General features: G+C 40.1%; 1 protein-coding gene across 1 annotated transcript; it reads right to left on the bottom strand.

The window, feature by feature from the left end:
• Positions 1–51023: 51023 nt before the first annotated feature.
• Positions 51024–123231, bottom strand: Dpit47 (DNA polymerase interacting tpr containing protein of 47kD). Its single transcript, XM_067158768.2, has 8 exons — positions 122723–123231; positions 116826–116943; positions 115343–115514; positions 102574–102766; positions 84919–85033; positions 75245–75407; positions 62715–62879; positions 51024–51217 (listed from the first exon to the last, which is right to left on the bottom strand). The coding sequence occupies exons 1-8, from the start codon at positions 122885–122887 to the stop codon at positions 51136–51138; spliced, it is 1173 nt and encodes a 390-aa protein (XP_067014869.2). The 5' UTR covers positions 122888–123231; the 3' UTR covers positions 51024–51135.
• Positions 123232–144179: the final 20948 nt, after the last annotated feature.

Genomic DNA, 144179 nt, shown 5'->3' with positions numbered 1-144179 from the left:
TGCTGCCAGCACGCATGCACAGTGGAGACATTCCTGCCAAGTTGGTCTGCAATAACGCGGAAGAAAAATCCACCTTCACGTAGCTCTATTATACGGCCTCGCTGTCGTCGTCGTAAAAGCATTCTTTACCCACTCCAATCTCACAGGTAACTAACACTCTCGCACAGTAGAGCCCGTATTTAAAGCAAACTTGATGTGCAAAGTCACTGGGCCGCTACTAGCGCCACGCTAATGCGATTTGCGGGAAATTTTAATCAACGTCATCTTTCAGATGTATAAACACGGCTACCAATGTTCGTTAATCTCTTCTTGGTGTTTGGATACTTTTTTCCGCCAGTGTATATATCTATAATTTGAACGTGTAACACAACATTGTGAGAAAATCGCAATACTAAAGGCTTACTTACGTAAAACAGTCAAAAGTTGTCTCCGCCCGATAGAGGCTAACCGTAGCCACATTCCTTACTGTTTTAAGATTCAGAGGATGATGATTCATAGGCAGTGATGTAGTTGGAACAAAATATTTACAGGAACTCATCTTATTATTTCAGCAATTTCCAAATGGACTCGTATTCGGTGTCAAAATCAGCGGCCTCATGTTTCCGACAAGTTGTTTCATCAGCTGAACGTTTCCCCTTTCGTAGCCATGACTTGACATATGGTTGTCGATTAAATATATGCACAGGAGCTCCAACGCTGCTTATGAAAATAAGTCCGCTTGATCTTGCAACCAGCAGCCTATTTCTCTTTTCGGCGTGGATCTCATTGTACACCCATGACGTTTCAGCGCTATATATAGATTATAAGATATTCTTACTGAATGTAAAAATGTTACGTCATTCTAAAGCGGCAAAATATTTTCCGGAACGGAGTTCCGGCCCGTTCCGGTCCAACTAAACCACTGTTCATAGGTACATTTCAGATTTACTGTCTACTGGCCAGCTTGCCAACATAATTCGTTGTGAAAATTCAATAAATTGCCAAGGTTCAAAAATTTCATATGCATAGTCACAACGAAAGTATAAGTTTAAAGGCACATAAATGGTCTTCTGGAGTTCGGTATATTTTTAATTACTTTTCTCACGCTTCCTGTACCATCAGCTATTGCTGCGATAGGCCACTAGTGTAGCGTATTTCTAATCACTAGATTACCGGGCGAGTTGGCCGTGCGCGTAGAGGCGCGGCTGTGAGCTTGCATCCGGGAGATAGTAGGTAGGCCGCTTCCTTCCAACTCCTAGGCCTTTCCTATCCCATCGTCGCCATAAGACCTATCTGTGTCGGCGCGATGTAAAGCCCCTAGCAAAAAAAAAAAAAAAGTCACTAGATTGCGTGCCACAAGCCTGGATTCAACTCCAAACCTCTCCGCCGTGTGTATATTGAGTGAGGGCATATGACGCTGTTGAAGGTGGTTCGGACGTCGGATGGGGACAGCCTTGAGCAGACACCAGGTTTCCAGCTCTCCCTTCATTTCATCTCATTAACTCGTCTGATGAGGTTCATCTCACTTCACTCCCGACTCCTCAGAAAAGAGACAAGGGTTGATCATACAGTGTAATGAAAAAATGATAATCTGCAGCCTGTTTCCATTCATTCGACAGAGTCAGGAATTGAATGAGTGAAGCCCCAACTAGCGGCGAAGATAGGAATTTTGACGGCTGCCGAAGTCTGTCGCACTCCTCTGGGGCAATGATTAATGACTGTCAGATGAAATGATATTGGAGAGTGTTGCTGGAATGAAATGTGACAGGGAAAACTGGACTACCTGGAGAAAAACCTGTCCTGCCTCTGCTTTGTCCAGCACAAATCTCACATGGAGTGACCGGGATTTGAACCACGGAACCCAGCAGTGAGAGGCTGGCACACAAGGTTGCTCAGTAACCATGGTCGGTACGATGCTGCCACTCTGGTATTTATCGGTTCTAGTACCATTACTTGAATACTGTTTTCCCATGTAAATATTAGTCGAAAGGGTACTAGAGGTGGTGGTGGTATACATTTCCTGACCACCAGACTGCGTGCCAAAAGCCTGGGTTCAATTCTAAACCTCTGCGTGGCGGCCATGTGGAGTGAGGACATATGACGTTCATGGTGATTCGTCGTTCGGATGGGGATGTTAAGAGCTGAAGCAAATTGTGGTTTCATTTCATTATCCATTTACCCTCCAGGGTTGGTTTTTCCCAGGAGTGAGCCAGAGATCCCATCTCTACTGCCTCAAGGGCAGTGTCCTGGAGCGTGAGACATTTGGTTGGGGATACAACTTGGAAGGAGGACCTGTATAGCCTCACATGTTATGCTGAACAGGGGCCTTGTGGGAAGGGGGGGGGGGATTGGAAGGACCAGACAAGGTAGAGGGAAGGAAGCAGCCGTGGCCTTAAGTTAGATACCATCCCGGCATTTGCCTGGAGGAGAAGTGGGAAACCACCACTTTGAGGATGGCTGAGGTGGGAATCGAACCACCTCTACTCAGTTGACCTTCCGAGACTCAGTGGACCCCGTTCCAGTCCTTAACCCATATATGCCCGCAACTTTTGTTTTTGAATGAAGTGTTCATTTTCACATTTGTTGCTTCTTTTAGTGATATTAGGTTAATGGCAACACTGATTTTTTGTTTCTATTAGCGTTACTGTCTGATTGGCCATGGGTGGAAAACGACCCTGTGGGCATATAAACTACCTTTTCCTAAATTGTTGTAATTACATATCTTACAGTTATTTACTAATACAGACAACCATTACTGTGTGAAATGTTATTGTTTTGTTTATTACAATTATACACAGATAATTATGAGTTCAAGTACAATGGTGAATTACAACACATTCACAAAAATATTGCAGCACTAGAATGTTACAAGCACTGTGTGCATCTTACACTGAAGTCTCAGTCTTCATGAAAAGCTATGCATGAAACTTTAAGAAACATTTATCATGCAACGCGACATTGCATCTCTTGCATGCTTTCGTTGTTTTACTTTTGCATGAAACACATCTTTTACGTTTCTGACCCACAGTAATCATATGACCATCACTTTTGCGTGTGATTTCTGGGACATTCTTTATGACATTCCTTGATCGGGGAGATGGGCCGAGTTGTGTTCGCGCAACTCCGTATTTCAGAAGAAGCGTTTCAGCTAGTTCCCTACGAAATGATAGAAGATCATTGGTTCTTCCAAGGGAATGAGCTAGAAGGTAGGCATTGTTCACATAAACATCTAGCACCATTTCTTTCCCCTAATTCCAACCCGGTACACAACAACATTGCTATCCATTTGATCCACTCCGCGCATATAACCATTGTACTGATGAAAACTGAATGTCTGAGGAATGGCAATTCCTTTCTTCTGTGCTGAAGAGTACCTTTGCGTGGGTCGAATGGGATGAACTCCGTACTCACTTGACAGGAGCGTAACAACGTTGTTATCATGCCACCTAATTGCACTGATACCGTGTATCTTGTTTATCATTGTGTCAAATGCTCCTCTAGGCTCCTTGCCCATAACATCAATTCCCTTTAGTGGACATTGTCCCGTACGATCCTTTCTAACAGTTCCTGTTGCCTTTACACCTTTTGTCTGAAGCAATAAACTTCATCAGCGGGAGGTTTATAGCCACATCAGTAGTTGAAACCTCCTGTTTGGAAGATAACCTTTCAAGCTCTTCTAAAATCCGAGTACCGAGTCTGTAATAGATTCCCGTGGTAATTCCCTCTCCCCAAATATAAAAACGTTGCAATAATAACGGAAAGAAACTAAGCTATATCTTATCATTGAGCAATAATGCAATTATGATCATATTTGATGAAATGCATGAAAGGTTCCTTATATGCCCACAGGGTCGAAAACGACCCATATCAAATATCTCGTTTTATTATATGACCATATAGAAAAATTAAAAAACTTGTGACATGTAGTCGTAAACTATATTCTTTACTCTAAGTAACAGCACAAGAACCAAGTTAAAATAATAAACAGCAAAATTGTCAACTTGCATTTTCTGCCGCACTGCATCAATACTGTGCTGAAGGATGTAACACAGCAATCTGTTTGCAGTTACAAGGCAAACAATACAGCTTCAAATCAACAATCACACATTCACAATAATAGCCAACATGCTGACAAATACATAATCATGATTTTAAGTCGAAAACGAATCCATGGGAATAAATGATGGCAAATGACTATTGTGGGTCGTTTTCGACCCTGTGGGCATATATGGGTTAAACAACTCTTCAAATTTCGTGACAGAGCTGGGAATCAAACCTGGGGGTGGCAGCTAATCACACTAATCACTATACCACAGAGGTGGACAAGATGTGGTTGCTACTGCAAAATTCATTTTTAAACTTTTATGGTAGGTTGTATGTGTTAGCTACAGAACGAGCTCGAGCTGCAGATGGGAGACTTTGAGAGAGGGCGTTCCATAACATGTGAGAAGTAATTGGGGATGGAAAGTTTCCCACAAAAAACACATACGCGCTACGAGGTACACACTTTCCTGGCATATCCCACGTCCAGTAGTTGTTACCATGTTGTGGTACCAGCATGGATTCTGCATTCTAATACAAGAGCGCTCAAAATATCCAGCACGCCACCTCGCTGATTGTGGGACATGTTCGAACACTCCTGGCGATGCACGTGTTCAGGGTCGTAACGAATGGGAAACGGGTCCCCCCTCAAATAAAATGTAAAACACAGGAATAATTAATATAAATTTAATTACAGCAGGTGCAATATATTGTCAAATTATATAAACAAATGGATTATTCACTACTGTAAGAATATTAAAATATAATTTTAATATGTTTTTAATATGTTTTTAACTAAATAGTTCACCTGTAAAGTGATGTGTATTGATTGGGTGGACCACAACCTAACATTGTTTCTTAGTTTTAACTGTATCAATACAGTTCTACATGATGAAGTTTGTAAATTGTACCGAAAAATATACAAACAAAATTAATTCAAAAACTGTTCAAATAAAGCTTGAAAAATATCAAACAGCACAACTCATAACCTCCACGCAAAGAGAGCTCTTTCAAAACTGAACTGAGTGTTACTTCATATTGGCATTATACACTGTTGTTGAATAAATGTGTAGTAATAATTAATGTTCCGCAAATTATGTGTGTAATACAATCTCGGGTACTTTACACATCAAGAAAGTATCATTTTCTAACTAAAATACGATATTTTGGTATCAGTTTTCATTGCTGTAATTGAGAAGCTTGTTTCCAACATTATTGTTGTTGTGTCGTCTTCATGTAATAAGCAGTTAACTTATTCAGATTTTGATGTTGGTTTGGACCAGAAAGTTCTGCATCTCACTGAAATTAATAGTGCAAAATTTAATTTTGTTCCAATTCATACTATATCCATATAATCGATTGTTCCAAAGAATACTATATCCAGTTTTTGACAAAAAGTACTTTATTCCATTTGAATTCATAATGTTGACATGGGTTTTATATCAGGAAGTACTATATCAGCTCTTCATCAGTATTAACTTTGCAAGTATTTTTAATAAATACACAGTTGTACAGGATCAGACAGAGCTCTGGTTGAGGGAAAATATAGACCCTATACATTCATTTGGCAGCACTGTAAATACTATTTTCCTTCACTTGTTTTGTTCATTGTTGTCAGTAATAGTGCAGTTGCAGCATTGTCAGTGGTTCTCCTTTATGAGCATACTTTCAGTAAAGTGCAGGAAGATTGAACTAGCAGCTCAGCAGATTACTAAACCAAATGAAGAAATAGGAGAAAAATAAAGAGGAGGATCTAGGCTGAGCCAGACCGAAATTGAAAGAAAAAGGAGGATTGTAGAAAATATAAAACCGTTTAAACGTAAAGAGAAACATTATGGTAGAAACAATGCTCCTAGAAGGTTCTATTTACCTTCCTACCTATGCATTAAAAAATGTGCGAACTTTACGAAGAAAAATATAATGACAGTGATTGTAAATATGCTATGTACTGGCACGTCTTTACTCATCGGTTCAATCTAGAATTTGGATCTAAAAAGACTGATATTTGTTGTGAATGTGTAAGGTAAAAAACTGAAAGAAGACTAGCAAATAGTCAGGAGGAGAAAAGAGAATAGATTGTGAAATATTTAGTTCACAAAAGAAGGAGTAGCGTTTTCTTTAAACAGCTGAACCTTGTACTCGACTTAATGCAAAACTAACCACTTCCTAAAACTGAAATTGGGGAAGCTTACTATTCTCGTCAAATGTGGTTTTACACGTTTGTTGTTGTGATACGTGATGTGAATGGAGTACTGAATAAGGAAAATGCCCATTTCTACCACTGGTTGGAGTCAGAATATGGGTGAGGATCAAATGAGATTATTTCTTGCGTGTGACATTTCCTCAGTCGTGTGTTGGTAGAACATTTCGAAGCACCTGTTAACAAAACTGTGAGTTCCATGTGCATATTTTGTGACAATCGCACTGGACAGAACAAGAACTATGCAATGTTGTTTATGTTCATTAAATTCTGTGTAAAAGCTGGTATAGACTTGAAGTGGATATTTCCCTTGAGAGGACACTCGTAGTTGCCAGTTGGCAGAGCCTTCGTCTTAGCAGAAAGACAACTGAGGAAGAAAAACCAAGTACTTCACCCGAAAGAGTACACTTCATGGACAAAGAGAAGTGATTCTGCAAATATGGAAGGAGTCTTCAAAACCTTTCCTGAAGAATTACAAGGGTATTAGTATTTCTCCTGCCAAAGTAATCAGTTTCAATCATGAAAATGCAATTTCATTACTTTTCAACAGTTCTATGCAGATGGCACAGGACTCCAGCACAGCATTCTAAAAACTAAATACAGGAGTGTTAAGAACATTGTTCTACCTCTGAGGCAAGTAAAGAAAAGGAACCATATGTCTGACGCAAAGATTACCGATGTTAAAAATCCTTTAGGAAAAATGGGCATTAATTGGCAGGTGGATGTGCTAGAGGTGAAGGAGGGACTAAAAGGAGAACACTGACTATGTTGACGAAGATCCCTTCTAAATGTCTGTTGCTCTTTTTTAATTGCCATTTATAAACTGATAAACTTATTGAACAGATATGGTGACATACTATGTACATGTGATAATGAAGATGATGTTCGGATGAAAATACCTGGGACACCCAATCTACTTTGTTAACTATTCGGAATAAATTCCTTTCAATTTATGCCGAAAAGTACTTCATCCATTATAAACATCAAACTGTACTAAATCCATCTGAAGCAGTATTTAATCAGCTAATAGCGTATTTTGTATACGATATACATTAAAGTGAAATTCACCTCCATGAACTTTAAATCGTTACCTACATGGATAAAATGTCACCAAAAATTTATGATGATATTATTGATTATACAGAGATTTTTCTTAATACTGAAAAATCTTCCAGAGTGGAAACAAGCTTCTCAATTATTTTTATATAATTTGGTGCAGCTTTTTTTTTTTTTTTTTTTGTGAGGAACATGTCGCGGTGTTGCGAGAGACGCCTGTTTTTACCTGTGCTGTGTTACACTCAAACTGCTGCTAGATGCAACCAAATGGCAATTCCTCTACGTACAAATTGTAAAAACAAATTATTTAGACTGATTCTATAAAACCGCCCAGTTCATTTCTGTGAAGTGACATTAGGCTAGATATATATTCATTTTATTATTTTTGTGAGGTGTGTGCGGGCCCGCCTGCATGGCAAGCCCTGCACGTGTTCGATGACGACCTTGTTCCACAACCGGACATTTTAAAGTAAAATTTGTTCGCCCTTTAGTGTTCTATCACCTCCCCTTGGTCCTGAAGCAGATCCTGTGCCATGACATTTGTCCTATTAAAAAAAAAAAAAAAAAAGCGTATTGACCGGTACCAGAATCACCTTCATGTGGCTTCCCACCCACGGGGACATTGAGGTCAAGAAACTGACTGATCAGGCTGCAAAAGAAGGGCTACGGGAGGAGGGGCGGCTACCGATGTACCGTGGTTGTACACCTCTCTGGAGACGGGACAGGGCTGGACCTCACGGCTGGCCCCAACTCTTGGCGTCCTGAGAATGGTTTTCCATTCTCCTGCACTAAGGCGAATGCCGAGACAGTTCCTAGTCCAACCCCCTCACCTTCTGCGTGCATCTCCTTCACCGTAACAAATCTCCCAGCCTGAGAGATGGCGTCACCATTTAAGCGGCCCACCTCCCCCTTCAGGGGAGGAATGAAAACATTTTAGTAGAAGGGAAACTCCTATGAATCTACTCGCTAGGAAGAGTTGCATTGAACCACTTTGGCGTCCTGGAAATCTAGAGTCCTATTATATGTGGCGGTTCGCCTTCCGGTCTTCACGGAGAGAGGTCGTACTTTTGTGCAGGCTAAGGGCAGATAGTTGGAAAATCCATGCTTTGCTAATTTCACTGCGGTGATCTCTCCAGTCTTAGATGGAACCTCAGCCTGCAGAAGACACTCAAACTCAAGCTAATGACTACAATACTGCTGATCTTGGCATTTCTTTCTCTGTGAGAGTGGATTAATCTTCCAAATTTTCTGTCACTCAGGGAACTTATAATCCTTTCTGATGAGTTCATGTCCACTTCAGGTTTTAAAATAATTTACATACAATTTTCCCTTCATTTTCAAAATCAATTCTTTGTATACTGTTTATTTTCATTTTAATTTTTTTTGTTAAGAAAGGATGGTTGCTAAGTTGTATTTCCTCTTAGAACAACAACTACCACAATTTATAGAACAGAACATTTTGCAAATGGATTATTTTTCCTGGTGGCAAAATCATAAGAAATACAAAATACATACTGCTGAGTTCTTGCTTCCTTCTGCCAAGACCACATTCTACATTGGAAGGATCGCATATTTTTGGGAAACGATTTAAGATGTCCTTTGGTAAACTGTTCCATTCTTTTTCCTTCCTTCCTACAAATGAGTATTTCCCTAAGTCATTGTGCTGTTGGCTTAATGTTATTTTAAACTCAGGATCAAACCTACCCCCTTCACTCTTCCCTGCCGGACTGAGTGGCTCAGACGGTTCTGACCCCAACGTGGCAGGTTCGACGCTGGCTCAGTCCGGTGCTCAAATACATCAGCCTCATGTCAGTAGATTTATTGGCACGTAAAAGAACTCCTGCTGGACAAAATCCTGGCACCCCTGCGTCTTCGAAGACCGTAAAAGTAGTTAGTGAGACGTAAAGCAAATAACATTATTATTATTATTATTATTATTATTATTATTATTATTATTATTATTATTATTATTATTAATCTCTTTCCAATATCCTTCCAAGCCCCTTTTCCTGTATATGCCAGGTACATGCTCCCCAACCTTGCTTTCAACTTCTATCTGCTAAACTTTCCTACCCGACTTTCCTTAGCATAATATTTTTTTTTCTAGTTGCTTTACGTCGCACCGATACAGATAGGTCTTATGGCAACGATATGGGTTTATTGGTTGTATTTGAATTAGAGGTACTAGCAGCGGGGGGAAGGGAGGGGGGTATATTAGGTGTAGGGGAGGCGGGAACGCTAACTGATGTGAGGTTGAAGATTTTTAAGAATATGTTGGTGAGGGGAGTTGATTCTCGTAATAAAATAAGGATCTGTTCATACAAGGGGCTTTTTTTTATCAATAGTGTCATTTAGGTTCTTATCTTTATTAAAATGTTGATCGAGGAAAATAAATAAGTTTTCATATTCTGTCATGAGTTTACTTTTATCGACTCTTTTTAGGATATGGAGGTCTTGTTCTATTGTGGTGAATTTATGCCCTGTGTCCCTCATGTGGTTGGCCATTGCGGAGAATTTGTTGTGTCTTTGGGCATTGTAATGCTCGGCGTATCTGGTGGAGAAGCTGCGGCCAGTTTGGCCAACATAAGAAAAATTACATGTAGAGCATTTCAATCTGTATATTCCTGATCCAGAGTAACTATTGTCTGTAATGTTAATAGAGTTGTGATTAAAGAATAAATTATGATTAGTGTTCAGGGAAGGCGAAACATGTACCACTATTAGTTAACAAATTTATGTAAATCATCCAAGACTAGATTTTGTATTGATTAGGTGGTCTAATAAATAACTTACTGTTTAAAACGCAAGCAATAATCATTGGTACTTCAAAAAACTTACACGTCTTAAAACAATATGAAATTCCTCCTGTATCACTAAACAATACCATTATTCCATTTTGTGAAACAGTTATGAATCTTGGTGTGGCTATAAGCGAAACACTGAACTGGTCGCAACATGTGATGAAAGTGTGCCAAAAGGTATATCAAAGCCTGCATCCTCTGAAGCGGTTTAAAAATATATTTCCTCGGTCCTTGAAAATAAAGCTCATTCAATCACTCTTGTTTCCAATTCTCGAATACTGTGATACAGTTTTTATTGATATCAATAACGAGCAAAGCATGAGACTGCAATGTGCCCAAAATGCATGCATCAGGTATGCATTCGACATACAACCATACGCCCATGTATCCCCATTCTATACACAATTATCTTGATTACGACTGAATGACGGACGTAGACTCCATGCAACTACTTTGGTGTATCAAGTGCTTTCTGAAAACACTCCTCCTTACCTATCCACCAGATTTCGCTACCTTAGTTCCCTACACCTGTTCAATACCCGGTCAGGTTGTACGCTAGAAATGCCTGTGCATCGAACCGCAACCTACAACAGATCGTTCACGATCACCGCCACGAGCTGGTGGAATGAACTCCCCAATGACATCAGGGAAGCTAAATCTAAGACAAAATTTAAAATCCTTTGCCAGCGTCATCTTTTAATCACTTCCAGTCTTTCTTGAGTGTGAATGGGATGCATGAATGAGAGTGAATATGGTTGTTTATTGCAATGTGTTCCTGTATATAATTTAGTTATACTTTACTCACCTTAGTTTAGTTAGTGATACTTTAGTTGCTTTAGTTATACTTTAGGTTGTAAAGATTTCATATGTTTAAATTTTATGTAAAATATACATTGTATATACATGAAGTGGTTAAGTGTAAGAAAGGGCCTGGAGCCCTAACTTCGCCACAATAAAGACGCTTTAATAATAATAATAATAATTATTATTTCAATCAAATATCATCAATACGGACCAAAAATGATATTTATTACATGGAAGGTACTAGTTTCGGCACTTATATATAACGTGCCGTCATTAGTCAAAGAGTCAAATCAGGCAAACACAAACAATCTTAAAACAATTTCAATTATTTTAATCCCACTTCAATACAGATCATGATGAAATTTCTAAATATCAAGGTTTCTTCAGTCACAGGAAAGGATTGATGTTGCATGATTATGGTCCAGTTGTCAGGATACCTAAATTTCCTGTCAGGAAAAACTGTACTGCAACAACTATGGATGGGACTTGAACCAAGGACGGTCAACTGAAGGTGTGCGCCTGGATCAACGATTCATCAATTACAATAAAGTGTGTTGTGGTGAACAGGGGGGGAAGCAAGCAACCAAACTGGGTCTGTTTCAATGATTAAGGACGTTATTCCTAATCTTCTGAGTAGGAAGTTGAATGGTCTTTGTTTGTTAAACAATATCCTGCCATGAAACCTATGTTCTAATAAAAGGATATGTGAATAATGATGTACGTGGGGTATTTCCTGCACTCTATTTTGGTAACTGACATTCAGAGTTGACTTTTTGTGGAGTGGACTAGAGCAATGATATGTTAAGTGGGGATGTTGGTTCTTTTTCGTAAATGTTTTCTAAATTTAATTCAAGATACAATTGTATTCAGTAATTTAGTAGGATCAAACCTTGGCATGATATCACAGCCTCATTTAAATAATTTCAGTAGGAACTAAGATAGGATCAGTCCGGCCCTGCGGTGTAGGGTGCAATGCGTCCACCTGTCACTCGACGGCCCTGGGTTCGAATCCCGGCCGGGTCAGGGTTTTTAATTGTAAATGATTAATGTCCCTGGCCTGGGGACTGGGTGTTTGTGTCGTCCTTAAAGTTCCTTTCCTCACATTCAATACTCTACACTTCCGCAATTACAATTACACACAGGTTCCTCACATATCGTGCAAGTAGTGGCAAAAGATTTACAGAGATCGAAGCAATGGGATGATGACGCCTTGCTTCCAGTCATTGGGTATTACATTCTCTTTCCAGATTCTATTTAGTACCCTGTACATCCACTGTTGTCCTACCTCTCCTAGTGCTTTGATCATCTCAACACTTAATTCATCTGATCCAGTTGATGTGCTGTTTTTCAGCTTAGATATTGCTGTCTCTACTTTCAACCAAGTCAGACTAGTGGTATTTGTGCTGCCAAAATCATAAGGTTCGTCGTGTAATGGAGTGACATTCCCATAACAGTTCAGCAAAGTTTCTAAGTGCCTTTGGAACTCCTGTAATATTTTGGTCTTATCCCTTGTCACCTCACCATGAGGAAGTTCTATAAATTGGATAGATTCATTTTGAGTTCTTCTATTCTTAACAGTACTGTATAACAGTTTTTTATTTCCATCCTGCATTATTTTGGTAGCGAGATCTTCCTTGCATTTCTGCTTTTCAGCTGCAACCAACTGCTTGACCTGTAATTTTTTCTCTCTGTAAAGTGACAGCTTCTCCTCTATTTCATGTTGATCTCCCCACGTTCTTGCTTGATATAAGGATCTTGCATGGTTTCTGTCATTGATAGCCTTTTTAATATCATCATTCCACCAGGCAGTTTCTTTAGGTTTTCTTATTTGACTCTGTTGTCCACATACTTTTTCTGCTGTACAAGAGTATCCCATTCTTCATCTACCAATTTCAGTTCTCTCGGCAACAACCTGCGGACACCTTCCCTGAATTCTTCCATTACACTTGGCTCGGTTAGTCGCCAAGTTTTTATTTCTGGGATTATTTTGTTACAGACTTTGGGAGGTCTATTCTCTGCAATAACTGCAACCAACAGTCTATGGTCTCCACCAAGGTCTTCACTTGGAATGACCTTAACCATCATTGACATTTTTCTATACATTTTGATCTATCAGAATATAATCTATTACTGTACCTATTTTATCCCAGCTATATCTTGTGATTTTATAGGAGTCTCTTTTCTTGAACCAAGTGTTACTCACTATCAGGTTGTTTCTCATGCATAGATCTAGCATCAATGTATGTGAATTAAATACTGTAATATTTTAAACAATGTTTCAATGGCTCCCTGAGTGTGGAGTAATTTGCTCAGTTTTCAGCACCTGTACCAATTGTTGTTGCTGAGTTTTGTACTTAACGGCTTTTTATGCACAAATTTTACTCCCTTTCCCATTAATAATTTCCTGAGTAAGCAGAATTTTAGTTAGATGTGTGATTGGTCTTCAATCTGGCATTGTGATTTATAGTAAATGGTTTTAACCTGGAAGAGGTTGGGATGTGCCAGGCACATCATATATCCTTGACAACTTTACATTTATTAATTCAAATATTAAGTGCCCTAGTGCTTAAAAAATTACTATCACATTATATCTTATTTAGAACAATGGAACTGGCAAGAAGAGATTTTCCAAAGAAGCAATGGAGTCTGATGTGAATGATGCTTTCACCAATAACCCATCTATTAGAAGTTCTCCACTCATACATGGTGTTGGAAAATTTGCAATAGTCTGTTATGTTAGAAAGTGCAAAGTTCATAATTTTGCTACCTTTGAATATATGATCCAAAACTGATATACATGAAGTGTTTTCTTTAGAAGTTATTTAGCAGTATCTGTGAAGCGTCACTCTAGACTCACTGTCATAGGGATTCGAAAATTGGCTTATGAATATGCAAAACAGAACAACAAACATTCTTATGCCACGCACAGATTTAGCAACACTGCCTCATAAACTCTATTTGAATTCACCTGCGAAATGATCTGACTGGCTGGTGAGAAAATGACAATAGCGTGAGATATCGAATTAGTGTTTTTCAAATTATTTGTCAGATTGAACAACTCTTGGTTCATGTTGTTTCTGACCACCCTGTTGCTAGGACATGTTACCAGATCAGTCTTTCTTGTTCCAGGATACTCTATTGTATGCACATACAAGAATGAAAGCATCACGTGCCACTTCATCAACGCCTGCTGTGCAGACCGAGTTGACTGCTGTCTCAAGTGAGTCTTGTACAACTGTAAGGCTGCATTGCAATATTCACAGCTAATGACATTGATTATTAATAAAAATATTGAATATACAAATTCTTTACTTGGTAGGAATATGAATTCTTCTCTCTCGAGAGTTTCCCAGCCGAAATCTCGTAACTCTTCTTGAGTGTAAGTGATCTCTGTCAAAGGGTAGATAAAAGCCCACCTATTCAATACCATTAACTTAATATAGTGTCCTATATAACTGGTACTAGTGTCAATCCTACATACATTGGGTCTGTGCCAAGTTCACACAATTTACAAGGAACATAGGGACATTCACTTCAAACCAAATTAAACAATACATCACTACATCTGATGAAAAGGAACACTTATTCAAGTTGTGAATCTCCCCTTCAAGCTACATATAAACCATTACTCGTGTTACTATTCAAAGCAAAGCCAAGCAAAGCAAAGCAAAGCAAAGCAAAGCAAAGCAAAGCAAAGCAAAGCAAAGTTATCTCCGTACAGGCCATGAAGGCCCTGGGAGTGGTGGAAGGTAAAGGCTTCCACTATTCGTAACCTCGGCACTTGATAGGGTAGGGTAGTTCGCTCTACGCCCGGCCGCCTTTGCCCCCAGGAATTAACCTGGTACTCATTTTTGGTGTAGGCTGAATGAACCTCAGGGCCATATGCATCTCCGGAAGTGGAAATCTCATTTCTTAAATTTTATGACTTCCTGATGGGGAACTATTAAATTGAAATAATAAATAAGGTAGTTCGACCTATTCAATACAAATAAATACGAAATGTAGAGTTACATTCCTATTTAATTATAAGCGGAAGCGGTACCGGTTTTGACCCCAATCTGGGTAATCATCAGCCGAATAAAACGCAAAAAACAATGCATAGATAAGAAAGAAATTAAAGATCAAGTCCATATAAAAACAGTTGAATAGGCAATATAAAATAACGGGGATAGGCACTGTAAAATTCAGAAGAAGTAGAAGGTAAGTCACTTAAAAGAAGCAAGGTGCAATGTTTTGAACAGCAGCATAGCACACGCAAAGTTCGGGATTGTCTCATAATGTTTATCAGAAGCGGAGAACAGTTAAATGAGCCAGCTTGCATACACTATCAGGCGCGAGGTCACAATACAATCCAACAACTATGAAGATCCAGAATCGTGCAGAAGCCGAAGACGAGTAGCTCAACTGAAGTAAATTGCCAGTTCTCGAAGATCAGCGCGACATATTCAACGTCAAGCAATGTGCTTTCAAAGGCTGACAGAACTTGATGAATAGCTTAACAATTCAGTATTTACTTCGGTCGCGAAAATGTACATATATATACACATATAATTCAATATAATTGAAATATATAACTAGGATCTTTAAATTCCTGAAGGGGATTCGAACCCACGTCCTTCCGGGTGAACCGAGTACGCCTTTACCGCCTTGGTCAGGCAGCCCCTTGTTACTATTCAACACAACATCATTTATAAATCAAATGGGTCAACCATACAGATAATGAATACCAACTCCATGATCGACTCAAGAACACTTGGTTACAGTTCAACACCAACCACAAGAGTTTTAATGTGCCATTTTAGTTTCAATTTTAAATGTGTAGTCCGACTTCATCAATGTTTTAGACTTAGACTTTAAATTAAGGCATACCAAATTGTATGTAAACATATGTTTCCAATTAGATCATGGTTGAAGATGACCCAATGTATGTAGGGTCAAAACTAGTACCAATTATATTAAGCTAATTGTACTGAAAAGGTGGACCTTCCTCTACCCTTTGATAGTGATCACTTGTCAATACAGACCATAATGAAATTAATAACTTATGTGTAAGAGATGTTCACGCGCATGCTTTAAAACATTTCTCTTGCAATGCGTGACACTCAAAGGAAACACATTGTCGTGGAGAGTACATTATTTGGATCATCTTTATTTTCATTAAGAAACTGCTAATATTAAAATAGGAAAAAATACCAGTTTAGGAATTCTCCAAAAACAAACTAAATATTTGCCATTAAATAAAAATTGTAGTTGTTATTATTTTGAATTATGCTCACTGTTGCTTTTGTTTATTTTTATTTAAAAATTCCCTGGCATTTTTCTGTAAAATTATAACTACTTAACTGCAGAAAAGAACGCAGTTTATGCTACAAGCACAGCCTGTATACAGTAATGGAAGAGCTGCTAGCCTTGAAGTGGCTTATGTCTCTTCAATTGGAGAATCGTGCCCTTTGTTCAGCTTTCAAAACTAATACACTGGGAACCCATATCATGTAGCATTTTATTTTCTGAGACTCCTCTGAAATATTACCAGGTCCATGACTTCCTCTTGATAGCCCTAACTGTGCGCTGAAAGTATTAAGAACAGAAGGGCACAAATCTGAAGGTTCACGCTGAAATTACCTGCCTCATCCCACTTGCACGTATGTCCATGCTACTCGCTGTTGATAAGACTAGACTGCCTTCCTGTGACATCACAGCATGCCATCAGAGGATGATCCCTCTGGAGGGTTGTACCAAAATCCTATAATCAATTTTCTCTCTCTCTCTCCCCACCACCTTTTCTCTTAATTATCCTAAGCCATACTAGTTCATCAAAAGACGATTCCACTAGTTGTACCTGTTTCGATAGTGCTTCCTTTAAAAACATAGGTATTCCACCTGGACGATGACCTTAATGTACTCTCCTCTGTTTGGTTATAACCCGGTATCTCTGATTCACAACCTACTGGAAGCCATGTTTCTATCATTCCCATAATCTCATTTTCAGACATTAATTCCCTCACCTCATCATTTCCCAGCTTATTCAACACACCCGCTATATTTATGTAGCCTACATTCCACACTAGTTATTTATTTGTCAGAATATCTGCAATACTCACAGCTCTACTACGAGTGACTCATGATTTCTCTAGCTAACTATGTCGTTGCCTGTATCCCTCTCTTTACTTGAACTCCTCATCCCCTTTCTATATCAAACATCTTTCAAATTTAATGATGCCTTGCATTTGTGTCCTTATTTCCCTCCTGTACTCTCATCCATTCGGGAAAAGGATGTCAAATAAACTGTATCACTATTGGCCTAGCCGAGGCTATTGATAGAGTAGATCATGGGAGATTACTGACAAAAATTAGGGCTATTGGATTAGACAAAAGAGTGATTGAATGGGAGGGTAAATTTCTAGAAAACAGAACTCAGAGAATTAGAGTAGGTGAAGTATTATCTGACCCTGTAATGATTAAGAGGGGGGTCCCACAGGGCAGTATTATTGGACCTTCATGTTTTCTTATACATAAAATTATATGACTAAAGAACTGCAATCACAGATAAGGCTATTTGCGGATGATGTGAGCGACTGCATGGGGACCTAGACAATGTTGAGAGATGGACAGCAGACGATGGGATGAAAAGTCAGGTTGTAAATTTCAGCAAGAAGAAAAGTTCTCACAGTTTTAATGACTGTGTTGATGGGGGTGATAGTACCTCACTGTAAGTACCTAGGAATGATCTTCATTGGGGTAATCATATTAACAAGCTTGTTACGAAAAGTTATAGATCTCTTTGCATGGTTGTGAGAGTATTGAGGAGTTGTAAATGAGGGGGCATGTAAGTCTCTGGTAAGACCGCAGTTAGAGTATTGCTTCAGTGTATGGGACCCTCACCAGGACTACTTAGTACGAAAACAGAAAAAGATCCAAAGGAAAGCAGCACAATTTGTTCTTGGTGATTTCAGACAAAGGAGTAGTATTACAAAACTGTTTCAAACTTTGGGCTGGGGAGACTTGGGAGTAAGGAAACGAGGTGCTGGACTAAGTGGTATGTTTTGAACTGTCAATGGAGAGATGGCATGGAATGAGCTTGAGTGGTGCTTTTAAAAGTAGGAATAATATGAACATTAAGTTGGAATTCAAGAGGACAAATTGGGGTAAAAATTCATTTATAAGATGAGACTTAAGGCATTGAAATAATTTATGAAGGCGAATGTTTGATACATTTCTAAGTTCATTGAAGACTTTTAAGAAAAAGATAGGAAAACAACTGATAGGGAATCTGCCAGCTGGGCAGCAGCACTAATGATTGATTGATGATTGATTCATAAATGTGGAAATGAGCAGGAGAACGCCAAAACATAAAAATGTAGACTTGAGAGATGGACGGCCTACAGTGTCTGTAATACTTAACAAAAAAACAACATAATACTGACTGTCGTGCTCTCTCTCTGTCACTAATCTCTGCTAGAAGGAATTAACTCAACAGCTACTTTTATTTAATAAACTACTTTACTGGAGTTCATCAAGAATCTTTATTGCAACCTAACTTGGTTTCTCTTGTTCCAGTCACTGGGGGATATTTTTGATAATCATCGCAACCCTCATCACAGGCGCGATCCTTATAGCGCTCGTGTGTTGGATACGACATCGATGCTCGAGACCACGCCAACGACCGGTGAGGCGATTCACTCCGATCGTACACACGAAAGAATGCCCTAGTCGTCGCAAGGGCACCCATCAACCGTGTACCTGTCCGCCGATCCCATCGTCCATGGTGGCCTGGACCGACGGTGGAGGGATCAATACCACGTCGTTCCTCACGCTGCAAGGAATCAACCCACAACACCCGGTCTAGAAGCAATGTTTGTTTTACACTGGACATACCAATAAAATATTATCTGAAAACAGTTTTGTTTTTGTTATGTGGAAAAGGGAAGGTGATTTTAGCTTGTAAATTCTATGAAAGGTCAGGAAGCTACAGTACGAGCGACTGGGTGATGCTAGTCTGTGACTGCTTCCTATACAGCAGTAACTGACCGGTTTAGTGCATTTCATGTTTTCTGAATTAAGTGCTGAACACCATATTTTTGTATGCTGAAGTTTTTAAAATTCAATTCACACAGGAATTTTGAAGATTTGTGAGGCTAAATTGTGGAGAGCAAACCAAAATATCAGTGGCAGTTTTTGGGCTTCAAAAGAGATGGGGCACAATGTTTTAAGTCTTTTAGCAAAATAGCAAGTTACTTAACTGTGAGTTAGTTAACTGACATGTTTGTTTGGAGTTCCTATCTATTTCTTCCTTAAACACCTGACTTATAGAAAGTTTGGTTTGTGGTGGAACTTTGCAAATAATTTAGAGTCTAATTTGTAAATATCTCGCCTGATTCATTTCATTTACTATAACTGACAAATCACACACAAATTTTATTCTTCGAACCGAGTCGCACATGCGGATTTGGCCCTATTTTAAGGCGGATGCTCTTCTTGATGCCGAATATATGTGGAGGGATGCAATCACTGGGGGAATCATACAGTAGACCATGCTAAAAAATGTTATTTTTAAAAATAAATCTCAGACGAAATATAAATATAGATACAAAGTTTTTGTAAAAATTCCTCGTAGTTTTAGAGATATTCACATTTTAGTGACAGCTTGCACATTGCGATGGGTGTGGCTGTGTAGCATGAATGAAAATATACAGCAGCAGATGGTTGTGTGGTTTCTATATTCATCAATTTCTAATAACACTGGCTGCATGGGTGCCAGTGCCGTGGTTCAGCGAGTTCTATCTGCGCTTCTGTTTCCACTCCTTGGCAATAGTTTGTTTTGAAACTTTCCAGGTGTTTCTATTATGCTGTGTTGTGAACTGTCATCATAATGCCTATGAAATGGAATGTAGCAAGACGGAAAAAGAGGAAATTTGCTGGAAATCCCTTTTCCAACCAAGAGAGAGGTGATATTGGCGATCTTATTGTTGAGGTAACGAGTACGCCTAGTGCATCAGCGAGGAAAGTCGTGCTAGAGGTTCGGTCCCCTTTTGTCCCAACGTGTGGCTATCGACGATCTGAATCAGAGGGGAAGGTTAGTACTTCGGAGCAACAACATCCTATTGCCAAACTTATAACGGACACACAAAACCTGTTTTTCAAGGATTTTAGCAAAATAGAATTACTGGTAAGATGTCTATAAAATGGAGAAAACAAAATGCAAATGAGTCATTCAACAGTCAAGTGCGGTCACGCAGTGCAGCGGCCAGTTTTAATGATGGAGCTAGCAGTAATCTACAAGTACTGAAGGCATTGCAAGTCAAAGTTGGAAAGTATATTGTGGAAGCTTTGAGCAAGTTCAACCAACGAAGGGGAGATTCAAATGAAAATAAAAAAAGTCAGAAACTCAACTCTGGAGGCTATAAGGTCTAGGCAAAGACTCAGACTGGAAGAAAAATCCAAGAACATCCAGACAGAGGGTATAACATATGCTAGTAGAGTCTTCTAAGGTGTACTGTGGGTCGAACTGTCTGTTACAACTTCACATGCGTTTTTCTAAAAACTTACTTTTTAAAACAAGAAACATAATGTCACAAGAACCATTTGGTTGATATAAATGAAACTTTGCACAGTAGTTCAAATATTAATTATATAGGGGAATATTATTATTACTGGATGTTGGATGAAAACCAGTGTGGTTTCAGACCACAGAGAGGCTGTCAGAATCAGATTTTCAGTATGCGTCAGGTAAATGAAAAATGTTACGAGAGGAATAGATAGTTGTGTTTATGTTTCGTAGACCTAGAGGAAGCATAAATGACAGAATACCAAGAGAAAAGATGTTCGCCATACTGGGGGACTATAGAATTAAGGGTAAATTATTAAAATCAATCAAAGGCATTTATGTTGACAATTGGGCTGCAGTGAGAATTGATGGTAGAATGAGTTCTTGGTTTAGGGGTCTTACAGGAGATAGAAAAGGCTGTAATCCTTCACCTTTGCTGTTCATAGTTTACATGGATCATCTGCTGAAAGGTATAAAGTGGCAGGGAGGGATTCAGTTAAGTGGAAATGTAGCAAGCAGTCTGGCCTATGCTGATGACTTGGTCTTAATGGCAGATTGTGCCGAAAGCCTGCAGTCTAATATCTTGGAACTTGAAAATAGGTGCAATGAGTATGGTATGAAAATTAGACTTTTGAAGGGTAAACTGATGTCAGTAGGTAAGAAATTTAATGGAACTGAATGTCAGATTGGTGGTACAAAGCTGGAACAGGTAGATAATTTTAAGTATTTAGGTTGTGTATAAGTGAGATTGAATCAAGGTGTAGTAAAGCTAATGCAGTGAGCTCGCAGTTGCGATCAACAGTATTCTGTAAGAAGGAAGTCAGCTCCCAGACGAAACTATCTTTACATCGGTCTGTTTTCAGACCAACTTTCCTTTACAGGAGCGAAAGCTGGGTGGACTCAGAATATCTTATTTTAAGTTAGACGTAACATACATGAAAGTAGTGAGAATGAGGAGATAAAGGCTAATTTAGGAATGAACTTGATGGATGAAGCTGTACACATAAACCGGCTTCGGTGGTGGGGTCATGTGAGGCGAATGGAGGAGGATAGGTTACCTAGCAGAATAATGGACTCTGTTATGGAGGGTAAGAGGAGTAGAGGGAGACCAAGAAAATGATGGTTAGACTCGGTTTCTAATGATTTAAAGATAAGAGGTATAGAACTAAATGAGGCCACAGCACTAGTTGCAAATAGAGGATTGCGGCGATGTTTAGTAAATTCAGAGGCTTGCAGACTGAACGCTGAAAGGCACAACGGTCTATGATGATAATGTATGTATGTTATTATTATTATCATTGTATAGCATTTATAAGCATGATGCGTAAAATTATACAATGAACACATAAGTTAAAATAGAGATATAATAGGGAACATGCATGATCCGGGGTTTTAATTAAAAATATGCTAATCTGATTCAAAATTTCATGCAGAATTCAAAAATGTGATCAGAATGTACAAACAATAACTCCAAACATGATAAAAATCTACGAAAATGTCACGTCACGCAAGTACGCGATCTCATTGGTCTGACGTCATCGTACAGGTTGACTGAATTAGCAGACGAAATAGCACACAGTGTGCTGTGAGAAGCAGGATACACTTCGCGTATTGCTACTTTACGTTAGTGTCTGGTATGGTTAAATTCGAGGTCTATACATTGGATAATAATCTGAGTGGTATATTTTAGACTTAAAATGAATCCTGCGCAGAGAGTGAGGCAGGAAACTTATAAATGGTGTAGAGTTCCGATGTGCAATAGCACATCGCATACCATACCAAACAAATTGTTTATAAACGTTCCAAAGACGCTAAAACTAGGGAGAATGGATTTTGGCGAGCCGGAGAAATGCTGGTGATATATCGGAAAAGTCTACAGTTTATTTTTTTGAAGATTTTTTTTTGCTAGGGGCTTTACGTCGCACCGACACAGATAGGTCTTATGGCGACGATGGGATAGGAAGGGCCTAGGAGTTGAAAGGAAGCGGCCGTGGCCTTAATTAAGGTACAGCCCCAGCATTTGCCTGGTGTTAAAATGGGAAACCACGGAAAACCATCTTCAGGGCTGCCGATAGTGGGATTCGAACCTACTATCTCCAGGATGCAAGCTCACAGTCGCTTTTGAAGATTTTAATGTAAGATTAATTTGTTTGAATTTTCAAATCACTTTTCCATGTCAGCTGTTCTAGTGGTAAAACTTTAAATTTTAATGTATGATGCTTTATTTAAATGCTTCAATTACATCTTGGAATATGAAAGTAATAAACAGTGCATTAAATAATGCTGATTATTAAAGTATTCTCCAAACCTAACCTATGTTTTGGGTGATACATGTCTAGATAATAAATCAAAGGGGTTATGAACCATTTTGACAGCTCTAATTCTACCAATATATCTTGGCATGGGACAGTTATGTATGTCTTTATTGAAGAGCTTAATTGGTAAAGAAATTTAGGCTATATCTAAATACTCTATAATGTAACAAAGAATAGGCGTGTGCATCATGAAAGGAAACAACGTGAATTTAACAAATGTATAACTCTACACAAAACCAATGCTTGTCTGTTACGGTCTTATAAGTTAACAATGCTCAATTATAATAATTATCATAATATTAATGAAATAAATAACATAATTGCACACAGGTGAAAATAGTGATATAGGTGTTTAAAATATCCAACTTAGCCTAAGTTTTAGGTTATACAAGCCAAGTCAATAAACCGAAGGGTAAAAATACCACGCGAGTTGGCCGTGCGGTTAGGAGCGCGCAGCTGTGAGCTCGCATCCGGGAGATAGTGGGTTTTGAACCCCACTGCCGGCAGCCCTGAAGATGGTTTTCCGTGGTTTCCCATTTTCACACCAGGCAAATGCTGAGGCTGTACCTAAGGCCACGGCCGCTTTGTTCCCATTCCTAGGTCTTTCCAGTCCCATCGTCGCCATAAGACCTATATGTGACGGTGTGACGTAAAGCAAAAAAAAAAAAAAAAGTCACGGCACCCAAAGACATTCCTGTATTGAGCGAGTAAAATGTCACCAGGACACTTTTCTTTCCTGATATGCTCAGCTTGTTAAAAGCCAAATGTAATTAATCTTATTGGCTTCACGCCCCGCTAACTACTTCTACGATTTTCGGAGACGCCGATGTGCAGGAATTTAGTCCTGCAGGAGTTCTTTTACGTGCCAGTAAATCTACCGACACGAGGCTGACGTATTTGAGCACCTTCAACTACCACCGGACTGAACCAGGATCGAACCTGCCAAGTTGGGGTCAGAAGGCCAGCACCTCAACAGTCTGAACCACTCAGCCCGACTTGTGAAAACTAGATGAAGTCATATTTATCTTTATCATGTTTAACTTTTTCCCTCCACAAAGATATTTAATTCTCTTTCATGGGCACCGGAAGTGGGTAGGCCAGTTGTCCCAACCATAAATATATATTTTTTGGGGAATTATAGATTATAGTACTATGATCTTTCTTTCCTTCTTTCTTTCTTTCTTTCTTTCTTTCTTAATCAGTTTATCCTTCAGGGTTGGTTTTCTCTCGGACTCAGCGAGGGATTTCACCTCTACCACTTCAAGGGCAGTGTCCTGGAACGTGAGACTTTGAGTATGGTGATGAAACTGGTGAGGAGGGCCATTACCTCGCCCAGGCGGCCTCACCTGTTATGCTCAACGGGGGCCATTTGGAGGATGGGAGGAGCGGACGGGATAGACAAGGAAGAGGGAAGGAAACGGCCGTGGCCTTAGGTGCCTGGAGGAGAAGTAGGAAAATACGAAAAACCACTTCGAGGATGGCTGAGGTGGGATTCGAAACCCTTCTACTCAGTTGACCTCCCGAGGCTGAGTAGACCCCGTTCCAGCCCTCGTACTATTTGTTTTCAACTTTCATGGCAGAGCTGGGAATCGAAACCGGGCCTCCGGGAGTGGCACACATTAACCACTACACCACAGGAGCGGACTAGTACTATAATGCTACCCATACGTTTATGTTATTGCTGAAATCCGATTTCTTACTTTACTAATGCTGAAAGCCCGAAAATGTAATGTTATTCTTTAATAGGGGAATCAGTCTAGAAGGAAATGTTGAAAGTGATGTGATATCTATCCAGGTTCGTTGTTATCCTAATACTATGGGTTACAGTACAATGCACGTATATAAAAGACGCCACTTACAAACTTGCTTGTTATCCGCGAATTTCTGCGGCCGCAAAAGTCACATTTTTCAAGAATGATGACATCTACACATGCCGGGTGTGGGTAATTTGTGCGCCTGCTGCCTTCCTTGGATGTGGTAGCCGTTTCTCAGGCTCCCTCTCCGGAATCGAACCCTGATTCCCCGTTACCCGTTACAACCGTGGTAGGCGCAGAACCTACCATCGACAGTTGATAAGGCAGACATTTGAAAGATCGTCGCCGGCACGAGGACCGTGCGATCAGCCCAAAGTTATTCAGAGTCACCAAGGCAAACGGACCGGACGAGCCGACCGATTGATTTTGATCTAATAAAAGCGTCTGACTGTGCTGTTTTGAACCTTTCTTCTGTCATTTCGAAGTTATCGGCTTTTAGCAACGGCTGATGCACAACGGCTGGTAGAGCTCCATGCGGTACTGGATCGTGACGTCACAGCGCGCCGCTTACGTCAGAGGCCGTTTCACTCGCCTTGCGGAAAGGCACTATTAAATATTTTTTTAATGGTAGAAAACAAGGCAACATACCACAATGTAATACGTTTACGTACTATTTCATTGGTGTACTTTTCAAAAAAAATATTTTTGAAAATTATGCATGTTCCCAATTAAACTAGAATGTCCAGCTTCGACAACCAGTCCACTGTACTCGGTGTCAATTCATGCAGAACCCGTAAACCGTCCTTAAATGCTGATAGTGGACAGCTCTCAACAACATAAAGCAATGCCTGCTTCTCAGCACCACACTCACATGCAGTATTTTCACAATATCCCCACTTTTTCATCATATATCGGCACCTGCCGTGGCCTGTTCTGAAACAGTTGAATTTTGACCACTCATGTCGAGGAAGATCGAAATCTGACACTTTCTTCATTGGGTCTTTAATGAGAAAGGTGTTGGTGGGTGGACATTGTTCCCATCGTTGTCTCCATTCAGCTGTTATGCTGAATTTTTTATGTCATGGTTCATGGTTCTGATCCGTATTGAATTGTAATTGCAATATAATTATTAAATTAATGTAGTAATGGTCCACCTTTCAATATTTACTTTAATATGCAATATTCTAAATTACATTAATTAGGCACCAGTTTCGAAGGTAGCAGGTAGGGACCCTTTTATGGAGGCAATCCTACCCAAGGAGTGGCGCCCCTGCCTATGTGAGTCCCAGAGCACACTGACCCGGTGTGTAATATCTGGTAAGGGTCCCAGCTCATGGTTACGAGTGAAGACCTCAACGACTTTTACAGCGGAGAAGGTGGACTTTGGTACGGTGGAGATGGCGTAAGAGGCAGCCCTGTATGCCTTGTAGGTTGAGGTGACTGGACACCAAAGGCTAAGGGAGAAAACCCTGAAAGAATATCTCCGTCTGTGTTAGGCTCAGCAGGTCAACAGAGGGATTACTGAAGAAGTTGCTTTCAAGAATAATATGAGCCTCGGATGAAGGATTCACGACGACGACATCAGTTTGGTGCGAATGACGGTTTACAGCCCGATGTTACACCAGCTACCCACACCAAATGTAGACAAAGTATCAGAGTGGGAACATTAAATATCCTGACATTGACAAACAAAACTGAAGAGCTGGTCGACCTCATGGAAAGGAGGAAACTTCTGATCATGGGCCTGAGTGAAACAAAGTGGAAGAAAACTGGGAAAATGAATATCAGATTGGACTATAGTCTCTACTGGTCTGGAAATGAAGTAGAGTCTAAGAATGGAGTAGGATTTTTAATACATAAAGACAGAGATGCTTGTAGTGAAGTTGAGTTTGTTAGTGAAAGGATAATTAAGTTATCTGTGAACTTAGGAGGGTAAAAGTACAATGTGATCTTTTTGCTCAAAAGAGGAAAAGGCCAACTTCCTTAATAACTTGGAAGAACACACTGAGTATGACAATCTAATTGTAACGGGTGATTTTAATTCACAAGCTGGCTCACAATGAACAGGATATGAATCTGTACTGGGCCCTCAAGGAATGGGAAACAGAAATGAAGAGGGAGAATATATGCTAGATCTATGCATGAGAAACAACCTGATAAAATCACAAGATATAGCTGGGATGATAAAATAGGTACAGTAATAGATTATATTCTAATAGAACAAAATGTATAGAAAAATGTCAATGATGTTAAGGTCATTCCAAGTGAAGACCTTGGTGGAGACCATAGACTGTTGGTTGCAGTTATTGCAGAGAAAAGACCTCCCAAAGTCTGTAACAAAATAATCCCAGAAATAAAAACTTGGCGACTAACCAAGCCAAGTGTAATGGAAGAATTCTGGGAAGGTGTCCGCAGGTTGTTGCCGAGAGAAGAACTGCAATTGGTAGATGAAGAATGGGATACTCTAAAGAAGGTTGTGGTTTGTACAGCAGAAAAAGTATGTGGACGACAGAGTCAAATAAGAAAACCTAAAGAAACTGCCTCGTGGAATGATGATATTAAAACGGCTGTTAATGACAGAAACCATGCAAGATCCTTGTATCAAGCAAGAACACGGGGAGATCAACAAGAAATAGAGGAGAAGCTGTCACTTTACAGAAAGAAAAAATTACAGGTCAAACAGTTGGTTGCAGCTGAAAAGCAGAAATGCAAGGAAGATCTGGCTACCAAAATAATGCAGGATGGAAATAAAAAACTGTTATACAGTACTGTTAAGAAGAGAAGAACTCAAAATGAATCTATCCAATTTATAGAACTTCCTCATGGTGAGGTGACTAGGGATAAGACCAAAACATTACAGGAGTTCCAAAGGCACTTAGAAACTTTGCTGAACTGTTATGGGAATGTCACTCCATTACACGACGAACCTTGTGATTTTGGCAGCACAAATACCACTAGTCTGACTTGGTTGAAAGTAGAGACAGCAATATCTAAGCTGAAAAACAGCACATCAACTGGATCAGATGAATTAAGTGTTGAGATGATCAAAGCACTAGGAGAGGTAGGACAACAGTGGATGTACAGGGTACTAAATAGAATCTGGAAAGAGAATGTAATACCCAATGACTGGAAGCAAGGAGTTGTCATCCCATTGTTGAAAAAAGGTGATAGAAAGAAATGTACAAACTACAGAGGTCATGCTGTCACATGGCCTCAAAATCTACAAATCCATCCTTGAGAGCAGGATGTTGAACCTACACTTGAGGAGGAACAACATGGATTTAGACGTCATAGATCAACTATACACCTCATTTTTGCCACCAGAATGCTCTATAAAAGTATTGGGAGAAAGGTAAAACACTTATAACTGTTTTTCTTGACATCGAGAAAGCATATATGACTATGTACCTCGCAGACATACCTGGGAATGTTTGAGACGTAAGAAAGTGCCCGATGACATCATAGCACGAGTACAACGATTATATGATGAAACCAAGTGTTGTGTCCAGGTCCAGGATGGAAGGTCAGGTTGGTCTGAAATGAAGAGTGGAGTCCAGCAAGGCAGTTGTCTTTCACCACTTCTCTTCATAATCATAATGGATGAAGTTTTAAAAGCGGTTAAGAGAAAGGATCCAACAACTAATGCCCTGGTTTTTGCTGATGATGTAATGGTATGGGGTGAGACAGAAGCGAAAATACAAACTAGACTAGATCTCTGGCATGAAGCTTTTACAACCTTAGGTCTCAAAATCAGCAAAACGAAGACAGTTGGCCTGGTGGTGAGTAGAAACTCTCCAACTGTTCATCTAAGAATTGGAGATGAGGAAATGGATATTGTAGACAACTTCCAGTATTTAGGTAGTGTTCTGTCATCAGACAATACCATACATCAAGAGATTAGTGACAGAATACAGAAAGCTTCCAAATTCTATCACGCTGTATGTCAAATACTTTGGGATGAAACATTTCCATTAGTTTCCAAGATCAGCTTGTACAAAATATATCTAGTACCTATACTGACGTATGGCCTGGAAGCAGCAACACTTACTGGACCAACAGTCGTCTTCAGGCAACAGAAATGAAGTTCCTCCGTTCTTGCCTACAAAAATCAAAAATGGATAAAATAAGGAATGTTCATATCCGACAACAGCTTGGATTGGAAAGGAGCTTGCTGGAGACTCTAGAAGTGAAGAGATTGCAATGGTATGGTCACATGAAAAGAATGAACCCTCACAGGATTCCTTGAACATACTTTGACCAGAATGTTCCTGGGAAGAGACCAAGAGGAAGACCTCGTGATGTCTGGAAAAAACAGATAATGAAGGACCTTGAAATTAGAGATGTGAACTGATGTCGCATATGTGAGCAGCATCTGTGGATGGATAGAACAAACTGGAGGCAGCTCGTACACAGCCGCACCCGGCTTGCTGGAGCGAAGAAATGATGATGAGGGACTAATTTTGGCTGGGGCTGGCTATCTTCAGCCTTACTGTAAAACATCTAATAACTAAACAAATGTACATGCACACAAATGACATAAAACAAATATATATACAAATTGACATTAAAAACTGGGTTGAAATTATGAGTAAATTTGAAAATAACTAGGTTCTGACATCTTGAATATGCTCATCATCGAGACTCTTTCATGTATTAATATACAGAGAACTGTTAGTTCTAATACTGGTAAATGTTGATCGTGTAGTTCATGACCAAATCTATTTGAGTGGTGTTAGTCATATGCAAGTCATTGGGCATTGCTGTAAATTACCACCAGCTGATGGAGAACTGTTAGATGTTGTTTCATCATCAATCAAAGTAATAAAATGAGATGCTCTTGTGGTGCTTGTTAAATCATGCTGAAATGTTGCTGGACATTGTGGTTAAAACAGATACATTGTGTCTGGTATAAAAGTTGCAATTCATTGCAGTGCCCATGAAGTTAACCTGAATAAATTAGATAAAATTAAATTAATGTAGTCAGATGGCAGAGGTTACCTCTCAGTACAGCTTGAGGTGTGTGGCCTATTGTTGTGTGCTTCATACCCACGACCCTCTGAACCGAAGGGCTCAACGCTAACTATTCAGCCAAGTTGGACAGAAATCACATGGAATATTCACAAAAATACTTTCTAACATGCATCAAATGCAACATGCACCGTAACCGCACATTAGAATAAATGGTAACCTTGTGTTTATTTCTTGGTTATCCTTTGTGTTTGTTTCAGCGTGGCCAACATAATTGCATGGAAAATCAACAATCATGAAACAATCATCTGCTAAATTCCTTTATCATAAACGAAAAGTAATTTTCTCTGCCACTAGAAGAAGCCGAAATAGCCACTAACTTCCTACATGTACATTTTTTAATTAGTCTTGCTAAACACATCTCAAAGCCTCCGTGGCTCAGGTGGCAGCGCACCGGCCTCTCACCACTGGGTTCCGTGCTTCAAATCCTAGTCACTCCATGTGAGATTTGTGCTGGACAAAGTGGAGGCGGGACAGGTTTTTCTCCGGGTACTCCAGTTTTCCCTGTCATCTTTCATTCCAGCAACACACTCCAGTATCATTTCATTTCATCTGTCACTCATTAATCATTGCCCCAGAAGAGTGCGACAGGCTTCGGCAGCCGGCACAATTCCAATCCTCGCCTCTAGATGGGGGCTTCATTCATTCCGTTCCTGACCCGGTCAGATGACTGGAAACAGTTTGTGGATTTTCAAACACATCTCAAATCCACTAGATTCAGTGGAAAAATTGCGACACTGGCAACACTGGTGAAAGTTAATAGGCACAAACATTTCTCTTTTTGGTTTATAGTCTTCCTCATATTATTTGTGTTTCTAGTTTTGTACAATTTCTCTCACAAGAAAGCTTTTCTTCATTGAACAAAGGAGACAAACTTTCTATCAGCAAGACTGTTCTAAAGAAGTTAACAAAACTGATCTTGACACCATCTAGTGGAGTGTGTTGAAGATTTGTAATACAGCACCGAAGTGTCCTGTCTCACAATCTTTGTGATGTCAGTTAGTGGATTTCATTGTAACCCCCTTTCCTCCTCAAGCAGCTGGTGCTGGCGTATGAGAGGGGAAGTCCACAACAAGTATGTGACCCTTGCTACGTTTCCAACTTTCTTGCAATACAAGATAAAAGAGCGTATGTCACAAAAGCTATCAAAAAGCACCTTTTAAAGAAAAATAACATCATAAATACATGTTATTTTTGATGCTTTACGAACGGTAGGGCACCTGACCATGCAGGGTAGACCAGCGCCTGCAGAATATCATCACATGCTGTAACAATTCTCTACACACTTACTGTAATTGATTCTTTGTTCACCAAAGTTGACAAGTTTTCTACGACCGTATGGGAATGGTGTTCTCAATTACCGGCAACCCTTGTATGTCTCTCAGAGTCTAAGGACCATATCAGTGGCGAACCGTGAGAAGTTTCTTTTTTCTATGAAATAATAATAATAATATGCTAATAGTTTAACATCGAAGGTTTTCAGCAACGGAAGAATAGAAAAGGGCTAGGAATGGGGACGAAAGAAGGAAGCGGCCGTGGCCTTACTCGTTGGCATATACAGGCAGCTTTGAGCCGTGCGATTGTTTGCAGGACGTAACATAGCTTTCAGACGTCCACTGAGAGATGGGACAACTCCACCGTGGATCGAGTACTTGTAATATTATATACTGTTGGAAAGGGGAAAGACTTGCTCTTTCTCGCAGTGGTCGCTCCCCTTTGTGTCTGTCCCCGTCCGAGGTGAGCAGGCAAGTGGCATGGCGCGTAGGAAGCTAGCGGTGATATATCGGATATTCTGTACACAAGTGAGTCAGAAACTTCAGACTTTGAAGGATTTATTTTATTTATTTCGTATGGCGTATAGAGGGTACACTTAAAACTATATACACTTAAAGTAGACAGAACCACAATTGGACAAAGGATCAGTGGATGGTAATATAACTTAAAATTTAACGTCCAGAGAATTTAGCCAATTCACTGCCTCTTCACTTGCTGCATGAAGTTCGTGGTATCCTCCCTGGAAGCTCCGAAGTGGGCACATCATCACAACATGGTAGACTGTCTGAGCCACGTCACCGCAGTTGCAATGAGGACTGCAAATTTTCCCCACTTGTGGAGCCCGAAGTTGCATCTTCCAAGACCGGTCCGCACTCTGTTCAATGAAGCCCAGATTCTTCTTGGCAAGTTGAACCCAGCAAGTTTTTCCACAAGGGTCAGATATCAACCCTAGCTGGTCAGAGGTTGAAGCAGCCCACTCTTTCCTCTGGGCATTATTCATGTTGTACTGTGATTCAACCAGCCTCTTTCTAGTGAGAGTTGCAGTCCTGTTGAATTGGCAAGAGTGTATTTGCAGTGGTGTGGATTTGAGTGTGCCAGACACTGTCCTCATGGTATCATTCAGCTGGACATCAACTTTTCCAGTGTGTGCGCTGGTAATCCATACAGGGGAGCAATATTCTGCAAATGGGTATACTAGGGCAAGAGCTGTTGTTCGGAGGACATTAACATTTGCTCCCCAACAAGTGCCACTGAGTTTGTGAGGGATGTTGTTACGTGTTTTAACCTGTCAAAGAGCGATCCAGCACAATACCCAAGTATTTTGGATGAGCACAGTATTTTCGCTGTTGGCCTCTGAATTGAACTTGTGGAATGTAATGGGCTCTCCTGTTGTCTAGATGAAAGGTACTAATCTCTGTTTTGTTTACGTTGGGTTTCAATTGCCAGGTGTTGAGCGTCTATCCATTTTTAGGAGATCTTGTGTGAGAATGGCTTCAGCGGTCACAAAGTCTGTGGACTGTGTTGTTAGGGCTATGTCATCAGCATACATAAACTTTCAGCACGCAGTAGATGGATGATCTGTCGTGCAGAGATTGAAGAGAAGTGGAGCAAGTGTCAGTGGTGATAGTAACAGTCGCAGATCCGAGCAAAGTGACAGCGAATCAGAAAATTCTGATAGTTTTGTCTCGAATGTGTAAGTGCCAGGTGCTAGAAACGGTAAAGAGATGAAAAACAAAAACTACTGAAATGTCAAAATATCCAAATATAAGATTTATGATTTTTTAAATTTCAAAATTAAACTTTGCAAGTTGCTGTGGCTCAGTCCAATAACAGACCATTTATATCGGTATTATAAATTTACTCATTCGGGACAAATATTTCAGGTTCCCTATGGGAATCAACATCTATATCGTCTAGAAGAGTGTGACAGTCTTTGACAGCCAGTACAATTCCTATAATCCCTGCTAAATGGGGGCTTCATTCATTCCATTGCCGACTTGGTCGAATGACCGGAACCAGGCTGCGGATTTTCAATTTTCCAAATTTAAGTCTGCATAAGAATACTGTAATAACTAACAAATTAAAGTTCTCATGAACTGATTTACGTAAATTAAACGCTAATCGTGGGCATGCGAAGGGCGAGAAAATAAATACGCCAATGGTTTAATTAAGGTATAGCTTTTTGCCGGGTGTGAAAATGAGAAACAATGGAAACAATCTTCAGGGCTGCCAAGGGCGGGATTCGAACCCACCCTCTCCAAAATGCAAGCTCACAGCTACGCGACTCTAAGGTATCGCCAACTTGCTCAGTAATAATAATAATGTCTCCATGTGATAGTCCTATATTATTTCTGACCAGAATTCTTTGAACCTATTTATAAAAAAGGGGATAGGCAAAGCATACATTCTGAAAGGACTTGAATAAATTGACATATTGGTAATAAAGGAGAATGTCTGGCAGAAAGCCTGGCCCCCATTTATTATTTCAGTGTTAATTAGAAGCATTTTAGATTCAGAGTCATGGCCAATGAGCACAAGTAAGACAATTCTCACATGTAGTTAGCAAGTAAAGCCTGGAGTATTACTGTAGCATACTGAATAATGGTTAAATTAAAACATACATACCAGGCGAGCTGGGTCGCGTAACTGTTTTTTCCATGGTTTCCCATTTTCACACCAGGCTGCACCTTAATTAAGGTCACGAACACTACCTTTCTAATTCTAGCCCTTCCCTTCCTTACATCGCCAAAAACTTTAGATGTGTTAGTGCGAGGTTAAACCACAGGCAAAAATAAAACAGACAGACAAATGTGACGATAGGACACACTCGAAATACGTTGGGTTCGTCTTCCAAACGGAGTCTTTTTATCTGCGAGACTCTGCAATGCGGGAGGCAGGAGGGCCTGGAAAGCGGCCTTGGTTTCCGAGTTATTTTAATAACAGCAGCTAGTCACAACCTTTCTCCCAGTTACGAAAGAACACAGTTTCTTGTATTCTCACCCACAAAGTAACCTACAGTAACAGCAATTTGTACCGTACACCCCCAATATTTAACGCAAGAACGTCCGCAGAATACCGTATCCAAAATAGCAATAACCTGATCATTTCCCATTATACAATGCCTAGTAAAAGGAACTCAGCAGCATTAGTTACCTGTATTTCGGGTCTAATATGCAAGGCAAAAATTATTTTTCTTTTTCCTGACCAAAAGAGTGGGGGAGGGTTTTATATCCGATGTGAGTAAACAGGGTATATGTAGTCTTTTGACTCTTGCTGTTTGTTGGCGGTTTTCTTCAAAATGGTGGACTAATGACCTTAAGGGTGAACGGTCGAGGGCTGGTGGTCAAAATCAGTGTTGCACATCCTCTTGCTAGGCTTGATCACGTCCATATACAGATTTATCTGACCTTGAATACAGCGGTTGGGCGCAGTTTACTCAGAATAAAACACATGGTTGGGAATGCGTTTGTTAATTATAGTGGAACCTCGATTATCCGCTCCCGGAAACTACAACCCTGTGACAATAAAGTTCGGTAAATGAAGTCAGAATGGTCGATCCGGCTGTTAAAACAACAGATGCTGCACCTTACATACATAAAGCCAAGCTTAAAACAGCTGAGTGCACTAGAGTAAATGCAGGCAGGAGGAGAAAGGATATGTCAACAGACTTTCGTACGTAAACTTTGATGAAATTACCATTTGCATGTCACCAAAGCTTGTTTATCACCGATTGACGGAGTCCCTGCTTACGTCTGTATGATTGCCCCACACTGGTCAAGACTACAAGAAATTTATGAATTCGACAAATTTTGAAGTTAAATATTTAATGTAGGACAAAATTCATAACCTACAATCAACAGTGCACATCAGTTTTGAGAGTGTGTTAAGATTCCAATTCCATACAGTATAACACACCAGTAGTAATAAAATGTTTGAATGTGTATACAACGAATAATTTGAAAACATTAAGCAATTCAACAGATTGTAAATGTATTAACATTGCATTTTAAATATCAGAATAAGGTTTTAAAGGTTGAAACTTAATTATTATTTTCAATAAGACGACGTAATATACAAATGTTTTAATATTTAAGAGGTTTTTTCAAAGCTTATTATGCATAAGTTTGTCAATGGCAAACCATAAGTGTAAGTTCTAAAACAATGTTATCATTTAACCTTGTTGGAACATTTATAGCTGAAGATGTTCAAAATATGAACGAAACATGTCCTATGTTTTAATATTTAAGCAATAAAATAAGGATGAGATCCTAATTAATTTATAATTGCTTGTAATGTATTGAATAGGTGGATACAAATGTTTTTATGCTTCTTTTTTAATAGACTTTCAATACAGAAAAATGAGGGTAGTCTCTTGCAAAGCATGGATTCTCTCATTGGAAAAAGTTCAGAGCCGAAAAGTCATGCATCAAAACGATGCTCATCACCTCTTTCAATAGTCAAGGCATTATCCACAAGGAATTCTTAGCTGAGGGAAGGACGTTGAATGCTGCACGGTACACTGAAGTTTTGACCCGTTTCATGAAACATGTACGCAGGGTATGACCCCAGTATGCACAACGAAGTTCATAGTTTTTTATCCATGACAATGCTCGCCCACACACAGCCAATATCGTCAAACAGTTCATGGCAAAAAAGGGGGGTTGCAACTTGAACATCCCCCATACTCGCCAGATCTCAATCCTCCAGACTTCTTCCTATTCCCACGACTCAAACTCGCTTTGAAAGGAAAGAGATTTGACAATATTCCTGATATTCAATGAAAAGTGACGAGGCTTTTGAACACCATCCCAAAGGAAGCCTTCTTGCAAAGTTTCCAGGACATGTATCACTGATCTCAGCAGTGCATAGTTATAGGAGGGGACTATTTCGAAGGAGAATAAGGTCACTGTCGTGCACTGTTCGTCTATGTTGATACTACAGGACTATTCACCGAACTTTATTGTCACAGGTTGTATGTTTTCCCAGATTATTTGTTCAAATTACATGGTCCCGCGAGCATTCTAATTAAATCACGTTGTAAAAATCCCACATTATCCGTTCCTTGAAGAAATGATTTCCTGCATCAACTATCCAAAAATTTCAGTCCCATCAACGCTAAATCCTCAATCAAGAGTTTTTCAATAAACTGTATCTCACACGAGGATGTCTACTGCAAACTTATTAGTATGGATGTTGGCGTTAATGCCCCATCATTGTGATAATTAGAGCAAGTACTGTACTGGAAAAGTGGTGAACTTAGCATCACATTCAGGTGGTATTGTTTAGAGAATCCTTGGAAATCATAAAGCAAGAGAGTAGCCACAACAATTGGAAGGAGACAGAGCACATTTCGACAGCTCTGCTTGAAGAAAGAATGAGTTTCGTAAAATGTTTGCACTTTAAAATGTCCACATTATGTCCAGGGTTAGATGTTTATATTCTTACTTTCTTCGATTGTATCGCCGAACAGGTTTTCGGCACTACCCTCAAGGTACTGTATAGTCACTGGGCTTTCAGACAGGAATCGAAACTGCTCCTCCTTAACACAAATCTAGCATTTTAATATTATCATATACAATTATGTTATCAAGACCAGAACAATAGATGCTGCACCTTGTACATACATAAAGCCACGGGAGGTCTTGGGATTGCCTATTCGTTTTGGTCCTGGGAATTTTACGTTTTTGTGCTAAAATGTCATAAAAACTGCAGTCATTTTATTTGCGCGTATGACAATTAAAATGTTTATATATTTTCCCACTCGTGCTGACTTGTGCAGCGAGCGTGCTTTCCAGCTGAGCTCAAGGTCACAAATAACCGTAATTTCTGAAGTTTTCATGATATTCTTCTCTTTCCAATTTGATTGTTATTAGTGACAGGCAGAATTGAATATAATGCATTTGAGAAATTTTGAGAATTGATACTTACATTCCAAACCAGATTCTCGAGTTTAACATAACCTTTAAAAGTCGATCTAGGCCTAATTTACACGGTACAAGATTTTCAGTAACTGACTACGAACATTATATTGGTGACCAAATTACCATGGAAGATTAAGAAAAGAAGGGATTTCGCTATCATGTTGGGCGTTTTCATATCTAATGTGCTTTATTTTATTAGATTAAAGAATTAAGAACTACTTGTGGTCGATTATTGTTTGACTTGCTGTTACCGGTATGTATTCGATTTTTCTCAACAGTTTGTCTGATGAAGTTGCTGAACTGAAGGAAGTTTTCATGGGAAACTGACAAATTTTTCCCGGTAAAAGTGAATATAAAGTATCCATAATTTTAACTCTTGTAGCGGTAATTAATGCTTAAAGCTGGTCCCGCGGTTTAACTTGCCTGCCTTCCGCCCGGAGGGCCCAGGTTCGATTCCAGGCCAGGTCAGACATTTTTACCTGGATATAAGGGTCCATTCAGCCTACATGATTACCTTTAATTGAGGAGCTATCTAATGGCGAAATGGTGACCCCAGTCTAGAGAGCCAGGAATACCTGACCACCCGTGTTATACGTTTCTGTTTGTGGTCCCTTCAAAAACGGAGAATCGAGGTCCCACTGTACATGGATTAGGTGGTCTATACTTGGTACTGGATTTTATAATCCTGGCTTCTATGTTCAAGATCTGTGCTTCTTCAAGGATACTAACATCTATGTGCCATGCTCCTCTTCCCGTACTTGACCGTACTGTTTTCTTGGTCGAACTCTGTAAACACGGAGGAACCTTGGTGAACTGTTTCTTCAGCTGCCAACACAATACTGAGTACCCACTTCCAACAAATAAATATCACAAGGTTTGTATTACGTTCATTAATAAATGACAAGTGGACGATGTTTATGACTCTGGTAGGTCAGCAGACTGTTCGCTGCTTCAAATAACATTCATTTTTATGTGTTACTACAACACAACCCAATCCTCTTATATCTTTCAGAGCAAGACATGAACAACAAAACAACAACAACATGGATGATTGCATCGTGATGAATCAAAATCATTTATAACTCAATCGATAATTTAAAATAAGTAAATTCACCATAGTATGAAATAAAATATTGTACACAACAGTGATATGTTCACGTTGCTCGTTTCCGCAAACATTTCCCTCGTAACGTAAAAGATCACTTTCCGTGGCAGCTGCGTGAACAACTAATTCCAGGTTGCCTGTAATTAGTCTAATTTTCAGATCCGTAGAGTGTTTGTCCAACACCTGTCCCGTTTCTCTACGGGGTCGGCTATGAGGCGAGATGAACATGTCGTGGACCAGATGCCCTTCCTGACCTCAACTTCATCAGAGCAGTTAATGAGATGAAATGAATGATGTGATATATGATAGTAGGGTGCCAGCACGTAGCCTGTTCCTGTCGAATAGCACCAAGGGGTCTGCTCACCATCAACAGCGTGATGTGCCCTTACTGCACTCTGGAGAGGCTTGGAGTTTAATCCAGGCTTTACCAATTGTATACCACCACCTCCCCTACCCTACCGGCCAACATTCTGATGGTGACTTGAACCGGCTGACGTCGGTGTCAGACCATTTAGAGTTCAATGCGTCAACGAACATGGCCACCAGGTGCGCTTCAGATCTGTAGAGTAAGGTGGTAATTAAAAGGATATTTGTTGCAACATACGTGTCGCACGTGTCATATTCTCTGGATTTTATCCTGGCAAAACATGTACTAATGTGGTTAATCCTGTATTAGACTTCCAAATCAACATCGGGGGGGTGCCGCCAAAGTTTACATATTGGAGGCTTACTGATTTTTCTTCTTACCTTTGCCTGGAGTTGTTGGTGAAGGATCAGAGTCTTACAGGTGCTACATTCAAGACCAATCTTTCTACATGCAGTGGCAAAATCATTTTAGTCGCTTTTGTGGCACAGAAGTTTGATGACAACTGTTAAGTAGTTTTAATTGAAAAATGTCAGGTTGTTGGTCAGCAAAGCTGCAGCCTATTGGGTCATGCAGCATTGTTCATATGGAGTGAGGACATGTGACACTGCTGACGGTGTGCTACGTGCTGGCACCGGATTTCACCCTCTCCTCTTCTCGTAATCATTGTTTCACACCCGGATGTGCATTAAACAGAAAGACCTGCACCAAGGGAGCTGAACACACTGCAGTCCAACTAAAGATGAGGAACAAGTCTGCCTTCCTGCGGCAAGGTTTACAGATGGGATAATTGAATACAAAATAATCACTTATTTAATTATTATTTAATTTAATTTGATTATTCAATTTTTCCTCTTCAATTATTTTTTTGGTTGTTTGATTATATTTTTCATTTGGCATTCCATTCAAATGACTGGAGCAACTGAATAGTGAATACTTTCAAAATAACTGAATGTAAACTAAATGTGACGTCGTCATCAATGTGTGGGTAGGACGAATGGTCTCCACACATATGAATGAGTCACGCTACTACTAAAACGGGAACAACTTGCTCTCTCGTTTCCTAAGCCCAGACACAAATTCATCCATGATTTTGTACTTCTCTGTTTAGCGGAGAAATTTACAGACAGTATATCCTTTTTATCATTTTGATTTGATTTGTTTATTTGTCATCAACGGAGTCATTAATTCTCCAATACACATAATAAATACAAATAACAACAATACTACTATTAATAATCTAACACAGCAGTATACAATATATACATATTTACAAAACACACAAGGAAAAGAACATAAAAACAGAAAAGTACATGTACTAAATGCCACGAGATGCCACAAATTCTCTGTCTATGTGGTGTCCATAAGATGTCTACAAATTTCACAACTGATGATTGGAATACATCCACTACCCCACTAATTTCATTTAGGGATTTTAGGGTCTGCATAAAGCAAGAGTTTCTGTGTATTTCAGGGGCAAGTGAAAGTGACAGCCTGTCTGGTGTTACAAGTAGGAACTGGAGTAAATCAGGACAATCTAGTAAATTACCAATACATCTGTTCAGTCTCATCTTCACAACTACAGTGGAACCACAATTCTCCGTTTTTGTAGGGACCACGAAAAAGAAAAAAAAAATATACGTGGGAAAAAGAAAAATACGGCAATGAATAAAAATTGTCAACAATGTGGTCGAACATCACAGAAATGAAATATGTATAATTAATTTAAAATATAATCTTACAAACACTCCTAAAGCAAACCAACCTACAGCCCCAATGGGGCTTTGCCTATCTAGCGATCACTGCTCGGCATGAAGGCCTGCAGATTACGGGGTGGCGCAGGCTCAGCGTAACGAACCCTCTCGGCTGTTATTCCTGGCGATCTAGACTGGGGTCGCCATTTCACAATTAGATAGCTTCTCAAAGGTAATCACGTAGGCTGAGAGGACCTGGAACCAGCCCTCATATCTGGGTAAAAATGCCTGACCTGACCAGGAATCGAACCCGGGTCCTCCGGACGAGAAGCAGGCAATTCAGACCGCGAGACGGGCTTCAAACATACGTACTGTACGAGGCCATCAAGACATACGTACGGATCACTCTCCTACTTTTCAAGCGGCAGGGAGTAAGTACTACACACACATTAGTTCTCATTTCTCTTCTTTCTCCTTTTTTTACGATACCAGCATTCAACTTTTACTTCAACAACAATAACAGCGACAAACAAAGCAGATGTTATAAAACAACGAAGGATGTTCCCCCAACTCCTCAGCTAATCATTTTAACTGCAAATTGTTGTAACATCAACACTTTATAATTTTGATACATGTTTTTATCCTTCATCACCAATTCAACTAGGAATATTTGAACATTTTTAACATATGTTTTTATATCCACAGTAACAAATAAGAACCTCACAGTTTTCCTCAACTTCAGATTCTATATGTTATCTTAAAGCACTGTACAACATTATACAAACACACTGTAGTTATCTGTGACCTGAATCCTAGGACGTTCTTTAAATTTTAATGTGTGTTTATGTCATATAACTAGGGTTGCCATACGTCCTGGAAAACCGGGATTGTTCCGAATTAGAGTGGTATAAATAATGTCCCGTCTGGCTGACTAAAAGTCCTGGAGTTTTAAAAAGTAATCCCTTTACTCCTAAGGGTAATACAATTTAAACGCCTGCCCAATCTCTTAAAACTTCGAGTAAACTGAATGGTCGAGACTCAAGAAGTATCCCTATCTTATCCATGAAGTAGTCAAAGTAAACTATCTAATTATCACTTCTTTCTACATACTTCCGGTGTTACAGATTGTTTTGAATTAGAATACTGGAAAGAATCTTGTTCTATTCTATGTTCGAAGAAGAAGAATCTGTAGGAATCTATTAAAGTCAGTGTGATATTCTGACTGAGTGAATATTTAACATTTTTAAGCATGGCATTGAAACGGAAAACAAAATTTAAAGATGAATACATCAAAGATTTTCCTTCAATAAAATGAGGTAGAAGTGAATATGAGGCAGAATGTAAACATGGAAGTAAGTTTCTTTTATTTTTCATATAAGAAACAGAACAAATGATTGGTGAAAGAATTTTGTTTATGGTTTACTGTTTACCTGAAGTCAGACTTGGTAATTAAAAAAAAAAAAAATCTTTACAGTTGCTATTTTTCAATTGCACATGGGGGGGGAAGTGACATCAAACATCATATAGGTACAGTGAAGCACAGGAATTCCGTAAGTTCTGCGCCCTCCAGTAAGCAACTGACGAAAGTAGCTGCTGCAGAAGTAACATTTGCTTTTCATTCAGTACGGCACCATCACACACGTGTACGAGCAGCTTATTCATTCCCAACTATGTTCAACAATTGCAAAAACATTTTCCAGTGGAAAGAAAAACCTGAAGCAATAGTAAATAATGTAATTTCGCCTCTAATACAAGCGGAAGTGAAAGAAAATATTTCCAAGAGTGATTTTGTTAGCATTAGTACAGATGCTAGCAACCATAAGCATCATAAGATTTTTCCTGTAATTGTGCAATATTTTGACAAAGAGGAAGGTATTAGATCTTGTTGAGTGTAGAATTAAAATTCTGACACAATTTCTGAATTAATTCATAATGTTATTGGACACAATAACATCAGTGAGAAAAGAACACAAATTTTGGGCAACTCCGAGGTTAATCCAGGCCGTAAATCAGAATAAAGTCCCTACTTTGTTTAAATCACAGCACGCATGCACTCCAATTGCCACGCCTAACGCTGGGCCCACCCAATCCAATTCGAGTAACGCCTCTCTAGCAACAACACAGACGCACAAATTGAAACTCACTCCCCCTTCCCCTCTATGCTCCACCCCTCCGTTACAGCATCAATACTTCACTAGGAGTAGTAAGGTTAGTCGTTCAGACGCAACCAGAACGGGCGATTCCAGCTAACATCGACAAGATAAGTAAGTTGGTCCACTTTTATGTGGCAAACACTTTCACTTTACAATTATGATTATATTGGGCTCTACATTTACATTCTAAATTCATCTTTTCTCTTATTCAGTTACAGACATCTCATAATTCCTCTCAAGGTTGAACAATGCACCAATGGGAATATTCAAAAAAATTTATCAGATGAGCACCAATGAACAATACCAACAACATGTTTCCAACGTACATGCTTTAACCTATTAAACATTACCGTCCAACCATGCTTCTTTCTAAAGGAATATTCAAATCCAACAGGATCGACTTTAACCACGGTTCCAGTTTTGCAACAATATACTTATGGTAATAACCATAACTATGTAAATATGTAATAAGCATAAGACCATTGCATTTAGTATTTGATATTAATTTAAGTTTAGTATTAACTTCCAATGTTAATAGATTTAAGACTTGACCATAAGATTAATATTATGCCTGTTGCTCACGGTAAAATTTTCTGTCAAATTTATTGTACAATAATTTAATTTTATAAAATTTCTGTTGCTCACGGTCAAATTCAAGTTTTATAAAACATTTCATTAAACTTTTCATAAAATAGGACATGTTCTATTCCGTAAAATTAATTTTACGAAACGAACCAATCAGCGAAGCTAACATCGCGATGATGTTGGCGTTACGTCGTCAGAAGATTGTGAAGCTCGATTGTAAACAAACACTTCTTTCTAAAATGGCAGGATCCGGGTGGACTAAGGAAGCTGTTAGTGTTTTACTGACGAATACCGGAAATATCCTTGTTTGTACGAAGTTAAAACGCCACTTTACCACAACAGAAATGCCAGAAGAGAGGCAGAAAACACAATCGCCGAATCCCTATATGAATGCTGGTCTTCTAACCTCAAGTGATTTTCGACCAAGGGCAGCAATCCTCTACCTTCTTCTCTTCTTCTGATCCAATCCCGAGTCTAGCATTTCTTGGCATTTCTTTTCTTCCTTTTTAGCACTGTACAACATATAAGTGCAGCTAAAGCAGCAAGTTTTGCTTTGTTTGTTGGAGACATACTCTCAAACACACTGTAAGTTGAACAGCTGATTCTTGGTTTAAAAGTTTATCGATAGATGGCAGCACATACAAATCTTAGTTCAGAAGCAAGTTCATAGATGGCCATCCTAGTGCTTCGACGGATTTAAAAAAATAATTCTACCATGAGCAACACAACTTGTTTTTACCAAAATTTTATGAAATTAATTGTACAACAAATTTTACGAAACATTTTACCGTGAGCAATAGGCATTAGGCTGAAGATGCCCCAAACTAGGGAGAAACATGTCCCTAACTAGTGTTTATATTTCATGTAGAATTTAATCACTACAAAATATTGTATTGAATAGGTGGACACAGTAATTTTATTCAAGAAAGAATTTTACTTATTGTATCTTCAATGCGAGATTTGTGCTAAGAAGAAACAGTTTCGATTCATGCCTGAAAGCCCAGTAACTGTACAGTGCCCTGAGGGAAGTGCCGAAAACCTGTTCGGCGATGCAATCGAAAAAAAGTAAAAACATAAACATCTAACCCCGAACATAATGTAGACGTTTTACAAGCACAAACATTTGACGAAACTCGTACCGTCTTCAAGTAGAGCTGTCTCCTTCAAGTTGTTGTGGCCATTCTCTGCTTTGTGATTTCCGAGAATTCTCCAAACAATATCACCTGAATGCGCTGCTAAGGTGGTCCTTATGCAAGTTCACCGCCGATAGCTTTCTCCCGTATAGTACTTGCACTAATTATCACAATGACAGGATGTTAATGTCAAGATTCACAAGTATGCTACAGCTCTCCTTTTGTGAGGTACAGCTCCTTGAAAAACGCTTGATCGAGGATTTAGCATCGATGGGACTGAAATTTCTGGAAGGTTCATCCGGGAAATAGTTTCGTCGAGGAATGGGTAATGCGGAATTTTTACAAGGTGATTTAATCAGGATGCTCGCGAGACCACGTAATTTAAATGATTAATCCAGTACAACACAGTTTCCGGGAATGGATAATTGAGGTTCCACTGTAATTGTTTTGATGAGACTTGAGCCATCCGGACTGTGAGTGCATTGCAGCTGGTTGAATGAAGTAGCCTCAGCTAAACAAACCGCTGCGCTTGCAATGATTTGCTGCTATTGCCTCATGTAATCATTTTTATTCAAACCAATTTTTACCAACAAGCGTCCCTGTGTAACAGAGCTCTCAAAAGTGCAGTATGCAAATCGTACTGATACAGAGGAAGTCCGCCATAGCGAGAATTCCATCGTGATGACAGGTCTTTTTTTTTTTTGTCTCTTGAAAATTCCTATATTAATCTGTGCAATATCCTTTGGTTACGAGAACCTTTCCACTGATCCATACGTTTTTATGACTGATTTAGCGGGCATAATTTTTTCCTTTCTCGACATTATCCTACACACCTGCAATTATAGTGAATGCGCTCATCCGTATCTTTTTCTCGCTACGTGCAGCAGTGAGCTCTACCGTCGATATTCAAAGGCGCTGCAGAAGTTGAGCAGTGATGGCCGTCGACTGGTGTAAACAAACCTTCAAGTTCAAAACAAAGCATTTTTTCATAATAAATGTGTTAATAATGTGGCAGAAAGCAGCTGTTAACTCATCAGAAATAAAGACCGACGTAAACGATCGCTTCATTTGAACACTATTATAAGGTACTGAAATTGTAGCCTAATGTAGCCTAATACTTCTCAAGATATGGCATGGTGCATCACTGATTTCAGTCGTCATCCCAAAGGTTGGTTGGATCCTCAACAGCTCCACCATTAATTGTCACAGATAGGCTTGGCATCACTGGAGAGGCGAACTAGGGAAATGAGGAGCGAGGTAGTTTCCCGTTGCTTTCCTCTATTACATATCAGTCTGCCAAGCCCACTGAAATGCATACACCAACCGACCCAATGAGCAACATTTTCCACACCATTCATAGCAGGGACTGGCTGCATAAAGAATGGCATTACTAGCATCACTCATACCTCAGTCACTTTCATTTTGTCAAAGCCAAAGTTAAGACTGAGACAGGTCAATGAAAATAACAAAACTGTTCTAGCCCATACTCGGAGATATAGTGCACTTCGCCAGCAAAGGCTGGTTACTTCATATAATCTCACGTCTGGTTACTTTTCAGAACAACTATTGCAAACTAAATGTATGGTGAAAAGGTTATCATTACTCCAATGGGGCTTGAAATATGTAAGGTTAAGTGATGATGTTTGAGTACGAAAACTGGGAGGATTGCCACAGAAGACTCGCGAGTGATGCTACAGTATCACAATTTTTAAAAAAATATCAAGTGGAAGATGACAACCTCCGTGATTCAGACAGCAGTGCGTCGGCCTCCCACCGCTGGATACCGTGGTTCAAATCCCAGTCACTCCATGTGAGATTTGTGCTGGACAAAGCGGAGGCGGGACAGGTTTTCCTCCGGGTACTCCGGTTTTCTCTGTCATCTTTCATTCCAGCAACACTCTCCTTTCTCATTTCATAACATCTATCAGTCATTAATAAAATCACCTTGGGAGTGGCGACCCCATCATACTAATAGCCTATGTATGGTTCATTCATTACATCCCTGACCCGGTCAAAGACTGGAAAACAGGTTGTAGGTTTTCATTTTTCATTTTCATGAAGTGGAACAGGAGTATTCTCGTAGTACGGGAAAATTAACTAACGAGTAAGCCGCAGTATGGAAATCATTAGTGAAAATATCAAGTTTTGAACAAACTGACTGCAGTTTCATTCTGATTTTAATGTGTAATTTTTAAATTTTTTTTTAATAACCACAGTATGGTATTGCGAGTGGATGTCAAGATGTCAGAATAGATAATAAGTGATTTTTTTCTGTTCATGAAAATCAATTTTTATTTTCCAAAACTTAGTATTTTTTTCATATCACTAATGTCCAAGACATATTTATTTATGAAATACTCGTTTTACTGTGCAACTGTGAGATATTTTTCATTTAAGTGTGTGTTCAATTGTTTGTGAGGTGATATTTTTGTATTTTGGTTGCAAAATCACAGAAAATGTTTCGACCTTCTTTGACTAAACACATGCAGGTAGACAGACCGAGTGCAAGACGGTCGATTAATTTACAACAAAACTGTCATGAGAAAAACAAACTCAAATACGGCCAAGAGAAAACTATTAGGAACAAATAAGTGTAGATCAAGTCACATCAAGAAAGATGGGAAAAGCACGATGACAGGTCACTGCAGGAAGAAGAGATGACAACTCGGTTGTTCTCAGACTCGGCTTTGTCAGGAGGACGGGCTCCATCACACGTTTAGGGGACATCTTGATAGATGTGGGATAAGTGTAGGATAAGAAGAAAGATAGATGAACATGGGAAACGGCAAGAGACAAGAAGGTACGTTGTAAATGTCTAGCAAAAAATACACTTGTTATACTTAACGTATTTACTCGCCTAAAACACCCCCACCCTTAATTTTTTACTATTTCAATATTATTATTATTATTATTATTGTAGATGGCAAAAAATCAGAATGGTTTAGAACAGACAGAGGAGTACTTTCACTACTGCTTTTTAATATAGTGATATAGTGATGACATGAGGAAAGTTTGCCAAGGGTCAACAGCAAATGATATGAAAGTCATAGCGTACGCAGGTGATGTGACGATACGGGAAGAAAATGAACAAACACTGCAAGAACAATTAAATACCTGGCAGAGTGCAATTGAAGAAGTACGCATGGAAATAAGTTTAATGGAAATCAGTACAGAAAACAGAAAAGTGAAGATGTTAGGTGTAATGGAAAAGTACAGTCGAAACTGGTTAAGACATCCCTCTCTAGCGCATTTCCCTGGTTATTACGCCATTATTCGGAAGTCCCAGGATGTGTCCTATTAAATACATGTTAAAGAAACCTGGATAGCACATTTATGCCACTCTTTAGTAAGTTCGTAACTCTCACCATAAGCAATTTAAATTATCGTGCCCGGCTACGTTGTGCACACGACAGGCCTGGGTAAAGATTGCCGGCCGCGGAGTGCAGTTGTGTGTCGGCCTACAGTTGCAGGGGCGTCACTCCCTAGCCGTTTTATTCTCTTGGCATCTGACGTGTCGGTACCGTGAGGCTTCTTTCAGACAGCGTGGGTTCGACCCGCTTAAGCACTTAGCCGCCGGTCCGTCTAGGCCTAAACTAAGAATGCATTGTTCAAATAGAATCTTTCAGATGATGCGGAGGCAGAGAGTAACAGCGTGCGCGGGCAGTCCGTGGTGAGTCGTGGTCCCACGCCCACAGTTACTTGTTACTGGATAAGTTTTTATGCATGTCGTCATACACAGTGGATCGACCGTGGTCGTGACATCAGAACAGAACCCGATAATGTACCTATAAGAAAGTAGAAATGGATTTAGACGATAAACAAAAGTAGGCCCACTCTCATCCATTTGACAGCGTCGTCATCATCATCATCATCATCATCATCATCATCATCATCATCATCATCATCATCATCATCATCATCAATGTCCCACTTCAGTCGCCCGGGTGTGGTTACCCATTTGACATATGGTATTTATTTCTCATTTGGAATTTAAAAGTTATTTGTGTGTTTTTACTTTTCCAGTGTGATGTACAGCGCTTGTTATGGAACCCAAAATAGACATTGAGAACTTAATAACTTTAATGTAGGTAATACCAGTGGTCTTGTGTTTGGGAAAGTGTGATATAATTTTGACCTGTTATTGAGAGAGTATCTTCAAAATTGTACCCATCTTCTTCTCTAACAAAATGTGAAGAACACAGCATGCGTGAACTATTTTTGCATTTTCTTAAGTAAACGAAGACTATGATGGTCCATACTTATTACCACCTGAAAAGAGTGTTGAAAATGATCCGTTAGAAAGTGCGGGGAGTTTAGCACCACTCGACCCCTTGTGTATGTAAGAGTCAGCGGAAGTGGGCGTGTTTTACTCCCGCGCTCTCTGAAAGAGGCCCGAGTGACTTATGTACGTAAATTCGGCCTACTGTATAGCGGTTTGCAGAACATCAAGTTATGGAGAAGAAGAAAGCTAGACAGTTTACAGATAATGTTTATTGAGAAAGTGGATGCCAAACCACACATAAACGCGTGCAAATCGTCCAGATGTTGGACGTTCCCGTGACAACTTTAAAACATAATTGTAAGCGACTTGTATAGTTCGCATTTCTAAGAACGTTTTTCCTTAAAGTTTTACTGTGTTGGTATTCTTAAAATGTATCATTTCTTTATTTATTTCATTAATTATAATTGTAAACACTTGTTTCCCTGTTTTCATCGTAATTATTTTTACATTCAAACCTAACCTTAAATTTAACAGCGAAATTTTCACTTTTTTAGCATGTTCCCTCTTTATGACGTTCTTTTTTTTTTTCGGTCCCCACAAAAACATCCTAACCAGTTTTGGCTGTAAATGCTTTTAAATATCTAGGAAGTAAGCTAACTGAACAAGGAGCATCAAGGAAGAAATTTCGGAGACGATAGGAAATTGCTGAAAATTTTATTATTGTGTATCACACGTAATTAAAAATTGGAAATTACCTGCAAAGCAAAGATCATGATATATAAATCATATTATTTGCCAATACTGACCAATGGATGTGAATGTTGAACTTGGATAAAAAAATTCTGAGTAGATTAAAAGTGACAGAGATGTGCTTTCTGCGTGCGATCTTGGGTAAAATGAGGAGGAACAAGATAAGAAATGAAACAATATGAAACACGCTACAGATCAACACCCTAAAAGAAACTATGAAGAGAAGTAGGCTGAAATGGTTTGGCCACATCAAAAGAATGGGACAAGAAAGATTACCAAGAAGAGCTCTGGAATGGAGCTTGAGGGATCAGGTGGAGGAAGATGTAAATCAGAGAGGACTAGAATGGGAGACAGTGATGAACGATAGACTGTGGGGAAAAAAGAGAAGATTGGAAGAGGCTTTGTAAACGACTCGCATAGCAGAAACGTATCAGGAGGAAGAAGAAGACTTTTTTTTTTAAAAATCACAAAAATATTTCAAGTGACCAGGCAGGAAGTGTAACATTTCATTTAATGGTAAAACCCACGCTTCTGCAACAACTACTCCCTCCCCCTACCCTACGTTTCTCAGGCCCTTCCAGCTTCCGAGCTCCTGCGCGGCAGTGTTTAATGTGTAATTAGGAAGCATCCAGTACACAAGCAAGAGAACATCCTTCAAGTTGGATGCGTTAGAAATCGCTGCAGAAAGTGAGGCGAGAGCTGCAAGTCATAAATACGAAGTTCGTTACTGATGTAACCAGAGACACAAATTGTTGAGACAAAAACCCATCTAATTTCTTCTGCGATGTGAAAAATGGGTAAATAAGAAAACGTGGACGTGAAAGTTCTGCGGTGGGTTACAGAATGCCGTAAATCACAAAATGATGCAGTTTAATCTGTGTGAAGATGCAGGGAAAGACTTTAAAGCAAGTAGAGGTTGCTCCGAATGCTTTATGTGCAGTAATGGACTAAGTTTGCAAAGAATGACATTTCTGTGCAGCTGTGGTTATGCAGGAGTGGGCTGACAGGAAAGTGTCCCTAAATAAAGTACAGATTTAAATAACCATTTACCGGGCGAGTTGGCCGTGCGTGTAGAGGCGCGCGGCTGTGAGCTTGCATCCGGGAGATAGTAGGTTCGAATCCCACTATCGGCAGCCCTGAAGATGGTTTTCCGTGGTTTCTCATTTTCACACCAGGCAAATGCTGGGGCTGTACCTTAATTAAGGCCACGGCCGCTTCCTTCCAACTCCTAGGCCTTTCCTATCCCATCGTCGCCATAAGACCTATCTATGTCGGTGCGACGTAAAGCCCCTGGCAAAAAAAAAAAATAACCATTTTGTGTGCTGATTTAAAGAGGTTAGATGTTCCCTTTCTAATTTTAAACCATGCCAATCTATCCTATACTGAGTAAAATTTCACCTATTACACCCTCCCCTATGTATTTTTTAAGATGAAAATTAGGAAAAAAAGGGAAAGGGTGTTAAAGGCGAGTCCATAATACGGTATATTTACCCACTGGAATACTTTTTTCCTTTTGTGTGTGAGAAGAATTGACAAGGAGAGGCCAGACCCTGCATCCAACTGATTGCAACAAGCTTCAATGTACCTGTTGGGAGGACGCTCAACAGAAACTCCTGTATAAGTGTTTAGGTCAATACACTTTTCTTTTTGAAATGTCATGATGCAGGCTCCACTTCGGACTAAGTGGAGGTGATGGAACACTAAAAGGCAAACAAAGATTACTTAAACATGTCAGATCAGTACACTTTATTTTTTTACCTGAAATTAATACAGTTACTGCTGGATCTCTCTCTCTCTCTACATATATATTAATTTGAGGTACAAAATAAACTTCATTGCAGTTTGCCTAATATTTTGATTCACATTTTTATCTTCCATTCCCTCAAATAACAATTAATTTTGTACAAAAAAATATAGGTACGAGACTCGAACTAACGTCGTCGAGGTTCGTAGCCCACCACTCTGCTTGGCTGTGTTTTAAATCTCCAAGTATATATGCGTCGCATTGGAACAGGGATTCATTAACTTTTCGGACATTATTAGGTTCTGGCCCTGACACATTTAAGTAAAATGTGTTCGTCTTTTAGTGTTCTATCACCTACACTTAGTCCGAAGCGGAGCCTGCGTCATGATATTTGACCTCATTTTTCCCAAAAGGAAAGCGTATTGAACTAAATCCTAAGATACGCGTTACTCCTCCCACAGGTACATTGAAGCTCGTTGAAACTGTTGACGCAGGGTCTGGCCTCTCCTTGTAAGACTGATGAGGGGAGAGTCTTCGTCTCCTCTCCTCAAACTGACTTGTTATTGTGCTTTTTTTCTATACGCATTCCTTTCTATATTCCTATCTTTCTATGCATGACTCGATTAATAACAAAATTTAACAATACTTTATAAATGGAGAACACTCTTCAGGACTCGAGGAAGCGTCGTTCGATCTCGCTGTCGGCAACAAGGACGATGAACGCAGGCGTGCCTCCAAAGACAGTGTACCTGGAAACATATCGCAAGAAACTCATGAGCAGATTTTTGGGTTCATCATTCGTTGCAACAGGTAAAGACGCATAAATACAGTAATATGACTTAAGAGGATGGGATAGAATAGAGCTAGGAGCGTGAGGAAGCTAAGGTACAGTAATGTAATGATTAGGATGAGGGTCCCCACATGGCAGTGTTACGAGTACAGAACTGGAATCACCGATGAGGCTATTTGTGGACAGTGTTATACTGTATAGCGTAGTAAATAAGTAAATGAATTGCGAGTGACTATAAAAAGACTCTGGCAATGTTGTGAGATGGAGAGCACACAAACAGGATGCAAAGTCAGACTGTAAATTTCACCAGGAGGAAACTATGTGATAGTAACTCAACCCAGCTCGTGGCCATGTTCGTCTGACACCGCGGTTAGCCGCTTTGTTGGTCGGCGGGGTAGAGAAGGTGATGGTATACAATTTCTTACAAGTTGCTTCACGTCGCACCGACAAGATAGGTCTCGTGGCGACAATGAGACAGGAAAGTGTTAGGAGTGGGAAGGAAGTGGCCATGGCCTTAATTAAGTTACAGCCCCAGCATTTGCCTGGTGTGAAAATGGGAAAGCACGGGCAGGTTCGAATCCACTATCTCTGGAATGCATATAATTTTTAATCACTAGATTGCATCCCAAAGGCCTGGATTAAATTCCAAACCTCTCCGCAGTGCTGATATGAAGTGAGGCATACGACGCTGTTGATGGTGATTCGTCAGTCTGACGTTGGTGCTACTCAACAGGAGTAGGCTATGAGCCAACACCACATTTCACCCTCTCCCTTCCTACTAACATATATCACGTCATTCATTTTATCTCATTAACGTCAGGAAAGGCATCCGGTCATAAAAACCCACCACGACAGATCCATCTCTCCTCATAACTGACCGCGTAGAGGAGGGCCTCTCAGGGTGCATGCACCGTGCACGGTGCAAAAGACGACTTTGCTTGGGTGACCAGAGTGCAGACCCCACTTCTCGATTTGGATGAATACCGCTGTCTCTCATTTCCCCGCGCCTGTCTCGCTCGCTCCCCCTGCCTCCCTCTTCCTCACTTGCTCCGTAGCGCTCCATATCCGAGCTGAGTTGAGCCGAGCTTAGCCGAGTAGCCCAGAGACGAAGCGTTGGTTCGAGCTGAGGCGAGCGGGACCGACGCACTGTGCACAGGAACTCTGCACCGCTGTTTGTGCGCGTGCGATTTTGGGCGTTTGAGAGGCCCTGCCATAGAGAAACGGGGACAAGAGTTGGACAAACACACAATGGTGTACAGGGGTATTTAATACCCAACCTACAGGGCCTTCATGAAAAAGGAACAGGTTAAATAACTGGCCCAAACACAAAATGAATGGAGGCGAACTGCGCTCCAAGATATTGAAAACTTAGAAACCTACGGGGCTCTAGGCCGATTAAACAGGGGCTATTCCCAAACTACTGAGGTGAATCGTATAGAAATTAGTTTAACTCCTTACAGAAGAAAAAGTTACAAACCGTAGTCACCTCAATCCAAGATGAACGGGAGCTCGAGAGGGTAATTCACTCTCTATCACCGATTTACAGTTAAAGAGTTTATGAAGTTTTTACATTAGCCGAAAGATGATTTACATTTTAGAAAAGTTGGTTACATAGTTAATGATTCAGACTTTTCCCTCGGATTAAACTGCGGAGGTAGCAAGAAAGAATAAAGTTATGTGGCCATTAGCTTGTAGATGTTCTAGCTGCCGATGAAAGAGGCCGCCCGCCTTCTGCTTAACACAAATACACTCAGAAAGATGATGATCAACTAGCCAAGAAACGTGAAAAGCCGCAGTTTATAAACCCTCAGGGAAGATTCGAGATCATTCAAGATTAATCAGGACACACCCTCTTAATTTTACTCGTTAAATTCAAAAGTAATGCTCAAAATCGAACAAGAAGCCTGTGATAGGTAGAAAATTAATTACAGAAATTAGGGATTGGCTAGATTAAAAACTGGAAGAAAGAAAAAGGAAATATTGCCAACCCAAAAATAAATGAACATCAATCAGTTACAAAAACCTAGAAATACAAAACTTCTTTAAATTATAAGTTCTTTCACTTTGCACCAGTTTTTGGTAGTGTCATCTGTGGGAAAATGTCCAAATGGCAAACAAAACTAGGAGAAATTCAGTCAGTTTACGAAACTTCACAATAACAAAATTACTCAATCGAAACAGACTTTCAACCTATTAGGTTGTGTTACGTACAATTAGTACGTGTTGAAGAGATTTTAAGTACAGAACAAAAATGGCCAACCAGACACCAGTGGGATCCGAACCCACAACCTCCCGATTTCGCGTACTGTTGTGTATTCCTTGTGCGCGGGTTGGTAACGGAATTCATTTACTTCATTGCTACGAGTGACGTCATATACCATTGTGTCTCACCCAATCGAAATGCTGGAACATAGTTAGGCGATGGACTATGGCACGTGATAAATTGTATTAGGTTATACTGGGGGACGGCGGGTGGGTTCTTAACTGTCGCAGTGAACATATCTCTCCTCCACAAGGTATTACACTTAAGATTTCCAACATATTACATCCGTATCATGCTATAAAAGTAATGTAACCCTTACTGAATTTCTACCAATACACCTATGTACAGCTGACCTGGACAAACTATGAAGTAGTTCTCTTATTATGTTATGATTGTGATATTGTGAGAAATTCAGTCATTTAGTGTAGGTTCAGTAAACAGATTTAGTGACTGTGATATTAGTTATACACTGCCTGACAAAAAAAGTTATCTCACTAAGTATACAAAAAGAGTATTTCATTACCCCACCTATTTATTTATTTATTTATATTTCTTGATACTTGCTTGAAGGAATCGTAGTTCAATCCATTGATTGGTCGGCTTGGTATGCATTCGCCTCGGAATGCTCTAGCTCTTTGCTATTCAGTTGCCGAATACTGCGCTTCAACTTGGCTGAACAGTGCTCATACTGCGAAGATTGATGCTCAACTAAATCAAGCAATGCACATTATAACTGGTTGTACTCGCTCCACAAACGTGGCCTGGCTGCCTACACTCAGTAATATTCCACCGCCTTGCTTAAAAAGGTCTGAAGCTCTTCTAAAACTGTGGAAGAAGACCAGCCAGGACTCCAACCTCCCTGTTCACCAGGATATTACTCAACCTGCCCCTCCACGACTTAAGTCTAGATCTCCACCCTGGCGCACTGCACTTACACTGGAAGAATCTGGGTTCTCCATCACGAACGCCTGGTTACACCAATGGCAGCAGTCTTCTGTCCCCAATCAACATCTTGTGACTTTAACTCATGTTCAACCTCCCGGATTCCATCTACCCAGACGTCAATGGAGGACTCTAAACAGGATAAGAGTCAATCAAGGAAGATGCGGCTATACTCTTTATAAATGGGGCTGGCAGAAGTCTTCTGGGTGTGATTGTGGAGCTACCTCACACACCATCCACCACGTAATTGCCGAGTGTCCACAGAGAGCATTTCAAGGTCCTTTGGAGGACATACACAACGCAACTGAGGAGGCCTTAAAATGGATGAATGGACTTGATTTGGAACTATAGGCTTCTGCTTGTATATATTGTATACTTATTTATATAACCTATCTGTGCACATCATACGATAAATAAATAAACCCCACCTATTCAATACAATTAATATTTTGTATACTTAGTGATATGGATGTTTTCAATATGGAACAAAAATGAGAGTAATGGTTTGTAAAAACAAGTTAAGCACCCAGAACAAGTGCTTGAAAGGGAATGAACTACATATGCTGAAAGACTACGTGCCTTTGTTGAACTGATTACAATATGGAATGAAAGAGATAAGGCCGTTGGCAGTTACAGGTGGAATGTTGGCGCCAGGTGAGTAGGGTGTGGCCCCCCTCCCCCGGCCGCAATGCTGCCCTTATGGGGTTCAAAATGGTATCAAAGAGCCTTCGGATCCTCTCCTGAGGCAAGTTCATCCACAGTTGTTGCAGCTGTCCCTGCAGACCCCACAGTCCCCTTCCAATGTCATTCCACATGTGTTCAATGCTGGCCACGGGAGGACCTCAGCACGCTCAGGCAGTCCATCGACACGTGCTGTGTGTGGACATGCAGGGTGCCGTGCCATAAGGGGTAGGCCGTGCAGACGCAGAATGTCTGCGACGTCTGCCGAAGCACTATTAGAGGTGACCTGAACGCATAAACTATGGCTCCCCACACCATGATGTCAGAGATTATGCCTGTGTGTCTTTCCACAATATGTCCAGGATCTACCTTCTGCCCTCGACACGATGGTCGATGCAGGGGATCAACACTGAGCACGATGCGATGCCAGTCGTCCTCTGTCTACGCCTCCCGGGCAAGGCACCGCTCCAAACGCAGGCGTTGGTGTTCTGGTGTCAATGGAAATTGACCCCAATCTGGCGGATGCGAGTCTTCGAGAGACTGCTCGGGAACTCACAGGATGCTGTAGCGTCTCCAGTACATGTTCGCAGATGGCGGGTGCCGAAGTTATGGGATACCGCAATACCTGGTGCACCATACGATGGCCCTTCCTCGGGGGGTGGTGTTTCTTGATCGACCTGTACATGAACGATGTGATTGGGTGCCCTGATGTACCCAGCGAGTCCAAGATCGGCCACTGTGACATCTGAATGGCCGACATGCCTGGCAATTGCACGATACGACCAACCAGCCTCATGCAGTCCCACAATGCAGCTTCTGCCAAATGCTGTCAGTTAGTAAGACAGGTTATCTAACGCGGCCGTGAGGCATTGCGGGTGCTTCGTACTGTACGCCTGACTCACAGCAGTTGCCTGGTAACAACAGGACGGTGGGCATTCTACACATTACAGATCCTTGTAAACACCGTCGTTTCGATCCTCTTATACTGCCTGCTCTGTGCCACTAGTTTAACACAGGAAGGCACGAATACCAATATTTCTTCAAGTCGCCGCAAGAGTGCAGTTGTAGACGCACAACCTTTGCGGTCAGTGTAGGTGTAGCATTGTGCTATTGATGCATGCACGTGCGTGAAACGAATTAATCATGTTATGCTTATAAGTATTTTAACATGTACTTGTTTTCCTCCGTTTGTGCAAGTTATATATTTTTGTAAAACAAACTTCAGACATTTCCCCCAAAATATTCAAATGTTGTGTACCATTTTACAAATCTCAGCAAGGTGGTTGGCAGCCAAAAGAGATACGATTCCATGAAATACTGTCTAGAGGGGAATTAAGAGAAAAGTGAATGATGGATAATTCTAGGCCAGATCCTAATACAGGATATCCTCTGATTACTCTCCCATCTGTAGCCTTTACACCTTGTTTCAGAAGGTGATTAAAACCGTGGAGGATAGTGGATTCCTTGTGATCAGAATTGTGACAGACAATCACAAAATGAACGTCTTCATTTTGGGACATTTAGGACAGCCTCAAATATCAGAATGGTAATGTCCCAATCAATATAGAAACAAAAAATCAAATCCTAATTTGCGGGTACTTGGTTCGTGTTGTTGAAGAGAGGATGGAGTGTGGCATTCACCTCAGCAACATCTCACTGCCTTCAACTTTGACACAAATTGATTATGCATCAGGACAGAGGAGAACTTTGATATGAGCATAATGCGAGGACTTGCTACTTCTTCCCTTTCAGAATGATTTCTGTTACAGTGTGAGGTCAAGGAATATCAGCAAACTGTTTGTGATATTATCTTAACCAAGTTCGTAAGACCTCTTAATTGATATTGCGTTGGCAAGAACACAAAATGTTAGCCGCCCAGTGTATCGCTCCAAGCCGACTACTACTTCACGCAGGTATATATTTAATGTTAATGATGCATATTAAGAGTTTCAATGAACATATGTCGTCATCATAACGTGTTAAGAACAGTGTGTGTCTGCGCCTCCCATCTAGTGGAGAACTTTTGTCGCAGCCTATTTGCAAAAAGCCTCGCATAGAGCAGGCAGTATAGGGAGATTGAGACGGCGGTGCCTTGTAAATCTAATCATTTACTCCGACATCAATGGTATGCATCTATACCGAAATGGGATAATATTGGACCACTCCTTCTGGGTGCTTAACTTTTTTTGTCAGGCAGTCTATTTAAGACAATGCCACATGTAAACTCGAAAGTAAAAAAACAAGAACCTGCATGCACAAGTGAGGGAGATAATTTATAAACAAGCCATTACAGTCAGCTCTAGCCAGAATTTCAAAAGCAACGGCTGTATCCAGCTACATCATCATTCAACAGAGCGGTGGTGGTACAACTATAAACACTAATCAGACGGAAAAATGAAGGTAACGGCCAAAGAAACACAAGGGGAGGAAGGGCATGAAAATGAAAGACTCCCTAGGCCTCGAGTCCTAATACAGTCGAAGTCAGAGAAAAACAAGAGCTGAGCAAGGTAGGTTGGAGAGGAGCCTGGCACAAGTAAGTGGAGGCAATGCCAGGACTCAGCTATGGACCCCGTGCAATCGCCTGTTCAAGACTTTTGAATCTGTCTCAGTCTTTATTGAACACCTTTTGTAATAACTGAATTATGATAGTTGCAGTGTTGTTTAGCTCAATAGCTGCCGGCCAATAACAACAGCGTCATTACGCTCAGAGAGGTGAAAGTCATCAGTACATAGACTGGTTTGATGCCACCCTACCCCGTGCCAACCTACCATTCTTACCACCTACACTTCCTTCAAATACTAACTGAACTGTGTCTTATCAATCTTCCTCTTCTTGTTGTCAAATTTTAAAAATCAATCTCCTCTCACCAGGAGATTCGTGATTCGATCTACCCATTGCACCTTCAGCATTCTTGGTGTAACACCACATTTCAAATGCTTCTATTCTCTTTCATTCTGAGCTAGTTATTGTCCATAATTCACTTCAATACAATGCCATGCTCCAAACGAAAGTCTTCAAAAACATCTTTCTAATTTCTATATCAATGTTTAAAGTGAGCAAAGGTGCTGCTCTGCATTTTATGTTCTCCTTACTTCTGTCATCATTAGTTATTTTACTACCCAAGTACACAATGCTCGCCTGCTTCCATTAAGACTTTATTTCCCAATCTAATATTTCCTGCATCACCTGACTTTGTTTGATGCCCCCCCCCCCAAGATGCTTTACGTTGCATTGACACAGATAGCTCTAATGACGGCTATGAGCGGGAAGAAAGTGTCTGTGGCCTTAATTAAGATACAACTCCAGCTTTTGCCTGCTATGAAAATGGGAAACCACAGGAAACTCCATTACTTCTGTTTAGGACTCCTTTCCCAATACCATTCAGCATTTTCTCCATATCTTCTGCAAACTCAGATAAAATAACAATATCACTGACAAATCTCAGGGTTTTGATATCCCCTCTTTAGATTGTGATTCCCTTTCTAAATTCCTCTTTGAGTTCCTTTACCGAATATTCTCACAAACACTGAAAAAAAGAGGGGAACAAACTGCAGCCTTGACTCACTCCTTTCTGGATTGCTGCTTCTTTTTCAAAGACCGGAATTCTTATCACTGCAGAATGATTTTTGTACAGATTGTAGATAATTCTTCGTTCTCGGCATCCAATCCCAATCATCTTCAGAACCCCAAATAGCTTGGTCCAATCAACTTTATCTATGTACGCCATGTAGGTACGTGTGGTTTCCCATCTTCCTGTGAAAGTTTTCTGTGTGTTAGTTTGACAGAAATGAAGTCTGTGGCTAGACTGTACAGTGCTGGAGATAGCGAGGATCCTTGTACTATCCAACTGTAGGCTGATTTTAATGCCTTTCAGTTTAGATAGAACAGACTCAGTGTTCAGAGTATGTTTGAGGTGCTGGACTCCAATATTATCAAAGGCTCTTGTTATATTAACACACTGGCGACGAGGCCCGAGAATTCTTGTAGTTTCTCGGCCGACCATACGTAACAGGTTACGAAAACTTTCGTTCTATTTTTACAATTGTTTTACATTGCACCGACACAGATAGGTCTTATGACAATAGGACAGGAAACGGCTAGGAGTGGGAAGGAATCGGCCATAGCCTTAATAAGGTACAGCCCCAGCATTTGCCTGATGTGAAAATGGAAAACCATGGAAAACCATCTTCAGGGCTGCCGACAGTGGGGTTCGAACCCGCTACCTCCCGAATACTAGCTGCACATAAGAGACTGCAGCTATCGAGCTAGGTAATTCTCGCTTTTGTGGACCTTGCATTTCCTTGATCGCTGCTACAATCTGGTGGCGAAATTATAAGTTTCAAACTGTGTAGTCATGGAAAAAATATTATAAGGCAACTATTGCTTTTATCATATTATTTTCTTCATAACAAATTCTCTTCTTCTTCTTCTTCTTCCTGATACGTTTCTGCTTATCCAGGTTGTTCACAAAGCCTCTTCCAATCTTCTCTTTTTTTTCCACATTCTATCGTTCATCACTGTTTGCCACTGCAGTCCTCTCTGATTTACGTCACCCTCCACCTGATCCCTCCATCTTGTCCGTGGTCTTCCGATTGGTCTTCTTCCAGATTCTGTCCATTCTAGAGCTCTTCTTGGTAATCTTTCTTTTGCCATTCTTTTGACATGGCCGAACCATTTCAGCCTATTTATCTCCATAGTTTCTGTTAGAGGGTTGATCTGTAGCATGTTTCGTATGGTTTCATTAACATCGCTTTCAACAATCAAACAAGCCTTCCCATAACACAATGTCGGAAATGTCGAGCTATTCCTTGGAGCTTCAGTCCAGCTGTCAACATGGCGCGGCTCATGCAGTTGCTAACAGATATGAATATTTGTGATGAATTATGTGCAGATCAGTTATCAGATGTACCTAGCGGCAGTGAATTAGATATTTCTAATTATGTGAGAGATTCTGGTCCTTCAATGTCAAATTGTGGACAACAATCTCGTGTGTTGGAACACAGCAGTGACTCAGATGCAGACAAGTCGAGTACAGATACAGTCAGTGGCTTCTCAAAAGATAATCCAGTTCGTGATTTAGAAGTTTGAGGACGATATCTAAAATACTTTTTGTGAGTGCAGCCTTAAATTATCCAGTCAACAGAGGGTAGCACCTCCGTTTGGACCTGGTGACCAACGTGCTAAGAAATACAATGGTAGTGTCTCGCATCCTTGAATGATATATCAGTTTATGAGGCATCTGGCTTGAGCATTTAGTGTGTTTTGAGCCAAATCTGCAAATTTTTTCTCTTTATACAAAACAAAGATAAACACCTTGAAAACAAATTCCATGGCCATATCGCAATCAAGGAAACAATCCCACTTATTGATCCACAATGACAAGATCAAACAAGTCCCAACGTTTACCTCTCTCGGCTAGAAAATAACTGAAGATGGAAGGAGTATGGTGGAGACAAAGAGCTAAGAAGTTACTGTGCAGCAATAAACTCAGCCTACGTCTCTGTTTGGAGTGTTCTATTGTACGCCTCAGAAACATGGACAATAAACAAAAGTTGGCCTTCGAAATGTGGTGCTTCTGTAGGATCATTAAAGTTTTGTGGGTAGAAATACCGAGGTACTGCAGAGGGTAAATCAGAATAGGTCTCAGAGAGAACTAATTTGCAAAAGACGTTTTTTTTTTTTTTTTTTTTTTTTGCTAGGGGCTTTACGTCGCACCGACACAGATAGGTCTTATGGCGACGATGGGATGGGAAAGGCCTAGGAGTTGGAAGGAAGCGGCCGTGGCCTTAATTAAGGTACAGCCCCAGCATTTGCCTGGTGTGAAAATGGGAAACCACGGAAAACCATCTTCAGGGCTGCCGATAGTGGGATTCGAACCTACTATCTCCCGGATGCAAGCTCACAGCCGCGCGCCTCTACGCGCACGGCCAACTCGCCCGGTAAAAGACGTATTTCTTGGAGGGGCTACACCTTGCACCATTCTCAGCTGATGACAATATTGTTGTGGAAGGGTTCACTACCTCGAGGAAGACCAAGCCAATCCAGGAGGATACCGGAATGGGAAACTACGCGTAGCAATGAAAAAGTCTGGAAACAATCATACAGCTTAGCATCATTTTGTGACAACAAAGCAGTCTGTGGACTCGATATTCGATGATGATAATACATATTGTAGATCGAGGGGTTCAAATTCACTTTCAGGAAATTTAGTTGTATATAGAGGAAATATCCCTTTGCTGGTGAGACCTAGAGTTTACAGTGCACTATACCTCCTAGTATGGGCTAGAGCAATTTTGTTACTTTCATTGATCTGTCTCTGTCTTATCCTTGGCTTTGACAATATGAAAGTGACCGAGTTATGAGTGATGTTAGTAATACCATTCCTTATGCAGCCAGTCCCTGTTATGAATGGTGTGAAAACGTTGCTCATAGGATCGATTGGTGCATGCATTTCAGTGGGCTTGGCAGACTGATATGTAATAGCAACTTCTGGCTTGGTGAGGAAAGCAACGGGAAACTACATCACTCCTCATTTCCCTAGGACACCTCTTCAGTGATGCCTAGGCAATCTATGACAGCTGTTGGTAGAACTGTTGAGGATCCAACCAGCCTTTGGGCTGAGGATTACACATACATACATAGAGGAAAAAATCTCATAGAGAGAAATCCTTTTTCTGTGGGTTTTTTCCCTGCCCTAGCAGTTCAACACCAACCCTTGATAGAACTTTGACTTTCAAGCAACACCTCTCAAATGTAGCTGCTTAAGTTAAAACTAGAAAAAATATTCTTCAGAAACTTGCTGGTACATCATGGGGAGCCAATACTCATGTTCTAAGATCAACAGCATTAGCCTTGCTGAATACTGCTGCCCCTTTTGGATCAATAGTGTTTACACTAAGAAGACTGATGTACAACTCTATCAGACAATGCACATAAACACGGGATGCATTTGGAGCATGATACGCTATGGCTTCCTGCAGCAACATTTCACCTCCAGCTCTAAGATTATCAGCTCCTCTCCTAAAGGTTTGGAAAAACATTCAGCAGAACCCCCAACTACCCTTCCATCCATCTGTACAAAAGGAAACCACCCTGGCGTACAGCAAAGATCTTGAAAGAAACTCTTTTCATGCTAACAGTTTATGGAAAGCCCAGTGGGATTAGTCTTCAGTAGTCAACAAACATCTAGTTGAGAATCCTTCTAAATGTGTACAAGGATTTGATCTTCCAAGGCGACGGTGGAGATAAGAACTGGACAAGGCAGATGTGGCTGTTGTGCCCCTTCACAGCCAATCCACCACATTGCTGCCGACTGCCCAATTCCGAGTGGACATTCACTACACATCGGATGAAGCAGTTGATTGGGTCAAAAAACTAGACCTATGGACTTGTGACTACGCACATTTATCCTGAAAGTGTATATATATATGTACATACATTCATCATATGATAAATAAATAAATAACCTCGAGATGACAGAATTACTCATGTTCCTGAGTGCACTGGTCGTCAGGATAGGAAAGATGAAAGTGAGGAGCCTGAAGTAATGCCAGACTCAGCTTACATTACCTCTTGTCCGCCAGAGCCTCTCCTATCGTAGACGCCGCAGGCACAGCGCACAGCTTGGTCGAGAGCTTGTCCTCGAAGTAAACCCGCAGGTTAGACGGTTTGTACTTGTCCTCCTTGTCCCACTCGGGTCTTGTTTCGAACATGGCCTCTAAATGGCTCTCAAACCTGTAAAGCATAAGAAACACACGTAACCCTCACAGCAGGGGTGCCAGAATGACTTTGCGAAAAGTGGCAAAATTTACGCTACTGTCTTACATTTAAGTTGGGTATTACACGAGAATGAACCTCATACACCGACAGGTAATAAAATTACAACAAAGTAACGAGTAATTGCAATATCCAAAAATTGATTTATAGATTATAAGGCTGAAAAACCAAAATGTATAAAGGTACTGCACATTGAACAACAGTGACTTTTTCATATCCATTTCAGCTCGTTGGTCTGCTGAAACTAATTTATGAAAACTGAATTTAGAAACTAAATGAAAGAAGAAACTTACGGTAACAGAATTACACCTGAAAAAGAAGCAACTTAATACACCTGAAAAAGAAGCAACTTAATACAGTGACATGTTTCGTTCTATCAGAAGTGCAATTGGCAACGTTAAATCTTGTGGTTGCAGCAATATTTGTCTAAATAAAATACAAAATATGTGAAATATATGAAACAAATCTACGAAGTTTTATATATCTCCGTAAAGCTAATACATTGACGATTGTCATGGTGACATGAAAGTGCATAAATGTTTCGACTAGAAAAATGTACAGCCTGTACAGAAAGTGTAATTCCTGCATTCAAAATAATAACAACATTTCGATCATACGTACACAAAACTGGAACATGTCACAAACAAACTGAGATATACAACGTATCTGTAATGCAGTAGCGTCACTCTGAGAGGTAAAGTGTATTGGCATACCAGGTTACTTTATGGGAGGTTCATCTTCGTTTTCCGATATTTGATGCGAAGAAATAGCTGATAAACATTCCAAATCTGAATCTGTCGATTCATTCTCAATAACCTCCGTCACTTTCATCTTCCAACAAATTTTGCACTACTTCATCACTAATTTACCATAATAAAGTGAAGATGCCATATTTACACACACAATGTAATAGAAATGAATATAATCAATCAAATAACAACACATATACAGAAGTAAGTAACTCGCACCAAACTGAAAACTACGAAATGGAACGAAATAGAATAGCAAAGCTGAGCCCGTGAAGGTTTGTTTACAAACACTACAGCAATGGCCTTCAAACAGATGGTCAGAAAAACTGCACTCCAACATGTTGTAAATATGAATGGAACTGAACTCGCTGCTGCCGTGGACATTGAGAACAACAAGAAGTAGACTGTCATGACATCTGTTGAAGAAATGAGAAAATTACGAGAAGAAATACGAACATGTCAAGTATACAACAGTGCCACTACAGCAGGGACCAAAGTGTCGAATATTCACCCAGTTCTAGGGTTAAAGAAATCCTACAATCAGTGAGTGACAAACCAGAAAGTTGATTTACTTCAATGAAAGAAGGAATATCCCTTGAGGGTCCACCTATTTAATACTTCATAAATCTTATTTGATTACATGTACATTTATTAAACTAGCCAACTACGAGACATGTTTCGCCTTAAATTTAAAGCATCCTCAGCCGCATTAAATGATTTTAAGACTAAAATTATTAACAAAATTCTTAGGCTTTAAAACAAATATTCTATCCCTAGTACAAGTTAATATGAAACAATGTGGATTGTCCTTGTCTGTAAAACACGCATAAATTACAATATGATCGTCAGCCATCACTCGTTTCTGGGAATACGTTTTTCTCCTGCAATTCTCCTTAAAGTCTGTTGGTTCTGTGGAGATGTCGCTGATGACTGATTAAGCCAATCTTCGCATGAAACATGCAGCCCCACAGGTCACATCTAAAGGTGGGTGAAGGACGCGGTTGGATCTGACGCAGTTTCCACTTTTTGTGGGTTTCAATTTCTTTTTTTTTACAATGCTTGGTAAAGCATTCCACCTATTCAATACATTATCATAATGGTCTGTTTCAAACATCACATATTTATTTAACTTATTCTAAAATACATCTTTGGGACCGGTTTCGGCAATCCATTATGCCATCATCAGGCATTGAAAGTTTAATAGCAAGGAACATTCAAAAAAGTAAAAATATGCTATAGAATCAGTATAGAATGTATAAATTTAATACTAGAAATAAAACAAAAAAAAAAAAAAAAACCTTGGAGAGACTTGAACTAAAATTAACATATGGTAAGAGACTTGTAATGAAGTTGGTTTTAAAGATATTACAAAGAGTGGGGAAATATACAATAGGTGAAAGTAGTAGTGATATTGACATTAGAAGGCTTCTATATAATTAAAATGAACAAAGCAACAGTCTGTTATGAACAAGAGTTAGGATTGCTAAAAAATTATGTTGGCCGACCAGCGGTTACAATGAAAAAGACGATAAAAAATGTATTTAATAAATAACGTAGAACAAAATAATAATGAAATACGGTCAAGTGACCAGCAATTATTTGTTTACAAGAGATGAGTCGAAAGTCGATGGCATATGGTGATGTGGTTCAGTTGAAGAACGATGTTTAAATAGGACCTTTATGGACCATCTCAATTTGATGCAACGCTGCAATGATGTTAAGAATGTGGGTTGATTGACATTCTAGTCGAAACAGAAGTGTGACAGCTGAATCTGTAAAAGGAAACCAGAAGCGTGGTGTTAATTGAGTGAAAAAATCGTTTTTAGTTCAAGTCTCTCCAAGGTTAAAAAAAAAATTGTTTTATTTCATGTATATGTAAATCAGGTGCCTGTTTCTATTTTAAGGTTAAGATAATGGCTGATGATGCCTGAATTCAAGGAGAAACCTGTACCATTTTAGTTAACATGCCAAAGTAAATCAACTAAGACAAGACTTATTGTATTGATTAGGTGGTGAATTCAATAAATTAACTTATTGTTCCAATCAAGTATCATCAATATGGATCAAGAATGATATTTATCACATGTAATACAGACAATGTCAAAAACATATCAGATGTAAGGCTTTTCAGGTGTTTGCTCTATTAACCAGCGTTTCGTCTTAGGTCTGACACTAGACTCATCAGAGTGAGATGTGTCAGACCCTACCCACTGACGCTGGGGTGTATGCAGGTGAACTTATCAGAAGCCCTTATAAGAGGCACAGTCTGATAACTGCATACGGGATATAGATCTCCACAATGGAATTATTGCCCACCTAGGAATTCCGAATTCGGAATGCTGGTTAATAGAGCAAACACCTGAAAAGCCTTACATCTGATATGTTTTTGACATTTTTGACATGCTCTATTGGTGAAAAATATCTAATTCCCTCCATGGGAATTTAGAATTTTCCAATACAGACAATGATCCAGATTTTGATCCTAGCTTACCAAGTATTTCTGGTCTGTCATTGAATTCTTCAAATACAATAAACAGATCAGTTTTGTCTTCATCAGAAGATGATGCGTCCGCACCACAACCAGGGCTACACATCAACAACAGGTAGGTTCTAGACACCGCGGCCGGCCACCTCATAATGGCAAGGATCACGAGGTAAGCAATGATAGTTCATCAGATAGCCCCTCAGAACATGATTCAGACGGTTGGGCAGAAGTTACAGAAAACAGTGATCATAGTTACAATCATTCATTCACTTTCAACGAGACACCAGGGCCTAAGTGATGCCCTCCTAGGAACTCACCTCCTATATCGTATTTTGGTCTTTTCTTCTCTATGACACTTTTAGATTAAATTGTTGTGCAAACAAATAGTTATGCATGGCACTTTATTGATGTAAATCATAACAGATTACGTGCTCATAGTAGGAATAGGAAATGGAGGCCCGTAAGTTCTGTTGAAATCAAAGCTTTTATTGCTGTTCTGCTGAACATTTCAGGATATTGGTCGACATTAGGTTCACAACATTTTCCATAGTTTGGTAAGATGTTTGCAAGAAACTGATTAGAACACTGAAGTAGGCTATGATCCATCAGTTGGATTCAGTTTTTTAGTTAAGCATGCTGATCGAGTTTTCAGGCAGTATTATTCTCCAAACTAACAGCTTTCAATCGACGAGAGTCTTACAGGCACAAAACACCATACACAGCTCATTCAATACTTACCCAATAAGCACCACCAGAAGTGAGCCATTAAGCTCTGGATGCTGTGTGATGCAGTCGCACATTACTGTTTGGGATTTTTTAATTATACTGTAAATGTGCGAAGCATAATGGTGGGACTACCAACAGAGAAAAGGGCCTTGCACACCAAGTTGTAATGAAATTGCTTGAAATAGGTAACTACCTAAACAAATGTTTTCACATTTTGTTTTTTCACCCAACTGCCTTGGCTAAGGAGTTATATCCTAAGTTTACACAACTGACAGGGACATTACAACACAACTGACAGGGACATTACAACACAACTGACAGGGACATTACAACACAACTGACAGGGACATTACACAGTAATAGAAAAGGCATTCCTGCACAAATGAAGGGAAATTTTATGTACGCCAGAGGCAAAAAGCAAAGCAGAAGAAACCAGTTCTGCTGCTATCGACTAATACTTCAGCTGAAAGTGTTCTACGATCAAAGAAGAAAGGCAATAAACTGTTTATTACCGATAAATCGAAAATAATTAGATATTGTAATGACTCCGTGGATAAGGCTAATCAGATGATGTACTGCTACTTGGATGAACGAAGGCGAGTGAAATATTGGGGAAAAAGTTACCTTCAATATTTTCTCAAGGATGATTGTCAATTTGTATTATTATATAGCCTAAATACTGATAAACCTGTCAAGACGGGATTTCACCATATCAATAATCCAAGAACTGTCTGCAGAGTGGTTGTGTGCCCCGGTCCCATTCAGGGACAAACAGCTCCGCTTGAACTTCTACCGGAAAAGAAACAAAGGAATTGTGCTGCCTGTAGTGCAACTAGTACCAGTCAAGGAGGGAAGACTAGGTATATTTGTAAACTATGCAAGAAAGCTGTCAAACTATTGTGCTTGACAAAACATAACTGTGTTTGAGAGGTCTTGGAAAATGTACTAAATTTGATTATTATTATTTGAATATTATTAATTTTGTAAGTATTGACATATAAACCAAATTAATGTAATTAGACTTGTATTTTTGGCTCATTTGGATATGTAAATTAATTATTTTTACTACAGATTTATTTAAGGTTCAAAATTAATGAAATTTTCAATATAGCTTCATAATAAGTTGTACTATTTAATAAATATGTTTGCAATATATATTAAAAAAATTGTTCTACCTCAATTTTATTGCTAAACTTTTGTTCTTGTTTTATTTTTGATTAATATTTTTGGGTTTGGGTGCCAATGTTTACTAATGGTCATACATGAACTGAGTAAGGCTTTATTCATATAGGCAATCATATTAGTAAAAAAAAAAACTTCAAGTTTCTACCTACAATAACAGCTGAACTGTGAGTGATCAAACAAAAGCTTGCAAAAAACGGAAACTGGCCTTGGCGCTCAGCAGCAGGAAAACCGTAACAGCATGCGGCGCTCAAAGGGTTAAACTGGTTTATATAGCGTTTCAAACAATCACTTTGAGGCCTTTTGTCATGACCAATCTCACCATAGAAGTTGTTTAGGCAGTCTGCTACCATTCATACACCGGATGTGACCAATCCATCTAAGCTGATGGGTGGTGATGAAGGCTTCTATGCTGTTCATATGCGCCTTCCCAAAAACTGCCACATTGCTTATGCAGTCATCCTATTTGATGTTCATGATGAATCTAAGTTTCCGCTGATGGAAACATTCTAATTTCTTATGTCCAGGTTTCACATCCATATAGTAATGTTGTTATGACTACAGCTCGGTACACCATTAGTTTGGTATATATTTAAAGATTTTTATTCAAGAAAACTTGGTGGGAAAGGCAACCATAAGCTGCAAGGGCAGAGTGTATTCTGTTTTCCACATCCTTTTCTGAGTTGCAGCGTGTAGTTAGAATACCTGGGCAACAACTGCAAAAAACCATGTTCTCTAGCGCAAAGCTACTGCAGAAGGTGTCTCACTGTTTGATCAGGCTCATTGCAGTCAAGAAATTGAAACCCATGAAAAGCGGAAACTACGTCAGATTCAACCGCGTCCTCCACCCAGCTTTAGATGCGATCGTGTGGTCGCATTCGTATTGCATTGTCATCAGCATGCTGAAGCTTCATTATGCGAGTATTATGAGTCAATCTCTGACAACGGAGCCTGGTTTGGTTGAACAGTCCGCCATCATACCTAAATTTAATTTCCACACCTGCATCGTTGATAGCAGAAGTCTCGTGAAGCATGGCTGCCAAGTACAGGGCGAAAAGGGTGGGGGCAAGCATGTACCCATGCTTAAGCCCATTTGTGATAGGGAATTCTTCTGATAGCTCATTAAGGTGAAGAAGTCGTCCAAGCATTCCATCATGAAGGGCCTGGATTAAGCCTACACGACGGTCAGGAGCCAAAGCGCTGTAATACCATCCACATAGCTTCTCTAGGAATACAATCAAAGGCCTTGAAGTGGGATTTGTTCTCTGCATTTCTCTTGGATTTGTCTAGCATAAAAAGATCATGTCAATGGTACCTCTTGAGGCATGAAACCCACATTGACACTCAGGGAGAACCATTTCAGAGACAGTCTGAAGAAGGTTCAACCAAATCATTGCCAGAACTTTTCCTGATATGGATAGTAGGGAAATGCCATGATAATTGCTACAGATAACTCGATCACCTTTCTTGAAAATGGTTACTATGATGGCATTTTTCATGTCGGCAGGCACTTTCTGTGTTTCCCAAATTACAAAAATTAGGGAGAAAATCCTGGTTTTCAAAGACAGTCCTCCACTTTGAATAAGTTTCAGAGGGATGTTATCTGGTCCGGGAGATTTTCTTGGTGTATTACTTGAGGGCTTTGGCGAATTCATGGAAGGTTGGTTGGACTGCCATCCACAGTTGCAGAGGATGTTGCGGAACATGTTGGAGGAAGTCTTCGGCAACAGTTGAGCTTTGATTTAAAAGTAGTGTTCCTTCCAGTGTCTTAATGTCTCTTGACTGGTGTTCTTGTCAACGGCTCTCAGGGCACCTGAAGAAGAGCAAGAGGGTCCAAAAACTTCCTTTAGTTTGTCTTGGAAATTCCGAAGGTCTCTGATATCGGACAAAGTCTGGAGTTCCTTGGCTTTCAGCTGCCACCATTCATTTTTCATGTCTCTCATGTCAGTCTGACATTCATCCTAAGCTCCTGGAAACATGGTTTCTTCACTACAGAGGAAGGGTCTTGTGTACAGTAATTCTTCATCATCATCATCATCATCATCATCATCACACCAGTCATTTCTCTTTCTTTTCTCGCAGCCAATTGTTTTTTCTGCCGAATCTTTGATGATAGTTTGTAATGTACCCCATTCCAGTTCAACATCCTTCGTATTGATTGGATTGGAAGTCTTATGGCATTTTGCAATTTTTTAGCAACAGTTTCATATTGAAGTTTGGAGGTAATAAATTTCTTCCTTGAATGGTTTGTGAAACTAGTATGTGGTTTCTGGCGCACCAAAATTCTGAGTCAGCTGATAAGATGTCTATGATCCGTCCAACAGTCATCGAGGTCTTTGTGATGAGAACGTCCTTCTTGTCGCGTTGTCGGGTTATGAGATGCCAGTGTTTTGAACGTGGGTGCATCCAAGTAGTCTTGTATCTGGTTGGTGTTGGTGATGAAGAATTCATGCTCAGCATTGAGGCCATTTGCATTACATTTTCCTATGCCTTGATTATCCACGACATTACCCAATTTAGCACTGAAGTCACCAAATAATAATAATTTATCCATGCTGGCCACTTTCGAAAGTATTGTAATCAGTTGATGGTAGAATTGATTCTTATAATTTTCAAAGGTGTCCAAAGCAGAGATGAGAGTGATGAATGAGAGACATATGTGGTGGGTCATGAGTCTTTCAGTAACTGCAGTAGCACGTTTACCAGTTTAGTTTTCATCGCAAATTCAACATCATGAATTCGTGTTCACCTTTATTTTTCCCTTTCCAGAAGACGGTGTAGTCAAAACTAGATTCAGTACGTTTTCCCTCATTCAGCAATCTAGTTTCACTTAATGTGGCAACGTTGATGTTAAGCTTTGCTAGCTCATGAGTGACAAGAGCCATTCATCTTTCAGGTCTGGTATTACTGTCTAGTAAATTTATGACATTCCACGATCCTATAAGCAAAGTTCTCTCATGTTTACGACCGCAAAATTTGGGTTTCCCTCTGGGTGTGGTTTCCTAGCTGGGATCTGAGTGCGGCTACCAATGTTTAGCCCACAATTTCTAGGGCCTTTCCCGTTCGGCGTCGGCAGCGATGATCCTAAATAGGCCTGCCCAGACACAGATGCAGGACCGGATCCCTGAGTAGCCACTAAGTCTAAGAAAGGCGACCATTACACATATGCCGCAAATGTACAGGTCCAGCCTAGAAGCTCCCGATTTCACCCTAAATCTGCTTCGACCATCCTTAACCCATCGCCGTTGGACTTTGTAGAAGTAGGAGGAGAAAATGCCACAAGCATGACTTTGTTTAAGGTGGACCTCAACTTGCCCACATGCTATCACTTCAGAGCCTTTCACTGTGCCACACGTAGTATGAGACACGCAGTAGCAAGCTCCAAAACTGCAACGGACTCTGGAAGCGAGGCGTCGCACACGGCGTAAAACTTCAGACAGACCAAGACAGACAAAACAGACCGAATTATCACGAACGCAGCTTCGCTCTCTATATATAGGTAAACCCTGGCCTTCGAGTAGCCAATCAGAATGCATGAGCCCCCCTATCGCCCCCCCTAGATTCACCAATCACAACTCCAACTTTAGTCGCGAACTTAACCTACATTCTCGAATACGCGAATCTTCCATTTCCAGAATAGTTAGAAAATGCCTTCTAGAACACATAACCAACAAAAGGCAACACACCCTGTTCAAAAATTCATGTAACTTTCTGGATACTTCCATTAAGTACAGAACTGAAATCTACTATTTACACATACCATATGTTACAAATATTACACAGTACAGGTTAGGTCATTACAAATAAAACATATTACCACACTTTACAAATAAAGTCTTCAATAAACATTTTCCACTTCCACTACATTGTTCACCTGTGACATACCCCAACGTCAATATGGGATATGATCACCATGCACACGTACACAGGCTGCACAACGGGTTGGCATACTCTGGATCAGCTGGTCGAGCAGCTGCTGGGGTATAGCATCCCATTCTTGCACCAGTGCATGTCGGAGCTCCTGGTAGCGATACATCGACCGAGAGCATCCCAGACGTGCTTGATGGGATTTAGGTCTGGAGAACAGGCAGGCCACTGCATTCGCTGGATATCTTCTGTTTCACAGTACTTCTCCACGATGGCAGCTCGGTGGGGCCGTGCGTTATCATCCATCAGGAGGAAGGTGGGACCCACCGCACCCATGAAAATGTAGACATACTGGTGCAAAATGATGTCCCGATACACCTGACCTGTTACAGTTCCTCTGTCAAAGACATACAGGGGTGTACGTGCACCAATCATAATCCCACCCCACACCATTAAACCACTACCTCCATACAGGTCCCTTTCAAGGACATTATGGGGTTGGTAACTGGTTCCTGGTTCACGCCAGATGAGAACCCAGCGAGAATCACTTTTCAGACTATACCTGGACTCATCCGTGAACATAACCTGGGACCACTGTTCCAATGACCATGTACTGTGTTCTTGACACCAGGCTTTACGGGCTCTCCTGTGAACAGGGGTCAGTGGAATGCACCTTGCAGGTCTCCGGGTGAATAAACCATGTCTGTTCAGTCGTCTGTAGACTGTGTGTCTGGAGACAAGTGTTCCAGTGGCTGTGGCAAGGTCCAGAGCAAGGCTACCTGCAGTACTCCGTGGCCGTCTGCGGGCACTGATGGTGAGATATCGGACTTCTTGTGGTGCTGTACACTGCGGACGTCCCGTACTGTAGCGCTGGACATGTTTCCTGTCTGCTGGAATCGTTGCCATAATCTTAAGATCACACTTTGTGGAACACGGAGGGCCCGTGCTACGACCTGCTGTGTTTGACCAGCCTCCTGTCGTCCTATTATTCTACCCCTCATAACGGCATCAATATGTGTTCGTTGAGCCATTTTCACCACACAGTCACCATTAGCACGTCTGAAAACATCTGTACACTTACTCGCTGCACCGTACTCTGACATGCACCAACACACCTCTGCGTATTTGGACTGCTGCCAGCGCCACCGTGCGACGACCGCTGGTCAAATGCACCACATGGTCATACCCCGAGGTGATTTAAAACCGCAAACCGCCCACCGCAGCGTTGTTTCACCCTGTATCAGCATTATCCTTAATTTCTGAGCATGAGTATAGTTCAAATGAATGAGGTAGTTCATGAGGTGATGTCCTAGAAACAGCTCTCGCGCCACTTCGTTCGAATGAACAAGTTAGTTTATTATGTGCACGAACAGAAACAGCTACCCAATGCCGCTACCAGTTTGCCCTTGTTTTGTTGTTCAAATGAACGAGATAGTTAATTGTGCTGCCTTCGTGGAAACAGCCCTCGTGGCAATTCATTCAATAAACAGAGTCGTTCAAATGCCTCTTACAACAGGCAGGGGATACCGAGGGTGTATTTTTCGTCTGCATTCCCCACCCACAGGGGTACCAAAACAGATGATAAGAGATGAAGTTCGAGTAAAAGAGAGCGAGAGGGAGACCTAGAACAAGGTGGAGCGATTCCATAAAGAGGAGTGCAAGAAGAAGAAACCTTGACTGTGACAAAATGATGGAAGAGGAATGGTGGAAGAAGAGAGAACGGTGGAGAAGTGCCATAAATGCAGTGACCTGGCAGGAGCTGGATAAGAGTAAAGGAGGAGGAGGATGAACAATGCTCTTGTCCATCATGCCTCATGAAGTCAGCACCACTGGTCCTTGTCCATTCGCCTTCTCTGTATCCTTCCACAATGACTGTGTTGTATCAGTTCACATGTTTAACTGTTTCTGTGAGGAACTCACACAATTTACAAGTAACTAATCTCATTTTGTTCCGTATTGAAGATACAATAAGTAAACTCTTTCAAGATTAAATACAATTTGAGAAACCCTAATTCACACTGTGTTCAATCCAATCCACAATTGGAAGTCTAGTCTTTATAAAATAAGTTAATTCATTGTTCATAAATTCTGGCAGAACAAAAATTGGTACCAAAATTTCTAAAACCCACGCAGAGGAAGGGTATAACCAATACGAATAGAATTTAGAATAAGGTCAACGAGATTTGGATAAGAAATGAAATTAAAGCAACGTATAAAAAGAAAGCCCTCCTAAATTTACAATTATATAAGGTTCATTTATTTTTGGCCCAAATGTTGTCTCCGTTGGAATGGAAAAAGCCCTCCTAAATTTACAATTATATAAGGTTCATTTATTTTCGGCCCAAATGTTGTCTCCGTTGGAATGGAATTCATTCCAACTACATGTGGACTTTAAATTGAATATTAACGATTTTAACCAATATTCCGGTTTTGTAAAAGTTCTTACAACTCAGGCGACCATAACAGTTGAAGAAACCCCAACTCACGCAGTGATAAATTCTAGTCAATACAATTTGAGAAACCCCAATTCACACTGTGATCAATCCAATCCACAATTGGAAGTCTAGTCATAATAAAATAATTATTTAGTATTAAAAACTTCATTTTTTGTCCGTATTGACTTTTACAATGCTTGGTAAAGCTAAAGGTTCCACCTATTCAATACATTATCATAATGGTCTGTTTAGAACATCACATATTTATTTAACTTATTGTAAAATACATCTTTGGGACCGGTTTTGGCAATCCACTATGCCATCATCAGCCATTGGAAGTTTAATAGCAAGGAACATTCAAAAAAGTATGCCAAACATACATTCTATAATGATTTTATAGCATATTTTTACTTTTTTGAATGTTCCTTGCTATTAAACTTTCGATGGCTGATGGCATAGTGGATTGCCGAAACCGGTCCCAAAGATGTATTTTACAATAAGTTAAATAAATATGTGATGTTCTAAACAGACCATTATGATAATGTATTGAATAGGTGGAACCTTTAGCTTTACCAAGCATTGTATAATAAGTTAATGAATTGTTCATAAATTCTGGCAAAGTTAATGCACGTATTGTAAACTATTGTAAACTATGTAAATAGCATAAGACAATTGTATTTAGTATTAAGTTAGTTTTAATTCTTGACCTTAAGTTTAATATAGGCTGAAGATGCCCATAACTAGGGCGAAACATGTCCCTAACGGGTGTGTTTCATTCATGTAACCACTAAAAATATATGTTTGTATTGAAAAGGTGGACACAATATTTTTAATCTCGAAAGAGAACTTACACAATACCACGCACTGGGCTGTACCTACGTGGAATCCTCATGACACTCCTGGATGAAGTCTGTGGTTTGATATTCAGGGTAGAGGAAAACAACAGGCCAGACGAGACGTCCGTCCATCATGTGAACTCTGGAGTGCACGTTGTAGGGGCTGTGAGGCTCCAAGTCGCTCAGAGCTAAAGCCGATCCCTTACCTGGCAACACACAAAGACTCCATGTTATGCATTATCTCGCCTAACAAGCTACAAACTGGCACATTTTACATCTCTGAATACATATTTAAAAAAGAATCCTCTTGTGTTAACCATTCCCAAGCCACTGTGCTCAGCCTGGAGTTGTGCATATTGCAAGGTGACGCATAATCAGTGCAAACAATCCTCCCGGATGTTATTCTTAACTTTCTAGATCGGGCTCGTCGTCTCACTGTCAGGCAGCTCCTCAATTGTATAATCACACAGGCCGAGTGGACCTCGAACCAGTCCTCAGGTATAGGTAAAAACCCCTGTCCCAGCTGGGAGTCGAACCCAAGCCCTCTAGGTAGGGGATAGGCACACATTTCAATTTATGTTTCACTAGCAAATGTGCCCGTGCTTCGCTACGGTTTTCTACATCGTATACGGATTTCTACATAAATTATTTTATAAGCGGTAATTGAGATTTTATTAAATTTATTAAAGTGCAGACCTTCACTTCGAGATTCACTACTTTTAAATGGTACATAATATTAACAAACAGTTTGTACTATCAGACCCCTTTCATCCCTCCCACATATGTGGTCCTAAAACATTTCCTCATATCTCCCATATTTATGGGTTAAACTGAGTTTGAAATTTGAATAGGGTGAAATTTGAGTGCTTTTTTAATGCTTTACATTATGTTTTGCATACTTATGTATAAGCTAGAATCATGAAATTTGGTCCACATATGGCCTTCGATCGTGCCAATGTGTGCACCTAACTTGATGATCCTATCTTTCCTATAAGTGTGTCAAACAATGAAATATAGTGTAAAAATCACGAAATTTACGAACAATCCAGAAATACAGCCAAATCTAACGTATAAGGGAGAGACATACGACAAAAAGTCATAGGACCACAGTTGTAGATCACTCCAAATTGAACAGCTATTGTGCCATCCGTTTTGTGATACAACTTACCGTTTAGCCAACAAATAGCTGAAAAGGAATGTCTACACAGTCATTAAAATTGCCTATTTTAATATTTTTGGTCATAAAAAGGGAACAATTTGAACATCTTGGAATTTTTCCATCGGTTACAGGCTAAAAGCTATAATTTTGCCCAATTTCAATTTTCTAGCTCGTCTGCCAGATTGTGCTGCCATCCTGATTTGGAGGGAAGGGGGATAAAAATGAGGAAAGTCACAAATTTTTTTAAGCCCACGAAACCTACAGGCTGTCACTTGGGGTAAATTATAAGACTGCGTTCTTATGCTGAGCCCAAAATTTGAAGCCCTCCCCAGCGTGCCCCCTTCGGGGAATTTTGAGCATTTTTTATTTTTCTAGGGATCCTGGGATTCTCCGGAACCAAGTTTCAAATTTCTGAAATTTTGCAAGTGCCTCATTAATTCACGTCTATTTTCATTTTTATACCTTTATGTATAGATCGCTCCAGACCGACTTGCTTTTAAATATACAGATGTACAGTAGAACTTGATTAATTTCAGTTCTTTAATAATTCAAATGCAGAGATGCCAACTTTCAAGAAGGGCAATTCGTAATGCAGCCGTTAGGGCACGGGAGGGGGGGATGGCGGCCGCAGAATTCTTTCTTCCGAGATCTTACTAACTTACATATCATTGAAAAATCAATGAACAACATACAATTCACCAGATGTAACATATTCAAAGACTGGCATATAGCCCGACTCGTTGGCTGAATGGTCAGCATACTGGCCTTCGGTCATAGGGTCCCGGGTTCGATTTCCGGCCGTTTTAACCTTCATTGGTTAATTCCATTGACCTGGGGGCTGGGTGTTTGTTCTGTCCCCAACATCCCTGCAACTCATACACCACATATAACACTATCCTCCACCACAATAACACGCACTTACCTACACATGGCAGATGCCGCCCACCCTCATCGGAGGGTCTGCCTTACAAGGGCTGCACTTGGCTAGAAATAGCCACACGAAATTATTATTACTGGCATATAAATAGTGTATGATTCTTACCGGCTAAAGTAGCAGGTGATCTGCAGTACACATCTGAGTGGAGGATGAAGGATCATTTCTTTTGCTGAGTACTGTAGTTGCTCCCTTAACAGCTTGTAGCTCCTGTTTGGTAAACGTACATTGGTGATATGCATCCTCTGCACGAACAGTTTGGAGTTCATATTAGCACGGAATTCAGTCTTGTTCTTTTGTTCTTCCTCATCATGCGCATCTAAAAAATCGCGGCTACACACACTACAAAACACCTGTGAATGAGATTTTGAGGAACGCTGTAAAAAGGGCCATTCTTTCTAGTATTCCTCCCTAAATTTTTGAACTATTTTATGGTTTATTACTAGCGTCACTAGTCGTGGTAATGTCATCACACGTATCTTCCTGCACAATAAATCGCTTTATTATTTCAAACCTATCGCATTTTGTAACACACGATTAGCATATATCCTAGAAGAGCAATGTACGTAAATTTGGCAACCAAAATCGCAATAAATAGTTCTTCAACAGTCACGCACACAGTATTCACTATGAAACAGAGTTTGTCACCACTTTGCCGTCAAAACAAAGACAAAAGAACTCGCATACTCGCATGGAAGTCTGATTATGTGATGAACAAAGACAACAACTCCGCAAGATATACCACTCCACAGGTGCCTATTTTTCCGATACTGGAAGCACACACTGCGTTCTTCGCATGTAAACTCGAAATATTCTTAAACGAGGGACAGGAAAGGGGTATAAATGATTACTGAGAAATCCAAAAATAATATTCTGAGAATTCAAGCTGTAATAACATTCCTTGTGTACCCTTTGAACACTTTGTACACTTAGATTTAAAAATCAACAAAAAATCGTAATTTGTGCTGTGCGATTCGTAAAGGCTATAACTATTACGATTGAATTGTAATAGTTGGCATCTCTGCAAATGATCCCTATGCAACACCATGTTAAAAAATTTAAGCAAAAACACCACAGCAGAACACTCATGTACGTATGTCCAAACCTTGTCTCGTTTGAAGTGAATTTTTACGACCGGATGTCCTTCCTGATGTCAACCTCATCAGAGGAGTTAACGAGACAAAATGAACAACATGATGTATGATTGTAGGAACGGAGAGGATGATCTCTCACATTTTCAGAAATTAGGTTCAAGGATGACGGAATGGTGCTGGGCTGGAAGAGAACAGTACTAAATAGTGCAGGAATATGCTGTTTTGGTAATCAAATTGGTCATTGCATGTTATATCATTTTCTAAGTTAAATAATAATGATACTTCTAAAGTACCAATGCCTAATTTCATATCAGGTAATTCTTTTTTTTTTTTTTTTTTTTTTTTGCTAGGGGCTTTACGTCGCACCGACACAGATAGGTCTTATGGCGACGATGGGATGGGAAAGGCCTAGGAGTTGGAAGGAAGCGGCTGTGGCCTTAATTAAGGTACAGCCCCAGCATTTGCCTGGTGTGAAAATGGGAAACCACGGAAAACCATTTTCAGGGCTGTCGATAGTGGGATTCGATCCTACTATCTCCCGGATGCAAGCTCACAGCCGCGCGCCTCTACGCGCACGGCCAACTCGCCCGGTATCAGGTAATTCAAAGAGATCAGAATGTGAATAGCATTTGCCAACTTTTGATCAGTGCAAATTTAGATTTTGGAATTAGGAAGAAATTTGCAATGTCTTTTGTATGGAAAATCAATAGATCAGGATTGGAAACGACTGGAAGCGTTTGAGATGTGGGTCCGGAGACAAATGCTCAGGATTAAATGGAGTAAAACGAGAACAAACAAAAGTGTTCTGAGAGAAATTCAAGGGAAGAGGAAACGCATGCTAACGTTACAATCTTCTGGATCTTGAAAAGACTTATTACAGCGTGCCTAGGGACAAAATCTGGCATTGTCCATCACGAAGAAACGTTCCAGACTCTTATCAGAAAAATGCTGTATACCCACTGACAGAGCTGTGTCCAAATAGGGAGCGGATATTCAGATTGGTTTGTTACTTCTAAGGCAGTGCACTGTCCCCACTGCCATTCATCTCTGTAATGGACGAAATAAAAAGTGTGAAAAAACAGTGTGTCGGTACGGATTACAAGACACTGTCTTTCGTAGACAATGTGGTGATTTGGGGTTGCACAGAGGATGAAACTAGAAAAACCAATTTTAGGAGTTTGGCTGAAAAATCAGCTCTACGAAGACTGTAGCCATGGAGGTTAGCAGGCAAAGAAGAAGTATGAATGTTATGCTGGAAGGAAAGAAGGTAGCAGAAGTTGATCAGTTCCAATTGTAACTCAAGATGCCGTTGTTCAGGATTCAGGAACAAGCTCATTTGTACCATCAAGTCAGGAACCTCCTCTAGGACAGCCATCTTCCTTTAATATCTAAGAAAACTTTGTATCAGGCCTACTTTGTACCAATAACAACATACGGTCTGGAAGCTTGCACCATCAACAGAAGGGATAACAGCAGACTCCAGGCTAAAAAAATGAAATTCCTGAGGTCAATGCTGCAGAAAACGAGACGAGATAAGATCTGGAATGAAAACGTCCGGGAAGACATTCAAGTGAAACCACTCCACAAAATTCTAGCAACATCAAGATAGAGATGGTTTGGTCACTTGAAGAGGGTAGCACATGAATGGTTTGACAAACATCTGGCGGTAAAGTGATACAGGGGCAGACCATCTCCCAAATAAAAGACGATCTGCAAGGAAGAGGAGTGGAATTGTGTAAAGTTGAAGAAGTGTACATGCATATACGTAAGTGGGAGCGCTCTTGCACCACACTTGGGAAACTGGGGACTGTTAAATGATCATGATGACCAATCTGTTGGAAGGGAAAATCACGGAAAGAAAGGCTGAGGACAACTGAGAAAAAAAAGAAATCATTCAAACTTGGCACAGAATCATCATTATGGTTCCTACTACAAACTGGGAGCATGTGTGAGTCAGGCGGTAGCACACCGGCCTCTCACCGCTGGGTACCGTATTTCAACACCCGGTCACTCCATATGTGTGATTTGTGCCGAACAAAGTTTTTTTTTGCTAGTGGCTTTACTTCGCACCAACACAGATACGTCTTATGGTGACAATGGGTTAGGAAAGGCCAAGGAGTGAGAAGGAAGCAGCCATGGTCTTAATTAAGGTACAGCCCCAGCATCTGCCTGGTGTGAAAATGGGAAATCAGGGCTGCTGACACTGGGATTCGAAGCCATCATCTCCCGGATGCAAGCTCACAGCAATGTGTCCGTAACCGCACGGCCAACTCGCCCGGTGTCGGACAAAGTGGAAGCGGGACAAGTTATTCTCGAGGTATTCCGGTTTCCCTGTCACCTTACATTCCAGCAACACTCTCCAATATCATTTCATCTGTCAGGCATTAATTGTTGCTCCAGAGAAGTGCGACAGGCACAATTCCTATCCTCGCCGCTAGATGGGAGCTTCATTCACTCCATTGCTGACTTGGTCGAATGACTTGAAACAGGCTGTATATATTAACTATGAAGTGAAATGAAGAGCGAGGTCAGCCTTTAAGAGCTGATGGTGGCAATTTAAAAATTCATTCAACAAAATTACACTGTTCTCAGAAAATACAAACTTACGTTTGAGGTCTAATTTTTGGTTTGGTGCTGGTGCTGTTTTATAGAATGAATGGAGAGATATTTACCAAAACCTCAATCTTAACATTTAAACAATGCAAAAACTTGGCATTTTATGAAGAAAAGTAGAATTTATGTTAGTTTGATTTTTAAACGGTCATGTCACCCAAGTTAAATATCCCAGGTATAAAAAAGTGTGTTCTTGACATTTAGGAAAAATGGAGTTATAGGTTAAAATTATTTTCACTGAGCTAATTTTGAAACTCTTTGAAGTCTTTGGATAGGGAAAAAAGGCAGAGTATGACTCCTCAGCTAGATGATAGTCACGATACCCGAGCCAAAGAACACGAAGAAGTATGAAATTGATCATTTATCATGATTTTTTGCTTAGAAGCAATTCTTCATTGCACATCATGATTTTCAGACCCCTCTGGCAAATGGAAGTACATGAAATATAATTTTTAAACGTACGAGCTATGCTTACGGCGCACATATAGTACAGTAGAGCAACAATCAAAGAACAACTTCTTCAGGGGAAGGACTCAAACACGGAGCTCACAGGATCACTACAGTGTGTTTGTGTCTGATGCTAATTTCTCAATAAAAGAGGAAGGTGTGCAAGAGTGTGGGAGGATTAATACGGAACAGGGATGTAAAGGAATTATCTACAAGACATATTTTTTGCTAACTTTGATGTTGGTGATGAAGGAGAGGGGTAAAAGTAGAACACAAGCAGTGGAAATGAACTTTCAAAGGTGTCGAGTAGGTTTAACAAGAATGGACAGAGTAAGAAAAAAGAGAGTTTGGGAGATGGTAAATGAGGTACCCCTACAGCAAAAGATAGAAAAGTCAAGGCTACAGTGGTATGGAAATTATTAGTAACGGATACATCGCAATTGGGAAATATCCCGGTAGCAATGGTCATCGTCATCAACAACAAGCAATTCTCTGGAAAGAAAACATTACAAGATATGTTAAGAGAATGGGAGAAGAGAGGATACCAAGAAAGGCAATGCCGGTCTTAAGCAAGATGCAGATTTAACAAAACCACCTCACGAAGCGACCTGATTGGCTAACTTCAGCAGCTGATAAAATGACAAGGGAGTGAGATATCAGTATGACCAACCATCTAATGCTCGAATATCAGGTTCACATTGTTTCTGACCACCCTTTGTATGACTCCATTCTTATGGTAGCCACAATATATATGATTATGTAAAGTGCTTACTTTGCTAAGCCCAGCATTAGAGCTGGTCAGATAGGAAGTGCAAACCAAATTCCCAAGTATTTTGATACGTCAATCGACATAGATTACCTCCTTTCATGGCCTTCAGAGGCAAGACAATGCCAACCGAAAAGCATCACTGTATGCACCAGCAAAACAGGGTAGTTCAACTCTTATCCACGCCATACAGAGACAGTTGAAGGAGAGAGCAAAACGTGGGATGACTTCAATACTTGAACCCCTTAATCTGTACATCAAGCCGTTCAAGGACAAGGTGATACAAATGATCACAGACAGGTTCACCTGCGACGGACAAAATGCCCACTCCTACGGAACGTGCGAAGCGGGCTAGTCTATCGCATGTGCACCGTTAATTGAAAATGCGTGCAAGGTTTTCTCGACAGAAACTACCAGTCATGTGTTTAAAAAAACGTTGATCTCGAATGCACTCAATGGCACAAAAGATGCTCCGAAAAAAGACGGTGAGAAAAAAAAAAAAAAAAAAAAAAGCGAGAATGAATATGAATCATCTGATGGCATTACAACTGATGAATTTTATTGTTGTATTGAAATGTGGAAGAAATAAATTATTCCATTCATTAGGAAGACAATTTCTCATCTGATGGTGAAGACTGACTTAACAATTACAGGGTGTAAAATGTGTTCCTTATACTGTACTTTGGAGTCCGGCTCCATGGCTAAATGGTTAGCGTGTTGGCCTTTGGTCACAGAAGTCCCGGGTTCGATTCCCGGTAGGGTCGGGAATTTTAACCATCACTGGTTAATTTCGCTGGTTCGGGGGTTGGGTGTATGTGTCGTCTTCATAATCATTTCATTCTAATCCTGACGCGCGGGTCGCCTACGGGAGTCAAATCAAAAGACCTGCACCTAGCGAGTCGAACATGTCCTCGGAGACTCTCGGCATTAAAAGCCATACGCCATTTCATTTTTTGTACTTTGGATGCTTTATTAATAAATTCCAATTTTTTCATTTTTGATTTCTGAGGGGTTGGCTTATAAAAAATAAATACAGGGAATTCTAAAATTAAAATTCATACAGACTGCCTGGCTTTAGCAGATGATCTTACAATCCGAGCACCATCCCCTGAAGCAGGTGAGCAACAGATCGAGGAACTTTCTCATCGGGCAGGAAAAATAGGACCCAAAGTCTCCATTGAAAAAAACAAAATATTTGGCCAGTATTAAAAACAGTCCATGTAAGATAAAAACAACACATACATCAAGACTCTTGAGATATACAATGTTTGTTTGTTCGTCCAACCCTTGTCCCGTTTCTCTGTGGGGTCATATGAAGCGAGATGAACATGTCGACGCAGGTTTTTACGACCGGATGCTCTTCCTGATGTTAACCTCATCAGAGGAATGAATGAGATGAAACGCATGACGAATGACAGTAAAAAGTGAGGGGGGGAAACACATAGCCTACTCCTGTCTCCTCAAGGCGTAACGTCCCCATCCGATGGACGAATCACCATCAACAGCGTCATATGCCCTCACTCCATATGAGCACGGAGAGGCTTGGAATTTAATCCAGGCTTTTGGCACGCAATCTAGTGATTAGAAATTGTATACCACCACCTGTCGTACCCTACCGGCCAACATTCTGATGGTGAAACTTTCTTCGACCAACGGGACTCGAACTGGTGAACCACGGTGTCAGACAGTGTAGACTGGACCATCATGGGGAGCTACCAGACAGTTTCGAGACCAGAAGTGAGAAACACTGACTTGAGAAATAAAACGTCAAAACGAGAACTGGAGAAACTAGAACGAAGGATAGGGAGAAAGATCTAAGGACCCTATTAAAATGGAAGGAACAGGAAACTCAGAAAAAATGAAGGTGGACAAAGTAACGAAAGTCATCAGGAAAAGGAGGCTGACTTTCTTTGTATGTCTGACAGCAGGCTGACGAAAAAGATCGTAACACAAGTTTGGAATCTCAAAGGTAAACCCAGATGGTACCAAGGAGTGGCTGATGATTTGCTATTTGCTTTACGTTGCACTGACACAGCTAGGTCTTACGGCGACGATGGGCTAGGACTGGGAAGGAAGCGGCCGTGGCCTTAATTAAGATACAGCCCCAGCATTTGCCTGGTGTGAAAATGGGAAACCACGGAAAACCATCTTCAGGGCTGCCGACAGTGGGGTTCGAACCCACTATCTCCCAAATACTGGATACTGGCTGCACTTAAGCGACTGCAGCTATCGAGCTCGGTACTGATGATTTGAAGCTCAGCGGGAGAACGGAACAAGATGTCCGAGATAGATGCATCTTTAGACAAAAAATCCAGGATTGAAGACTACCTGCAGATGAGGTCAAACCAGCAAAACGACTTCCCCAGTCAGAGGACAGAAGAAATTCTCATATTGGGAGAATGAAGGACATGTGGGCAAGGATATGTAAACATGGTTGGAAACATAAACAAACGTGGTCCTACGAGGCTATAACAATGTCAAAAAATAAAATAATGCAGTAATCTACAATTTAATCTTTTAAACTTCAATTAAATTGCTTAAAACTCCTTCAATAATCACATTGTTTTCTTCCAAAAATAAAACGAGCACAGAGAGTTTACGTAAGTATGCCTATACAGCACACCAGTGAAAGGCTTAACTCACCATTTCTAAAAGATCATGTTAAAAACCCACTGATTACAGACATGAGTGAAGTGATACTTACTCGATCTATGTATACGAATGCCACGCTCTTCGATGGCTTGCAGCAGTTTCTTTTCTTCGGCACTGAGTTTCTGCTGAGCAGCTGCTTCCTTGCGTGCATTCCGCTCTGCTACTTTCTACAAGCAACAGTGAGGAACGTCAGGACATGTGACACACTCAGGGTAGAATGCGGGCCTGTACCACAAAAATAACATACATACATCTTCATTATAGACTGTTATGCCTTTCAGCATTCAGTCTCCAAGCCTCTGTCAATTTACTAAACATCTTTGTTTGTAACTAGTTCTGTGACCTCGTTTAGTTCCATAATATTATCGTTATATCATTAGAAACTCAGCCTAACCATGGTTGTCTACTTCTCTTACCCTCCATAGCAGAGTCCGTTATTTTCCAAGACAAACTAACGTCTTCCATTCCCCCTCACATGAATCAACACCGAAACCAGTTAATGTGTATCACTTCATCCATCGAGTTCACTCCCAACTTCAATCAATCAATCAATCAATCAATCAATCAATCAATCAATCAATCAATCAATCAATCAATCAATCAATCAATCAATCAATCAAGCACCGATATCAGGATTTCTTCATTTCGATAATTACTTATAAATTGTATAATTTTTAATTTATAAATTGATCTTTTTTCATGAATTATTAAGAAAAGAATATTTATTAGGACAATTTCTCTATGGAATATTGTACAAGTGTTTCCTTGACGACTGCTTTCTATTGTAGAAATAATTTATATATTTTCTCTTGAGTTATTTGTTTGTTTTAATCTTGTCAATCTTATGTTAATTTTAAGGACACTTCATCTAAAACATTACTTTGTCAATTTTATATATTTTTCATCTAAACAGTGTTATGTGGCTGAAGATGTTGATAATATACGAAACATGTACCACTTTTGACCATTAAAAGTTGCCTTAAGCAATCATTGTATCGACTAGGTGGAAAATAAATAAATACTTAATTGTGAATCTCGATAGCTGCAGTCGCTTAAGTGCGGCCAGTATCCAGTAATCGGGAGATAGTGGGTTCGAGCCCCACTGTCGGCAGCCCTGAAGATGGTTTTCCGTGGTTTCCCATTTTCACACCAGGCAAATGCCGAGGCTGTACCTTAATTAAGGCCACGCCGCTTCGTTCCCATTCTTAGGCCTTTCCTATCCCATCGTCGCCATAAGACCTATCTGTGTCGGTGCGACGTAAAGCAAATAGCCAAGAAAAAAAAAAAAAAATCACTACTGATCAGCATTTAGGGCAGTCGTCCAGGTGGCAGATTCCCTATCTGTTGTTTCCTAGCCTTTTCTTAAATGATTGCAATGAAATTGGAAATTTATTGAACATCTCTCTTGGTAAGTTATTCCAATCCCTAACTCCCCTTCCTACAAATCAATATTTTCCCCAATTTGTCCTCTTGAATTCCAACTTTATCTTCAAACTGTGATCTTTCCTACTTTTAAAGACACCACTCAAATTTATTTGTCTACTAATGTCATTCCACACCATCTCTCCACTGATGGCTCAGAACATACCACTTAGTCGAGCAGCTCATCTCCTTTCTCGCAAGTCTTCCCAGCCCAAACATTGCAACATTTTTATAACACTACTCTTTTGATTGAAATAACTTACTGTTATTATTTCAATCAAATATCATCAATACGGACCAAAAATGATATTTATATCATGTAACACTACTCTTTTGTCGGAAATTACCCAAAACAAATCAAGCTGTTTTTCTTTGGATTTTTTCCAGTTCTTGAATGGAGTAATTCTGGTGAGGGTCCCACACACTGGAACCATACTCTAGTTGGGGTCTTACCAGAGGCTTATATGCCCTCTCCTTTACATCCTTACTACAACTCCTAAATACCCTCATAACCATGTGCAGAGATCTGTACCCTTTTTTTACAATCCCATTTATGTGATTACCCCAATGAAGATCTTTCCTTATATTAACACCTAGATACTTACAATGATCCCCAAAAGGAACTTTGATTTTTTTTATCATTCAGAGTATCTCCCTGCCACTGTTCCCATTTGGACCAGCAATCATTTCTGCTACTTTCATGTCTGTTACTTCTAACTTATGAATAAGGTATCCTGAGTCCACCCAGCTTTCTCTCCCGTAAAGCAAAGTTGGTCTGAAAACAGACTGATCTAAAGATAGTTTCATTCTGGAGCACACTTCTTTCTTACTGCAAGCTCACTGCATTAGCGTTACTGCACCTTGATTCAATCTCACTTTCTATATTACCATCCTGGGCGAATTCTTATCTAGCTGTTCCCAGCTCTGTATTCCCAACCTGACATTCAATTCTCTAACGACATCACTTTAGTGTTGGGAAGGCTAATTTTCATATCATGCTCATTGCACCTATTTTCAGGTTCAAAGGAATTAGACTGCATGCTTTCGGTACAGCCTGCCATTAACCTATTCACACACCATTTAATTGAACTTACTTGTGCCTTGGTGTATACTATTTATTTTCATTACGTGATATTGCCAACGGCCGTAGCCGTGTTGAAACACCGGATCCCGTGAGATCTCCGAAGTTAAGCAACAATGGGCGTGGTCAGGAGTTGGATGGGTTGCCACGCGCTGTTGGTGGGGGGTACGGGAATGGAGGAGAGGAAAGGAACTGGCCACCCTACCGCACGTAAACTCCGGCTCAGGAACGCCTCTGCGGAGGTTCGGACCTGCCTTCGGGCAGAATAACCCTTACCTACGTGATATTATCACAGACACTGAAAAAGAATGCTTTACAGCAAATAACTACTGTCAGATGTACTTTGTGAAGTCTTTATGTGTACGGTAGATCATGAAACAGTCATCTACATGCAGCGCCACCTTGCACCGGTAGCATTCAAATGAAGATTCCTTCCTCAAACCTCGTGTAACACAGACTTTGCATCTCCTACCTTCTTTGTTGTAGGGGGTATTTTGGTTGGAAAGTATCCCCAGTGCCTCCCCTGAAGTCTCAGTTCTGTATCCCCAGGGCTTGGGCATCATCGTTTTGGAGAGTCAGTCAAGGTCACACCTGACAACAGCTGTTCCGTCAAATTGATCCGGAAGCTGGTAAAGCCTACTCGCTTCTTGTCAGGGTTGAGGAGGCGATGAATGATGTTGGAATTCAGAAGTGTCATCTCTAGCATATAGAAGTATATATTTTTGTATCCTTTCACATATTTCCTCATCAAGGGGGATGATGCAAGTCTCCGTTCATGGGAATCAACACCACCCATTCCACAGTTGTAGTCAACAACAAGATTGGGTCTGAACTACTACTTGCCATCATACTTTACCACTTCAAGGTAATCTGCCCTTCATTTCATCCACAGATACAGGAAACGAGTGTTCCTATTTATATCCTCGGCAGCTGATATAAGACATTTACTTGCATAAGCATGTGTCTCTTTGGTTAGATGTTCCCAAAAGTCTGCTGTCAGAAATTCGTTCACAACTTGCAGTTCGTTCGGGCATTGTCCGAGGTGCCTTTGGACAACACCAGTTGCGTGCTCCCAGTTCCATTCCCTATTGTGTAAAATATGTTTAGAAGCCGCTGGTGTGGCATCAGATGTAGGCCTAAAATTCAGTAACACATTTGACGGCAAAACAGCATTTTGTTCACCCCTACCAGCCCTCACGTCACAGTCACACGAACTACTTTCATTTCCACTAAATCCTTCGTCGCTTATTTCTATATCAATGTCTACCTCTTCTAAACATTCCCTTGTAATCGCTTCGTCACTCAACTTGGAGGCAGCCATGATTTCGCTTACGATGAGGTTGCTAATATACAGGTTATTCTTTCCATGGAATAACTGCACAGAAGTGTTTATCGAATACATCAATGGAATAAAACACTGCTTCTATCTGTCAAGAGGTTACGTTACTAATATTAAATCCTTTCACAAAGGAAACTGGCTTGGAGCGGGCCTGGAAATAAACACTACGCGTAGACGAAGGGATCGGTCTTTGTACCGGAGTGCAGACGAGAGCCAGGACGGACAGATCCGTCAAAGTACATCAAGTGGTTCACCAAGTGGTCAGCATAGGCCAAACTGTTTACTACATTTCCAACTAATTGAATCCCACCCTGCCACTTTATACCATTCATGTAAACTATGAACAACAAAGCTGAAACATAACAGCCTTTTGTAACCCCTGTAACTACCTTGAACCAAGAACTCATTCTGCCATCAGTTCTCACTGCAGCCAAATTGTCAACATAAATGCCTTCAATTGCTCACTATGCAACAAATTTTAAGGTCACAAAAACGTTTTTCGAAAATGTAGGCGTTCTTTATGTATTTCGACCTCCTGAATTCGAAAATGATACTGAAAACATTGTATCACCCACAGTTTTGCACAAATCGCATAAATTTGTAATTGATGGTAATGCAATTTAACGGTATTATAATAATATTCTGAGCTTCATATGGGGTTTTAGTGTTTATTATAATAGACATGAAAACACCATATGAAGCTCAGAAGCGGTACATCGCTTTCAACTGTTCAACACCTGCGCTCCCAGTGGCACGTAGCAAACTGTCGCATTGCAAATGACACTGCCTTTCCGTCACTGTGTTGTGTTTGTGGAAGGAAGTACGAGTTAGTCTTAGTGCAGAATGTCTACCCGAGGTTGTATAAACTCTCCTAACAGTTTTTGTTATACATGTGGCGAACCTGTGGTGAAGAAGGGCCGAAGAAACATTACTACTTTCGTGAAAAAGGTCTACCATGTCTATTTCGGAGTGAAACTCAGCGACATCGATAAACCATGGGCTCCACAGGTCGTGTGTAGAAGATTTACGATGGTGAGTGGCAGGAAAGAAGAAGTCATTACGATTTGGCATCCGTATGGTCTAGCGAGAGGAACAGAATCATACCGACGACTGCTACTTCTGCTCTTGTAAGGTAACTGGTTTCAACAAGAAAACAAGAAGACTATTGAGTATCCGAACAACATTCGCTCAGCTATTCGTCCTATTCCACATGGCCCGGTTTACTTATACCACAGCTTCCGCAGACATTAGATACGGATGCCATGGATGCCGTGCAGGAAATGGATGGTACTGACTTTGAAGTAGGCACAGATGAGGCCCCTCTTCTGTTCACTCAGCCAGATCTAAATGATTTAGTCCGTGATCTGGGACTGTGAAAGGATAAAGCAGAGCTCCTAGGGTCAAGACTGCGTGAACGACATTTCTTTTTTTGCTATTTACTTTACGTCGCACCGACACAGATAGGTCTTATGGCGACGATGGGGTAGGAAAGGCCTAGGAATTGGAAGGAAGCGGCTGTGGCCTTAATTAAGGTACAGTCCCGGCATTTGCCTGGTGTGAAAATGGGAAACCACGGAAAACCATCTTCAGGGCTGCCGACAGTGCGGCTCGAACCCACTATCTCCCGATTACTGGATACTGGCCGCACTTAAACGACTGCAGCTAACGACATTTCTTAGCAACCGGAACGTCCATTACATTTTACAGAAAAAGGGACTTGATATTCACGCAATATTTTTCTCAAAATGATGTGTTAGTGTACTGAAGTGATGTAGGAGGTTAGATGGGTCAGTTCAACATTCCGTACGCACCCGGTGACTGGAGACTGTTCATTGATTCATCTAAAAGAAGCCTAAAGGCAGTTCTGCTGCACAATGGTAACATGCATGCCTCAATACCTGTCGGCCATTCTGTGCACCTGAAGGAAACATACGACAACATGAAGGTGCTTCTTACTACCATTCATTACGAGAATCACAATTGAATGGTGTGTAGCGATTTGAAAGTGTTGGGTACGCTTCTAGGACAACAGACCGGATATACCAAGTTTCCTTGTTTCATCTGTGAATGGGACAGTCGTGCTCGTGACAAACATTGGGAGCAAATGCAGTGGCCCCAAAGGTTGGAACTGGTTCCAGGGGACAAACATATCAAGTGTGATCCTCTAGTGGAAAGAGACAGAATACTCTTGCTACCTCTGCACCTCAAACTGGGCATAATGAAGCAGTTTGTCAAAGCATTACCAAGGTGTGGCAACTGTTTCAACTATCCATGTAACAAGTTCCCCAACCTGTCAGATGCTAAGCTGAAGGAGGGTGTGTTCAATGGTCCCGATATTCGGAAAGTAATGCTAGATGAAGATTTCCTTAATTCAATGAATGCCGTGGAGTGAGAAGCCCGGGCTGCCTTTAAGTGTGTGGTTCAAAACTTCCTGGGAAACAATCGCAGCCCAGAGTATGTTGACATAGTGACAAAGTTGAAAATGCTGGGATGCTCAATGAGTTTGAAGTTACATATTTTACATTTTCACCTTGACTTTTTGCCTCCAAACATGAGTGATGTAAGTGAGGAACAGGGTCAAAGGTTCCATCGGGATATAAAGGACATGGAACGACGATACCAGTGAACTTGGGATGTTCGAATGATGGGCGACTACTGCTGGATGGTATAGATGTGGATTCCCATACGGAATCTGAAATATTTGTTCCGAATGAGTAAATTTATAATACCAATATAAATGGTCCGTTCGTTAATGGACATTATAAATTTTCCACCTAACTCATTCCTGGTTGCCAGCGTTTTGCCCCCGTGTGTTAGGCTGGGCTCTTCAGTTGGTACCTAGCACACCTACCAAGGACTAGTGCATACCATGGAGGCCACTGCGTAGGCTAATTGTAGCCACCGGCAGTGCCAATGCACTATGAGATACTTTGTTTCATTATTAAAAATTGTTGCCTGCTAGGCCACCAGACGGCCATCTGTTGTGGACGGTGACACCCGCATTCAACCATTCACGATACACCCTGGACACGGTTGATCGTGTGAAGCCGAATTCCCGCACCACTTCCGAAATCGCACTTCCCATCCGTGGGGCACCGACCACCATACCCTGTTCGAACGGTGTCAGCTCACGACGACGTTTCATGTTACACCTCTCACGTGCACAGCCATTGCTCACAAGGTCTCTTATACAACTGCCGCTGGCACAGGGGGCGTGTGGTGCGCAGACAACACACCCGCGCATCAGTGCTCCGCTATCCCATGACATTTGCTCAGTCAGTGTACTTGTAACTGCTAATCCCAAAACAGCACAGAAGTCCAGTAAAATCTTCCTCACATTTATCCATCACCTTCTCATATACTTCAATTATACTGTATTTCCAACACTCGCATTAGCACTATCCTATCCTTGCTGTTGATCCTGACTAAAATGTCAGTCAGTGCCTCATCCTCTGCACCCTCATATGATGAAGAGATTGACAGGATTCTCCTCCTAATTCCTCCAACTACACACATCATTTGCTCATATAAGTGTCTTAACAGAAACTACACTGTGTGCAGTCCTGCCCCACACTAACTCCAGGTACATCCTCTTTGCCAGCTCAGCTAATTTCCTTTCTTCCATAAGTCCCATTAAAATTGATAAATCCCTATCAAATTCAGTTTTGCTCCCCACATGGTTTCCTTTTGTTAAGAAGGAAGCCATACAATACAGTGTTGACTTGGTTATGTAATTTAAAAGCTTTTCAGTCAGTTGAACATACTAGTTCAAAATATATCATATACCTGTGACTAAATCAAGCAGAGAAATTGTTCCACCCAATCGATACTTTTTATTTTGCCTTTGGCAAACTTAATTTACAAGTAGTACATGTTTCATTTACAAAGGGGGATCAAATATAAATAGGATTTTATTTTGTATTTAAATTCATTTATTGAAAAACACAAGGAAATTACAATTAATTTTTCCACATAGTTTCCTGCTTTGGAAATGCATTTGTCCCAGCGTATGGGCAGCTTTTTGATGCCCTCATCGTAAGAAGAACAGGGTCTTGTCACCAGCCAGTTGTGCACTCTCATCATCTTCAAATCGTTGCCCTCCTAGAGCTTCTTTAAGCGGTCCGAACAAATCAAAATCACAGGGCGATAAGTTCGGGCTGTAAGGAGGACGATCGAGTGTAGTCCAGTGCATTTCTTGTAGCTTGGAGACAGTTAGAGCTGCAGTATGGGGCCGTGCATTGTCGTGGAGGAGGATGACCTGTCCAATCGGTTGACCTCGTCTTTTGCGGCGATATGCAACCCTCACCTTGTTCAACACCTCACAGTAGTAAGCAGCATTGATTGTGTGTCGCTCATGCAAAAAAATCAATCGGCAACATGCCTCGCCGATCGAAAAAAAAATGGTTGCAAGAACCTTGCCAGCTGAGAGTCGAGCCTTGGCTTTCACTGGTGCTGCCTCCCCTTTCCTCCGCCACTCCTTACTGGCTTGTTTAGATTCTGGAGTGTAGTGGCGGACCTATGTTTCGTTGCAGGTGACGATCCAACTAAAGAATGCATCACCTTCTTCCGCAAACCTTGCTGTAAGCCTCTGATAGACCTGCAAATGTCTTGACTTCAGATTTTCGGTCAAAAGGTGAGGGACCCATCTGGAAAACACTTTATAGAAATGTAGGTTGTTTGTGATTATTGTTTGACCGCTCCCATGACTGATTCCGACTTGTTCTGCAATTTCTGTTACTCTCGCCTGTCGATTGTCATCAATAATGCCTTTAACTGCTCGAATGTTTTCGCCTGTAATGCTGGTCCGAGGACAGCGATCGTGTTGCTGATTTTCCACACGTTCTCGTCCTTCCTTCAACTTTTTATGCCAGGCAAACACACACGCCCTTGACAGTGTTTGATCACCGAACTGTGCAGTCGATCTTTGGCAAATTTCCGCCACTGGAACTCCCTCATGAGCAAGAAATTTTATAATTACGCATAGCGCAGTGGAGGAGTGCACCTGTCGTGAGCATTACTGACAAAACAGCACAAAATATATAACAGCATGCTCTCCCGACTCTTGACCACCTACAACATAAAATAATTTAGAAGCCTCCACCTTATCAATACAATATTTATTTACTATAAAGCAGTAAATTCAGTCAGTACCGGTTTCGACCCCTGTGGGGTTATCCTCAGCTGACACACATTAAATTGGTTTCAAAAACATCATATGTAAAACATTACACCTTCATACAACTGACTCAATTAAACCAAACATTAAAAAGTTGCTTATTAAAATAGTAAATGGATCTTATTCTTTGGTTTGAAAAATACTTGTTATGTGAGGCATGTGACCTCATGTACCTAATCTACTTAATAATGGCACATGCAATCTTTCATAACAACATCTATCACCTGCATACTAGCAGTTGTTAAGGAACATTGGAACGAATGAAAACAACTATAAGCCTCAACTTTAGCATATATACACCGTGTACTTACCAATTTACAATGCAGCAATAACGAACAGTACAAATCAGAACAAAAAAATTGGACCCATTTTACTTGTTTTTACCATTTCATTTATTTTTAACTGGCCTGTTACATCGGGTCTAAAACTTTTTATGTACATATATCTTGAAGACAAAAATGCTGTAAATATGTAACAATTTTACAAACACTAGTGTAAACTTCATTTGATAAGAAGTATTTTTCAAACCAAAGAATAAGATCCATTTACTATTTTAATAAGCAACTTTTTAATGTTTGGTTTAACTGAGTCAGTTGTATGAAGGTGTAATGTTTTACATATGATGTTTTTGAAACCAATTTAATGTGTGTCAGCTGAGGATAACCCCACAGGGGTCAAAACCGGGACTGACTGAATTTACTGCTTTATAGTAAATAAATATTGTATTGATAAGGTGGAGGCTTCTAAATTATTTTATGTTGTAATAGCAATCAATATGGAAATGAAGCTAATAGATTATGTCTTGACCACCTAAGCATAGCAGAAGCACAGGGCCATTCCTACCAACTGCTGATGTTCAGGAACAAAAATACCATTTATACTTGATCGACTAAACATCAACAGATCAGCTACACTTTTTTTTTTTTTTTTTGGTTTAGGTAGAAATTCTTAAAAGAACAGAAACATATTATTTCATGTCCATCTTAAAACAATCTCTAACATATTAAAAAATGTAAGATTGAACCTCTGAAAATGTTGGAGGGGCAGGGGGGAGGATAAGAACTTAGCTATGTCTATTTTGTATTAAACTTATGGTTAATAAACGTTTCTAAAAACATGTTATAACTGATGACTAGGAAATGTCTTTGTTAAAAGCTGAGGCCATTCCCAAGGTAGTAAGAATGCTCCTATATCTGGGGTCGTGTCACAAACCAACTAACCATTCAATGCTCAAAGTCACAAATTCTCGGAGTAACATTAAATTCCAGCACCAATATCATTAACGTCAACATACAAGACACAGCTAGGAATTTCCTGTTCAAACACGGTGCTATAAGAAGAATGTTTACACTTCTGTGTTCCATGTTATGGGAACACAAAAAAACAAAGACATTTTCTAGCCATCACCCCGTGGAGTACGGGCAGCGTGCGCGCCTCTTACCCGGAGGCCCCGGGTTCTATTCCCGGCAAGGTCAGAGATTTTTACCTGCATCTGAGGGCTGGTTTGGGGATGACTCAGCCTACGTGATTACAATCGAGGAGCTATCTGGCGGTGAGATAACGGCCCTGGTCTAGAAAGCCAAGAATAACGGCTGAGAGGATCTGTCGTGCTGACCACACAACACCTCGTAATTTGTACGCCTTCGGGCTGAGCAGCGGTCGCTTTATGGGCCATGGCCCTTTGGGGCTGTTACGCCATGGAGCTTGGGTTATTAGCCGTAAGTTTTATTCAAAACAGACATAGCTAAGTTCTTATCTTCCCCCCTCCACATTTTCAAAGGTTCAACCTTAAATTTCTTAATATGTTAGAGATTGTTTTAAGATTCAAATGTCTCTGTACTTTTAAGAATTTCTACCTAAACCAAAAGAGTGTAGCTGACGACGTTTAGTCAATCTAAACAAAACATGTACTAGCTGTAATTTAAGTTTGCCAAAGGCAAAATAAAAAGTATCGATTAGGTGGAACAATTTCTCTGCTTGATTTATTGATTAATTTATCGATACGGACCATTAAGTGGATGGTTTGCAAAGAACGACATGTTACGTTTTACAAGAACATTCTCAGATTCTATCAAATCACTGTAAATCATGCGCATTTAAGTGCATAAACTAGTCAGTGATTAAGAATTGGCGATGCTATCAACAAATAATGAATGTATTAGCCCTCTACTGGCACTTTAGTAAATTATGGACTTTTTTCCTGTACTTATCTTACCTGCTGGGGCCAATGACCTAGCTGTTAGGCCCCTTTAGCTGCTGTTACCCACAGCAACTGTGTTTGGACTGATTATTTCCAGTCTTGGTAGCTAAGTGGACAGAGCTGGGGGGGGGGGGGAGTGCTGCCGCTGCTTCTTCATCTTGTAATGTATTTTTGTGTTCGGCAGTAAATGAATGATTTAACGAAATCAAGTATGGAACTTAATTAACCACTTGACGTACTTTGACATTAATTTCACGTAGTGTACAACACAGGGTGATGTACCGGTGTGAATTCTTCATTCCATATTACATTGTGGTCAATTATTAATTTTTCATTGGCTGATGATGGCTCAAAAGAACTTAAACATATACCAACAATACATAAGTCTTCATTATAGACTATTATGCTTTTCAGCATTCAGTCTGCAAGCGTCTGTGAATTTACTGACTACTGCTACGATCCTCTATTTGTAACTACGAGGGCTATTTTTTTTTTCAAGGTCCGATTGGTCACGAAATGAAACAGCAGTACAAATTTGACACTTTTCTATTAGTAACACTTACTGATACATCACAGCTATTTTTCAACATAGTCGCCTCGCAGATTGAGACATTTGTCATAGCGTGGTACCAACGTGTCAATGCCCTCTTGATAGAACGTCGCCGCCTGCGCCTGTAACCATCTTTGTACGCCGGTCTGCAGCGCCTCGTCAGTGTCAAAACGCTGTCCTCCTAGCCAGCGTTTCATGTGAGCAAAGAGGTGAAAATCTGATGGAGCCAGGTCCGGACTGTATGTTGGGTGCTCGAAAACGTCCCACTGGAAACGCTGCAGGAGGTTCGTGGTGGCAGCTGCAGTGTGCGGCCGAGCATTGTCATGGAGGAGGACAATGCCTGATGACAACATCCCTCTCCGCTTATTCTGAATTGCCCGTCGTAGACGTTGAATAGTCGCACAGTATGCGGCTGCAGTGATGGTGGAACCACGTTCCATGAATTCCACCAACAGAACTCCTTTCCGGTCCCAGAACACAGTAGCCATACACTTTCTGTTGGAGAATGTTCGCTTGAATTTCTTTGGCTTACTCGGGGAGCGCGAATGCTTCCACTGTTTGGATTGCTCTTTTGTTTCTTCCGTTTCAAAATGAAACCATGTCTCGTCCCCTGTGACAATTTTGTTCAAAAAATCTGGTCCTTCATCATGGTAGCGCTGGAGAAACGCTAAAGCGGCGCCCATTCGCTGTGTTTTGTGACGGTCAGACAGCATCTTCGGAACCCATCTCACATAAAGTTTGCGGTACTGAAGTGTCTCACTCACAATTGTGTAGAGAGCTGACCTGGAAATTTCAGGAAACGAAGCACTCAACACAGAAATTGTGAACCGAAGATTTTCTCGAATTGCCTGATCCACACGCTGAACAAGATCATCGGTTGACACACGCTTCCTTCCCTGGCCGCCTGCATCATGGACGTCTGTACGCCCTGCTGAAAAGTTCCTGCACCATTGTCGCACTTTGCTGTCGCTCATGCACGTTTCACCATACACACGACTTATTCGGCTGCATTGCACCCCTCAGCCTGAAGAAATCGAATTACACCGCGCACTTCACACTTGGCGGGCGAAGTGATCGTTGTAGCCATGTTTATGAGCGCGCTGCACGTTCACTACTGGCGGGAATGAGGTGAGGCGCATAACGGTCATTTCAGAGACGTTGCGCAACACATCTGCGCAGCGGTTCATCATATATTCCCGGGCGTTTTACTGTCGCGACCGATCGGACCTTGAAAAAAAAATAGCCCTCGTATTTCTGTGGCCTCGTTTAGTTTTATATTTCTTATCTTTAAATCTTAGAAACTGAAAAAAAAAATAGCCCTCGTATTTCTGTGGCCTTGTTTAGTTTTATATTTCTTATCTTTAAATCTTAGAAACTGAGTCTAACCATTGTCATCTTGGCCTCCCTCGACTCCTCATACCCTTCACAATAGTCCCTTATTCCCCTAGGTAACATATCCTTCTCCTCCATTCGTCTCACACGACCCAAGCACCAAAGCTAATTTATGCCTACAGCGTCATCCATCAAGTTCATTCCTAACTTGGCCTTTATCTCCTCGTTCCGAGTACCCTCCTGCCATTGTTGCCACCTTTTTGTACCAGCAATCGTTCTTGCTACTTTCATGTCTGTTATTTTAACTTATGAATCAGATATTCTGAGTCCACCCAGCTTTCACTCCCATAAAGCAAAGTTGGTCTGAAAACATACCAATGTAAAGGTACTTTCATCTGGGAACTGACTTCCTTCTTACAGAATACTGTTCATTGCAACTGCAAGCTCACTGCATTAGCTTTACTGCACCTTGATTCAATCTCACTCACTCACTCACACATCCTAAATACTCTAAAGAGATTGTTGACTTATTTAAGTACTGAATAAGTGGACATGCAGATGTTTCAGAGTGGCAAGAAGCTGAATGAAGAATGGCAGGTAAGTTTCATAGCCAAATATTCTTGTTCTGTATTCCACACGGTTTTCTTTACAGTTTTTAGTTACTTGTGTTCTTATTCTCCGCTGGTTGCTAACAGAATCTGGCAGTGTTCATTTTCGGGAATTACATCATTCCCCATTATACGTCAGCCAATGGCAGTGCACGCGCAACATTTCATTATGTTATAAAAGTAAATGTAGGGTTTGTGAATTCCTGGCATTCATAATGAACACATCTCTCCTCTACAAGTATTTTAAAGTAGAGAGAGAGAGAGAGAGAGAGAGAGAGAGATATATGAAGATGTCAGGAAAGAAACTGGAGTAGGAAAGTTGAGAAGAAAGATGGTTTGGACATGTAAAGAGAAAGAAGGAGGGAGATGATGGAGAGTAAGATAACAAGACGGAGACTCATAAGTAGAGCCCGGATTTCCATTCAAATGCATGTTTTTAAATAAACTGGTTACAATTCTCAAACTTTGCAAATATTCGTTTTATGGCTTAACGATTCCAAATAATCGTTCTTTTTCTGTGCATGTTTGCATGTTTTGGCCTTTTTAGGACAAAACTCATGCATAATGCATATTTTGAAGATTTTGGATTTAATAGCAAATATTTGGACGTTTAATATTGCATAATATGACTTTTCTTGTGACTTTGGCGCATATATAATGCTACCTTACATGATAGTGCCTTTTAGGAATGTTGGTTTGCAGAATTTGGGGCCTTTTTTCACGTTATACAGAATGTCTATTACTGAGAAACGGAGAGAATTTATCCCTGGCATCCTACATGACAACCAAAATTAGTACATAATCCAATTCACCAAACACTTTCTTATCTGCTGCTTGAGAAAACATTGACGTAAGCTGGAAGGCCCCACGTCGATCTGTGTAATTCTTCGGATAAAATTGTGCCAGTTATACACTGTTATAAATCGAACCATAAATTGTGCATTACTCATTGGCGGGTCATTCTTTCGTCTGTGTTAGACGAACAAAATAAAACTTGTATCGCATTTCTGTGACGCCGCGTTGCTGAGCTAGCAGCTGGTTTTGCACTGAACCCTCTTCCGTTGTTATCCTGGATTTTCCTACCGGGAGCTCTCACTCGTCACTTCGTTATCGAGCAGGCAATCAATGCCAGTTATTGAGGAGATTCAAATGTGTCTGCCATCATCGCACGGAGAAGTATAGCTGCGGCAGCTAGATATAAGTTGAAAAAGTGATCCGTTCAAATCCTGATTTTGATTCGTCAAGCTTATATAAGACGTATTGTAGTGAAAATGCAAAAGCCATACAATTTGACCTCACTTTGTCCCAAATGTCTTCAATTAATTATGCACTGTCCCTTCTTGTGACATAGAACTTCTGTGCTTAAGGATGTGCTGACAGATAAACGGACGAGCTTAAATCAAGGCAATTTGGAGAAATTAATTGTTGCACAAATGTTTCAAAAGGAAGTGAATTTTGATTGTGCTTATTTCCAGTTTATCGTGCATGTTTTGCTATATGATAGTGCATGAATGCATGCATATTTTGAGATTTGATAGTGCATGGAAATCTGGGCTCTACTCATAAGTATACACTGGCGGACAAAAAAAAATTGGATTTCTCTGTAAAAACAAAATTGTAAACACCAATTATCATAGCGAACTGTTACATTAAGGCAGTTTCTAATGTGTATTCTGCAGTTTTGGAGAGGAATATGATATTTAGAGATCATAAATAAACTTAAAAAGCTACCTTTCATCCCTAAGTGCTAGTCACTCAATATTATTGCAACGACTAGTAATGACAACTTTGAAGGTTTACGATACTGGGGCGGAAGCTATTGATAGACTATCAGTATGTGACACAATATCTGTCACAAATGAACAACTTCCTTCAGTTTCTCTTAATCATTTGACAAGCCCAGAAGAGCAGTGGCGTTGGTGGATCATGGACACAACATTCATTATGCGCCCATATGGAAGTGTCCAATGTGTTCTAAGAACATTTCGTGAACTCGGTATCTACCACAGACGACCTGCATCTGCTAGGGACGATAGGTTTCTGGACATCCAAATCTTAAGAGAACACTAAACTACAGCCATCCAAGCCAGAAATAGATTTGCGGCAGTACGAAATGTCACTGTGACTGCGAGTACTGTCAGACGAAGAATCCGAGGAGCAAATTTGACCTCAAGACAGAGCAGCTCAATTACAGTGTATGAGTCAATATCAGAATTGGACTGTGGAGCAGTGGTCAATGGTACTGTCCACAGATGAGTCACAATTATGCTTCCGGTCACCCAATGGAAGAGGCAGAGTGTGGAGAAGGCGTGGGGAGCAATATTCACCTTGCAACATCTCCAAAAGCTCACAGTTTGGGGGTGTCTCCAACGTGATATGGACTGGTATCAGCTTTGAGGCCCGGACGGAAATTCTTTTCATCGATGGAGGTGCACTGAATGCACACCATTATATCGTAGAAGTGTTAGCAGAGCATGCAATCTCCTATGCTACCTTGCTTGTTGAAAAATCCTGCTGCATAATAATACATACTCACATACTGCTCACTGAATGATGGAATATCTATGCAACATCAGGATATGAACCCTTGACTGGCCAGCTCGCAGACCAGACCTCAATCTCATAGAACACCTGTGGGATATGCTTGGCCAAAATGTTTACCGTCACAACTTTAACATCCTCAACGAAATGTGGGCAATACTACTGGAAGGGTGGATGTTCATCGCCCAGGAGCGATCCAGGATCTTCTAGCTGACATCCCATAAAGGATGGATTCTGTAACACTGGATACTAAGGCACGATAAGTGTAGTGTCATCGAGAAAACTTTCACTGGTATGTTCATAAGTTTGCTCAGTGTAAGGCCATGTTCCTTTAAGGTAATGGCATTTTCATAAATTACAGCATCTAAGAACGTTTTGAATAAACTTCAAAAAAGGAACTTTGGTAATTGGTATAAAGAATCCACAGCTGTGGTTAATATGTTGTGGAACTGAAGAAAAAGCAAGGCTTAAGATAAATAAATACAGTTTTTATTCTTAAATTAAAGAGATCCAGGATTTTTTTTTTTGTCTGGCAGTGTATGTATATTAAAGGAATCTAGGTAGATAATAGCAATCTAAAATGATAAAGTGATGGGTTAATGCAAGCAGAGAGAACAAGCAAAAGAGGGAATTGTATTAAAATCATAATCTCTAGTCTTGTTTTCAAAGGGACATGGTCATTCAACTCTCTACAAGGTAGCTGTGGTTTGAATCCAATACGGCTGATGATGACCCCTAGATGGGTCGAAACTAGTACCGTGTAATTTATAATTTTGTGAATATATTTTAGTATTGAAAAGGTGGAAACGTTTACGTTGTTATTATTATTACTTATATATTATTCTCAGTTCAATATGGACCAAAAACATGAAATTCATAACCATTAATTCCTTTCCTCCTGTCTTTGATCATTGGATTTTCCTTACAAGTTCTTCTTCTTCTTCAGCTTGATGACATTGCCCCTCCTGAACATACAAATGTTGCTTTCCTTTGCGTATGGAGCTCTGTGTGGTGGTGGATGTCGACTCTCCATCAGAGCCTTGCTTTGAGGTGGAAAACCAAGAAGGATGGTCTGCATGCAGCAGAAACAGCTGACAAGTGAGATAAATGGAAACGCCAACCTCGTACGAATGGGATAAGACACATTTTTTCTGCATGTGTTTGAACGTTGCATGCCTTGATTAAGTCTCTCAGCGACTAAGAATGGGAGAGGTGTAGGTGTAAACATGAAGCAGCCGAGGCCTTAACTGAGGTTTAGCCAGGTGTGAAAATGGGAAACCACAGGTCTGGGGCAGTATAATGTAAGAACTGTTCAGAACGAGCTCTATTAACTACAATACAGTAGTACTGGTCTCCCTTGCAGCACCCAACAAATTTCGTACGTACAGTCATTCACTGTCTCAAAAACTGGTCAAAGTAGGAAGCAAATGTATCGATTCTACTTTCAACAGAACGTACCTTGGCAGCTACCGCCTTGGCCCGAAGCTCGATGGCCTCCTTGTCTGTAGGAGTTTCCCGCAGCATCTCGTCGCAGTATTCCATACAGAGATCGTGTTTACCCATCAGGTAGCAGCACTGAGCAGCACGGAACTCTGCTTTACGATACTTGGGCAGCAGCTTTAACGCAGCCTGACAATCTTTGAGGCAGGACCTGAAACACAAAGAACGTCAGTACTTTCCTGCAGTTCATAAATCTCATAATCGCTGTTCATACAACAACGTCAAAAGGAAATGATTCAATACCAATGAAATTATTAAAAACAACATTATTATTATTAACGTTATTATTACTATTTACAAATCACACGTTTCATCCTTGCTTCTTCAGACATTACACTTGATAAAATACACTTATACATGATTAAGAGTGAAATCATGCTTGAGGAGGTGGAAAGTGTGACGTGTGCTTTGACCTAGTTCAAGTGCATTTTGCATCATTTTAAAAACTGTATTAAATTTTATCATCTAAATTTGTGGGACACCCTGTCCCACACATGTCGAATTTTTTGGGACTTGCACAAGATACAAGCTCCAAGATGTTTCCTAACAAGCGTCCAGTTAAACACTTAAATTTGACTGGTTTAAATAATTCGAGAGGTACCGTATTTCCCGGCATAATCGTCGCACTTTTTATACCAAAATTTTCGAAAAAATAGTAAGGGTGCGACAATTATACGAAGAATTTTTTAATACCAGTATTCGTATTACTCAAAAAATTTATTTATAACTAAATTGTATTTGATACAAATTTCAGATGCACATAGTACTCGCGTTTATACATAAAAATAATTAAAATAGTCTAAAACATTGAATATTGAATTTTCACGACCGCATTGTAATCGAAACCGACTTTCAACGTATTAGGTCGTGTTACGTACATTTAGTACGTGTTGAAGAGATGTTTAGTACAGAACAAAAATGGCCAACCAGACACCAGTGGGATCCGAACCCACGACCTAATAGGTTGAAAGTCGGTTTCGATTACAATGCGGTCGTGAAAATTCAATATGCATTGACTTAGCCTTCAACGGGCAACTTAAACGCACTCCACAGTGTGATGGTAGTAGTACCAGACCTGTAGCTCAGATCCTTTCCAACAGAACAAAGATGCCCTAGGCCACCATAGCTCAATTGGTAGAGCAACCGACGTGAAATCGGGAGGTTGTGGGTTCGGATACCACTGGTGTCTGGTTGGCCATTTTTGTTCTGTACTTAACATCTCTTCAACATGTACTAAATGTACGTAACATGACCTAATAGGTTGAAAGTCGGTTTCGATCAGTCTAAAACATAATTCATAATTATTCGCAACAATTCGGCGAACGTTTTTCCAACCTGAAATAAAAATCAACGTATTAAGTTAACTGTCATTAATTTGAGTATTAAAGTTAAAATATTACATTTGCAAAAAAATTATCGCTTTGTTGTGAAATATGGACTTACCGGTACACAATTTATTCCAAATCTTCTATGTCGCTATCGCAGGTTTCGGTATCTGATGCACCGTCCTCGCCTCTATTAATACCAGTATCAGATTCTTCGTCTCCCTGCCACACTGCGTCATCTTCGGAACCGTCTAGTGCATTCGAAATCCCAGTCCTTTTGAAGCTCTTGGAGACTAGTTCAGGTGGTATAAGATCCCAACTCTTCATCACCCACGAGCATAACAAGTCCAAGGGTGGACGCCTGATATTTCCAGCGGGCGTCAATTGCTGATCGCCGCTCATCATCCACTCGTTGTAAAATCGACGTAAGTGGTCTTTAAAGGGTTTATTAATACATACGTCTAGTGGCTGCAAAGTAGATGTTAGGCCACCAGGAATGACTATCTGTCGTGTCTTATTTTTACTGAGAAGTTGCTTCACTTCGTTCACGAGGTGACCTCGGAAACTATCTAAAACAAGCAGAGCTGGTTGTTTTAGTAGTGCACCGGGTCTTCTATCTCACACAGTTTTAACCCAGTCCAGCATGAGTTCTACATCCATCCAACCCTTTGGTTGCACTCGTACATGAATTCCACGGGGAAACTGTATATTCTTAGGCATCGTTTTCCTCTTGAAAATGAGGTAAGGCGGCAACTTTCTTCCGTCAGCTGTAATGGCTAGCATTGCCGTGCATCGCAACTTCTCACTACTGCTGGTTTTCATTAATACACACCGTGATCCTTTTAGCGCAATAGTGCTGTTGGGAGGCATATCAAAAAAGATTGGAGTCTGATCGGCATTACCGATTTGAGAAAGAAAGTACAAAGTTTCCTTGCGCAAACGTATGACAAATCGGTGAAAATTTACAATCTTGTCCATGTAATCAGCAGACAACTTTTGGCTTAGTGTTGTTCTCCTTCGCACTGACAGATTGTGTCGTCGCATGAACCCCTTAATCCACCCACGACTCGCCTTAAACTGAGTTATGTTGTGTTTGCGCGCTACCTCCCGTCCCTTAATTTGTAATATTTCATATGATACACTGCAGCCATTGCTACGCATTTCACTGACGTACATAAACACTTCGTCAATTATAGGAAACTTCCCTGTTTTAGGACCTCTAAACGCACGTCTAGAAGGGTTTGTGCTTTTTAGCTTGTTTTTTAATTTCCGCCAGTCACACACCAACTTTTCACTCAGTGAAAATTTTCTTTCTGCAGCTCTGTTCCCGTGCTGTTCAGCGAAGGCAATTACGCTTAGCTTGAAGCCCGCAGAATAGTTTCTATATTTACCCATAATCCCTTATAAATGCTTCACACGTTACTGTTTTGCAATATAAATGACTTTCCATAATTGTTCACTATTAAAACAAATTATTTCTACAAATACCCCAAACACAAATTAAAACCTTAAATTCTTACTCACACATGTCTACAGTAACCACGTCAGTCACAAACAAATGAATGCATCTGTGATCTGTCCATTCCAGAGCAGCCAATACTGTTAGGCAGCAAGGAAGCATGCAGCAATTTGTTATCAGTTGAGCTCGTTGGTTGCGACACACTAGCGCGCTTGCGCAAAGCTCGCAAACCGGAGCACGGACGTCTTCATACATCGCTCTAGCTAGCACGGTGTAGATTTACTGTAGTTGACCGTGTTCTGAGACGTCAGTAACAAACATTCATTTTCTCAATTTCTTTTAAACATACGGTAATTAGGTTAATATTTCTTCCCAGTTATTGATGATTTTACATTACATTACTAACGAGTTTATAAAATAAAACTTTCATACCATTGGATAATAATTATCTTGACTGCTTGGGTAAAAGTTTTCATCCCACGCCCGGACACTTATGACATAGTAGTAAGATAAGAGTCTAGCGATGGAAACTGAGACATCGTAAATAATTCGGCTGACCGTGAGTTGAATAATTCCGTGGAGATCTGTGTTACCGTCTTGGATTTCATTTCATGCGCAATAACGCAGGAGCCGGGCTCATGGTGTAGGGGTAGTGTGCCTGCCTCTTACACGGAGGCCCCGGGTTCAATTCACAGCCGGGTCAGGGTCCACTCAACCTACGTGATTACAATTGAGGAGCTATCTGACGGTGAGATGGCGGCCCCGGTCTAGAGAGCCAAGAATAACGGCCGTGAGGATTCGTTGTGCTGACCACACGACACCTCGTAATCTGCAGGCCTTCGGGCTGAGCAGCGGTCGCTTGCTAGGCCAAGGTCCTTCGCGACTGTTGCGCTGGGGGGCAGGTGGTTGTAATAACGCAGAATTCTATCAGACCTCTTGTCTACTAGAAGACAAGTGTGTGTTGGTACCGGTATTTCCTGGCGACGTTGCCGATAAGCGATAACTTACAGCCTTACGTATTTCAAATGAAAACTCATAATATGTAGGTGGTAAATAAATTGTACACTGTCTCGCGACCACGTTGTCAAACTGCCGATAGTCTACTGGTAAGCCAAGCGTTGTACATATACCGGTGTTATTTATTTATACATTGTGCAACATCTCGCATATGTGACTGCGTTACCAAATTGACTATAAACCATACACGTATTTAAATTGCGCATTCATGTGCAACTTACATTGCAGTTCCATTTACCTTTTAACCAGACTGGTGAACAAAATTTGGACGTGCGACGATTATGCCGGGAAATACGGTAACTCCTGTGCGGTCATTGGTCATTAATTTTGCTGTGCCATTTCCGGTTACACCATCCAGTACGGGCTACCTTCGGGAAGTGCGTAGCAGGGTGTCTTCATTCTGTCTTCGGCATCATGTAGATCGGACATGTTGTCCAGGAGATCTGTGCTCCATTGGAGATCTGCCTTCTCTTGGGGTAAGCAAATGTTAAATTTCCTAATGTATCTTAATTTTATTTTATTTCACGTTTTAATTTGACACAGGAGTTTACCTGTCGATCTTTCTATCAGAAATCAATTATAATTTATGATCATGTAAAGATGTCTTATATCCATCTTCAATTAAATAATTTATATTTAAATGTTTAATTGGCCCGAGGCAGCTTTTTCTAAGTTTTGTAACTTACCGGTACATTAATTTTTCATTAAGCTTGATCTCAGTAATTCTGATTCATTTTTAAATGTTTTCCTATGACGCTATTTTTTTGTTGGTGAAGGTGGTTGCTTCACACGACAAGTATTTTCAGTGAAGACTTAGTTGATATAGATGTTGATTCCCACAGGGAACCTGAAATATCTGTCCTGAATGAGTAAATTTATAATACCAATATAAATGGTCCGTTATTGGACATTGTGCTAAGTTGGGATCATGAGTCATAGTATCTTGTAGTGCATTGACACTGCCGGTGGCCCCAAGTAGCCTACGCAGTGGCCTGTATGGTATGCATTAGCCATGCATCTTGGTGGGTGCACACGGGGGCGAAATGCTGGCAACCAGGAATGAGTTGGCTGGAAAATTTATAATGTCCAATAATGGACCATTTATCGGTAAGATTGTAATACTGCAACTTCATTTCATCAGGATTCGTATTTATTTTGTCCGAACCTCCGCAGAGGTGTTCCTGAGCCGGAGTTTACGTGCGGTAGGGTGGCCATTTCCTTTCCGCTCCTCCATTCCCTTACCCCCCCCACCAACAGCGCGTGGCAACTCATCCAACTCCTGACCACGCCCAATGGTGCTTAACTTCGGAGATCTCACGGCTACAATCCCACCAGTAGTTTTCCTTATTTTCTTTTCTTTAATGTTTACATATGTATTCACTACAAGTAGGTATTAACTAAGTTTCGGCCACAAAAGTTCTTCGATCCACTGTCCACATCCTGCCGTTAGTTTCCGTGTGTTTTACCTGCTTTAATTCTTTGATATTGTTTTAACAATTCTAAATTTTATTTTCATGTTTTAAATTTTTTCTTTTATACCATAATTGTTTTATTAAGTCCCCAAGCACTGCTACAGAAAGGATAGTAAATAAACGCCATTGTTTTAAAGCAGCAGGAATAGATGAAATTATACCTGAAATGGTGAAATATAGTGGGAAGGCAGGGATGAAGTAGCTACACAGAGCAATAAGATTAGCAAGGTGCCTTCTGACTGCACGAGAACAGTAATTGCACCTCATCTATAAGCAAGGAAACGGGAAAGATTGCAACAACTATCGAAGCAATTCACTGATAAGAGTTGTCTTCAGGCAACAGAAATGAAGTTTATCCGTTCTTGTCTGCAGAAAACAAAAATGGATAAAATTAGGAATGTGGATATCCAGCTTGGATTGGAAAGAAGCTTGCTGGAGCGAAGAAATGATGATGATGAGTACACCATGCAAAGTGTTTACTGGGATTTTCGAACGGAGGGTGCAATCGTTGCTTAAGAGTACAAAGGGCACTAGGAAAGTTTTGCAATACGCAAAAACAGTTGGCTGGACGCCTCTGTTATGGTGAGGGATGAAAAGAGGGGTGAAAACCGGTCTAGAAGACAAAAAGGCACGACCTTCACACCAGTTGTTACCAAGCAGTGGGACTGAAAGCAAGTTAAGATGTCAGTGTGCTCTTGACTGAAAATATACCTGAATATCTCTCCAGTAATTTCCATTTTCTATCTTCCTTCCATGACCGTGACACGCGATCTGGGTCAACAATTGCAATATCTCCACATGATACATCTGCCTTCAGTAATTCTTTCCTTGTGTCGGGCGCTAGAATATGGAATGCTTTACCCACTGAAATTAGAAATTGTTCCTCATTAATTACCTTCAAAAGACAGTCTAAAGATTTCCTCTTGAATACATAGGCTATATCATGTAGTTATGTGTGAATGTATGAGTGAATGTCTTGAGTAAATAGTTCCCAAAAGTTTACATAAATTACTACTGTTATATTTTATGAATTCCACCTAGAGTAGTTAATATTGAATTTATTTTTCTAATTTTAGACTTAGGGCGTAATCTTTTAGTTTTAGACTATATGAAGTTATATTACTATTATATTATATACACTGTGTTAAGTTTGAATATTAAGTTTGGATTCAGTATTAAGCCGCATAATGTGGTTAAGTGTAAGAGAGGGCCAAGAGTCCTAACTTCGAAACAAACAAACAAACAAACAAACAAACAAACAAACAAACAAACAAACAAACAAACAAACAAACAAGCAAATAAATAAATAAATAAATAAAGGCAAATAACGTGCAATTATCCGCTACAATTTTGCTCGTGGATTAACTGTTGACCAGTGCCTGGAGGAAATGACTCCTGTACTGGGGAAAGACTGTCCACATCGGACAACAATTTTCCGCTGGTACAAAGAGTTCCAGAGGGGAATATTTGGGGTTGATGACGATCCTCGTTCTGGGCGACCGTCTGAATCAGTGATTGAGGAAAATATTGAAGCTGTGAGGAAAATGTTGCAGCAAGAGAGGCGGTTGACATATCGGCAGGTAGAAGAGACCCTCCACATCCCTGCACCAGCTATTCATTCAATTCTACAGGACCATCTCCATGTTAGAAAGGTTTGTTCCCTTTGCGTGCCCCATTCACTTTCAGAGGAACAAAGGGCACTCGAGTGAAATGGTGCCGAAAAATGCTTTTAATCTGACACCCGTAGGCGTCCTGCGCGTCGTGATGAGGATGAAATGATGATGAAGACAACACATACACCCAATTCCCACGCCAGGGGAATCAACCAATTATGGTTAAAATTCCCGACCCTGCTGAGAATCAAACCCGGGACCCCTGTGACCAAAGGCCAGCATGCTAACCATTGAGCCATGAAGCAATATCACTAGAGACTACTACGCTAAAACTGGAGTGAAACATAATTAGGACAATATTTCTACAATTCTGTGTGGATATATCCAGACAATTACGATTTCTGGTATTAAAAAAAAAAAAAAGTTAAAAAGAAAGCTTTTAAATGGAAACATTATGAAATGTGTATAACTGATTTATTCCTGCAGCCAACGATCTGTTTTTGTGCTCCTTTAAAAAGGATAAAAGGAATGGAAGTGGAATGACTGAGATTAAAACACTGGATGGACAGTTAGTACGTAAGCCTACATATAATGGTTATATGATTGGAACAGCAGACCAGGTGAGAAGGGAAATGAAATAAATGAAGATCAAATAGGGTTCAGTATATTAGAAATAGAGGCAACTATTAGGGAAATGAAGAACGGTAAGGCAGTTTGTGTAGATGAAATACCACTTGAACTTCTCAAAGTACTGCAAGGTGTATGTATGTTTAGTCCTCAGCCCGAAGGCTGGTTGGATCCTCAACAGCTCCGCCATCAGCTGTCATAGATGGCTTAGGCATCACTGAAGAGGCGTACTAGGAAAATGAGGAGTGAGGTAGTTTCCCGTTGCTTTCCTCACCGAGCCAGAGGTTGCTATTACATATCAGTCTGCCAAGCCCACCGAAATGATGCATGCACCAACCAACCCAATGAGCAATATTTTTACACCATTCATAGCAAGGACTGGCTGCAGAAGGAATGGCATTACTAGCATCGCTCATACCTCAGTCACTTCCATTTTGTCAAAGCCAAGGATAAGACAGAGACAGATCAACGAAAGTAACAAAATTGCTCTAACCTATACCAGAAGTTGATGGTTATGAATTTCATGTTTTTGGTCCGTATTGAACTGAGAATAATATATAAGTAATAATAATAACAACGTAAACGTTTCCACCTTTTCAATACTACAATATATTCACAAAATTACAAATTACACGGTACTAGTTTCGACCCATCTAGGGGTCATCATCAGCCGTATTGGAGCTGATGATGACCCCTAGATGGGTCGAAACTAGTACCGTGTAATTTGTAATTTTGTGAATATATTGTAGTATTGAAAAGGTGGAAACGTTTACGTTGTTATTATTATTACTTATATACTATACCAGAAGACATAGTGCACTGTAAACACTAGGTCCTGCCAGCAAAAGTAAAGGAAAGGATATATTTGTAAAACTTTGTGAAGAAATTTACTTGAAAGGGAAATGGCCAAAGGATTTTCTGGAAAATATAATAATACCAATAGAAAAAAGGAAAAATAGTAAGATATGTGAAGAACACAGGACACTAAGTTTAATTTCTCATGCAGCTAAAATACTATTAAGAGCAATATACAGAAGGGTTTACAGATGAATGGAGAATTGTATTGGTGAAGAACAATATTGCTGTAGGCATGAAGAAGGCACAAGGGATGCCACTGGTTTACTGAAAGTCATGGGAGAAAGGTACATAGAGAAGAATAGAAAAGTATACACAGTCTTTGTAGACTCAGACAAGGCATTTAACAAAGTGAAGTGGGATAAACTCTTGGAGAAGACTGATCAAGGAATTATATTACAACCAAACAGCAAGAGTGAGAATAAGAGGAGAATTAACAGAAGAAATCAGACTGGGGAAAGGTTTTACACAGGGTTGCTGTTTATCACCAACTTCGTTTAATATTTACTTGGAGGAAATTATTTGTGAATGTTTGGATGGTAAAAGAGGTGTCAACGTTGGAAGCATAAGATTTGCTCATGATGTGGCAGTAATAGCTGAAAATGTGAAGGACCTCTTGCAAAATGATGAGAGAATTAAACAAAAAGTGTGAAGAGAATGGAATGAGCATAAACAAAATGAAAACCAAATTCATGATACTTGGAGGTAAAAGGTGAAAAAGCGGCAATCAAGATGGGGGGGGGGGGGGGGAATTATTGAACAGGTGAATAAGTTTAAGTATCTTGGAAGTATTGTGACTGAAGACCTTCACTCTACAACAGACATAAAAGCCCGAATTGCCTTAGCCAAGGAAAGCTTCAACATTGCTTTGTGGCCCGCTAAAGAAAGATCTTGAGGGCGAGACTTGCAAGGTGTTACGTATGGAGTATAGCTCTATGGACAATAAGGAAGGAAGAATAGAGAAGAAGAGGCATTTGAGATGTGGATTTGGAGAAAAATTGAAGGAGTAAGCTGGGAAGATAAAATATCAAAAGAGGAAGTTCTGAAGAGAGTGGGAGAAGTGAGGAGAAATTGGACAGGGCATCATCTAAGACAGCAATTGAAGGGATGATGACGATATCAGTTATTAGACAGCATTAGAAAGGAAGATTACGCAGAAGTGAAGGGCACAAGACCGAGAGATATGGAGGTCACAGCATGACTGGACTTGCCGGATGACAGAACAACCTATGATGATGATATACACTTTTTGGAGGGACATCCAAATCTGCAAGAACTGGTTTCAATGACTGGAAGCACGGAGATCGGCATTTAACGTGAGAATTTCCACTCTCGTTGTGAATACGTTTTAATGTTTATAAGACGGGCTAGTGAATTGTGCAGAGTTGATGGCCGTCTGCCCTCCCAGTTGGAATTATTATTATTTTATGGTCTAAATGTTTGACATTTTTACATTATAGGTGCCCTACTGTATTATTTTATTCATTACTAGCTGATGTACCCGTGCTTCGCTACGGGATTCTCAGAAAGACTGACTTGGTGGTTTTCCTAACTGAATTCAACATAGGTCATTACAAAAACCTCAGTAGGAATGTAGCGATTGAAAGCAATGTTATCATATAAAATACTCGATCAAATGAAAAACTGCACACTTTCTCACTTTCAACGAACAGTACTACGGTGCCGATCTAAGAGTCCAAAGTTCCAGAGCTGGAAAAACCATGTCGCAGACTGCCGTGAACACTCCTCTGTCATTATTCTGTTAAATATGTACACTACTCATTCCAATCAGTGGCTCAGGGTAGGGATTGTATAGCTCGAATACTATGATGAACCAGTGTGTTACGTACCAGATATATCAGAAAATGTATGAACCAGAGGAATGGCATGCTAAAGAAGAAAGTTATCTTACTCCCCAGCTACTTCTCGCCAATATTCAAGCAGGCTGTTACAGTCGGTACGACCAGGTGAGTTGACCGTGTGGTTAGGGGCGCGCAGCTGTGAGCTTGCATCTGGGAGATAGTGGATTCGAACCCCACTGCCGGCAACCCTGTAGATGGTATTCCATGGTTTCCCATTTTCACACCAGTCACACCAGGCTGTACCTTAAAGCCAAGGCCGCTTCCTTCACACCACTATTCATTTCCTATCCCATCGTCGCCATAAGACCTACCTGTGTCGGTGCGACGTCAAGCAAATTAAAAAAACCTCGGTACGCTGCAGTAATCCTATTTATCGGGGATGAGAGGAAACAGAAGACAAAAAGCACATCACAACAAACAATGGTCAATGTAATGTTATTGTTGATAAAGTTTATGAGCTTTCTATATTGCAGGCCTTCACATTAGTTTTCTTTCGACTCTGTGATATTAGGGTGTCTTACAAAATTATTTATATCGTAGATTGTAGTTCCTTATTCTCAGACTTTACATACCGATTTTCACTAAATTCTGTTTACCCATTTTCTCGTGACTCGGCGCTGACATGGACTTAGTAACAAAAATCCAAATTCATGAATATATCTGATTATATGCGGTACGGTAACAATGTATAAGACGTAAGTGATCGGAAATTTAATAACTTCTTACATAACTACTACTAACTTATGACATAACTAAAGTTATGTTAGTTATGTAGTATTTATCGATACGACCACTAATAACATAGATAACTTATTTGAGAATTACATTTCAGGCCTTCCCCTAAACTACCATTTCACTCAGTGTGAATAAAATAATTTGTAGGCTAGATTGCAGTGGTTCATCACCCGACATTACATACCGATTTTCATTAAATTCTCTTCAGTCGTTTTCTCGTCATCCGTGTACATACATACATACAGCCAGATAGACAGACAGAAATTACGGAAAAGTAAAAAATGCATTTTCTTGTTACTGTGGACATGACCGATACAGAAATACCATTCTTTTCAAATTCTGAGCAATGTACAGAAAAAAATCTATTTTATATATACAGATTACATTTCAGGCCTTCCCCTAAACTACCATTTCACTCAGTGTGAATTACATTATTGATAGCCTAGATTATAGCGACTTATTCCCCGACTTTGCATACCAATTTTCATGACGATACGACCACTAGTACAATAAATATTTGAAAATTAAATTTTAGGCCTTCCCCTAAACTACCATTTTTCTCAGCGTGTATAGCCTATATTGTAGCGACTTATTTCCCTTCTTTGTCTACCGATTTTCATTAAGACACGACCACTTATAACATAAATATGTGAGAATTAAATTTCAGGCCCTCCCTTAAAATACCATTTCGCTCAGCGTGATTAAAATAATTTATAGCCTAGATTGTAGCGGTTCATCACCCGACTTTACATTCAGATTTTCATTAAATTCTCTTCAGCTGTTTTCTGGTGATGTGTGTACATACATACATACAGACAGACGGACAGAAATTACGGAAAAGTAAAAAATGCATTTTCTTGTTACGGTGGACATGACCGATACAGAAATACCATTCTTTTCAAATTCTGAGCAATGTACAGACAAAACTCTTATTTTATATATATAGATATAAAAATAATAGTAATTGCAATTTTGTCCTACCAAGTTTAACTAGGCTTGGAGGTCTGTCTATGATCACCAGATGACAGGAGTAACCAGTTCGAAGATGAAAGCAATATGTCCGGTATACTACTCACTTCGCGCCTAGTTGCTGACCTGCTTGTACTTCTTCACTTAGCTTTCAATTGCTTTGAAATTGTGAAAGGCCTCATGACAGAGGAAGCTCTTGTCCTCGTACTGGGTAGTGACTTTGAAGAAAATGACGATGATAGTGATTTGTCATCCGATTCTGGTGACGGAACAATTTCAATCACACCTACTACTTCAGGCAAGTTTACTACTCCAGTTACCGCTTCGTCGTGTGAAAGGTCGGCCTACTTCGATGATTGGACTGAAAATGAAGATCAGATGCCTGAATCACTGAACAGAAAACTAAACTGGAAAAAGTAGAACCTGAATCCGAAGAAACATAAGTTCGATGCAGCTAGTGGACAATGTTAAGTTTCTTTCAGCTGCTTTTAACACGAGTATCATAACTCTTCTGCGCACGGAGGATGAAAAGTGCTAAAAATATAGTCATAAACATTTCACTGAATATGCATTACAAATGAAATAAAATACTTTTAAACTCTACCTGTCACGAGCCGACTGTGGACTGGAGAGCAGAGTAAGACAAGTATCCCGTGCAGTGGGCTCGGTCAGCCACCTGCTGCTCGTGTCCAGAGGGTCACACCATCATACTCGCTACCCGGAGTGAAAAGTTGAAGGGAGGGGTGGGATTACTTGGGCCCAGAGGTGTTGCACCAGTACAATGTATACTTACGCGTAGTTCTTGAGCTGGAAGTGCGCGGCAGCTCTGTTGTTGTACAGCTGAGCCGTGAGAGCATCGTCCTTACAGTTTTGCCGGATTCCCTCCGTGTAGCTGATGATGGCCACGTGGTACTTCTTGTACTTGAAGCTGAAGTTGCCATCTTCCTTGTACGTAGCCGCTAACTCTGCAAGATACAGACAACTACAGTAGTTAGAAATGGTTGTGGAAGTAAGGGGAGCTAAGGCCAACATGGTAGCAGTCATATGAATTTTAGTGAAAAACCAAAGGGTCCTATAAAATAGTGTCAATCCTATCGGTTATCTACTTTCCAACATTAGCCCTTTACGTAGCACCGACGTGGCGACGATGGGAAAAGAAAGGCCAGGGAGTGGGAAGGAAGCGGCCGTGGCCTTAAAGTACAGCCACAGTATTTGCCTGGCGTGAAAATGGGAAACCATGGAAAACCATCTTCAGGGCTGCCAACAGTAGGGTTGGAACCCGCTATCTCCTGGATGCAACCTCACAGCTGTGCGGCCCTAACCGCACGGCCAATTCACCCGGTTTCAACAATAGGACTTTGAAAAGGAAGTGAATTATCCCTTCTATTCTTCATCACAGCCATGGATAAAATCCACAACAGCATACAACAAGAAATGGGAAGCAAAGAGACAAAGGCCCTGCTCTTTGTAGACAACATAGCAATATGGGGAGAAGATGAATTGGAACTACAAGTTACTGAATGGAACTAGCAAATATTTTTTTTCCTAGTAGCTTTATGTCGCACCGACACAGATAGGTCTTACGGCAATGATGGGATAGGAAAGACCTAGGAGTTGGAAGGAAGCGGCCGTGGCCTTAATTAAGGTACAGCCCCAGCATTTGCATGGTGTGAAAATGGGAAACCATGGAAAACCATCTTCAGGGCTGCCGACAGTGGGATTCGAATCCGCTATCTCAGGAAGAGGGAATGAAAATAAGGGTGCAGAATAAGACAGTATGGATGATGAGAGGTAATAGAGAAGGAGGAGGAAATAAAATGCTTAAGATACTTAAAATAGTTAAAACTACACAAATTAATAGAATAAAAAATGAAATTAAATAAATTGCTGAATTAATATTATAACTAATTAATACTAAAAACTCTTAAAACTGACTAACCCTCAGGCACGCACACGTTCACAGTTCAACCATTCAGTCAACTGTCCTCAGCAAGTAGTCTTGGCTGGCGACCTTAAATCGTGATAAAGAGCTAGTTTCTTTGACCTGAGTTGGCAGGGAATTCCATAATCTGATGTCTGACTGCCTTCAAGGGTTATCACAATCAAATCCCGTTTCTTTAACAGAATGTAAAGTTGAGAAACAATACAGGACACAGTCAATGACAACACACCCTGGCCGTTAGCGACTCACCATCACGGCCGTTGTTCTTTTCTTTCCTTTAGAAGAGAGAAAAAACATTTTCTTCTGAAGAGGGAACAAAACAGAAACAACTCACCTTCTGGGGTGTTATCTGTCTCGTCGTACTTGAGCTGCTGAAGGCCCTCCATCAGAGGAGAGAGCTCCTCGCCAACTTCAGGAGACTTCGTCATGAAGAATGGATGTTTCTCAAACTCCTGAAAGAGTATGAAGTACAGTCCAGATTGAAAGAGGTTCTTCAAACTGCAACAACATAGGCGGAAAACAAATCAGTACGTATTAGCATGCTGTATCCTGTCAGCCTTATGTCTGTAGTCTCCTTTACTAAGGCAGGGGGGCCAAATTCCGCCCCCCTAGGGGTTTCTAGTTTGCACAGTTGGTACCTAATGTTTAGCCGTGTGCACATGGTCTTGTTGTGAGAGTTGGTTGCGTGCGCAACGTTTTGTTTGCATGTACAACGAGGATTCATTTTTCATGCTGAGCTTTGTTAGTGCAGCATTCAAATTAAGAGCCTATTGTTCCTAGAGTGAGCACTGATATGTGGACTGCATTTCATTCGTGTGGTGTAATCGCTACAGAGAGGTGGGTGGCGTGAGCGGCCATTATACTAAATTAGGGAATATTTGTAATTTTGTCCTCCTTCATTTTATTTGTTATTTATGAAGTTATAATCATTATAAAATCTTATTAACAGTGCTGATGGTAGTACTTCATATACAGTCCTGTCAGCACACTCAATTTTATTTCAAAACCAGTTTTCAGACTCTAAGGTCCATCATTACTGTTAAATAATGGCATATGGCCTCCGGAGAGGCCTGGTGCGGGCCTATTAGGCGACCTGCATGTTTGTGGAGATGAGGGCCCTACCTAGGATGATTTCTAATGTTGAATACGCCACACACACCCGGCCCCCAAGCCATTGGAATTAACCAATTAAGGTTAAAATCCCCGACCCGGCCAGGAATCGAACCCGGGACCCCAAGGCCAGTACGCTGACCATTCAGCCATCATCACTGTTGATATTATTTTTAAAACATTTCATTTTACACAAGTGTGTTGTCACACTGAGTTTTGTTGATCTACTATTAGGGCACGTCTTCCTCATCAACATTTGAGGTTTCCTTCTAAAGAAGCGCAGCAAAGTTCTCTGCGAAACGTAAAGAATTTCACCCCATCATGTAAGCCTACATCATGCCTACAATTACAGGTGGCGAAAGCATCAATGGTATCTAGAAATAAATAAATAAATAAATAAATAAATAAATAAATAAATAAATAAATAAATAAATAAATAAATAAATAAAAACTCAATTTTGTTTACAATATTAATCATTCTTCAGTCTTGCTGTGATTAAAATTAGTGCTGATTTGACTAGAAATAAGGACAGAGTTGAATAAAAAGTGTTTGGCTGGAGGAGACAGAGAGAATACCTACTCAACATTTTTTTTTTTTTTTTTTGCTAGGGGCTTTACGTCGCACCGACACAGATAGGTCTTATGGCGACGATGGGATAGGAAAGGCCTAGGAGTTGGAAGGAAGCGGCCGTGGCCTTAATTAAGGTACAGCCCCAGCATTTGCCTGGTGTGAAAATGGGAAACCACGGAAAACCATCTTCAGGGCTGCCGATAGTGGGATTCGAACCTACTATCTCCCGGATGCAAGCTCACAGCCGCGCGCCTCTACGCGCACGGCCAACTTTAATGAAGAAAACTTGAAAATGACAGACAATATCTGACATTTCCATTATAAATGGTCTACCTGATTTCAATGATGCAAACAACCCCCTGTGGGTGCGTGGGGGTAAAATAACAACCATGGTATCCTCATAAGAGGCAAAAAAACGGATCCCAGGGGCTCTTAATTTTTGAGTGTGAGTTGGCAACCATGGGGCCATAAGTTGAGTCCTGGCATTGCTTCCACTTACTTGTGCCAGCCTCCACACTTTCATCTATCCTATTCGTCCTCCCTTGGTCAACTCTTGTTCATTTCTGACCCAGACGGCATTGTTTGGAGGCCTAGGGAGTCTTATTTTCAGCCCTTTGTGACCCTTGTTTTTCTTTGGCCGATACATTCATTCTTCGAAGTGTCCGACCCCTTCCATTTTCCCTCTGATTAATGTTAATAGCGGATGATTGCCCTCTTAAAACAATAATCACCACCACTACCACCTAGGCTAGCAGCAAGAGAGTGGACACACAGGATGATGCCCTGTCACTGTTAAATTAGCACCTCACTCAGTAGCTATGAGAATGCCACAAACTGTTGATGTAAATACTGGAAGTTTATTGGTCTGTGCACACCCTGGGCAGCGAGAAAGACCCATTGTTCTAACACATCTTGGATGGGTTTCATGGAGAATGCTGAACAGGTTGTGATGAGGAGTGGGTGCGGGGAAGAACCAACCATGGATCACCTTCTTGCCTGCAGATTATGTCCAGCTAAGTGTACGATGAAGGACTCGATGATCATCATTACTACGTCCGTGTACACCGATATTAGTGCCTCGACTCCGCACAGCAAGACTGTCTTTTGTTTACTTCTCGTGGAGGACGTGGTCGGTCGCAAAGGCTGCCAACCTCTCCAGTTTAGAACTAGGTAGTGTAGGGGTGAACAAGACCAGTGATTTGGGCCAAGCAAAGGGGGTCTGGGAGTGTAAGACCCTAGGATAAAGCCGTTGCAAAGCAGCGTTAGGCCTCTAGTTTCCTGTGGAAACACCACTAACCTGGACAAGTTCATTGGTGTGGACTGGTTAGGATAGGGATGCACAAACAAAGGGGGTCTGGGGGCGTAAGCCCGCAGGTTAGACCTCTAGTTTCGCCTAGTAGGTTCCCTTGTTCAGACACCATTGGTCTGCATTGGTAATACTTTCTTCATAATTGAGATTGACGCGGGGAGATTATAGCGCATTTTATAGAGTCCAGTGGTGCAAATCTGAATTACAACTTTTTACTGCCAGGTAGTATAATAATGGCCAGCCCCGTGGTGTATGGGTAGCATGCCTGCCTCTTATCCGGAAGTCCTGGGTTCGATTCCCGGCCAGATCAGCGATTTTTACCTGGATCTGAGGGCTGGCTCCAGGTCCACTCTAGAATCGAGGAGCTATCTGACGGTGAGACAGTGGCCCCGGTCTAGAAAGCCAAGAATAACAGCCGAGAGGATTCGTCGTGCTGCTCACACGACACCTCGTAATCTGCAACCCTTCGGGCTGAACAGCGATCGCTTGGTAGGGCAAGGCTCTTCAGGGCTGTTGCGCCATGGGGTTAGGTTAGTATAATAATATTGGACTGGTGGAAGGCATGCAATAGTTTGGAGCACAAGGGAGTTCAGCCCGGTAAGTGACTTCAGAAAAGTCACTCGTTTTGTGATATGTTAGTACAAACGTAAGCATACATCTTACAACAGGTGGGTGGTCCTCAGCAGTGGCAATGAATACAGTGTTTCTACTCTCTGAGACCTAAGCAGCTGAACGGGAGTTGTGAGCAAGGACCTAGCATCAGTCACCAGTCTGAATCTCAGCTGTTAACATGACGAGACAGTTATCATTGCAACACTGTATTTTCCTATGTAAAAGTTATTCTAAGTACCAGTCCGCTTGACGGGTACGCGATGCATTTGTTCAGCAATTTCCAATTCCCTTCACGAGCACAGATTCATGTAATTGTATATAAATTTGCAACTACTGGTTCAGTGCTCAACAAAAAACCTGCACCCACACAAACAGTTTTAACAGAGGAAAAGCTAGATGACACTGGCGCGAATCTTGAACGGTCACCGAATAAATCACTTACAAAAATACCATAACAAGTAGGGGTTTCGGTTTCTTCTGCACACAGAGCTACAAAGTTCATACCGTACAGGTTTACACAGGCCTATTGTTTAAAACCTGCTGATCCAGCCACACGAGTGAGACACCGGGAGTGGTATCTCGCTTCAATGAATGATCGTTTATTCGACCCACAGCTTGTGTTCTTTTCAGACGAGGTCTGGTTTCATCTTAATGGTCGTGTGAACAGTCATAACTCTCGCTACTGGTGAGCAGAAAATCCTAATGGTGTGTATGAAGTCCCTCATTATGAAGGATGACACTTCCAGCCTCTTCTATAAGGTAAGATTTCATATAAGATTGTATACGCGACCACCTGCGCTCGGTCTGGGTTTATATGAGAGACCCTGTCCCAGGGGGACAATGCTGATGTTACCTCATATTACTTGTGATGCCAGAGACCCACTGTCCACCCTCTGACACAGGGTTTCATTATTAGCCGGGACATGAGAGCAGCCAGTGCTCCTAGCGGTAGCACTTCACTAACAGCGGTGCATGTTCAGTAATGAGAAAGGCATGTGAAATGAGACGTAAAGTAGCAGAGAGGAGAGATCCTTCCTTTATGCTTGCCAGGGATCCGCTAACCAACCTCTAGAAGCAATCATACTTACATGTATGTGCGTGTGGGTATTCAGCCCGAAGGCTGGTTTGATCCTCTACAGCTCTCATATATAGCCTAGGTGTCACTGAAGAGGCATACTAGGAAATTAGGAGTGAGGTAGTTTTCCGTTGCTTTCCTCATACTTACATAAGAAAATTAAAACAGAAACTATGTAAATCAGTAAAATGCGGCCACTTTTGTGATCCTGCTGGCAACTGATGAAGAGCAGTTTCCCCTACTTCACATCATGTCTGCCCACAGCACTGCCACATAATGTGAAAGTAATGAAACCGCAAAATTTGAAAGTGTCATAGCATGTGCCCAGATCCCTTGTGTGTGACCGAGCTCGATAGCTGCAGTCGCTTAAGTGCGGCCAGTATCCAGTAATCGGGAGATAGCGGGTTCGAGCCCCACTGTCGGCAGCCCTGAAGATGGTTTTCCTTGGTTTCCCATTTTCACACCAGGCAAATGCCGGGGCTGTACCTTAATTAAGGCCACAGCCGCTTCCTTCCCATTCCTAGGCCTTTCCTATCCCGTCGTCGCCATAAGGCATATCTGTGTCGGTGCGACGTAAAGCAAATAGAAAAAAAAAAATCCCTTGTGTTAATATACTACATACCGATTGAGTCAACTTATCCATGTCATAGAGAAGGTAAGTCAATATTCAATAATTCAAGATTTATTTACTGCTGAACAATTTCCAGGGGATACTTCACTAATCATCCAAGGTGTGTCCACTATCGGATGTGGAATGCTCTGCTGTCACAGATCTAACCAGGGGGCACTGTCACACAACTTCCTTTGGATACCCTGAGGCCAGTGGTCTAATGGTCTTGTCACTCACCGGACCTAACCAACCACGACCAATGGTTTTGTTGATAGCTGGACCTAGCCTAAGTTGGCAACCTTGTGTAGCGCACTGTGACACCATGCAAACAGTGCCACATTGGATTCTAAATCTCTCTTTTACATATACACTGAAAAGTTTAACCCAGTCTGTACAGTCACTAAGCAAATCGCAACAAAAAACAATATTGTGCTGAAGTGGAAAGCATGCTGGCAGATAAGACACCATAGATGTTTAGTCCATATTCTATTACGGGCTTTGTAAAAAAAAAAAAAAAAAAAAAAGCATTTCTACAAAAATAAGAAAAAGGTCTCCGAGCTTATCACTGTACAGCACCTTTGTATCCTCTCACAAAACAACACTCTTACCCCTATTGGCTAATGTGTGAATATATATCTTTTTTACAAAGACTATTTTGGGTGGAACTAATAGTAAGTATTTAGTGAGCACATCCTGCTGAATAGAGACAGGAAGCTTACTTAATATAACCTGTCCGCCACCGTAGCGGTTAGTGTTATTAGCTGCCGTTCTTGGGGGTCCGGGTTCGATTCTCGGCACTGCCAGGAATTTAAGAATGGCAGAAGGGCTGGTCTGTGGTTGAAATGGTACATGCACCTCCACTGGAGGTGAGCCTGAAAAGAGCTGCGCCACCCCAGGATGAGGAAACGAATTTACTTCCTACTTAAAATAACCAAATTACAAACCTCTCTCCATCGATCCTCCGGCCAACCCTCTGTGTACGGACGCCTCTGCAAACCATCAATGAACTTGTCCAGATCTTCGTCAAGCTTTTCGGCAAGTTCTCTCCGTTCCTCGTCAGTCAAGGGAGTCTTCTTGTTCGAGGATGACGATGTTTGCTGGTCCTCCATAGCTTTCCACTTGCAAACCACTAACACAAAGTTCAATCACATATACAAAAGCACACGAGTTTATTGAATAACCTATGAACCAGTTTACAATCCGGAAAGACGATCACAGAATTTTTCTCGAACCAAAGCGAACTATGTGGTAACAAACTGCAGATGTTCTAGAAATTCCTTGTTATAACCTTTCAAAACGCGTCACAATCAAAATCGTAGGAAGAGTCAAATTACCCAAAAATTATACATAATTATAACCAGAAAAGCGTTTATATTCAATACGCTATTCACATCAAACAGTAAAATTCCCTGCCTTTAATTTCAGAAATTAACTGCAATGTCACCGCACTTCATTGACTAGTTGAGGCAAGTAAACAAAACACCACGTGGTGTAATGCCCACCTCAATGACGTTTGTCATTCCAGGAATATTTATTAGTTAGGAATGTTATCTAAGAGAATATATAGCAAGAGTGTTACGTACCATCACGGGTTTTGGAACTGAATCCAGGCTTTTGCTACGCGACCTAATGGTTAGAAATTGTTATCACCACCTCTCCAACCCTGCTGGCCGGCATTCTGATGGTGAAATGTCTTTCCACCAATGGAATTGGAACCGGCTAACCACGGGGTCTAAATATCATAGATGATCAGGCGCGTTATGGTTCGAAGAGAAGTAAGACATTTATACGTACTGTAGGGTTTTGTCTGTACTAATATATAAGGAGGTAAAGTTTGTTTGTATGTAATGGCTAACCTCAGCAACTACTGGACCGATTCTAAATATTATTTTACTAAGCCCTGAGGGATATGGGCTGTATTTTATTTTCAAAACAATTTGGTGACGTGGGCTCCGGGGTGGGGGGGGGGGGAGGGGAGGGTTTAATAAAAATACTTGGCTAATATAGGCGAAATATAGAATTTGTCGTCAAAGTACAATTTAAGCTCCCTGACGCAAAGAACAAAACTCGGTAAGCCCTACGGGCCCCCAAACCAACCGTTATGGAGATATTCTTACAGCAGTGAGATTATATCTACAATATATCACAAAAACTTAACATGCTACAGACACGAAAATTCGTAATTGGAATCTTCTTTAAAAATAAAAGAACAAAAAATTTTGTTTTCAGAAAATCCACTTAAGGGGCGAGGAGGGGGGGGGGGTTGAAAAGAAGTGAACCAAACCCCACGGCACTTAACGCTCTTGAAAGTGCTTTGGCCTACCCAGCGACCGCTGCTCAGCCCGAGGGCCTGCAGATTACGACGGGCCGTGTGGTCAGCACGACGCATCCTCTCGGCCGTTATTCTGGGTTTTCGAGACCGGGGCCGCCATCTCACCGTCAGATAGCTCTTCAATTCTAATCACGTAGGCTGAGTGGACCTCGAATCAGCTCTCAGGTCGAGAGAAAAATCCCTGACCTGGCCGGGAATCGAACCCGGGGCCTCCGGGCAAGAGGCAGGCACGCTACCCCTACACCACGGGGCCGGCAAAAAGAAGTGAGGAAGGAGTTATATTCTTTATATGAGGATACATATATCTCAGAAACTGAAGATGTTAGAGACGTAAAAGCTGGTACTTAGAATATCCTTTAAAAATGTGTTACCGTGGTTGGGTGGATCAGCAGAGGTGAAAGAAGGTGCCGGGGTGAATGGGTCTAACTACCAAAACAAAGTTAATTTAAAACATTAAAAAGGTTATATTTTCTGAGTTTTAACAATCAATAACAACAAAATTTAGCACAATCCAAGATTTTTAACTCTCTTGGGCTACATGCACCTAGTTTTACAATTTCGAGCTTCTAGCTCAAATTAAAAGCTTACAATTTTACACAAAGGGCAGAAATTCTCTAATACCTGGAGCGCTTGGTCCCTAATTTACAATATCAAGCCTACTATAGGCACTTTTCCAACACAAGAAAAGAGCTGACACGCTCTCAGGTTTTTTCGAGCCTATTCCAGGCAATACCTGAACTTAAAATTACTTGCCCACAAGGCACAACTTACAAAAAAAAAAAAAAAAAAAAACCGGGGTATCTAGTACCCAACCTACAGGCCCTTCGAGTAAAAGAAATGACAGTTATATAAATAGCCCGAATACAAAATGAAAGGAGGCGAATACTTGCACTCCTCTATTTAGCGTCCTAAAACCTAACGGGTACTAGGCCGACGAAACAGGGGCTATTCCCAAATTATGGAGGTGACCCGTATAAGAAAGAAATTTAAAACATTAAGGAAAAGAAGAAAATCAGTTAACAAAACATAGTCACCTCAAACCAAAATGAAGGGGAGCTCGAGAGGGTAAATCACTCCCTATCCCCGAATTATAGTTACAGATTTTATGAAGTTTTTACATAAACGGGCAGGGAATTACGTGTTTAGAAAAGTAGGTTACATTGTAAAGGTCTCGGACCTTTCGCGCGGGTTAAACTGCTGAGCTAGCAAGAAATAAAGATGTTAAACGGCCATTGCCTTGCTGAAGACCCGCTGCCTGATGAAAGAGGCGCCCCCCGCCTCCTGCTTCACGTATACACACTTAGTTAGATGTTGATCAAGTGGCCAAGAGACGTGAAAATCCGCAGTTTATGAACCCTCGGGGAAAGTTCGAGACCTTTTATGAATAAACAAGCCACACCCTCTCACTTTTATTGGTAGATGAAAAGTTACACACAGAATCGAAGAAGAGACCTGTGATCGGCTGAAAATTAATTACAGAAATTAGGGATTGGCTGAATTCAAAACTGGCGGAAAGAAAAGGTCAATATTGCCAACCCAAAAATGAATGAACATAATTTAGTAAAGGACAAACTTATGAATACAAAATTTCTTCAAAAAACAGTTCCTTAACTTCGCACCAAGGTGCATGATCATAGTTTTTAAACAGAGACATCTATGAGAGAATGTCCACACTTCTTGAAGAACGGAAAAAAAACACGTTGAAATTCACACAGTACTGGCAACTTCATAATCACAAAATTAAGGTTGTGACATCTTCTGAGCAAAAGTTTAAGGAGGTTTAATTTTAAGTTCAGTGTTTCTTCTGTAGAGGAGGTTTTCTCGGCGCAAGATTTAAAAGTGCAGCGTAGGGGTGTACTGCCCGGTACAAAATGAATGCACTACTTTTTGGAAAATTAAATTAAGGGGGTAAAATAATAAAAAGAGCGCGTGAATTTTCAAAATGAGTATCTTCTTCTTCTACCGCTTTTAACACACATGTGGGGTCGTGGGTGCGAACTGTGTCGCAATGTGGATTTTACCCTTTTACGGCAGGATGCTCTTCCTGACGCCAACCCCGTATGTAGGGATGTAATTACTATTGTGTGCTCCTGTTGTGGTTGGTAATGTGGTGTGTTGAGTGAATATGAAGAGGAGAGTGTTGGGACAAACACAAACAACCTGCTCCCGAGCCAGATGAATTAACCCTTTAAGTGACAAATTAATTTAAGACCGCTTATTACTAAAAATATTTCCAAACAGTTCCATATAGAGCCTAATAGTATTATACAATGCAATATAGCCATAATAATTTGTTTCCTTGTAATAATGCTCTGGTAAATATGTATACCAATGGATATTTAGGGAAAATAAGATCACTGCAAATTCTTCGGTAAATATTCTTACCGAAATTAATTTATTGGTATTCAATCAAATTAATACAACATTAGGACATATAAAAGTACAGCTAAAGGCTTAGTAGGTGATTATTGAAAATATAAAATTATAATTCACTGTTAGTAATGTAAGACTTATCTAATTTTCAGTGTGAGACGGATGAAAACAAGACTTGCAGATGGCAACTTCACATTTCTGAAAAAAATGAGGTCACTGAACTTCTATTTGTCCCCTCTGCTGCAATATGCACACCGTCTCCATGTCCCACACCGGTCTATTTAGGTCTCCCCACGGTTGGCTTTTTTAGGATTTTTGTTTCTCCATTTATGGCCGGGCTCCTCTCCGCGTTCTACCACAAAAAATGCCAATCAGTTCATTTGCCGAAGTACTACGGAATTCCAAATTAACTACTGGCTTCACATTATTGTCTTTGAGCCGTACAGTCTCCCTGTACAGAATATAACTATTGACAATGCAGGCATCTAGCAGGTGATAAAATATCTTTACCCACCACCTTCTTGATTTCCAGGTCACTGAATAACAGGAGTGGAGCTGATAGAATCAATCCACCCCTCCCATAAACATATTGTAGTCTTTGATGGCCTCGGGACATTCTACTACTTCTTTGTTACCTTCCTTATTTATGCGCCTAACTATTCATTATTACTTGTACACTGAAAGCTGTTCGTGTTCCCCATTGCCACATTATTGGAACTTATTTCATCTTCATCTTCACTGTCCCCGCTAACTTCCAAATAAATAGCTTGATCCACAGTGATCTCTTCCAAAGCATCTCCCTTAAACTTAGCAAGGGAGTCCCCTCCCATTGTAGAGTTACGTTTCCAAGAGCTCATGATATATTGTACGATATCTGAAATTTAAGCACAATTATTATTATTATTATTATTATTATTATTATTATTATTATTATTATTATTATTATTATTATTATTATTATTATTATTATTATTATTATTATTAGGCTATTTAACTGGAAAAGTTTGTTTCAAAACATAATTTGTTATAATTCTTCATAACAATCCAGAACCAACTGCCACAGCCTATCTATACCTTCACAAATGTTAACAGTGCAGGAAGCTAAAAGTAGCGTTATGGTGCACTCTCGAAGTAAAATAATTTTAACATCCTTGCGCAACATAGATTACATATAATAACTATGGTAATAAGATACTGAATAACTGGGGTTTAGCCATCATTACTTCCAAACGGAAAGAATAAATCGAAAATCGGATGGGCAAAATGTTATTTTCGATACCGGTAGCCGTTTGTGATATGTGCAAGAAAAGATGCTCATTATGGAACAGTAAAAACTTATCACGTGCTCTTTTGCTAAACACTCAATAGACAAAAGGTATATATGTTATGCTAACTTAAAAAACTACACAAGTCTTCGTATAAATGATGCAATCTTTGATAAACCATTTGTATCTCAATAGATCAGTGCCGCCATGCCAACCGGAAGTAACATCGGTAAATATGCTTACCGTTATTCGCTTTTTTTGTCAGAGAAGCCAACAGAACTCCACAAAAATGGTCAATATGATTACCAGAGATCATTTAGCACACAAAGTTAACATAGCTAACCAGTAAGGTCCATATTCACTTGATAAAGTGTTGAAATATAGCCTTTATAATTTCGGTACATATATTTACCACAGAATGTTAAAGGGTGAATCACACGCGATTGAAATCACCGACCCAGTACGGAATCGAACCCGGAACCTGTGAACCGAAGGCATCATCGCAGATCACTCAGCCAAGGAGTGGTGCAGGTTTCAAAACGAGTATATGTACAGTATATCTTACAAACTTAACATGTTACGGACGTGAAAATTGGTATTTGTAATCACCTTTAAAAAATAAAGAAACACGTACCTACTTTTTGTTTTCGGAAAATCAAGCTGAAGATCGAAAATAAGTGAAGGAGTTGAATTCTCTTTAGGAGGATACTTATATCTCAAAACTAAGAAGTTAAGAGGATTGTTTCTCACATGTAGAGTTCCATGTCGCATGTTCCAGATTTAGGTCTGCCAGTAGCCTGGACATCTTAGCCCCATAAGGCAATGCCACAAACGTGGTTTACAAAGAGGTTCCGGGGTAAATGAAATGCAATTTTTCGGCGAATGTTTATACTTTAGGGATTTTCAGATAATGTCTTAGTTCAGTACTGAGGAACAATTCATTTTTAGTATATCTGATGTCATGAGTAGTAGATTACTATCATTATAAAACCTTGTTCGGATATAACCAACATAAGGAATGTTACCACGTTTAAGCAAATACCGGCATATGGTTTGGACACCTTCTGTTGACAATGTACTTACATACCGTAAAACTCAAGATATAAAATAGCGAAACCAGGCCTAAATAACTGGCGAATTGGTAACGCGAGCGTAATCTAAACATTATCTCAGAATCTACGATTATGAAAACTTAACAGTTGGAGAAAGGGTGGGATTCAGTCTTAATCTCAAACCATCCGAAGTAAAGAATATTTCGGCAAGTGTAAACAACACTCACGGGTTTTCTAAAATTGAACCAATATAATCAATACTATGTATTATGAAGCCAAGTTTTGGGTGCCAGTTTGGGTAACAGAGAGACGTGCTCAATGAGTTAGAATAATTTGGAATAACATAAATGTGCTGTATGCCTGACATGCAGCGCTCTCTGCGGAAGCAAGTTGATAAAGGGCAGCCGTGTTAACGGTTGTCAAAACAACGCGAGTTGGCGTGGGAACATATGTTGAGGTACTGGTAACAGGGTGATTGTGCATGGCAATTTTATTTCGTTAAGTTTTAAGAAGTGAATGGATAGATTCTCACTTTCAAGAATGCCAGCCGTATGCTCAGCGTACGGTTGTACCAATCGGAGTAATAAAACCATGGATATATCGTATAGTAACTATTACTGAATGATGGCTGAGGTGACTTTTTGTAATTTCTGTTTGTACTTAAAAACATTTTATTGCTTACATAGTGAAAGTACTGATAGTCACGGTAATTATTTGTCGGATTGTGTGTCAGATTTCCTTTAAAGAACAAGGAATTAAAGCAACAATGGGTTGTGAGGACAAAAAAGATAAATGGTATCCCACTCAATACCGGTACAGTCGCTTATGCCCTGTAGGCCTACATTTCGGAGATAAGTACATGTATGAAACGAATGTCCAACGGCGATTACTGGCAGATGACAGTTCTGAACCATGCTAAGAGAGAACTATTTGAAGAACTTTACGAGCGTATATTTGTTTCATCAACCTTCGACGGCCATATTTATATGATGAAGTGGGGAATTTTGATGGAGTATTTAAGTGATTCCACAATGAAACATGATTTGAGACGGAAAACTTTACAGGTTTCAGATATAAAGCTTTCACAGAAATACTGGTCTCTTCAGGAAATATTAGTGTAAGGTTATGCTACATTATAGTATAAATATTATTATATTTGCTTTGTAGACATGTTACAGTGGCTAGGTCTATATGAGGACTTGTATGCTTGTGACTGGAATATTTATTTAGGCTTAAGTTGCTTATGTCAGAAGATGATTTTGTATTAGTGTTCTACTTTATAGGCATAAGTCTGTTTTCATATTCCCTCTAATCACTCTGTCAGTGAGTCAGGTCGATGTGTATAAAAATTAATTCTTAAACTACTTTGCATATTGGCATATCTGATTCTGTACTAGGGAAAGAACATTGCTGAATGCTGCTGGATGTTTTTTTCTGCAGATGTTACCTTCTGTTATTTGTACTTCAAATGTGATATGTGCATTTTATGCTGTGCTTCAGAATAAGACTAATTTAGTATATGGCAGCAAATACAGTAGAGACAATACGCGACACTTCCGGATTTAGCCTTGTTAAAATGGGAGACAAGTCGCAAGTGGCGCTCCTAGTGGCTTGCCTGAATAATCACGCTAAATTCAAATATCAATGGAAATGTATATACGGAAATGGATAAATAAATTACGTCTAGAAAGAAAGTGTTACTAAGATATTAACTTCAAAGTTGCTAAAGCAATTCTGGATAAATGAATGAAGAATTATTTAACAGGTTATTACTTAAAGGCTGAAATTAGGCACGGCATATAATCAAGATGTGAAATGGACTGCTGTGAAAGGGCTTGATCTTTCATTTATGCATTACCTTTTTAGTTTTAGAATTCCTGCCTGAACGTTCACGGCTAGATTTTTCTTTTTTCTCATTTAAAAGCATTGTATCATCATATTAAAACACTTGTGAACATAAATATCGGCACATTCCTTACACACGTTATTCAGTGAATTTACATTTAAGAGATGTACAATTTTCCTTTTAACTCGATGCCTACTAACAGAAAGAAAATCTATAAATTTAGCCTCAAAAACATTCAAACTTTCCCTATAAGCAATACTTGCCATAATGCCATTAAATTAGGGCAAAGCCAATTTGCATCCTCATATTGTTTCAACAAAATATGTCCATTTCTTAAATCACCCATATTTTCTTCAGTGCTTGACAACGCATTACGGCATTCCATTCATTCATTCATTCATTCATTTATTTCAATTAATTCCAACGAGCCTGCAGGCTCATACATAGGAATTGTACAGGATGTTACATACTGGCGGGCACTTACACATCAAAATAGAGTTTGTGTATATAAGATTATTAGTAAATGGTTGAGCATATAAACACATACAATATATAAAATATATACAATAGGCTATATACATCATCAATATGAGGATTACAGAGAATTATTTCTGACTGTACTTACATTTACATAACAAGGAAGTTGCAAAGGTATAAGAATAGGTTACAGAGTATTTTCATTTATATAACATAAGAGTTGCAGAAGTACAAGACGAGATTTCAGATTATTTACAATTAGATAACATAACAGTTGCAGATGTACAAGAATTGATTACAGAGTTATTACAGTACATATACATAAAACAGAGTTGCAGAGGTACAAGAACAGATTACAGAGTACGGTATTTAAATTTATATAACATAAAAGAATAGTTCCGGACAGTTTGCAAGATTGTTTGGGAGAATGACTTAAATGACGACTGATATTTTGATTTAAAGAGCACTGTACCTTTCCCAAAAATAATGCTTGACTCTTTGTTTGAATTTTGCCAATTTTGCCTCCACAGGGATGTTATTAAATAAATGGATCGCAGAGAACTTCAAGCTATTTATACCATATTTATAAGAGCGAACATTGTGGGGTAACTTGGAACACAACCAGCGAAACTCATATGCATACATATTTTCCTGATTAAATCAAACCCACTATGACACCTACTACAACACACTGGTATTGAAGGTTAACTGCTGCCCTATACATTCTTTTCTACTTCATAGTTACTGCAGCCAAATACAGCACATACCTTTCCCCTCATGTTGAGAGGATATATCAAGGAATGACACACGCTACTATTTAATTATGCCAACTCACTGAAAACGCATAAATAACACCAAAAACTTTACACACAAATACACATGTTCTTTTGACAGAATCAGTAGTTCAGGTCAATCCGCTAGAGAGAGCTCTAATAGCTGTCCCTCGATATCTCGCTGAGTGTCGCTTATTGTCTCTACTGTATTTGATGGCAGTGTAGTGAAATATTACATTTGTTTCCTTCGTGCATCCATTTATTATTATTATTATTATTATTATTATTATTATTATTATTTTCACAGGGGCTGCCTGTCCAAGGCGGTAAAGGCGTGCTCGGTTCGCCCGGAAGGAGGTGGGTTCGAATCCCCGTCTGGAAGTCGTAAAATTTAAGAAACGAGATTTCCACATCCGGAGGTGCATATGGAACGGAGGTTCCCTCAGCCTATACAAAAAATGAGTACCAGGTTAATTCCTGCGGGCAAGCCTTTACCTTCCACCCCTCGAAGGGCCTTCATGGCCTGTACGGAGATGACTTTGGTTTTGCTTTGCTTTATTATTATTATTATTATTATTATTATTATTATTATTATTATTATTATTATTATTATTATTATTATTATGTCCGGATCCATGGCTAAATGGTAGCGTGCTGGCCTTTGACCACTGGGGTGCCGGGTTCGATTCCCGGCAGGCTCGGAAATTTCAAGCATAATTTGTTAATTCCCCTGGCACGGGAATTGAATGTATGTGCCGTCTTCATAATCATTTCATCCTCATCATGACGTGCAAGTCACCTACGGGAGTCAAATTAAAAACCTGCACCAGGCCCCTCCGGAGGCCACACGCCATTATTATTGTTATCGTGTTTTTGTGGATCACAGAGCTGAAAGAAGGTGCGGGCATGAATGGCTCTATCTACGACAACCAAGAGATTAATTAAAAGTTTTAAAATCAGGGTTATATTTGTTTTGGCTGTTCTTTTCAGAAGCTTAATTTTAACAAAACAAGTCACTCAGCGATGGAACAATATTTCAGGCACAGCACCAGCTCGTTAGCTTATATACAAGACGGGAGAAATCAGAAACATCAACAAAATTGCCAATTAACAATACGAGCTGAAAGCTCCCAATTATACAAAAGTAGAGGATCTAGAAGAAAGCTGGACCAGAGTTTCGATAGAAGAATTCTGGACCAGCGGCAGCCACTGCGCATGCCCCCGTGCGCTTCACTCCCTGAAGGGGCCTCTCACTTGCCAAGGCGTGTGTGGAATGTTAACTACACATACTGCAAGGTCTTAATGTGAGAGGTAATTAATTCTTGAAAGGTGTGGGGGGGCAAGGTGCTGTGACTGGATTTTGCTGGAGTAGCTTTCACTGCCTAAGGGGGTCAACCACATGTAGAATGAGGACAACACACTCAGAGGTCTTTATGTAAGAGGTAATTAATTTTCTTGAAAGGTTACTCTTGTGTCCAAGGTACAGTAACTATGTGGCAACTGGATTTGCTTTAATAGGTCACTTGCTGGTGAAAGCTGAACAGGATGTTAGTTTATGTAAAAAAAAAATGATCCCTCACTCCTCTCTTACTAGAGGGGTGAGGGGGAAACACTAAGGAGTGCTACAGTGCAGCTGTTACTAGGCAAGATCCGCTTTCTAACTTGTTGAAGGTTATCTCTGTCATGAACAGGATGTTTTTTGTAGGTTGTAATTTTGAGTGAAGGTGAACTAGTGACAAGTCCAGCCTACTGGTGAGGAGTGAAGGTGGTGGCAGGGAGTATTTAAGGAGCAGAGCACAACATGAAAACTATCATCTAGTGGGAAGAGTTCTCTACTACTACTACTACTTTTCTTTCCTCTTCAGTAAGTGTAAGTTTATTTAGTTTGTTAATTTTGAAAAAGATATAGCAGTTTCAACAAAATGGATATGTTAATGAAATTAAACAAAATTGCCAAGGCACCACAATTTCATAATAGAAAGTTAAGTGAGTTGCAACTTAACCATCCATTTAAGGTTAAAGCGCTGAGAGCGGTAGAAACAAGATTTGGGAGGAAAATAATCGTTGATATAGAAGGGGAAGATGAGGGGACTGTGAGTGTTTTCCTGCCGGCGCAATTCTCAAAACTTACAGCAGAAGAAATAGAAATAAATTCTTTAAAAAACAACTTGAAAATGATGTACAGAGGCATGGAGAGGGGCTACCATCAAGTGTGCTTCCTACAGTAGAATGTCATCAGTTACGACATCTATTTTAACTAAGTAAGTATGCAGAGAGTATTTTCGTTCTTAATGTAAATTTTTTTTTCGCCGTATTCGCATAATTGTTTTGTTAATTGAAAATAGTATGTGGTGTTGTCTTTTCAGGTCCGAGGTGGTAATATGATGAAGTGGAAGAAAGTTGAGATTAAACCAGGAACTGAACATCAAGCATATCCAAGCATACAGAGTCGTCGTCTTCAAGTACATCGAGAGGAGGATGTGGTCGCTACTTCACAGCCTGTTGAAGATGAAGCGGGACAACTGAGCGCACAACAAGAACAAGAAGTGAGTGCTAATTGTATTGAACTATGGAACAGAGGGGGTTCTCTTTTCAGTTATACAGTATATGTGACGAACCTGAGTAAAGCTTACGAAAGCCAGCAGGAAGTGACAGCTGCTGTAGTGCGATTTCTTTTGAGTGAACTTTCAAGTAATGAACATTTTCTTTTATTTCTTGGCTATAATACATTCGAAGAAATTTATAAAATTGAATTTTCCTTTTCGTCACAAAATTCAAATAACATTTCCTATTACCGTAATACATTGCTAGGGAAGCTTCAGGAGGAGTTTCCTAGCGAAGCTGTACACTGTTCACGCGATGCAGAAGGTAGTGACCTAGCTCGATGGTTATACTGTGTAATGACGGATTGTACATTCTTGATAAGTCGTTGCTACAGCAACTGCTGGACTTGTCTTGAGATTGCTGAAAAATTTAGCACCAAATCGTAATTTTTTTTTTGTAGTCATGGAGTATCCTTCGAGCAGCAAACGTAGGAAACTAGACATTAATTTACAGACAGATGAAGATGCGGGTAGAATGCAAACTCATTTCGATAGAGCGTTTGAACGCATTCGCGCGTTTATGAGGGAGGTAAATGGATCAATACTAATTTCATATCGGTTCGAACCTAGCGACGAGCGAGAAGAAGCTCAGTTCAAGCTGATTGAAAATCTTAACGAGCTAGAGGAAATGCGTAATCAGATGTTAGAAATTTATTTTCACGCTCGCGCTGTTAATGGACTAACTTTTCAGATAGAAGATTTGTCTGCTTTCCAGTGTAAACAAATCGAGGAAGCTTTTCGGCGCAGAGTGTACACACTAGCGGTGGTAAACGTTAACAATGATTTCTTACTCCCCGAAGAGTTCCTAGATAAATCTTACGTGTGGTTTAATAAATACGTGAAGGAAGCACTCAAGACACAAGCATTAAAAGTAAATACCGTTCTCTGCACACAACATGTCCGTCACGAGAAAATCGATAACAATTATTTTCATACAAGGAACGCTGAAATTACTGACGGTACTAATTTAAGAGAATGGTACAACGAACATGTAACGAGACCGATTCTGAAAAAATTATCAGAGTTCGAGGCTCGTGATTCGGGATGGTCTCTGCTACGAATTCGCGAATTGCGGATAAACATTAATAAAAATGTAGGTTTTCACGTGGGCAAGTCGCCAACTAGTCTAACGTTGCCTACAGCAATTCGAAACAAGAAAGCAGTTATTAATCTGCGGAACACACGAGATGCTTGCTTTGCGTGGAGTGTAGTTGCTGGCTTAGTTCCAGCTAAACATCATGTAGATCGCATTTCTTCTTATCCACATTATAATGCAATTTTAAATTTAAAAGACATACCAATCCCGATGGAAATGAGATACATGAGAAAATTTGAAGATCAAAACGAAATCTCCGTGAATGTATTCGGAGCGCAGTATGACGAGAACAACTGGGTGTGCATAGGACGGAATGATGACAAAAAAGAGTTTACTCTTGTACCTTTGTACATTTCACATAAAACGTGTGAAAAGATCGTAGATCTTCTAATGCTTCAGATTGGCGACAGTGAGAAGTATCACTTTTGTTTGATTAAGAATCTTCCACGTCTTGTGCGCTCATCTCTTACGAAGAACCATAATAGAATTTATATTTGCAGACGGTGTTTGTCTTACTTTTCTAATAAGGAAAAATTAGCTTTGCATACTAATAACTGTATACAATTTCCGGTGGGCAAAAGTATAATGCCTTCGGATAGCGAACGGCTAGTGTACTTTACCGAGTATAAGGTTAAAGAGCCAGTGCCTTTTATTGTGTATGCTGACACAGAATGCATACTGAAACCTGTGTCTACTTGTTTTCCAAGTGATGTCACCTCACATTCAACTCCAATTCACGAACATGTGCCACACAGCGTAGCATATTATTTACACTGTAGTTTTGACAGAGATTTGTGCTCTTTCATACTCTATCGAGGTAGTGATTGTGTAAAATGGTTCGTAGATGAGATGTATAACTTGGTGGACACGCTTGCGCCCTATTATTTTGATACGAAACCAATGTTAGCATTAACTGTTGAGCAAGAAAATGAATTTCTTTCGTCTACATTATGTCACATATGTGAGAAGGAAATTGCAGATAATGAAATTAAAGTTCGCGATCATTGTCATTTAACGGGTGTTTACAGGGGATCAGCACATCAATTGTGTAACTTACAGTATCGTAAAATTTCTATCTTGCCGGTAGCATTCCATAATTTGACAGCCTATGATGGTCATTTCATAATTAGAGAACTGCATAGGAAGGGAGGGGATGTTGTGACAAATCTCAGAACGAACATTAAACTATTAGCAGTGAACATGGAACGATACAAAGGATTTTCAAACTTTATACGTTATAACCAAAGACAGTGTGTTGAACTAAGATTTATAGACACTTACAACTTTATTCCTTTTTCGCTGGACAAAATGTCGCTATTACTTAGTGACGAGTCAAAGCTTGTAACGAGACGGTATTTCACCGATGATTTACAGTTTAAACTCGCTTCTCGGAAAGGGATATTTCCATACGAATATGTTACTAGTATGGAGGTGTTAGACGACACTAGTTTACCGTCAAGGAGTTCATTCTTTAGCTCTTTAAAGGGTGAAACTGTTTCGGAAGAAAACTACGCGTTTGCTCAGCTTATTTGGAATAAGTTTAACTGTAAATCGTTGGGTGAATATTCTGATCTTTACTTGAAAATCGATACTTTACTCTTGGCCGATGTATTTGAAAACTTTAGATTGAGTGGTAAAGAGACATATGGTATTGATGCCGCTCATTTCTACACGGTACCGTCTATGGCATGGAGTGCTATGAAGAAAATAACAGCTGTCCAGCTAGAATTACTTCAGGATATCGACATGCTGCAGTTTTTCGAACGTTCCATACGCGGTGGTAATGTGCAATGCGTTACGCGGCATGCAGTAGCAAATAACAAGTACATGTTAACATACGATGAGTCCAAACCGGAATCATACATAATGTACTTTGACGTGAACAATTTGTATGGATTCGCTATGCAACAGTTTCTTCCAACGGGCGGCTTTCAATGGGTCGAAAACGTTGAGAATTTAGACATTATGAATGTAGGAGATGAAGCAGATGTTGGGTTTATGGTAGAAGTTGATTTAATCTATCCGCTAGAACTTCATGATAAACATGCCGATTATCCATTGTGTCCTGAAAAATCTACGAAACTAATGAGCACTCTTTACAACAAGGAACGGTATGTTCTTCATTATAGGCTATTAAAACAGTGTGTAGAGTTAGGTATGAAAGTAGCTCACATTTACAGAGCGATTCAGTTTAATCAGAGCGCATGGTTAAAATGCTACATTGATTTGAACACAGAGAAACGAAAGTTAGCAAAAAATGAGTTCGAGAAAAGTTTCTATAAATTAATGAATAACGCAATTTTTGGTCGTTCATTAATGAACGTAAGGAAGCTGCGCGACGTCAGATGGGTCACACAGTGGAAGGGACGTTATGGTGCTGGTACGTTGATCTCAAGAGCAAACTTCAAACGTCGTATTATAGTAGACGAACAGTGTATGGTTATCGAAATGAAGAAACTTCAAATTCATCACAATCAACCGGTTTACCTCGGTGCTACAATTTTAGATTTGTCAAAAATGAAAATGAACGATTTTCACTACAACGTTATTTTGAGAAACACAGAATCAAACTCACAACTACTCTACACTGACACCGACAGTTTAATATACAATTTTTCATTTGATATCTATGAGTTTATGAAGGAAAATTCAGTTTGTTTGATACAGGAAATTATGATGAAAATAATCCTTTCCAAATTGAAAGAAAAAATTCAGGTGAAATAGGTTTGATGAAGGATGAAAACGGTGGAAGTATTGTTGAAGAATTTGTAGGTTTGAGACCAAAGATGTATGCTATTAAGTTGTGTGAAAAAGAGAAACCTACATGTAAAGCTAAGGGTGTCAAAAAAAAATGTTGTCGATCACCTTACAATTGATCAGTATAGACGTTGTCTGTATGAAGGTGAACAAGTGACCAAACTACAAGTGTGCATTACTTCCAATTCTCATTCTGTGTTCACGGTTCGTCAATACAAACTAGCACTCACAGCTAATGATGACAAAAGGTACATCACAGATAACAAAATTAATACATTACCATTTGGACATTACAGTCTTGCAGAGAAAAGAAGTATAACTAATGTATAGCTATCTTGCAAAGTAGGTTTGCTTTTTTTGTGAACACCTCCTCTACTTTGTCATCAGTTTACCCCCCCACTGTATGTAAAATAATGTAATTTTCTCTGAAGGTGAATATTAAGTAATAAGAGGAGAAGCTCCTACGATTACTTTAATCATTTTTATTTTAGAGAAACTTTTGTTTCATTCCGTAATTAATTAAAGAAAAAAAAATGTAATCTTATAGAATTTCAAACTAGATAAACATTTCACTCGCTGTTTCTTTTATTCAATGTATTGTACTGTATTTATACTTTTAAAGTACATTGCATACTATAATTATTTAATTATGAAAAAAAAGGAATCTTATAGAATTACACTCGCTGTTTAAGTACATTGTATACTATTGTACTAACTAGTATTGAACTGTAAGTTAATTTTCTATCATTTATATATTAAAGTGCATTGTAAACCTTTATTTAATCTTTTTTCTTTTTCGAAAAAAATAAAAAACTCTACACTAGATGATCAAAAAGTTGATTTTCTTTCAAACTATCCTGCGCAGCCTCTCCTTTTATTCCTTGTACTCTTAACTAAAGTAGGAGTAGGAGAATGAAAAAAAAGAGAACATATTTCTTTTTTACAATCAAGTTTATTGAATAGGAAACTACAGAGGTTTTTCAAAATATAAACTTCTGATTGAATTTGTAACTGCAACCACGAGGAGAGATCTGCAGAGACTGAATCTTCGACCGCTACCAGAGGAGAGTCCTGCAGAGGGGAAAAAAGAAAGAAAAATTAGTTGATAGCAGCATAAAACAGAAAAAGCAAGCAAGAAAGAAAAAAAAAGGAAACTATTTTTTTTTCTTTACCTTAATAATTGATGAAATAGTATCTAATATCAAGCTCAGACGTTGTTGTTGTTGTTGTTGTTGTTGTTGATCCCACTATGAGGAGACACCTGCAGAGGAGAAAAAATAAATAAATTAGTTAGAAGCAGAATAAAACCGAAAAAACAAGCAAGGAAAAAGGATGGTATTATATCTTTTTTTTTCACCTTAATAATTGATGTATTAGTAGCCGATATCAAGCTCGCACGATGTCGTTGTTGTTAGCTCCTGAATCCTGACAAGCCTGGTGTAAGTTCGCCTTCAGATGATCTGGTAGATACTGCCAGAGCGCACTTAACTGATGTTGTTCGTAAATAGATAATATGTTTTCAGGGAAGAAAGTCCACTCAAATTTATTGAATCTGCTCACACCTTCTTTCTTAAATTTGTTTACCACTGAACACACTATTCTCATCACACCATCTGACGATTTTAGCCAACTATGAACTGCGTGAACGTTGAACATAGCACAGCTGCCTGAATGTCTTGCAACATGTGGTAAATGGCGCGGGCACTCAACAGGGAAACACTCGTTACGCATTGTTCTTAAATCAGGTACACCTTCTATAGTGTTCAAGTCAATTATGCATGTACGAGGATACTCTCGCAGTGCTAATAGACGTAACTCATTAACACAGTTGCACACAACCAGATATTGGTATTGTTGTTCACTGAGAAGATTGAAAAACGACGTAAGCGTGAAATCTAAATTAGGTACACTCATACCTAATAGAGCAGTAGATAACACATTTGTAGACGAATCTATATTACAACAGGCTATCTCGTAACCTCCAGTAGGTAACCTCTGAATGTCAACTATCACTCCTCTGGGTTTTGCACTCATGGTGTGCTTGATATCGAAGAACTGAAGCAGAGAATCTTCACTCTCTCGTTTATATACACTATTAGAAAGAAAAAAAAGGAAGAAAAACTCGCGCAAGATTATTGGAAGAAAAATACTTCATTCGTTAGTGGTTTATAATTTATTATGCGATCGTGAATAATAATGCAATGCAGAGTAGTGTTGGCTGGAATAGGTTCGTTTGTTTCAATTTCAACGCGAACATCTACAGAGGAAGATTTTATCGATTCAACCTGTTCCATGCAATTAACAACAACAATAGGACAATGCGAGTGAAATTCACTTCGTGATATGTTCGGTTCGGAACGATTATCATCAAGCTGATAGTACGCATTACGAAACTTGATGAACATATCATACAATTCACTGTAGTCGCCATTGTTAAAATTAGCTACAGCCTTTTCATAGGGATAAAAGTTTGAATTTAAGAATACACCAACGGATCGAATATTACAGTGATCGAACAGAGAAGAAGAAACATTAATTTTCTTACGATCGGTTTGGAAAGCAAGCATAAAAACTCTCGGTTTTTCTATTTGTGACGTAGTCATAACAGTCCAATTAATTTTCGTTGAATTTGGAATAGTAGGTAACTCGTGATAACTCCACGATCGAAATGCTACAGGAATAGAAGGATTTTTTTGGATTAACTTTATGCGTTTAACTTCTTCCTCGTCGGACAGTATTAGAGTTGGTAGCTTTATATACATTTTTCGTACTTTGACTTTAGCTGTATCTTCCGCGTTGGCTGAAAACAGTGCACATTTGTCATCTCTAGAACGAATAAAGATAAATTCAAGTTTACAGTTTATGAATGGTTTCCTGTAGTCTTCAAATAATCCGCAAAGAAGACTCAGTGGGATAATTGCATGGAACAGCTTTGTAGTCGCGTGGATAATATTAGCTTCGTTTGGTGGTGTAGAAATTGATGGAAAATAGCCAGCATTTTGCAGCGCTAACATTTCATTTTTAGAATAAGAGGCGAAAGTTTTTATAGCACTAGTCGTGCCTACACGTCGTGTTCTTTCAATCTCTTTCCCATTCAATTCAATACGCATTTCATCGAAGAGATTTGCTGCAAAGTTTTGATCGGGAACGGCTGTAGCTGAAGGTGTATTATCTGCGCTTAATCTAACTATTTCACCTTCGATGTGAACATCAGCTTCAGAGGGTAAAAATATATGTTCTTGGTTGTGTACAGGAACTCGAATTTCATCGTTGTTTTCATATTTCGTGCCAGCATATGGATGATAGCTCCTTACTTCCCGCCTAGCAACTCTGTTGTCAAATATAACTTTGTCCGTTACGTTGAACATATTTCTCCTTGATGTTAGCGTGATTGTACACAAAAAGAGACTAAAGTAGTTTTTCGTAGAGAATTAGAATTTATATGCTTTATCCTAGGGGGGCAGTCGGTAGCATTGTAAAGTGATTTCACACAAAAAGAGAGTAATGTTACCTTGATTACGCACACGAAAAGAGAGTAAAGTAGTTTCTGTAGGAGAAATAGAACTTATAGTAGTCGGTAGCCTAGCGATTGTAAAAAGTCTTTATTGTTTGAGGTTAATTTTTTCTTGTCGCGTACACGATGAGATTGTTTTTTTAGCTTTACTCTATATTTTACTACTCTAGCTGCTGCCTCTTTTAATCCTCGGTTTTTTGACTGGTTGTTGTAAATTACTACCATGATGTTGATGATCAACTGTTCCTTACTCGAATGATAGTACATAAGTGTACGCTTTATGTTATATATGATTACTGTATTTTTACTGGACGAATAATTAACTCTACTGTTACATCCTCATTTTGTAAGTCGATTGGGTTTTCGAACTGATCTTCGAGTACGACAGATATATGTTGAATAACACTAGTGTTTACCGGTAAGAAGCTTATAGTTGACGGTTGAACTACGATAGGATAGCCTGCTGGAACAAGCTGTTTAAAATTGTATAACGAATGTGTTTGTTTACCGTTGAGGTAGGAACCGGAACCTAACACGAGATTACAACATACACGAATCGAGTTCACGTTATTAATTTTAATAATCTCTCCTGAAATATGTAATTTATTAGCATCATATTTTCGGCGTGAAAATCCTAACAAATCAGCAATTGAATCGGAAACATCAAAGTCTACGTCTAGGTTGGAGGACATTTTACAGCGAAGATAGGTCTTTTCGTAAGTAATAGTAATAAGTTTACTATCTCCATCTAGAGGGTCATTCTCCTCTTCGAGAATAGGAAAGTTGTTAATTATTGCTTCTTGAACTAGAGCTCCTATTTCCGAAAAAGTGTAACTACCTTCCGGTAATGTGAGTACAGTTGTTTTGTCTCCCTTCATTTTAATACCAATCTGGTTATTTGTGCTATTAACGATTACGTTACCTATTTCATTCAGCTGTGATTCATGGTTAGCATATTTCTTATATACATTTAACAGATAACCTAAGCTAGTGCCAACACTGTTCGGTACATTGAAATCAATGTCAAACGGAGAATGCATAGTAGGTTTGTTGTTAATAGTCGAGATAAAAAAACTAAGTTTTGGAGTGTACTCCCGCAGAAATAGTTTCACATTTTTAATAGTTAGCAAACTTTCTATTTTTGCAACAAGATCTTCGAATTCATAAATGCCTTCTGCTACACTCAAAAGAATTTTTTTACCATTCAAATATATAGCAAACTTATTATTTTTACTAGTGACATTACGAATACTATTAGATGTAAATAGTGCGGCAAGACCTATTTCATAGAAAGAAGCTCTATTCAAATAAATCGGAGTTTCTAATACTACATCAATCTTCGAGCCTCTACCCTCGAGTGTAATCCGTCTTTCATACGGCATCGTGCACACTGAACACAAATACTAAGGTCTTGCTTTATTTATACAGTATAAAAATAGTAAACACAGATGACCACAAATTGATGAATTAAAAGTTTGATAAGAATGAAAATTATATCGAATGTAACAGTTTCTTAAATATTCTAATACCTCTTTAGGGGGACGTAAATTACCAAAACTATCGAAGTAGTAGACATACGCACCTCGTTTACTGAACGCAACCCAGTGCGAACCAGGTTTACTTATCGGATCTAAATTCAAAATACAACTCTCATTTTTACGAGAAATTTTCGGTAACGTATCTCGCATAAACACACCTCTGAAGTAGGGAATTTTTAAACGATATGCATAACGATACAGATCTATGTTAGTTAATGCTCTATTCGGCAGACCTTCCATTATCTTTTGTATGCTGGAGGATTTAAGTAAATGCCCTTTCCTTTGTTTCGAGTAGAAAGCCCTTTCCCACGCATCGCTTCTAGCATTCGATTGTGGCGCTTCATTTCTTTTAATTCTTCCTGTGCAGCTTTCGCCTTGTTTACAGCCGATGCTATGCCCGCAGCTCCACTTGCTAGACCGCCCAAGCCCGACAAGGCTGCAAATATCGGAAGGAGTGGAAGAAAACCACCTTTTTTTTACAGCATGTTGTCTTTTTTTTGGTTTTACTCGTTCTCTTCGATGTTTTGATTTTCTTCTTCGTCTACCACCACCTACTTTAGTTTTCGCTTTCATAATACCCGTAACTGCTAGTGCAGCTGCTCTTTCTCCTAATGATGCGTCCTGAGAGTTTACACGAGACCAAGCCTTAGAGGCTAAGATTTCATCTGCTTCTTTCCTTCTGTTCTGGTCTTTGTATGTAGCGTAAGCGATATCGTGTTCTTTACATGCCTTATCTAATAGATTTATTCCTTGATCACCACGCTTAAGTCGTTTT

The sequence above is a fragment of the Anabrus simplex genome, chromosome X, assembly GCF_040414725.1.
Source record: "Anabrus simplex isolate iqAnaSimp1 chromosome X, ASM4041472v1, whole genome shotgun sequence".
In the NCBI taxonomy this organism is placed as follows: Eukaryota; Metazoa; Arthropoda; class Insecta; order Orthoptera; family Tettigoniidae; genus Anabrus; species Anabrus simplex.
Note: the sequence above shows the minus strand (reverse complement) of the source record. Positions and strands in the feature narration are given on the sequence as shown.

Bases quoted from the DNA above. Each gene is read 5' to 3' on its own strand.
- Dpit47 (XM_067158768.2), bottom strand. From the start codon at position 122,887: ATGGAGGACCAGCAAACATCGTCATCCTCGAACAAGAAGACTCCCTTG. The intron at 115,515-116,825 runs GTGAGTTGTTTC...TGTATCTTGCAG, and splicing joins GACAGATAACACCCCAGAAG to AGTTAGCGGCTACGTACAAG. The intron at 51,218-62,714 runs GTAATGTAAGCT...ATATGTTTCCAG, and splicing joins GAGGCTCTGGCGGACAAGAG to GTACACTGTCTTTGGAGGCA.